The sequence below is a fragment of the Rattus norvegicus genome, chromosome 1 (genome assembly GCF_021556685.1).
Source record: "Rattus norvegicus strain SHRSP/BbbUtx chromosome 1, alternate assembly SHRSP_T2T, whole genome shotgun sequence".
NCBI lineage: Eukaryota > Metazoa > Chordata > Mammalia > Rodentia > Muridae > Rattus > Rattus norvegicus.
In genome coordinates, this window is record NC_141534.1 from 116,549,855 (window position 1) to 116,694,033 (window position 144,179).

The 144,179-nt window shown below is 37.7% G+C and overlaps 2 long non-coding RNA genes and 1 pseudogene across 8 annotated transcripts; 2 read left to right on the forward strand and 1 right to left on the reverse strand.

The window, feature by feature from the left end:
* The first annotated feature begins 4,854 nt into the window (after nt 1-4,854).
* On the forward strand, nt 4,855-44,672 carry LOC147996812 (uncharacterized). Of its 7 annotated transcripts, XR_015654948.1 has the most exons (7): nt 4,880-5,004; nt 7,214-7,338; nt 11,920-11,969; nt 15,294-15,369; nt 34,317-34,392; nt 43,396-43,485; nt 44,188-44,672. It is a non-coding gene; the product is annotated as an uncharacterized LOC147996812 (long non-coding RNA). The 7 variants fall into 7 exon arrangements; XR_015654955.1 differs by lacking the exons at nt 34,317-34,392; nt 43,396-43,485; nt 44,188-44,672 and adding exons at nt 8,801-9,144; nt 16,831-17,046; XR_015654951.1 differs by lacking the exons at nt 15,294-15,369; nt 34,317-34,392; nt 43,396-43,485; nt 44,188-44,672 and adding exons at nt 8,801-9,144; nt 13,010-13,320 and having other exon boundaries at nt 4,858-5,004.
* LOC148007362 (uncharacterized) lies at nt 15,259-101,041 on the reverse strand. Its single transcript, XR_015646405.1, has 4 exons — nt 100,964-101,041; nt 92,214-92,250; nt 35,157-35,286; nt 15,259-15,626 (listed from the first exon to the last, which is right to left on the reverse strand). It is a non-coding gene; the product is annotated as an uncharacterized LOC148007362 (long non-coding RNA).
* Nucleotides 101,042-110,971: 9,930 nt separating this feature from the next.
* Nucleotides 110,972-112,070, forward strand: Clp1-ps1 (cleavage factor polyribonucleotide kinase subunit 1, pseudogene 1; annotated as a pseudogene).
* Nucleotides 112,071-144,179: the final 32,109 nt, after the last annotated feature.

Below are 144,179 nucleotides of genomic sequence, written 5' to 3' on the forward strand. Positions count from 1 at the left end.
ATAAAAGATAAAGAAATTAGTAATTTTAATAGATCAAAACATCAAAGTTATCATTGGTACTACAATACTAAGAACTACAAGCTGGATTATCTGGGACCTACATCTTAGATGAAGAGAAGAGAGAGTATTTGTCATGTGCCTGTACTAGGACACTGTGTTTTCCAGAATATTTTACTGGGAATAAAGTGTTAAATCTTTAGGTATCTTTATGTTAATAGCTTAAAATATTCATTTTAGGAAGTGTTGGGATGGCATTGTAACTATTCTCTGAAAGCTCAAAGCAATGGGCTTTTGATTCCATTTCCTCATCTTGTGGAAGCCATTTTCTTAATAAGAAAGGACATATTGCAGGGAGAGTGCCATACATCTGCCCAGTTAGTACTAGTAGTTATTAAACTAGAACCTGCAACAGTTACTAAGGTTAATCAACTCAAAAGGGTGGTGGTGGCACACACCTTTAACCCTAGGATTTGAGAAGAGCGGGTAGATCCCCCTGAGTTCTAAGTCTGCATGGTCTATGGAGCAAGTTCCAGGACAACCAAAGGTACACAGAGAACCCCTATCTTGAAAGGAAGAAGAAGGAACAAACAAAAAGAAACAAAGTTTAATCAATTTCTACTTTTGACCTTGCTTAATTTGTTACATAGATTTTCACAGTTAAAAGCACACACACACACACACACACACACACACACACACACACACACACCACACCACACACACACCACACACACACACACACACAGACAGAGAGACAGAGAAAGAGACAGAGACAGACAGACACACACACACACACAAATATGCTCACAGAGAGAGACAGAGACAGAGACAGAGACAGAGAGACAGAGAGACAGAGAGACAGAGAGAGGCAAAGACACAGAAACACGGAGAGACATAGAGAGAGAAATAGAAAGCATTTCATTTTAATTCAAGCATAGCACAAACCAGAGTGGGGTGTCCTTCCCACAGACTTTCAAAAATGTTGATAGAAACTGAACATAAAGTCCCAGAATGAATCTAAACTGTGATTTTTCTGACTCCACATAACATATGCCTTTAATACATCATATCCATTTCAGATGTGATAGCATACCTACATATACTCTTATGCTTTATAAGCATGTAAATTTAAAGGGGCAAATACTGCATTCGCTTTTCCAGTCATGGTTAACGTTCCTTGAACCAGGAAGAGAAAAAAAATGCGTATAGCTTTCATGTGAACAGATCAAGCTTCTCTGCCCTTAAAACGGCATGTAAACTTCTTGAATTTTCCACCTGCCTTTTATACACTTACTTGCCCATTCACTGAAACCTTCCTTGTCATAGTGGTCAACAATATCATATACTACATATAGTATTCTAATACATATAGTATTCCTAATACTGTTACTATCATCATTTTACATTTTTGTATGGAATTATTTGATTACTATCTCACCTCCCCCTCTCATCTCCAGGCCATTAGAAGCAGAATCTTCATCTTTATGCTGCTCTGCACCCAACACTTAGGCCTGGATGTTTATCCCTATCAGAGTCAGCTGACATGGTTTTTTGCAGCACAATCCACAAGAAATCAGGGAAAGAAAGACAGTGACAAGGTGCTTAATTTTATGACAAGTGTATTTGCTGAAAAGTGTCCCAGCTATAAAGTACATTAGGGAGAAGGTGGAAGACCCTTTTGTTTCTCTTTGAAGGTCATGATAAAAGATAACAAGTTACAGAGGCAACACAAGTTATAGAAATAGAAGGAAACTGATCTAAACAGTACCAGTGAGAGAGCAACAGACTGATAACACATGGGTCAGTGTACTGCGCATATGCAGTACCGTACAGGGAAGAGCTCCTGTTTACTGTGCACTCCACTGATGTGCGTCCACTAATACATCCACTAATCTCAAAAATTATTAAAAAGTTGAAATGAATAAAAGATGCTTTCAGCATTATAAATTGCAAAGTTGAACCACATTATTACTCTAAATTCATTAGTTTGTACTACAAACATACAACTTTGAGGGCACCAGTCTTACACTTAGGACTAAGAACTTTCTAAATAATTTTTAAAGGCATAAAACTAGTCATGCTGTCTTAGGAACCACTTCTAGGGATAGCTTTTAAATTGGTTGTAATGCATAATTCATTTATATATGGCTGAAATTCTCAATCTAGCAATTTTATAGTTTTGTACCTATGCTCAGATTGGGTATAGGTCTATTATTTTTCTTTATTGTGATATTTTCTATGGTTTGGACATTAAAATAAATTTAGCTTCAAACTTATTCACTCCTTCAAATCTTTCAAATTTCTAGAACAATTTGTGTCAAAATTACTTCCTCAGTAAGTTCATCTTGTCCTGAAAATTTCTTCTCTCTGAAGCTTTTTACATATTTATATTGATTAGAATAAAGAAATACATATGACAGATAGGCAGATAATAGTGGATATGAGGAGGACAGAGCAAGGGGACAGAGAGACAAATATGCAAGCCTTGTTTAGGTTATGCTTCTTTTAAAGGAATTTTCACTATTTATTCCACTGAGGTTGATTGAAGATTTGGAACCTGAAAGCTTTCCTCTAGCCCCTGAATGGAAATTAATGAACCCTGAGGAGGCTTTCACATTTTATAAGTTGCTGACATATAATAGGATCTGTAATTCCTATGTCTCTGCCTCTTTCTGTCTTCTGTTTCTCCCTCTTCATCTGTCTCTCTGTCTCAGTGTGTCTGTGTGTCTGTCTGTCTTTCTGTGTCTGAAGAGAGCTGTTTGTATTTGGGCCGTAGAGGTCATAAAAAGGCATTGGACCACCTGAAGATAGAGTCATATGTGGCGATGGATTCCATGTGTGTTCTAGGAACCATAATCTGGTCTTATGCAAAATCAACAAGTGCTGTTAACCATCGAGACACCTCTCCAGCTCCTTATTGCAGTGTGTGCTACATCACTTTGTGCTCCGTGGCAGATCACCCATGCACACCCACGCAGAAGCTATCTTTGAATCTGACAAAGAAAGACACACACACGCACACACACACACACACACACACACACGCACGCACGCACGCACACGTACACGCACACGCACACACACACACACAAGATTATTTTTAAAATGCTGGCTTGTCATTCCTTAACCTCTCCCTGCTACTACAGGCCCATCAGGAAAGTGGCCGGAGTATGGTGGCCTGGTATTAGAAATCTCACATTTCTTGTTGACTTTATCATCTCCCACTCCTGCGTCCCATTCTTCTTCCTTGACACAATGGTAATTCTCTGTCTCCTCCCACTGCGTCCTAACCTGTGCAACTCTAAGGGTCCCACCCAGTCTCCATTTCCCCAACCATTAGCTGCTGGCATCTTTATTAATCAATTACAAACCAATTGATGTCAGGGACCTTTAGTGTTTGGACAGGCAGATTTCCGATTGAATCAAATCATTAGAACCAATAGCTCCTCATTCTTTCTCATTCATAAAAGTTAAATTACAACACTATAATTTTTAAGTATAGTATAAAAAATACAGATTTCTAGGGTTTGCAGAAATTTCCTTAAGGTGAATTCATAGGGCGAATCATAATGTTTCATCTCTAGGGTGTTTATAAGGGGAGACTCCCTGATGTCACATTGCATCAGGTGACACAATTTCTGCTAAATCCAAGTTCAGATTCTCCCACCAACACTCCCCTCATTTACTCTCACTGTCCTTCACTCCTCTCAGTAGAACTTTGAGTAAGATTGGAATTACAAAATAAAGATAATAGTAAAAGAAAATATTTGATCAATAAATTCTCCTATGAAGGTCAGAAAGAACCTTGATGGCACAGCACTGGTACAGCATAGATGACATGCTGGTTTGGTTCCAAAGCTGAAAATACATTTTAAGAATTGCCTTTATACTACACATTGATCTGTGAAATGACTGTACTATTCTCACTTAGTCAGCTATAGAGACAGGCAGCAAGAAAATAAAACTGTGGCAGTCCCTATTATCCCCATCAAGTAGAACAGGCACTAGCATCCTCTCTCCTTGGATTTTATTGAGTGAACCACACTGGCTATCCAGCTATATTGAATGAGACAAGCATGGGCATACAGGAAGCCCATCATTTTCTTTTTACCTACTCACCGAGTGAATATCAAACTCAGGTCTCTATTGGGGAATAATAACAGATAAATCTAACTCATTGCACTTTTGCTGCTAATAAGATAACGGTGTTGTCTTGTGGTGGTAAAAATAAACATTGGTTTCTTTTATACCCTGAACGTGTCAGCACCATAGGGCCACATGGTATCTGTGGGATATTTGCATCTCAGTCAGATAATCGTCTCACCCTCTAAGCTCCATCCCATGTCCCACCACTGATGGCTACTCTCTGAACTTGGCAGCAATCTCTCTACCCATATAGTTCCCAAGGCAGGATGCTGCCATGCCAGTTTCATACACATCCCAATTCCATGGTGGATAGACTTAGTGTGTTCAACCATGGCACCTTCTCTTGAACTCAGTCAAGTTGCCACATGAAAGAACACACCACACAATAACCTCTGATTCAACTGATAAGATATAATTTGACCATCTAGGCAGCATAAAACCCTGTACACACATTCCTTAAAAGTATTCATAAAAACCTGCATCTATACACAGGGAAGAACCTTAACATAGGCTGCCATTTGCTCCCAGCTCCTTCCTCCTCACTCAGCTCTTTCTCTCCTGCCTCTTCCTCCCTTCTTTAACCTCTGTTACCACCCCCTGTCCTTCTTGTCCAATGACAGGCCTCATTTTATCTTGTCTGCCTTCTTATGCATTATGACATCAACCTTATTCTTATGCAATATCAATTGTACTAAGCAAAGTTGTAGTAGAGAGTGTATGGAGAACTCTTTTTTTTTTAACTGCAGCACAGATTTGTTCCTCCAGTTGACTCACTCAGCTGAGGAAAGAAGCAAGCAGACAAGCATGGGACGCAGTCATCATCCATTTGTTCAGAGAGTTTGTGACTGGCCATCAAATGTAACTATTTAGAATTTGTTTTGAAACCTGATTGGTTTGAGTTAGGAAACATTTTATGGGGGTAACTACGTTTTCTAAGAGTGAGAAATCTATCACAAGCTAATTATAATTTTAAATTAATGATGAATTGTACTTACATTAATATATAATTGTACTTTTAGAATGTACTTCTGGTTATTATCATAACTCACCATAGGAATGCACAAATTATTCTCATAAAATATTCAGAAAATCAAAGTTCAGGGAATTTAAGGTACCATATAAGTTATACAAGTTTAAATGAATGTTGATATTATTTAAGACGATCAAAGCAACATGTGATCTTCAGTGGCTACCATGACAAAATTTTATTTCTGCTGCTAATAGTTTCATCTGTATGCTCATATTGTTAACCAGTTTTATAAATGATAAATGTGAGGGTGGTCAAGCTAATAGTTTGATATTAGAGGACTGGGCAGAATGTGCAAAATCTAAGAACTTGGTGAACTGCATGGAATATTCCCATTTCCTTTTCCTATGTGCCTTTAAAGGATGAATAAAAGTGTCCTATCACAGTGTGGTGGACAACTGACTATCAGAGGGAATTAAGTGTCTCCTGAGGAAATACTTTTCCCCAGATCCTATAAGCGCAGATCAGTGTGATCACAAATAGTTCTGAGAAGCTACATAATAACAGAACTTCACTCATGCAGAGAAAATATCATCACTTAAAATGGAACCTCACGTTGTAACAGATCCATAACATTTTTTTCAATTTAAAGAATACTTTAAAAGAGGTTTCTCCTGAACCTCTGAGAAAATACTTATAAATTCACTGCAGGATTGAAGAAATAGGACCAAGGTTTTCGATACATGTAATGAAATATGTTGCTAAACTGTTTGGTATTAGATTTACATGTGGCCAGTACATAAATTATTGTTTCTCCTATTGTTCATGAATAATATTATAATTTAGTAACTCTACCGATGAAGCAATCTTTCATGGCATGTAATTTCTTTATTTTATATAAAAATATTTTGGAGTCAAATATAACAGCACACATCTGTAAGCTCAGCACTTAAAGGCTGAGTGAAGTGGATTTCTCTAAACCCAAGGGCAACCTATGTTACATAGGAACAGCCTAATTTTGTAGCATAATTACATATCTTTAAAGAAACCAATCAAAATAGTTAGATGTTGTGATTTCATTTTAGTGTTGACCAGACTGTAGGCTAGTTTTGAGTCCAATTAGCATGAAGATACATGAGAGCAAAACAGAAGTTGGAGGATAAAACCCATGATGATGTGTTAGAGATCTTACAGTGTAGATCTGATCGTTAATGGAACATCACATCAAAAGACTTATGCCATGCCTTTAAAAGATATTAGTTTGCTTCAAAACTAACTTCTTAATTGATATCATAGATATAATACTTTCAAAGAAAACCTAACTGATCTCCTCTGACCGTCGCTAACCTCTCATACATTGAAAAAGATGTTTGCTTCTCTGTTAAAGCAATGCAGCATAAATTTAATGAAGAGAAGGCAATAATGACTGATGAAGTAGAAAAGAAACACAAAGCACAGCTGGTTATTAACAGAGCCAAGGAAAGGCAACATAAGAGGTCCTAAACAATGTTAATCAACAATGTCAACTTGTGAGCAAACATGAAACAGAGCACTGCGCTGTTGAAGAGCATGTATTTTATGCATTTTATGCTTTAGGAAACTGGCCCCAAAGCCTTAAATCTTCAAAGGTTCAATGTTTGAACTAAAGAAAGAGGCCTGATCTTTCTAACTCTTTCTACATGTACATACTTAACTTTAGATGATGTTTGCAGATATATCTTGTAATTTTGTAAAATTTTCACAAATTAAGGCATGACAGTGTAAGCTTAACAAGCATGTTTTTATATATATCTTCTTTATTCTGGAGGTCTCTTCCAGAACATTTTTAAAAGAACTATATAGTACAAAAGAAAACATTCAAATGGTAGATTGAAATTCTCACATGGCTACTTTTCTACATGATTCATATATTGTTCAAGTACTAACTTAATGATAATATACACAGTTTATGCTATATTATCCAGCCATTGATGTAATTACAGTGAGTCCTTTTTTAAGCTAATAATATATATTATGGTGAATCTTAATCTTTGGTAATTAATAAGTATCATACATAACCAATTTCATATGAAACAATAAAACAGATTTTTTTTCATTTAGTGAACTTCTATCCATGGAGCTATGAGTGATTTATCTTCCATGGAGGGTGATATCTTCCACTGTGGTGGCTTCCATTGTAGGGTCACCAACAGAACTGCCCATAACCACTAACCCACGCTCTGTGAGTAAGTCTAACAAATGCATTGGTGCCCCTGAATGAACTGTGGTGACAGCATACTTTAGTTTGTAGTTGGGTCCTTATAAAGAGGAAATACATGCATTTTTATGACATCAAGGAAAATTTCTAAGAACCATCTACCAAGACATCGCAGACACTGGCTTCTTGGCAGAGGGAAAGTTCACATCACACAAATGCGGGTCTATAACCCTCTCATAAGTTGTATAATCACATGGACCTCATAGCTGCCACCCACTTCTCAGTTCAACCACTAGTACCAACTTGCGTTAAGTATCTCCGATTTCTACAAAGCCGCATGCAAATAGCAAAGAACCTTAAATGCCCTTGTGGTCACATCTACAGTATCTTTAGTTTTTACTTCTCCAACAATTCCAGGTGACTGAGCTGACCATATCTCCAAGGAACACAAGACAGAGTCATTTTCATAATATAAGCATATTCTTGTTAATGTGCTTTTTAAAAGGTGCACAAATGCACACAGCAAGCCCAACAAGAAAAAGAACAATAAAATGATAGCAGTTCTCTGTAGGCTGGGGTCCATGGTGTTTAGATACTCTGTCTTTTGAGAATGGTGTAATGAGGTATTGGTGTAGATGTGAGGAAGTTAAATTTTATTGTCAACGAAATGAGAAAGTTTTGTAGTACTTTGAGAAGGGCATTATTTAGCAGGGCAAACACAGTCACAATAGTCATTTCAGTAAGACTTCAGTGAGTGATATTTCAAAATGATAGGCTGTTAGAAAACTAAAAAAAACTGATTTAGAAAGGACTTGGAAGAAATAGTTAGACTTTCATAAAGGATTAGTGAGTTATATGTAATACAGAGTAGATGGAGAAAGGTACAGAGCATCCACCATTTTGTAGTGAACACAATGAATCTTCAGATAGGTAGCTTTCATCATGATGAAATAGTTCAAGGACAAATGGATCAGAGATGTAGAGAGTTTATATTGGGAGAATTTGCCTAGGGAGCTTTTAGAAGAACAGGAGCAAAGAGTACCTGTGCTAACATGATGACCTGGTTCAACTCTAAAACTTATAGTGGAAGGAAAATCTTGACTACACAAAGTCTTCCTGTGACTTCTACACTTATGGTATAGTACAAGTATTACTGCACAAGCACATACATATCATACACATGCCTATGTGTAAATAATTAATAATGACAACAAAAATAGCAGAGACTATTTTAGGTAGATAAGGGGACTCAAGTAATAAATTTGAAAATACTTTATTTATTAATAGTCTGCACTTGATGATGCAAATCAATAATTTGGTAGTTTGAGGAAGAAGGAAGAAGACTCTCAGGACCCCAAGGGGGTGACCCTAGATGAAATGCACTCTAGTGGGGACAGGGAACTTGTAGAGCCCACCTCCAGCAGAAAGTGAGGGATGGAGTTGCCAACCCACAGTCAAAACTCTGACCCATAATTGTTCCTGTCTGAAAGAACTGCAGGGATGGGAATGGAGAAGACCCTTAGGAACAGAAGGTTCAGCAACAGGCCTGAAGTGTGATCCAGCTCAATGGGAGGCACAAAGGCCTGACACTATTACTGAGGCTATGGTGTCCTCGCAAAAAGAGAGCTAACATGACTGTCCTCAGAAAGACCCAACAAGCCGCTGAGTCAGATGCCAATATGTGCACCCAACCAATGAACAGAAGCTACTGACCCATGTAGCTGAATTAGGGAAAAGCTGGAGGAAGCTGAGGAGGAGAGCAACCTTGTAGGAGGACCAGCATTCTTAATAACCTGGACCCCTGAGATCTCTCAGCTACCGGATCGACAATCAGGTACATACCAACTGATATGAGGCCCCCAACACATATACAGCAAAGACTCTCAGGTCTGGGTTCAGTCAAAATGCACCTAACCCTCCAGAGACTGGAGGCCCCAGGGAGTGATTCGGGTGGGGTGGGAGACAGGGGTTCAGGGAGGAGGTATGGGATGTGGAACAGTGCGAGGGTGGACTGGAAGGGGAATAAAATCTGGAGAGTAGGGATTGGGGAGTTAGCTCAGTGGTAGAGCGCTTGCCTAGGAAGCGCAAGGCCCTGGGTTCGGTCCCCAGCTCCGAAAAAAAGAACCAAAAAAAAAAATCTGGAGAGTAGAAATAAATAAATAAATAAATAAATAAATAAATAAATAAATAAATAATCTCAGCTAGTCATTAGTTTGAGGAAGAAGGATTCAAAGGCCAAATCTACCTTAGCTTACAAGTGAGTTACGTAAGCCATATGGACTAACCTAGGCTGAAGATCAGCCTGGGTATTCTTTTGATACTCCTTCTCAGAGAGTATGAAGAGAGTTTGTAATGTATCTCAATGGAGAGTAGTGGTCTGTTTACATAAGGCCCCAGGTTTAAGTCAAGTATTATGAAAAAACGACTATGAGAAAAAATAAAAAGAAATGTAATAAAAATATAACATTAGTATACATTGATCATAATATATGAGTAGACATAAAATTGATGACAGAGTACACTGTATAATAACTGTAAGCGCAGAGGTCCCAATAGAGGGAAATTACAGATAGACAGAATCCAGTAAAGACATGTTCTGATTTCCTCCTTAAGAATACTATTTCAAATTCATAATAAAACTCAGTTTCAGTAAACTAATAAGATACCTTGGTATGTTTGGTATTAGAACTTTTATTTTGTAACCTCTGCTTTGAGTTTTTTTTTAAATCTGAAGCATAATGAATCCAAATGCATTGTCTGGGGGATTGAAGTCATAAGGTTAATAATAGCAGAATTTATGAGCACTGACCTATGAGTCCATATGCTGATAAACTTTAAACAGAGACTAATAGTGGGCTTAAGTATTTTCTGAAATCTATGGGAAATAAGAGAAGGATGTTAGAATTTTATTCAGATTGCAGATGTTATGTAAGTCGTAAGTCCTCAGACATAGTCAGGGGTGGTTGGGAGGTTGGTGGGTGAAAAGAATATAACTAATATTGAGGAACAAAATTACCAAATAGGGTCCATACTCAGAGTGAGGCAGCAAGTGATGGTATTCACTTCCAAAAATGAAAATGTAGGGAAATTACTAGCACAGTTCCTGCCAAGTCATGCAATATGAAGGACCTCTTAGAAGACATTGGTTGTATTGTGCTATGCAATGTTCTCACATTAAACCAGATAGTCTCCGTTAGAGTGGAAAAGACTACAGAGGATCCAGATAAGCAAGGAGAAGGTTGCTGAAATCCTCTTAGCAGTGGGACGTTCGCAGAGCTGCTTCCAGGGTAGAGAAAAGCATTTCATACAGATGAATGAGACAGAAGTCATGAGAACCAGGTTTTGGTTTTGGTTGACGGGGTGAGTCAGGGATTTTGCCAGAATGAATTCACCATGAAAGTCTCTTCGAGGAGGTCAATGATGCATCCTAATTATAGTATCCTTTCTGGGACTGGTCTCTTAGACAGATTGCAATGGACATTTGCACAGCCAGGGTGGAAGAAGAGGAGTCCTTCCAAAATACTCAGCTTTTAAAGCATTCTGTTCTCAAACCTGCCAAGAGCAGGGCCACTGCCAAGCAATTAAAACATTTCTTGAAGACTGAAAGTTAGAAAGTAGCTGCTATATGTATGTTTTTATGCATATTTTAAAATATTTTGGCTAAAATATTTTAAATATTCTTGTGTTAGACAACAGATTCTTTTTTCCAGGAATAATTTTCTGTATTTTAAAATACTGCTCTGGAACACAGAGATGATACATGTTCAGCACTAACGAATACTTTCTGACAATTTGGTCCAGTGTTTCTTGGCAAGGGAAATGTGGACCAGCTTCATTCCTATTTTCAGTCCTTCTGCTCTCTCATTATCTGAATCTAGTTAAAAGAAACATGCTTTTGCAGGATCCAAATAATAATCTCAAACACTAAGAATGCTGTGTATTGAGACTGAAAGGAACTGACAAACAGAGTCTAAATTCACTGAACCCGATGCACTCACATTATTGTCAGTGATTCTTCTCCATCAGCACAATCCACAGGATCAGCTCTCATCCTTTTTTTTTATTTACATGTCAAATGTTGTCCTCCTCCCTGGTCTCCCCTCTGGAACACCCCCCCCATTCAAGCTTCTCTCTTCTGTGCCCCTAAGAGGGTGCTCTCCCACCCACCTACCCACTCCTGCCTCACACATCGAGAACCCCCTTTCCCTGGGGCAACAAGCCTCCACAGGACAAAGTGCTTCCCCTCCCACTGATGCCTGATAAATCAATTCTCTGCTACATATGTAGCAGGAGAAATGGACCCACCCATGTGTACCCTGGCTGGTGGTTTAGTCCCTGGGAGCACTAAGAGGTCCAGTTAGTTGATATTGTTATTCTTCCTATGGGGTTGCAATCCTCTTCAATTTCTTCAGTCCTTCCCCTAACTCCTCCACTGGGGACCTTGGGCTCAGTCCAATGGGTGGCTGTGAGTATCTGCATCTATCTGTCTTAGTTAGGTACAGCCATCATTCTTATATACATGTATCATCATCTATATCATCTCCTTAATCATATTCAAAGCGTAAGTGATGGAAATTTTAATAGTAAATATTTTATATATGTCTTCCAGATATTCCACACTTGCAGAGACTGAGATGAAATATTTATTAACCAACTTTGGTAAGTTATTGCTTAATATCTTCTTTGAAGAATAATTCTCCAGTTCTAACTTGCCACAAAACAAACAGAATCAAATATAGTGGCTAGATCAAGCCTTCCAGCAGAGACTGGATTACGGGCAGAAGGAAATCATGGAAACCAGACAGAAACAGATAGGTTCATCTAATGGAAGTTCTTAAGCCATGCTCTATTCTCTATGAAGAGAAAGACAGAGTTGTGGGGAGCAGAGAAACAAAGACGGGGAGAGCAAAGAAACAGAGCTTGAGGAAAACTGGTAAACTGAAAACAGGCAATTCGTAAAGTTACAGATAATCAGGAGGCTTTTGGGCCTGTGCATCCACCCCTGTGGAAGCTACCAGACCTCGCTGGCCTCTCCTCAGCTCCATCTAATTCTAGACACAGCTGTAATTTTACCTGATTGTGGAGAAAAGGATTTGTTCTCTGGACCCATTAGAGATATGCATGCATTGTGGAGTCTCTTAAATTATGTGAATCTCCATAAAGGATTTCCCCCAAAAGAGATCAAAAAATAGAGGGATTATGCAGAACTGAACAGAAAGAGCAAAGGATATGCATGACTCACATTTTGTCTCTTTATTTTGTTACAGTCTACAATTGCCTTTTGAGAAGAAATCATAAATGAAGAACTAACTAAAATTTACCAACATCTAGGCATTTAAACCAAACTCACTGTAGAGCTGAGATGTACAGTGCTTGCCGGAGAACTCTTAGTTCTGCATTTAAAATAAGTTACATTCAAATGCAAAGAGACACCTCCAATAGAGGCCTGAGAGTAGTACTCAGTGTCCTTGTCACTGGAGAAGGCAGATGAGGTCAGAGCTCCAGCTTTACAACTTACTGTGCTACATTCTCTGCTCTGATTTCCTTAAGCCATGGAGAATGCCTCAGTGACCTATTCTGTCTCTTGCTGCTCACACTAGGACAATGTTTATCCTTCTATTTGTAAACTAGCTGCCTTTGAAACTAAATGTGTACCACATGGTAAAATGCTGACAGACACTTTCTGCCAATATTTCTAGGGTGCAAAGACGCATGCTCATCTTTCCTATCACTGGCAATATGCTTGTTCCAGAAGTTCAAAGGGAATTACTGATGGCAACTTCTCATTTCCCACACCAGTGCTCACCCTAACATTGTACGACCACCTACGGTTTGCTGTAATCATCTCACTATGGATCTGTTAACGTCTTTCATCAAATTCACAACATCTTAAAATTGAGTTGATCTAATTTTACCTTTTTCAATCAATGCATTTTTTGAAGAATATTGAGACCCCTTACCTTTGTGTAATCAACATGTGCTAATAAAACTTCATTTTGAAAACATCAAATATATTCTCAAGATAAATAAATAAATTGAGGGCTGGTGAGATGGTTCAGCAGGTAAAGACATTTGCTATCCAGCCAGGAGACTTGCATTCAATTCCCAGAATTAATATAAATGTACAAAAATAAAATTGATGTCCCCTCATTTTTCTATACATGCATATACACACACACATACACACACACACAAACACACATGCAAACATACACAATAACACACATGTGCACACACATGCACACACATACACAAACATACACAATAACACACATGCACACACACACATACACACAAACATACACAATAATACACATGCACATGCACACACACACATGCATACACACACACACAATATTTCCATTCTGATTATAAGCATGATAAAATGGCACTAATATTTTTTCAAGCAAATATTTTTGTTTCTCTCTGTAGTACTGGCTGTCATGTATCTCTCTCTGTAGACCAGGCTGGCCTCAAACTCAGATATTCACCTGTCTTTACCTCCCTAATGCTGAGATTAAAGGCATGTGCCACCACTGCTTGGCTTATTAATTATATTCTTATGTATGATGTTTTAAAGTAACTTAGCAATAAATAAGTAAATGCTCATAGGAAACCACTGAATCTTTTCAGAGGAATAAATGATATAAGGAAAGGCATAAAAACAGAGAAAAAGAAAAATATTTTTAAAATGGAACATCAAAAGATAATTAGCTGACTAAAAGACAAATATCCAATATCAGAACATAAATCATTTTTGATAAAAAAAATAAGAGGAAAAAAGTTGGCAGTATAAAGGATAACCAAATATTCACAAATATTTGCAAGGAGCCTTGCATACCAAATAATTCTAATCCGTATATCCTTATATTTCTACCCATGGAAATGTATTACCAAAGCATAATTCATAACTGTATAAATTAAGATGTATGAATGAAACTTTATAACATAAAAATGTTACTGCATCAGTAGTTAACAGGGGAATGTAATTTAAACTTCTGACTGGAAGCATTAACTGTACAGTAAACTTGAAGCTACAACAGTTCTTATCACACATCGTACATTTGAAGAGAGCCCTTTGTTCTTAACATTTATATATATCTAATAATATAATCTTTTCATCTTAATTATTTGCTAAGAAATATTAAACCTCTATCTTTTAAGATACATTATTTCTTTCTTTTACAGTAGTGGCAAATTGGGAAAAACCCTAAGCATCCACCCATAGGTAAATGTGTCAGTTCAAATAGACGTGTTTAACAATTATATGTAAGCAATAACTTACACAGAAATAAAATACTAAAATATGCCACAATATAAGCGATCATAACCTAATGCAAGTCAAACTTTGAATAAAGGTTATGCTTCCAGACAAACGTGTTCAAATTAAAAATTCTAACGATACTCCAGATGGACTTCTGTCTTCACTGACTTAAGTTTTCATCAACATGATGTAATTACCTCTTTGAGTCCCTACCTGACCTCTGCATGTTATCTTTTGTATGTTTACTGATAGCCACTCTTATTGATAGCAGACTAATGCTCATTTTGGTTTTAATTTGACTGGTCTGGTATTTTAAATATTATTATGTGCAATTATTGAGCACTTGCACGGTGTCTTTTGAGAAATCTACTAATGTGCATTGCTCATTTTAACTAAATTTACTTAGGGATTTTCTATAGGAACAAATTCTTTATATGTCTTGGATAACAACGTTCTGTCAAATATGAAGTTAGTAAACATTTTCTAGACATTGTATATTTGTCTGATTTATTACCTATTTTTCTATGTAAACATTTTTGATTAAATGTAATTAAATGATCTATTTTTAGATATTTAATTAGATATTTATTAAAAAACCTTTTCCCATCTGAACATCCTGAAACATTCTCCTGTATTGCTTTCTTTTCTGTTGCTATTAAGAAATGCCATGACCAAAACTAATTAAGGAAGGAAAAAATTTAATCGTCTTATACCTCCAGGCCACAGTTCACCATTGAAGAAACTGAATCTGTCACTGTAAGAACTGAAGCTATGAGTGGAGTTGAGAACACAGAGGTACACCGCTAACTGGCTTATGTTCAGCTCTCGTTCTTACACAGCCGGGCCCCATCTGCCTTTCTCACAGATCAGATGATTGATGCTTTTACAATCTTCACTGATAAACAGAACAGCTTCAATTATATATGAGTTCTCATAATTGCACTGGATCTTAGCTTTGGTTTGTCTTTTCTCCCAGTGTCAGTGATGGTTGTGTTGAAGAGTCACAGTCAACACTGTTGATTGCACTTCAGCTTCTGTCAGCCTTCCTGCACCTGAGGGAAATAGATTCTGTTTGCAAAACACCGTGAAGTATATGCTTTTTGTAGCTTTCTATTCCCATAACGTGTGCTTATTACCATAAGTGTCCTCTTCTACTCTAGTTCTCCTAATTGCTTGTTTGTTTGTCTTTGCCCTTATTTGTTTTTAGTTTTTGGTTTGCTTTTTATTTCTTCATTATTTTAGTTTTGAGTGTCAGACTAATAGTCCTCCTGAAGGTGTGGACCACCTCACCAGTTTCTCCTAAGAGTCAGCCATCGCAATAAGACATAGATACTCCCACTGTTGGCCAGTTCTCTAGCTACTAAGAACACTCAATGAATAATTTTGCTCTTTTCTGATGATATTTTTACCCAGAAGTTTTAAATTCTGAATCTAGAAAAGCAATGCATAAAACAGTGGATCGTAGTTACTTTTGGCTCTCCTAGGCAGCCTTCATCTAATTGGGCCATTCTTCTGGTGCCTCCCAGCCTTGCATGTATTCATTGAGCTCAGACATTGCAGACCATATTCTTCCCTATTATCTTGCCCGGCATACTCCTGACTAATTTGTACAGGGTCTTATCTCAACCTAGCTTCAGAGCAGAACTATGTCTGTCACTGGGGATAGTGAAGGAAGGGTGACTGAGTACCCTCTAGTGCTGTTAGAAAAGGTCATCTAGCTTTTTAAGCTCTAGGCTTTCAGGCATATCTTCTTTGAAGACATCTAACTGAGATATGCCCAGACAGCCCAGAAATGTGTCTCAACCCCAGCATTTTAAAGTACAGAGCTCCATAGCTCAAATCGGTCCCCAAACTGCTGTTCATCTTTTCTGTTTCAGGACTTCATTTAAGATATCAAATAATTTGTGAACTGAAGTTCCCAGAAAAGAAAAATGTCATGTGTGTGTTTGTATGTGTTGAGCTCTCAAGGCTGATTGACTGGCTATAGAAACCTGGAGTGTTACAGGTTGGGGGTAAGATTTCCTCGGATTATCTTAGCTCCTAAGTAGCCTTTCGTTGCCTGCCTCTTAGCATGATCCTATATCTGTGTGGTTATCAGGCAAAAATACTTTAGGAATGTACAAAGAAAAATCTAAGGTTTAACCACATAAAGGCTAAGCAAGTCAGCATCTAAGGGTACATCAGAGGTTTCCTGCTTTGTTGTAACACATCTTTCTTTTTTCTTTTTTCTTTTTTCTTTTTTCTTTTTTTTTTAAGCTCTACCACTGAGCTAAATCCCCAACCCCCTGTCTCATGTTCCTACCAAAAGTTCAAAAAGTGTGTTGTCTTTTGAATGTCCTTGTTTGCTCACTATAAAAACATCATGAAACTACAACTACAATTCGACATTTTATTTGAGCTTTCTTGAATCTACTTTCCCATGCCTGGATGTTCATGTTTGGCCCTGGAATAGACTGTCCTAAGCTCTTTGTGGTGAGTGCATTTGTTTTGTTATAATTATTTCCATAGGCATGTTCCTATGTTGCACACTTGGACTTTGGCTGCTTTATTAGGAACTCAAACTCAGCCGCAGGGTGGGCAGTAAGTAGGTCTTTCCTCTGTCCTTTTGTTCATTTTGTAGTAGGTCATCAGTGCTAATAGTGTGTTTCCTCAGTTTAAGAGCTGTGACAGTAATGGCTTACTACCATATTGAGAAGCAGCATGCTTGATATGGACTCCTCTGTGTCCTAGGTCATGGCATGTGAGCCAGTCTAGATGTTCTGTGACATTCTTGACTGTGTTGTTTCACTTTATGCCATATAAAAAGGAAATAGCTTGTAGGCTCCCAAACATTCCAGGTTCACTACCTCTCCTCCACAGTCAAGTTAGCAGACACAATTCAAAATGAAAAGGGGAAAAGGAGATACATTTAAGGTGCGTATATTAGGAAGAGGAGCAGAGTAAAGGAAACTCCAGACCAGCTTCACGATCTTAATGGGAGATTTAGGCGTAAATAGAAAGCAAAAAGTTGTATGCCTAGCTAAGCAGTTCCAATCAAGATGAACTCCCCATTCTACCCATCATTGCCTCTGTTCTAAGGTGATCTGACAGTCAATCAGAACGATGTGAAGCCAGTTCCAGGAGACAAACCCACCAGCTTTTGAAGCATGAGACTCCTGGGCATATTCCAATTTCTTAAAAGAGCATCATTTCAATATTATAATAGCCAAAGGAGGATGTATAATCATCTCTGTAGACTATATCTGTTTCTGACAGCATGATTATAATAAAATAGGATTTTAGGTACAAATGTACTGAAATTCTCTTAAGAAATGAAGAGAAAGATTATGAAAGGGTATCCTCACACCACATTGTGATGGTTTTACTGTGAATGGGAATAGGGATAAAGGATGGGTTTGGGTAAATCTTAGTACAAGGTGCAGGCGTGAGAATGCTCAGCAAGGAGAGGCTGACAATTGTTTGCTAAGTAAAATTTCCTGTTATGGAAACTCTCAAGCAAACATGACACTCAAGTCACTATATCCTATTTTTCATTCTTGAGTTCTCATTTAATTCAATATCAAAAAAATTTAAAAGCTCCAGTCTTCTCTGAAGCTTAAGTACAAGAACAAAGGCTGCCACTGTGCACACTCTGCTCTTCACATGCTGGGGGTCTATAGAAAGGTCTTGTGAGAAATCGCATCCACCGCGTGAAGCTGAGCACCTTAGCAACTCACAGTGCTTAAAAATGTTGATTTTTCTTTAAGTACAATACATTTTACTAGGAGAGACATTTACAGGGTCAGAGTGCAGATACACTTTCCAGAAGTACAGAGCTTTTTTCAAACAGAAAATCATCTTTCCCTGGTTATGGAAAAGTCACATGCTTGTTGACTTTCTTGAGTGTTTAAGTCAAGGACTTCAATACATACCTGAAGAGTTGCACTAGACCCACTGAGAGGGAACCTAATTAACACATCAGTGGATAAGCTTTCAAGGCACTGTCAGAGACAAAGTGCTCAAGATTATGAAGTGACCTCTGTACACTTTAACCAATGTTTATTTCAATGGATGCAAAGCAGAAAAATGATGTTAATTTTAAGATTTTAGAAGAGATTTTGCAAATATTCCAGCAGTTGAGTATTTGAAATAAAAGTATTAAGTTTTATTTCAGGGAGAATGTACAATACTGTTGAAGGCCAAAGAAATTCTGTATCAAGAACAATTTTAGGATCAATATTGACTTAGAGGTAGAAAATAAGCAAGAAAAAAAAATACATGTTTAGGAAGTAGAAATGTCCAAAACCTTCCAGGATTTAGCTGTTTTAATTAGTTCCCTCTAAGATTTGGGTTGCAGAAGGCTGTTCCCCGGTGTTTTGTGGGTAAGAATGGACCATTCAGCAGATGCTGGCGAGGATGTGGAGAAAGAGTAACACTCCTCCGTTGTTGGTGGGATTGCAGACTGGTACAACCATTCTGGAAATCAGTCTGGAGGTTCCTCAGAAAAATGGACATTAAACTACCTGAGGACCCAGCTATAACTCTCTTGGGCATATACCCAAAAGATGCCCCAACAAAGACACGTGCTCCACTATGTTCATCGCAGCCTTATTTATAATAGCCAGAAGCTGGAAAGAACCCAGATCCCCTTCAACAGAGGAATGGATACAGAAAATGTGGTACATCTACACAATGGAATATTACTCAGCTATCAAAAACAATGACTTTATGGAATTCATAGGCAAATGGATGGAACTGGAAAATATCATCCTGAGTGAGGTAACCTAAAAACAGAAAAACACACATGGTATACACTCAATGATAAGTGGATATTAGCCCAAATGCTCGAATTACCCTAAATGCACAGACTACATGAAACTCGAGAATGATGACCAAAATGCGAATGCCTCACTCCTTCTTTAAAAGGGGAACAAGAATACCCTTGGGGGGGAATAGGGAGGCAAAGTTTAGAACAAAGGCTTAAGGAACACCCATTCAGAGCCTGCCGGACATGTGGCCCACACATATACAGCCACCAAACTAGATAAGATGGATGAAACGAAGTGCAAGCCGACAGGAACTGGATGTAGATCTCTCCTGAGAGACCCAGCCAGAATACAGCAAATACAGAGGCGAATGCCAGCAGCAAACTACTGAACTGAGAATGGAACCCCCATTGAAGGAATCAGAGAAAGGACTGGAAGAGCTTGAAGGGGCTCGAGACCCCATATGAACAACAATGCCAACCAACCAGAGCTTCCAGGGACTAAGCCACTACCTAAAGACTATACATGGACTGACCCTGGGCTCCAACCTCATAGGTCGCAATGAATAGCCTAGTAAGATCACCAGTGGAAGGGGAAGCCCTTGGTCCTGCCAAGACAGAACCCCCAGTGAATGTGATTGTTGGGGGAGTGCTGTAGTCGGGTGAGGATGGGGAGGGGAACACCCATATAGAAGGCTAGGGGGAGGGGTTAGGGGGATGTTGGCCTAGAAACTGGGAAAGGGAATAACAATTGAAATGTAAATAAGAAATACCCAATTTAATATAGATGGAGGAAAAAAAATTCTATGTCTCCTTTTCCATACAGTTGTTTATTCTACTCTTCCTATATCTCCCCTTTTAAAGTCCAATAAAGTAGTATATTAAATAGTCTAATAAAAGATGTTTATGAATGAGAATAAAAATTCAAATATAATTTAAATGATTTTACTTTAAAATGTTAAGTACACCTTTTATAAATAAAAGAAGACATGTACTTTTATCTTTATCAGCCTGTAGATATTCATAAAGGCACTGAAGTAATTTAATTTTAGAAAAAGTTAGCAACTACATAACTAATCAAATGCAAATATACATCTAAATCCTTGTGTGCTAATTGACCTTAAGTGATTTTAAAACAAATAAATTTAGAAATATACAAAATAATTTTTATTAATACTCATTGATTTACAAAAATCTTTACTTCTCTCTTGCTGTACTAGGGTAGGACCTAGGGCCTATTAGAAGAATTGTCAAGCACTGAGCTTTATTTGAGCTTCTTCTACATACATAAATACATATGTTTTCAATATTTTACATATGTATATATTTTATAATACATGTTGATATAATATATGCATGTTTTACATGTGTATGTATATATGCACATGTAATATATATGTGTACCTTCTCAGTAAGTTATTCAAGCAGGACTTGAACCTCTGACTCTTCTGTATCTGCCTTCTGAGTAGCTGGGAGCATAGATGATCCAGAGACTCTTTTTATGGATCTCATTCTGTCATTATCAAATATGTCCTTTGAACATATTTACCTCGATTATCCTTCCTGTCTGCTAATGTCTGCTTCCTCTTCTCAAACAGTTCCCTTCTGCTTTTAGGACTTTTCGTCTACATTTTGAGTACATAGGAAATATGAAACATCTGTTCTTCTGTAAATATTTGGTTTACTTGGCTTAATATGGTGATAACTAGTATACCTGAACACAGGAATTTTATATCCATATTCATTCCCTTTCTTTCTCCCACTCGTATTTGTCTCATTTTCACACTTACAAAGTCACAATACTGTTTTATTTGTTTGTTTTCATATACTGAGGAAGGAATTCCTGGCAGAATACACCAGTGTTGTCTCCAGAGTGATGTTCTTGAACCATGTATGCAGTACCTTTAAAATTTTAATTTAATATTTTTATACTGGAAGCATGTGTATAATGAGAAGAATGTGTGTGCCACACATGTGTGGAAGTCAGAGGACAATACTCAAAACTCAGTTCTTTGCTCACACCTTGAGTTCCAGGGAATAAATTAAATTTCCTTGTTATGCAATGGCCACATTTTTTTCTAACTCTCCTGCCTCATACTCAGTTTTTATATCAATCTACTAGTTCCATTTTCCTTGTTAGAGTTTTTTGTTTCTTTAGTTTACTTTGTTTTATTTCTCCAAAAAGACATGAATTTTGTACTACTGCTTCTTGTGGTTAATAATAAAATAATAATAATAATAATAATAATAATAATAATAACAAGAAGAAGTAGTAGTAGTAGTAGTACCAGCAGCAGCAGCAGCAGCAGCAACAGTAGTAGTAGTAGTAGTAGTAGTAGTAGTAGTAGTAGTAGTAGTAGCAGCAGCAGCAGTAATTGAAAGTTTTACTTTAAAAAAAAAAAAGGGCTGGAGAGATGGCTCAGTGGTTAAGAGCACCGACTGCTCTTCCAGAGGTCCTGAGTTCAAATCCCAGCAACCACATGGTGGCTCACAACCATCTGTAATGGGATCCGATGCCCTCTTCTGGTGTGTCTGAAAACAGCTACAGTGTACTTGTATACAAAATAAATAAATAAATCTTTAAAAAAAAAAGAAAGTTTTAATTATAATAAATCACTTTTCCTATTCCGTTTAATCTTTGTTGCGCCACTCAAGTCCTCACTCTCCAATTCATTCCATGCCTCTCTACTCTCAGACTGATAGCTTCTTTTTCTTTGATTATTGTTACACACACACTCACACATGCACATGTGTGTGTATAAATATACATGATAAAAATACCTGATGAATCCATATTTGTTGAATGTAATACTTGAATTTATATTAAGATATATAAGATATATAGAAATAAATATGGATGATATAGATACAAATATGCAAGTATTGAGAACTGACCACTTGGTTTTGGAAAGCAGTTTAAGGGCTCATCCCTAGGAGAGGCTAATTTATCCTCACGTGGCATTCATTACTTGCCTATAGTTCTTTGTTACATATTAATTTTTTGATAATTTCAAATACAAGTTTAGTATTTATATCATTCCCACCCTTCTTCCCTCCTTCTTTACTTCTCTTATGATCTCTCTACTCCCTTCAATTCTTGACCTTCCGGGATTTTTTTTTCATTTTTTTCTTTATATTGCATATTTTTTAAATTACTTTTCAAAAGTTATCCCCTTTCCTGGTTTCCTGTCCATAGGCCCCCAAACATATTCCCCTACCCCTGCTTCTATTAGGGTGTTCCCCCAGCCAACCACCCACCCCTTCCCATCTCCCTGCACAGACATTCCCCCACACTGGGGCATCAAACCTTGTTGGGACCAAGAGCTTCTCCATCCACTGATGCCCCCAAAAGGTCATCCTCTGCTACATATGAAGCAGGAGCCATGGGTCTGCCCATATGTACACTTTTGATGGCACTTTAGTCCCTGGGAGCTCTGGTTGGTTGGTATTATGGTTATTATGGAGTTGCAAACACTTTCAGCTCCTTCATCCTTTTTCTAACTCTTCCAAAGGGGACCCCCTTCTCAGTTCAATGGTTGGCTGCAAGTATCTGCCTCTGTATTTTCATACTCTGGCAGAGCCTCTCAGAAGACAGCTATATCAGAATCCTATCAGCATGCACTTCTTGACATCAGCAATATTGTTTGGGTTTGGTGGCTGTATATGGGCTGGATACTCAGTTGGGGCAGTCTCTAGATAGATTTCCCTTTAGTCTCTGCTCCAAACCTTGTCTCTGTATTTCCAACAGTGAATGTTTTTGGTACCCCTTCTAATAAGGAGTGAAGTATCCACACTTTGGTCATCTTCTTTGTGAGCTTCATGTGGTCTGTGGATTGTATCTTGGGTAATCCAAGCTTTTGAGTTAATATCCACATATCAGTGAATGCATACCATGTGTGGTTTTTGTTTGTTTGTTTGTTTGTTTGTTTGTTTGTGATTGGGTTATCTCACTCAGGATGATACTTTCTAGTTTCACCCATTTGCCTTTGAATTTCATTAAGTCATCATTTTTAATAGCTGAGTAGTACTGCATTGTATAAATATACCATATTTTCTATATCCATTTCTTTGTTGAGGGTAATCTGGGTTCTTTCCTGCTTCTGCTATTATAAAGAAGGCAGCTATGAACACAGTGGAGTATGTTTCCTTGTTATATATTGGAGCATCTTTTGGGTATATGCCCAGGAGAGATATAGCCGTGTACTCAGGTAGTACTATGTCCAATTTTTTGAGGAACCTCCAGATTGATTTCCAGAGTGATTGTACCAGCTTGCAATCTCATCAACAATGGAGTATTCCTATTTTTCCACATCCTTGCCAGCATCTGTTGTCACCTGAGCTTTTGATTTTAGCCATTTTCAGTGGTGTGAGATGACATCTCACTGTTGTTTGATTTGTATTTCCCAGATGACTAGGATGTTGAACATTTCTTTGGGTGCTTCTCAGCTAATTGATATTCCTCAGCTGATAATTCTTTATCTGATCCTGATTTAATTTTGATACCTGGTATCTAGAAAATTGTCCATTTCACCTAAAATTTTCAGTTTTGATGAGTAGAATCTTTTGTAGTAGGATCTGACAATTTTTTGATTTTCATTGGTTTCTGTTTTTATGTCTCACTTTTCACGTCTGATTTTCTTAATTTGGATAATATCTCTGTGCCCTCTGCTTAGGTTGGCTAAAGGTTTATCTATCTTGTTGATTTTCTCAAAGAACCAGCTTCTTATTTTCTTGATTCTTTGTATAGTCCTTTTTGTTTCTACTTGGTTGATTTCAGCCCTGAGTTTGATTTTTTTCCTGCATTCTACTTTACTTGAGGGAATTTGCTTCTTTTTGGTCTAAGAACTTTTAGGTGTGTTGTCAAGCTGCTAGTGTATGTTCTCCCCATTTTCTTTTGGAGGCACTCAGATCTATGAGTTTTCCACTTAGCACTGCTTTCACTGTGTTCCATAAGTTCCAGAAAATTCAAAAAAGTCTTCAATTTCTTTATTTATAATTTCTTCCTTGACCAAGTTATTGAGTAGAACATTGCTCAAGCTTCCACGTATATGTGGTCCTTTCTGTCATTTCTATTGTTATTGAAGACCAGTCTTAGTCCATGGTGATCTGATAGGATGCATGGGATTTTTTTTCAATCTTCTTGTATCTATTGAGGCCTGTTTTGTGACCAACTATATGGTCAGTTATGGAGAAGGTACGATAAGGTGCTAAGAAGATATATTCTTTTGTTTTATGATGAAATGTTTTATAAATATCTGTTAAATCCATTGGTTTCATAATGTCTGTTAATTTCTCTGTGTCTCTGTTTAGTTTCTGTTTCCATGATCTGTCCATTGATGAGAATGTGGTGCTAAAGTCTTTCCTACTGTTATTGTTTGAGTTACATATTTTTATGAATGTAGGTGTCCTTTCATTTGATGCATAGATATTCAGAATTGAGGGTTCATCTTGGTGGATTTTTTCCTTTGATTAATATGAAGTGTCCTTCCTTATCTTTTTTGATAATTTTTGGTTGAAAGTCTATTTTATTTGATATTAGAATGGCTACACCAGTTTGCTTCCTGGGACCATTTGTTAGGAAATTTGTTCTCCATCCTTTAACTCTGAGGTAATACTGTCCTTGCCACTGGGGTGTATTTTCTGTATGCAGCAAAATGCTAGGTCCTATTTATGTTAGTCAAAGTCTTTTTATTGGCAATTAAGTCCATTGATGTTGAGAGATATTAGGGATAAATGATTATAGTTTCCCATTACTTTTATTGTTAGGGGTGGAATTATGCTTGTGTGCCTATCTTCTTTTGGGGTAGTTGAAAGAAGATTACTTTCTTGCTTTTTCTAGGGTGTCGTTTCCCTCCTTGTGTTGGAGTTTTCCATCTATTATCTTTTGCAGGGCTGGATTTGTGGAAAAAATATCGTGCAAATCTGTATTTGTCATGAAATATCTTGTTTTCTACATCTATGGCAATTGAGAGTTTTGCTGGATACAGTAACCTAGGCTGGTATTTATGTTCTCTTATGGTCTGTATGACATCTTTCCAGGATCTTTTAGCTTTCATAGTCTCTGGTCAGAAGTCTGGTGTTATTCTAATAGGTCTGCCTTTATATATTACTGGATATTTTTTCATTTCTGCTTTTAATATTCTTTCTTTGTTTTGTGCATTTGGTGTTTTGACTATTATTTGACAGGAGGAATTTTTTCTGGTCCAATCTATTGGAGTTCTGCAGGCTTTTTGTATGTTTATGGGCATCCCTTTCTTTAGGTTAGGGACATTTTGTTCTATAATTTTGCTGAAGATATTTACTGGCCATTTAATTTGGGGATATATGCTTTTCTTCCATATCCATTATCCTTAGGTTTGGTCTTCTCATTGTGTCCTGGATTTCCTGGATGTTTTGGGTTAGGAGCTTTCTGTGTTTTGCATTTTCTTTGACAATTGTGTCAATGTTTTCTATGGTATCTTTCTGCCCCTGAGATTCTCTCTTCAATATTTTGCATTCTGTTGTCAATGACAAGGTGTCCATGACTCCTGATATTTTTCCTAGGTTTTCAATCTGCAGGGTTGTCTTTCTTTGTGATTTCTTTATTGTTTCTATTTTCAGTTTTAGATCCTAGATGGTTTTGTTCAATTCCTTCACTGTTTTGGTTGATTTTTGTGTTTCCTCTTTAAGTGCTTCTACCTGTTTATCTGTGTTGTCCTTTATTTCTTTAAGGGATTTATTTATGTCCTTTTTAAAGTCCTCTAAAATTGTCAGGAGTCGAGATTTTAAATTAAAATCTAGCTTTTCTGGTGTGTTGGGGTATCCAGAGCTTGCTGTGGTAGGAGAACTGGGTTCTCCTGATTCCAAGTGGCCTTGATCTCTGTTCTTTAGTCTTTTGCCCTTCCCTCTCACCATCTGCTTATCTCTGATGTTAGCTGATCTTGCTGTCTCTAACATTGGCTTGACCTTCCTGTAAACCTGTGTGTCGGCACTACTGTGGGACCATCTCTCTCCCAGCAGGATCTGGTTATGGAGAGTTGTGGCACAGAGTCAGCTCAGGGTGCAGACAGAAACCTGAAGGATCCTGACACACATTGTTCCTCGATTACTGTGTCCTGAGTGCTCCAGGCAGGTCCCTTGGAGCAGAAGTGGTGGTCTTACCTGTGCTCTCAGGTGTGTCAGCACTCCTGGGAGACTAGCTTTCTCTCAGCTGGATCTTGGTGCAGAGAGCTCTGGCACATGGTCAGCTCTGGGCTAGGCTGCCACTTTGTATGAACAACCTTCCATTTAATTACCGCTATAAAATCAACATGATACACAAATGGATGCATGCATACAGGTATGTATAGCTTATCCAGTTCATTGCTTGCATATACATGTTTAGGGATGACTTCTTTGGTTTGGGTAACATATCAGGGAACTCATGCCTAGAGAAGATGCAGTATTTTTTTCTTAGCACTAATTGATTGTCTATAGCTCTTCATCTAGGGATGGGACATTGGGAAAATTCCCTTGTTCCCAGCATTGTCATATCATCTGATAAAGTCATTAGACAGGCCTTGTTTAGGTAACTTTCTGTTGCACCTCACTACTAAGGTTAGGGTCTATCATATCTGGACCATCTTCCTGAGCTCAGTGCAAAATAGAAGACACTCTTTTCTTAGTGGGACTTATTCTTCTCCACAATACCTGGGGAGCCCAACTCACAATCTTCCTGGAGAGTGCCACAAAATCCCTGGTAAAAACACACCTTCAACTTCCTGGAATGTTTCTTCATACAATAAGGTATCCCCTGTACCTTAAGCCTCAACCAATGAAACTTTACCCTAAGAAGAATCCCTTCTCATTCTATGTACTGGCTAGTTTTATGTGTCAACTTGACATAAGATGGAGTTATCACAGAAAATGGAGCCTCAGTTGAGAAAATGCCTCCATGAGACCCAGCTATCAGGCATTTTCTCAACTAGTGATCAAGGCGGGAGGGGAGGACCCAGCCCATTGTGGGTGGTACCATCCCTGGGCTGATAATCTTGGGTTCTATAAGAGAGCAAGCTGAGCAAGCCAGGGGAAGAAAGTCAGTATGTAACATCCCTCCTTGACCTCTGCATCAGCTCCTATTTCCTGACTTGCTTGAGTTCCAGTCCTGACTTCCTTTCAGTGATGAACAGCAACATAGAAGTGTAAGCTTAATAAACTCTTTCCTCCCCAGCTTGCTTCTTGATCATGATGTTTGTGCAGGAATAGAAATCCTGATTAAGACAGTCTCCAAGGCTTATATATGTATCCCTGCTGCATCCCAAATGAAGTATATGTATGTATACAAGCTCACCCCAAATAAAGATATGTGCATAAGCTAAGATTGTCATCAGGGAAGGCCTTATCTAAAAGAGCTGTAACACTAAGATCCTCAGGGAAGGCCTCCTCCCTTTCCCACCCTACTCCACCACTGCTCCATTCACTCCCAGCCAAACTAATGTCTTGGAGACCCTACTTTTTTTCGGTTCTGTTTCATCCTTGAAGACATTGTTGAAGGAGGATATTTCTGGTTTAAGCTATCTCCTTCTCCCACCCTGAGAAAGACTGGATAGAGATGGCTTGGTTGTGATGGTTCATTAATTCCTTTGTCCAGAGATGTCAAACAATATCCCCATAAATCATCAGAAAGCATTATAGGTTTTTCTGTAAAGTTATGGGATTTTAGATGCCAATATCTTCTTTAATCAGATTGTGGAGAAATAAGATTTATTTTATTTTATTTTATTTTATTTTATTTTATGTGAGTACACTGTGGCTGTTTTCAGACAGACCAGAAGAGGGCATCTGTTCCCATTACAGATGTTTGTGAACCACCATGTGGTTGCTGGGAATTGAACTCAGGATCTTAGGAAGAGCAGTCAATGCTCTTAACCATTGAGCCACATTTCCAGGCTTCTTCACTGGGGTGACATACTGTTTTGGAAACTATGTGTTCCCTTTCCTTTTGTGAGATGGAAATGATGTTTATTGCCTAAAAGTCAAATTCCTTAAATCTGTTTAGTAATCTCTAAACAGTCATGTACCCTTGGGATTATTATCCCTGTTAGCAATGCATATTGTGCCTTTACACACTGAAAATATTTTTCTTTGCAAAAGAAGAAAGTGTGTCAGGCTTATCCAGACTTCTAATATCTGTCAAAATTCTGAAATCAAACAGGTATTGTTGTTTTGTGCTATTGCAGACTCCAGCGATCTCATGGTAAGATGTTTCTTGAATATTAATTTTAAATCCCTGCACAATGCCTATGTTATGCTTGTCCAATTAAGTGTTTTCATATGAGAAATATTTTGTATGCCTGGGTGGTCAGTAAATTTTAATTTATCTATTTGGAGGCTGAATCAAATAACTGTTTTTTAGTGTATGCTATTTTTCCTTTTCTAAAAATTATAAAAATCATCTAAACTTCTATGGGAATAGCACAGAAAATGAGGTAGGAAGAATATAAAAGTCAGCTGACAGATAGGGGAAATGACTTCAGATTGCCATTTTCTGTGCAATAAACCATCATTGAAATCATTAACTCAGAGCAACTAGGGATGCCAGCAGTGTATTTATATAACAATGTGTCTGTCAACAATGTGTCAATGAGGCTTGGGTAGAAAAGGAGCTTAGGAGTCTTTCCTTTTCCTGAACTAAATACTTGCTACAGATAGATGGGAAGTCGGGAGCTGTGAACTGTGGACTGCAAGTACAACTCTACTTAGGGTGGGAATCCAGATAGAATTAAGAATCAGAATCCAGCTCCCACTAAGAAGTCAGCTGATACAAATATTCTTAACAGGAAACATAAGTATCTCCTGGAAGTGTTGCCTAGCACTTCCCAAAGGAGCTTTTGTGAGTTTCATTAGTACAATACTCAAAGGTGGAGGTCCTGGGGAGCAGTAGCAGAGTCTCTGCTTTGTATAATGTTTTCAACTTTGTGTCTATTTCTGTGTTGTTTAAAGAATAAAGACACCAAAAAGTTAGGGGGAGGGTAATAAAGACATCAAAATTTAGAAAAGAAGAAAAGAAAGAGAGTGAAAGAAAGATAGGGAGAGGGAAGGAAAGAGGGAGGGGCAGGGGGAGGGAGGGAGGAAGGGAGGAAGGAAGGAAGGAAGGAAGGAAGGAAGGAAGGAAGGAAGGAAGGAAGGAAGGAAAGAAAGAACAATTCAACACCCAGATTTTGTCTTGTTCCAGAGAAAGCCCAGCTCAACTCCTTTCACCACAAATATCTCGTTGGGTATCTTTTTCAGGCATGGAGGATAGCATGATGTGCTCATATCTTGAACACTAATGTATTCTTTCCTACGGCACCTGGAAGTATCTTTCTTTTTCTCGGTGCTATGTGTTACTCCTAATCTCTTAATGATGTGTCTAATTTCTTGCTTATTGAGCATGAACTTCCTCTTATATGATCATGTTTTTAATTAAACTCTCCCATTTTTATGGTTGAGTTACTTTATCAATTATATTAAATCCTGACTGTTACCCGTAATTGGAAACACATCTCAGAAGCCTTTCTATCTATATAGGGAATAGATGGAGCCAACAAAATCTATTGCGGCATTTGTCTATGCTTCTTTGCCTATTTTTTGTTCAATGAACATTATGTGTGAACTTCGTTATTATTTTGAATAATTTTTAGCAGAGTCTGTCTTAAATATTTGATGCTGGGTTTAAACATATGAGTTTAAATATTCAGACTAAAACACAAAATTAGTATGATATATGATCACTGTTGGTTAAATAGTAAGTATAAAGCCAGTCTACATGAGGCCCTGTCTGAAAAAGCCAAAGACAGAAAGGAGAGAGAGACAGAGACACAGACAGAAACAGATACACACACACACACACACACACACACACACACACACACAGAGAGAGAGAGAGAGAGAGAGAGAGAGAGAGAGAGAGAGAGAGAGAGAATCAGACAGACAGACAGACAGACAGACAGACAGAGAGTCAGGGAGACAGAGAATGCCAGGCAGGTTGTGTCAGGACTTCATTGTATTTTCTTCAGTATTTCTATCCTGTCATGAACAAATTTTGGTAGCACTTAAATAAAAATAATTTCTAACCATAATCTTTGGAGTGATATATCATAAAATCAGTAATGTTTGGTCACTTAGCTTCCCAAGCTGTTTTTTCCGGTTTATATGGAAATATCTCTAAAGTCTCAAACTCTCAATAAAGGACATGTTTGCTTGATGCTTGTCCTGGGAGTACAGTGTTCTGGTTGCATTGAAAATACCCTGTGTTTTCTCAGCTCTAAGGACTTGGTTCCTGGATCATAGTGTTAATTTGGGAGTACAAAAAACTTGAAGACTTAGTTGATCAGATAGGAAGAGGTTCACCATGGTAATGCCTTTGAAGGGTGTCTTGACTCTCCTTTCTTTCTGTTTTCCCATCTACTTCCTAGCCACCTTTAAGCAAATATCCTTGACCACTGCATTGATATCGATGTTTTTGCCTTACCTTAAGTCCGAATCCATGGATACAAATGTGTTTTGATAAAATATCTTGAACCATTAACATAATTGATCTTTGCTTTTTGCAAACTATTCCACTCACTCAGGTATTTCTCCCAGGACTGGTGAACTGATCCAACATGCAGCAAGCATGTGGGTGTTAGGGTTGAGCTTGAGTCTCCATACTTGTTCAGCAAGCACTTTGTAAGCACCCCTCTTCCCAAACCCAAGATTTTTGCCTCTTTTTTAACCATTCTTTTTCCTTTTAATTCTTAATGTCCTTATTAATTCTTACAATTATAAAATGTAGAATAGCTGTGGAGGCTGGCAAGTCACAGAAGATTGTGGACTTCCTAGGTCTGAGAAACCCTACAGTTGCTGCACAAGAAACAGTGGTCACAGAATTCCAAATTGGAAAGCTCAGGGGCCATGAAGCCTGACCTGGGAGAGCTTAACAAATAGTGTGATCTTGAAGAGAGCCAATGACCATGGAAGAATACAAAAATAATAATTGCACTATTGCATAGGAAGAAGATATCTGGATACTAGAGTGATAGCTTTATACTGATGAGTGCCTATTAAGTTTCCCAACAACCTATGTTCCACTCCCAGAACATACCCACTGTCTCTTAAGTGCCTTATGTCTCTGGGACTTGACTCACTACCGGACACTATAGATATAACATAGGTGGCACAAACACAGACACACATGGATAAATAACTTTTGTTCATCATTATTTTGATCTGTCTGGGTATTTTGTCTGCATGTATTTCTATGCACCAAATGAATGTATTGCCTGTAGAATCCAGAAGAACATGCCAGATCTCCTTTAACCTGTAGTTACAGGCGATTGTTAGCCATTATGTAGATTGTGTATACATATTGAATGCAGATTTTCTACAGGAGCCATTAGTCAGTGCTCTTTACCACTGAGCCATATCTTCAGCTCTAAAAAATATTTTAAAGCCTGTAAATTTCTATGGGATCAATTTTAAAAGGACCCTGAAAATCTCAGGGTTGCATAAAGGATGGGATTGTTGCAACCAAAGGAACAATAAACTTGTTCTAGACTCATAAACATAGGCAATTTAAATCAGTAAGCATAATAGAGTAGGAACTAAAAATAAGGCGGACCGCATTCTCCTACAGCATTAATAATGGCGACAGCCAGGTTTAAAAAAAATGACCTTCAGATTTCAGAAAACAAAACTCCGTTTAACATTCAAAATGGAATGTTCGAGATCTCTTAGTATCTTTTAAAATGTCCGCAGCCATTTACTGCTGCCAGAAAATGATCTAATTCCCGAGAGTTTCAGTTTTATAGGAATGGCCCTCCACTTCTTAGAAGACTCTCTACTATAAATCAGTTTCACCCAGTGTGCTGGAGTTTATTCCATTAGGGGTTCTTAGGATGTGGACATCAGTGAGCCTGCTCAGATCTCCATCAGAAAGCACAGGTTTTCTTAGCAATTAAGTAAAAATTTATCCAGGGATAAAAAACATTAAGATCATAAACAATAGATTAAAAATCTACTGTAATTAAATATAATTACAGCCTTGATAATATCCCAGGAAGTTTTATGAGGAAAAGCTAGCCAGGCAGCCTGAAGTCAGTGGTTCTTTGGGGTTAGAGGAATAGAGTAGACACAAGGAATTTATTTTTAAAGGAGTAATAATTCTAATGAGAACTCGAAGGAAATGTGTGAATTAGAGAAAAGAGACAGAAGAGTGTGTTCCAGGCAAAGAATATCAAAACCTGAGGTAGGAAAGTGAATGTAGCCCATTGAAGTTAACTTAAAGAAGAAAGGTCTGCCTGGCAAAAACACAGAAAAAGCTGCAGTAAGAACGTTATCTCCTAATGTGATCTTGCTTTTCCCCCTGAATGCACTTTGTGAAGACACAGTCATTAACATCCATTGTAATAAAGAGTTATTGCTGGACTTAGCTTGGTATATTCAGCCTTTGAATTGTCTCTGTGACTCGCACTCTGAAGTACCTACACACAAAACTTGTATGTCTCACTCATCTGATTCTTTTAATGACATCATATTCTTTGTTCACTCCATCTCCAAGGAGTTTTGATCATCTCTTTCATTTGACTATTTTTGCCTTGATATCTAGTTCACATATTTCTTTGCAAACACCAAGCTCTCAGCAGATACTTACAAGTGTGTGAATTGGCTTGAGTGATATGTCTTACACATAGATAATATACATTACATTACTGTCTCACTAAGTATTTATGAACACCATCTTAGCATGAGGCACATTGCTGAGAATTAAGCTGCAGTGATACTTTCTAAATATGGCATTGTGTGTATCATCAAGATTTCCAAGCCGTGAAGAAGAGCATTGCCAAACGTGAAACTGAAGGGTAGGAGATTTAAACAAAGACAAGCCTCCTGCCTTGGCACTGGACTTAACATCTGAGGGCAATGTCCACACACTCTCCTTTCAGCAGATATCTATGGACAGATAGCTTGTGCCATTGTTCTAGAAATATGAAGTAGTCTAGAGAATAGGCACCTACATACAGAGCTTGTATTGTGGTTGAAGAAACAACTAGGCAGATTATCAAATTATGTGGTCTCCATTGGCTATTGCCAGTGCTACTTCAGAACAGTGAATGATCTGATCCATGATGCCACATTGGCTGAAGCTCGGGTTTCAACTATCTTCTGGGAACAGTTTTTAATTAATTGATTCTTGTATTTTATTTTATTTTTACTTATTCACTTTACATTCCACTCACTGCACTCCTCCCAGTCACCCACTTCCACAATTTTCCCCCACTTCTAGCCTCTATAGCCTAGTAAGTCAATGGATAAAACAGTGAAAGCATCTCAGCTCACTGCTGCTGTGAATGGATATGAGCCAGACACTTCTCAGGAAGTCTACTCTTCCTTAATCATAATATGATCACAAAATAATTTCATGAAGTAAAGAAAACCTGAAATTGGTCTTTAATTGTATAGCAATTAAAACACAATATATTGATGGAGAACTATCATTAAGGTAGCAGTCCCCCATGACTGTATGGCATTTTGAGCTCCATACAGTAGGGCTTCCCTGTCTCTGCCTATCTCTGTCTGAAGAGTGTCTCTGAGCGCAGGTAGCTGGGCTCGGCTAACCATGTCTAAATAGTATAGAACTATCTGCAAGGTTACTTAGCTCAGCACACATGTACAGATCTGGCTTCCTGCCCACATGATAATTAGGGGCTATGTTATAAACAGTCAGCCCTTCTTGTTCACTTCATTCTATGACCAATTAGCCCTTTCCACACATACCCCTAAAAAACCCCTAACACACCATCTTTTGAAACAATAAAGTAGAATCTTCTTGCTATAGCAGTCTGTGAAGGTCATTCTGTCATACTCATGGAGGTCTAAACCCTGCTTTCCACCTCTATCCTCTTTGTTCTCTCTTGTTCTTTTTGTTCTAGACAATATTTTATATCTCCTATAAAAATTTCTGTTTCTCACTTTAATATTGCCTTTGTCTATTGACCTTTATTTTCTATCTTCATATTAGACAGAACCTGGCAGCCTCTCTTCATTTGTGGATTTAAACATCTGTTCAAAAAACACCATGTGTTGTTCAGACTCAGGTATGTAGACAGAGAGCACCATGTATTGCCTAGGCTCAGGTATGTGAACAGAGTTGCGGACACTTAATGTAGCTGCTTGTAGTATGAATGCTAATTATGTTCCTAAAAACACTTAGTTTGTTTGAAAGTGTCTGCCTGGAGCTTCTGGGAATCTGTCCCCAGTTGCTTCTGATTGGTAAATAAAGATGCTAACAACTGATAGCTGGGAGGAGCAGATATAGGGAGACAGAATTTCCCAGGCTTGAGACTCAAAAGGGGAGGAAGGAGATCTACCATGCCAAGATAGTGTGGAGGAGAGGAGAGGTATCATGCCTGAGAGTAGTACAGAACAGAGAGGTATAGCCACCATATGAAGGAGCCAGGAGAGCGCAGACCAGAGCACAGCACAGCTGGGCAGTTCTCTACATCCAGAGTAGCAGATATAGATTATAGAGGCTAGCAAGTAATAATTTGGGATTGCTGGAGGAGGTGGATTAACCATGTGGAAATGAGGCAGTCGCCCAGCTGTTGTGCTGATTAAGGCATATCAAAATATAAAGGCTGTGTGTGTGTGTGTGTGTGTGTGTGTGTGTGTGTGTGTGTGTGTGTGTGTGTGTGTGTGTCTTTCTTCTGGAATGTAAACCACTAAGAGAGGTAGCAAACTCACTGCCACGATTTATTTATTACACATTAATACTACTACACCCACACTGTTCAGAACATTAGTGTTTGCGCCCACGGTCACCCACAATCATATTCACAATGAAGGTTTTCCTATATTTTACCTGAAGTTTCCTGTCACTATTGTCAGTAAAGTTGAAATAATGTGAGGCTGGACTCTTGACTGGACACACACTCGCTGCTTTTGTTTTCACACTACATAATCTTCTGCTTTATCAGTCACTCTGTGGACATCTGTGGACAGAAAAACAGTCCACTCAATCCTTCTGAAAAAGTGCTGTCAACAGAAACAAAACCTTGACTTACATTTGCTACATTGCTTTTTATTAAGCAATTAGCATAAAACTTGGTGACATTTGTGTTTCTTCTTGGAAGATCCCTTCTCTCTATTTATTGGAATGACATCCAGGTCATATTATTGTCTTCTTATCAATAAAAGTAAAAATAAAAGACATTGTTCATCATCAGAGACATCTTTCCATTTGATTTCAAGTAGGAATGGTAACAGGATCAGCTCTGTATGGAAAACCTGTGTTCTGAATGGTGTGGAAGCATGTGCCTGAGGCAGAGACAAATCAGTGCTATTAGCATGATCAACTATGTGCTGTCTTCCAGGTTTATCATGTCCCTATTTATTTTGTGAGTGTATGGAGGTTTTTTGTAATTTTTGTATATTTAATGTATTCTTATTGTACTTTTTTGATAATATAATAATGCACTCAAGGCTTAAATTTGTTTCCCTTCAACTTATTTCAACTTACAAAATATTGAGATATTACCATAGAGAGCAAAGTTGGTGTGTGACAAATAGGAATAGGATTTTCCTTTACTTTTTCAATTTTATCAATGCTGAAGATAAAAGCCAGGACATTATATCTTTTAGCTACAGCCTCTACTACTGAGCTGCATCTGTAGACCCATGATTTCTTTCTAAGAGGGACAGGCCTTGAGAGTTTGAAAGTGTTGTGTTCTATAAGTTTATTGTTGGAGATATTTGTTCAATCTGTGTCTGGAAATTAAAACTATAAAGATATAAAGAAGAAAGAGGAGGATCTATAGGATGATGAAGAATTATTTATGACTTCAGAGAGGAATTGTTTAAGATTATTCTAGCTGTGAGACTCTAGCAAAGTAGAAACCAAAATTATAAAATTGTTTTATCTTAGAATTATATTTTGCTCTTATCAAAACATGGTAATGGATTCTGTTTATGTCTCAATTATAAAGTGTCTTCTTCTGAGTAAACATGTGCTAGTAAATGACTACCCTTCCAGACTTGACACAGTCAGATATATAGGAAGGAGCAGAGTGTGTGTTTTGTTTATTACTGGTATGAATTGTTATTCAGTAGTTACCATTTATATTTTGTGTTGTCTGGGAAAAAGATTTCAAAAAAATATGATGAAGCTCTCAGATAAAATGATTTATAAATAATTTGATTGGATTGTGGTGATGCAGAGAGAAAAAGAAATGTGATTCCAATTGGAAGATTCATTAACTTAATAAATTATAAAATAAATTGGTTTATATATGTAATTAAACCAATTACATATTAAAAAGATGAAATATTAGAAACCAGCATCCTATGCTATTGCCAGCTAGGCACCAACAGACAAGCCTACCTGTTCTTAGCCCAGCAGACTGTGACTCAGAGTTCTGAAACAGCTCTCTCTTCCTGGCTCACTAAGTTCCTATGGCTAGCTGTTACACTTTTGCATACTATGCTCTGCCACTGTACCTTTCTCAGGAACCCAGGTGAGTTGCCGCAGGAAGGAAAACACCACACAATCTTAGTTTAGAATCAATAGGTAACACAATTGCTGGTCGCAGAGCCTAACACCCTAAATTTGTAAATAGGGAAAGGGGATAACATGTGAAATATAAATATATAAAATATCCAATAAGAAGGAAAGGAAGGAAGGGAGGAAGGAAGGAAGGAAGGAAGGAAGGAAGGAAGGAAGGAAGGAAAAGCAGATCAAAATCAAAACCAAACCCAACTATCCATCCATCCAACCAACCAACCAACCAACTCCAAGAATAAAGCCAGGTTTGCCAACATGAAAAATAAAATCCTTGAATGGCAGATCCTAGTGGATCCTTCACTTAATCAGACAGCCTCTGACTTCCTATGTTCTGTCTGCCTTCCTTGTTCCTGCTGCCCAAAGAGGCCAATCCTTTCCCTGCCTTGCCTCTTCCTCTTCCTGACCCGGACATCCTGCCTACTTGCCCAGTGATTGGTCCCTTGTAATTGTTACTCATTAGGGAAAAGTTCTGCTACAGATGTAAGACAGAAAACATTAACATAGTGATAAAATAGTGAAAGCTATCTAAAATAGAGCATAGCAGATTTTTTGGATGTTTTTGGTGCTGAAAGATAGAAAAGACTTCATACATGTGTGGTGTCTACTGTCACTGAGCTACACCAAAGTCTGCAAAGCTCTTTTTATACTTGTTTTACTACTTCCTCTTGTATAGATCACAATTTCTCTCACAAAAGCTTTCTAGGGCTAACATGTTTAATTTTATACAATAATGTATTAATATTTGTCATGGCTTTAATATGTTTGGCCCAGGAAATGGCATTATGAGGACATGTGGTCTTGTTGGAAGAGGTGTGGCCTTGCTGGAGGAAGTGTGTCTCTGTAGACTGGGCTTTAAGACCTTTGTCCTATGTTCCCCCTGTGTGCCCTCAGACAAAATGTTGAACTCTCAGCTCCTCACGTGCCATGTCTGCCTGGGAACTGCCATGCTCCCACCTTGAAGATAATGGGCTGAACCACTGAACCTGTAAGCTAGCCCCAATTAAATGTTGTTCTTATAAGAGCTGCCTTGGTCATTGTGTCTGTTCATAGCAATAAAACCCTAACTAAGACAATATTAAAGTTAGATTATCATCTGATTTAGAATTGATATACTTACATATTTCAAAGACATCTAATATTTTTGTCCCCATCCTACCATCTTATTTCCTGAAAAAGCACTAATTTGGAATCAATGTATCTTCTTTAATCTCTAGTTAAAACAATGGTGGATTCTTATGATCTAAGTTCAGAGGTCTGATACTCTTTCAATATGTTCAAACACCTGGGTTTGATGCTTAATGGTACAAAAATCAAACAAAATCCTTATTTGTGGGTACCCAAAGGTCTATGTAATGCTTAGATTAGCCCTTGTAATAGATCACTAGTTTCTCATTGTAAATACTTTTTCTAAGTTATAAGAGATTAAATAAAAAGCTTCCCAACTTGAAATAGCATGACTCTCAAAGGAACCAGGATTGGGGATGTGAAGCTTGCTATACATGTGTTTGAACATCTTTTGATAGTAAGATTCTAAATTGCTAAAATACCATTACCCTTATAGACTTGGAATCATTTGTGGTGGTACTTAGAGAACACATATATAGTCCCTCTATAAAATACCTTAATGGAAGCCTGTGTATTTGGGTAAACTTTAACACACAGCAGCAGGAACCTGAACACTTTCGTTTTGGGAATCATAGCACCTCAGTTCAACATTTTTCTTGAACTATCTAGAAAATAACTAAGGCCAAGTTATATGTTATACCCATAGCTCTTGATATTACTTGTGTCAGTATGGAAGACCTTGTGGTGCTATTAAATTAAAAGCTACTGTGATTACTCAATATAGCTCTTTTAAGGTTTGCTGGTGAGATCCATATATTTACTAATGATATTAGCAGCTTTTTGCATATGTTTCAATATAAAGTGGAAATATAGACATTGCTATATGTAGGTAGTTACATGTACATATAAGAAATGTTATTTCTGCATAAGAAACTAAATACTACTGATCACTGATCACTGGAAGCAATTGACCTTACAGAGGTTTAATTTCAGTATGATTTATTTTGTAAGCACACTTCTTAGAGAAGCTCCAAATTCTTTTTGTTTCAGCTAAATCTCCTATGCAAATATGAATAGCCACAGGAGTGATGATGTGGAAATTGTGAGAATGCTGAGACAGAGAGCCATCTTCCACAGTTGGCTGGAAGTAAAGCTCACGTAGGATAAAAGCTGATTAGCTCTGACAAGATCATGCAAAGAACGCCTGCCATCTGGAAGTTCAAGAACCATCATCACCAATAAAATCTCTGTGTGATTGTGCCACACAGAGAGCTCATATTTTAATTAAAAGTTTATGTTTGATTATTATACAGGTTTGGTAGAATCTAAATTTTAAAAGACTAGAATTTAAATACACAAGGAATAGTCTCCACTTTCTAAACATAAGAGCTACACAATACTGCTGAATTATGTGAAAGGGATGGTTTATATAAATAAAGTACAATACTGATAAATTGACCAGGAACATAGAAATGCTATATACTGATCAATGAGAGACAAAACCATCCTGGCATAAATCAGCATGACAACAGCTCTTTATATCATGGCTAATAACCCTGTTGTGTACCTCAGCCACAAAGGACACCGGACATATGATCTTCTGTGCTCCTGAAGGCCTAGATTACAGGAACTCAATCTAATGTTAACCCCACTGAGCAGAGAGAAAACGATGCCCATCCTTTATACTCTGGATTTTAAGTGTTTCGTGTTATATTGAATACTTTAATCTCAAAACAGTCTAAAGTGGGTGCTATGGTCATCCTAGTATATAGATAAGGGAGCATAGAGTGCCTCAATGATTAGGCAGGCACTCAGGAGTTCAGGATTGAAGCCAGTGGTGAATGTAGGTGATGGAGTTCTGAGGGCCGACAGGCCATTACTGATCTGTTAATGTTTGCTGTTGTTGGTTGATTGGTCGGTTGGTTAATTGGTTGGTTGGTTGGTTTTCCAGTATTTACAATATGTTTACATATACATTTAGAATATACATTTAGAATAAATACATTTCTTTTCTTTTCTTTTTTGGAACTGGGGACCGAACCCAGGGCCTTGTGCTTGCTAGGCAAGCATTCTACCACTGAGCTAAATCCCCAACCAATAAATACATTTCTTAAGCTATAGATGAAAATATTATACAGATTATAAAAAATTACATTTATATCTTCCTAGAATTTTGTGTATATAGCTAATGCTTTATATTTCCATGCGATGAGAAAATGCAAAATTCCATTCCTATAAAAGTCTCCACAGCCTCTATCCTCATACACCATATCCAACAGGCCACATTTTGGACCATTCTCTTCGTAATTGATCTAAATGTGCTCTATTTAAGTCAATTCCTTTAAGAAAGTGCTTTCATTCAGACTTCCTTCAAATTAAAATCACTTGCAAAAGAAAAGGTTTGCCTATTACTCCTGGATCTGTAATCCTCATAATTTATAATTAGTGACATTTATCTACTAGACATTTTCTCAATATAAATGTTCAAAGCATCCTATGAAAACAAGAAAGGGGAACAAGAATACCCTTGGCAGGGAAGAGAGAGGCAAAGATTAAAACAGACACAGAAGGAACACCCATTCAGAGCCTGCCCCACATGTGGCCCATGCATATACAGCCATCCAATTAGACAAGATGGATGAAGCAAAGAAGTGCAGGCCGACAGGAGCCGGATATAGATCGCTCCTGAGAGACACAGCCAGAATACAGCAAATACAGAGGTGAATGCCAGCAGCAAACCACTGAACTGAGAATAGGATCCCCGTTGAAGGAATCAGAGAAAGAACTGGAAGAGCTTGAAGGGGCTCGAGACCCCATATGTACAACAATGCCAAGCAACCAGAGCTTCCAGGGACTAAGCCACTACCTAAAGACTATACATGGACTGACCCTGGACCTCATAGGTATATGCTACCTCATAGGTAGCAATGAATATCCTAGTAAGAGCACCAGTGGAAGGGGAAGCCCTGGGTCCTGCTAAGACTGAACCCCAGTGAACTAGATTGTTGGGGAGAGGGCTGCAATGGGCGGAGGATGGGGAGGGGAACACCCATAAAGGAGGGGAGGGGGAGGGATTAGGGGGATGTTTGCCCGGAAACCGGGAAAGGGAATAACACTCGAAATGTAAAAAAAAAAAAAAAAAAAAAAAGAGAGAGATGAGAACAGGCAGAATGGCTTGTGAAGAATAAGGTGTGTCTTAGAGTTATTGCTGTGAACAGACACTATGATCAATGCAAATTTTAAAAAAGGACAACATTTAATTGGGGCTGGCTTACAGGTTTATGGGTTCAGTTCAGTCCATCATCTTCAAGGTAGGAGCAGGGCAGCATCTAGGCAGGCCCGGTGCAGAAGAAGTTGAGTTCTGCATCTTCACCCAAAGGAAGCCAGGAACAGCCTCAACATCCTAGGAGCTAGGAGGAGGGTTTCCAAGCCCAACCTACAGTGCCACACTTCATCCAACAAGGACATACCTTCTAATAGTGCCACTCCCTGGGCCAAGCATATGCAAACCATCACAGGGTGCTATAGAGACCATTTCAAAACATGAAATAAGAGTGACATGGAAATAGATAGGGGGAAAGCAATTCAGAGAATGTTTAAAATATGATACCCAGTTTCAAATATACTGTTTCAAATTGCTTCAATTAGAATGCTGCTTATAGAATATGCACATAAAATTGGGAATATTCAAAACACATTTTGAGAGTCTGTACAGTTTTGAAGAATTAGAAAAACGATCTATGCCTCAAATCATGATTATCTCAATAAGACTTCAAACTTAAAAGGAAACTAAAACATATATCAGAGCTATATCACTGAATTGGAAACTTCATTACAGAACAACCTGTCATCTCTCAGCCAAATGAAATGCATTATGTCGTTCTGCGTATTAATCATTTGTGCAAAATACAAATCACATAGCAAACACACAAAGTTTATTTTAATTACTTATGAAAATAACCGAACACATTTTTATTAAGACTAGATTAAGTTGACTAGTTTAATATCAGATAACCACTTACCATAGGGCAACCGTGTTAGTTACCTTTCTCATTGCTGTCACATATACCTCGTGATAGTGACTTAAAAGACTGAAGTGCAGAATTTGTATTGTAGATGTATCCCCTGGATCTGGGCACAGTGTTAGCCATGGCAACTCATCAACATAACAGCCTAAACATGACCTAAACTAATATGGCATCAATAGAAATATAAACAAGGAAGGGAAAGAAAGTCTCACAGGGTTCCATACCTAAACAAAGACAGGCAGTGAAGGAATGCTCAAAGCCTGGCCCAGGATTAACCCTGTTTCAGCTCTGAAATCACATTACACATATGTGACACCAAGTGGGATAAGAAATCTGTATCTTTCTACGTACACGCACACGTATGCATATAGGCCATGAATTTGAAGTAGAGCAAGGAGAGACCTGGGAGTCGTTGAAGGGTGGTAATATAAAGAGGGAAATGATGTATGTTGAAATTGAGAAATTTTTTTTAAGTAACAAGAATGGCAAAGTGTCCACTACAGAAGGGAAATCGTGGTGGCAGAAACAAAAAGCAGCTGGCCACTTTGAGTTCACAGGAAACAGAGCATTGAGTGAGGATGTTTTATTCCAGTCATATTTTTATTTAACCAGAGGGATGGAATTTCTCATATTCAGAGCAAACCATTCATACTCATTAAAAGTTTCTGAAAACAATTTCTAGCTTCAACCATAGCTGTTTCTCCCAGGAGATTTTTAAATACAGTGAGAGTCCCAGTAAGGACTTGGTCTCATAGAAAGTCTATTTGGGGCTCTGAGAATACAGAGTTCCCCACTGTGGATTCTGAGAGAAAGCAAATGCAGCCTTTGTGTACACCCAAGGAACCAACTCCTCTTAATATTAACACTCTTTGACAGGAAATAAAAAAGGAAAAGGGAACCTGGTATAATGTTACCATGTCACAAATAATGAAATTTAAAAAGCTCCAGATTTTCAATGTCAAATAATTTTCAAAGAATTAATGCTTAGATTTCTGGGGTCTATTTCATTTTTTAAAATTAATCTCTCTCTCTTTCTTTCTTTCTTTCTTTCTTTCCTTCTTTCTCTCTCTCTCTCTCTTTCTTTCTTTAATTTTCATTCTGACCACAGTTCCCCTCCCTCCTCTCCTCCCAGTACTCCCCCATCCCACCCCATCCACTTCTCCTTCCTTTCTTTTCAGAAAAAGGGGAGGCTTCCTGGGAGTTTCCACTGCTAAGTTTTTAGCTCAAATGTACCACTTCTTAAGTTGACATTGTCTCTAACATCAAAGGTACTTGGCTCAGTGCCTAACAGCATACCTATAGCTAATGTATCCTCAGAGAATCAGAGGAGACATCCACCTGCACAAACTGAGTAGAAGGCTGTGTGCTGTTGTCAGCAGCACCCAGCGTGACTTGATTCCGAGTCTGACATACATGGTGCTCTTCAGAGTTTTGTTTCTTTAAAATAGGTTACCTTGAAATTCCTGCTACAGAAATGTGGACAATTTAATCACAAAGCAGAAGCAAACAAGAGTCCTGAGACCATACCATACTGAAAGGTGAGAGTGGGAGGTCATTGCCTCTAAGAAAGAGGGTAATTGGATCCCACAGCTATTGCTCCCTTGTAGTCTGCATTACCTTTGGATATGGTTTTCTGATTTAAAAACATGGTGCCACTCTTAATGGTACAATCTAAACAATAAATGTGACAAGTAAATTTTTATAAATCTAAACAATAAATGTGACGATTTTCTCATTTATTGCTATTACAAATATCTTACTGACCTAAATATATAAAGACAAATGAATACAGGAGACAGAGAGATCTGTTACAGCGCGCACACTAACAGATATTTAAAAAAAAACAAAACAAAAGCACAGTTAAATATTCAGCAACTGATCTAACATAGAAACAAAAGATGAGAAAATTAAAAAGGACAATGTCCAAATAGCTTAGGTCTGAAGAAGATTTTCAAGTTATTTACCTATTTAACTCTCCCCAGATTACTGATTCCCCATGGGATACCATGATCAGCACACTATATTTTAACTTGAGATTTATGAGTGAAATGATGCTTTTACTAATCTTAACATTTTTTTATCTTAGGCTGAGTAAATTTAGGTGAATGTTTTCTATGTAAAATTTCAAAGTTGTACAGTTGGTAGCTTGATAGTCATTTATAAAAGTTTAAGCGTGGCTATTTAACATTTATTTCAAAACTATCAAATTTTATGTCATATATTTCTAACATTTCTTCCAGACAAATTTCTTTCACCTTTTGTGTATTCCATCATATATCAGCATATGTCTAAGAGTTTTCTACTCTGAAGATTGATAATCTTTGTGACAAGCTAACAAATGGAAAGCCACTTCCAGAATGATCACTTGAAGCAAACTTCCACCAGCTGGGTTATAACTGAAAATGAAAAATGTGTTGAAGGCAAATTGTGGTTTGCTCAAAAGAATACAGAGGAAAACATAAGAAAACATTTCAGCCACCGTGTGAGAAAGACAGAAGAGAATCATAATCCAACCTGCTGTTAGTTAATGTGGAAATTGTTCTCAAAAACCTTTTTTGACCTCGTGGAAGATGGCCCAAGACAACTGAATCGTGATGACAACATGGTTGCATATGTGTGAAATATTTGTCTCTTAAGTAATTAGAAATAGTCTATATCATTTTATTTCTTCGAAAATCATTGGACACACTCTCAGTTTGTAAATAATTAAATTACATGAAAAGAATTAATTCTCTGGGCACTAGTGAATTTCTTCTGGACTAGTGGATTTCTTCATCTAGATTTTGAATAGATACACATTGTTTCAATGAAACAGTATGAATTAGATTTACAACAAAGTACTAGTTGGTCTCTCTTAATTGTTATTGGAAAATAATAATGCTGTGTCACGATATACCCAAAAAATTACAAAAGCCTTAGTCCTGAAAAAAATACATGGCTACTCTGACATCCTAAACCATTGGGTGGTTCTTTTAAGAACCATTTGTCTTCTTTTCTAAATTTTTGTTCTATTCCAAAAGTTTTCTGTGATCTTTTCTTGGCATTTAAATCATGTCATTTAACTCTATGTTTTTAATGACAAATGTAACAAGGAAATAATGAGTTGGAGTGATTTTCCACTGCCTTCCTAGAGTTCAAGCTGCGACTGTGATATATCAAAGACCTAGTAACAATTAAACTTCCCCACTCAGAACTTTATAGACTGAAAGTCTTGCTAGCCTACCCTGCCTAAGGGTCCATAGTTCAGATGGTAACTTCTGTTTGTGTTCTCACAAGACAAAATGTATTTGTATAGTGACTTCATGAGGGTTTATCCCAGGTCTTTCTTGGCTTATAACCAATTGATTGGTGTTTGGATCATATTATTTATTTATTCATTCATTTAGCCATTTATTAATGAGCTATGTAGGTATGTGTTATCAGGCATATGTATATCAGTGCACACAGCCCAGCCCGTTTCAGACCCTCCCAAAATATGTCATTGAAATGGAATTTTGTGGTAGAAAGCACAAAAATGTTAATGAACAAATTAGGAGCAAAATATCAAAACATTCCAGTATGGAGCAGCCTCATTATAATGGGTGATGCACCTCTCCTTTCTGCTTGACCATGCTGGAGCTTCAAGAAGTTCAGATTGTGGTGGTCCAAATGTTTCATTGACCTTCCCTTCATTTCTGCCTTCTCCCTGAGTGCCTCTATGCACCATGGCGTGCATATGGTATTGGAGGGCAATTTCTTTCCATCTGCCATATCAGTTCTTGGATAGAACTCAGGTTGATGGCAAGTGCCTTCACACACTAAGTCAAGTTTCCCACCCTTTGTATTGCTTGTTTCTTAATGTAAAAGTTAAGCTTAATTATTGTATATTGGTATTGGCTCAAAATAATTGCTTTCTGGGTCAATGAGATGTCAGAATCTACTTAAAACCAATGAGATACTATTAATGAATCTTTGACTATGTTATCCATACAGTGTTGCTGTGACTATTGAAGCTCTCCAGAAAACATAGAAAATAATAGTCTGGAAAAACCAAGAAATAGTTTCCTGTACCTGGAAGACATCATTTCCATATTAAACAACTTATGGTCTAAACATATTTATTTCTAAAATTATGATACTATACATAGCTATAAAGAATTAGAGTAACAAATTACAATATAAAGAGGGAAGAAAATAAGACACACATTTATGTTTTAAAACTATTAGCAAATTTGGTTATGCCATCCCAATTCCATCATGTATGCAAGAAAATAATAATAAAGTAAAAGTATAATTAGCTGTAAAAGAAAAACATACTAAAGTAAATATGAAAATAAAATATTGCTCAAAGTATGTTTGTGTGTAGAAAATTGTGCAAGAATAAATAAGGAACATTTTGGGATCATCTACTTGTTTTTAATTTATTAAAATCTGAAATATATGTTTCTCTATAATACCCAGTTTTGCATGCTTAATTTATACTCTACTGGACTGGCCATTTTAAAAATATTATTCTGTTTTATAGACATTTTCAGTTTTATTTTTGGTTGTAAGTCTAGCTTTTAACAACTGAGACATCTTTTCATCCTGACATTTTCAGTGTAAATGAGGAAAGAAAAGGCAAAACTTTTCATAGAACTGCTCTAGGTAAATAAAATAAGAAAACAAAAATTCCCAAAAAAATCTGACAAGAAAGATGTTCAATTATATATGCATGAAAGAAGTAAGAAACGTGCACCAAAGAATTAGAATAAAATATGTTCACTGCCTATTGTAAAATTATATTGATATTTCTAGAAATAACTTTAAAAAGAAATCTGACTCCCATAATTTAAATGTGAAATAATGCTTTAATATTTTAGCCCAGGTACTGAAAATCTGAAATAGAATATGCATCTTAGATGCTGAGACTGCTCCATATATGACTAAGATGTGTGTTCAGACACAAAATTGACCATGAATAAAATTAAATTTGAATAGAAATAGAATTTCAAGACAGGAACTATTATTTTTAAACTAAAAGTAGTAAAGAATGTGATTAAAAAACAGTAAGAAAACACAGGCAGCATTGATAGCCTGTCTTCCTGCTGATTCCCTGTGGAAAGAAGAGTGAGTGGCATATATCATCAGAGTTGACTAGTGTCTAACGATTCCACATCTTGTACAAGGGAGTTCTTTCCACACAGTATCACAAATGTATTATTAGGGAAACTAAAGCTTAGTACAGAAACTGAATTTGAACAAATGTAATATTAAACAGTGAGTCTACATTTTAAAGCTCAAGGATTTTGACTGATTTAAGAGTCAAGAGAGTGACAAAGTGAAGTCCTTCAGCCTACACAGAAAGGAGACATAAAGGAAAGCATGCCAAATTATGAGGTCAGGAGAAAAAAATAATAATAAAATAATACATTGTATCTAGGTTTTGCTCTGTATCATCATTCTCATGAAATCTTCCATTCACTTATTTATGTTCTGGAGATTAAAAGATTATCAGGGCAGGATGTTCCTGCACTAGTGACCTACCACAGTCTCTCTACAACTAATCTTTAGATAAAATTTTGCTTTAATCTGTGGCTAAAGAATATTTAAGACAGATGGTAAAATATTCATTTTGTATATTTCTTACGAATTTCATAGCAATTCATTTTATCTTCTTTTTATTGGATATTTTTTATTAAATTTCAAATGTTATCCCCTTTCCTGGTTCCCCATCCATAAACCCCCTATTCCATCTTCCCTCCCCCTTCTTCTATGAGGGTGTTCCTGCCCCAGCTATACATCCCTTCCACCTCTCTGCCATGACATTCCCCTATACTGGGGGTTCCAGCTTTGGCAGGAACAAGGATTTCTCCTCCCATTAGTGCCCAACAAGGCCATCCTCTGCTACATATGCAGCTGGAGCCATGGGTCAGTGCACATGTAGTCTTTGGGTAGTGGTATAGTTCCTGGGAGCTCTGGTTGGTTGGTATTGTTGTTCTTATGGGGTTGCAAGCCCCTTCAGCTTCTTCAATCCTTTCTCTAACTCCTCCCATGGGGACCCCATTCCAGTTCAATGGTTGGCTGCTAGCATTCGCCTCTGTATTTGTCATGCTCTGGCAGAGCCTCTCAGGAGACAGCTCTATCAGTCTCCTGGCAACATGTACTTTTTGGCATCAGCAATATTGTCTGGGTTTGGTGGTTGTATGTATATGGGCTGGATACCCAGGTGAGACAGTCTCTGAATGGCCATTCTTTCAGTCTCTGCTCCAAACTTTGTCTCCATATCTACTCCTATGAATATTTTTGTTCCTCCTTTTAAGAAGGACTGAAGCATGTGCACTTTAGTTGTCCTTCTTGAGCGTCATTTGGTCTATGGATTGTAACTTGGGTAACTCAAGCTTTTGGGCTAATATATCCTTACCAGGGAGTGCATACCACGTGTGTGTGTGTGTGTGTGTGTGTGTGTGTGTGTGTGTGTGTGTGTGATTGGGTTAAGTCACTCAGGATGATATTTTCTAGATCCATCCATTTGCATATGAATTTCATGAATTCATTGTTTTTAATAGCTGAGTAGTACTCCATTGTATAAATGTATCACATTTTCTGTATCTATTCTACTGTTGAAGGACATCTGGGTTCTTTCCACATTCTGGCTATTATAAATAAGGCTGCTATGAACAGAGCGAAGCATGTGTCCTTGTTATATGTTGGAGCATCTTTTGGTTATATGCCCAGGAATGGTATAACTGTGCCCTCAGGTAGTACTACACCCAATTTTCTGAGGAACCTTAAGATTGATTTCCACAGGGATTGTACCATCTTGCAATCCCACCAACAATGGAGCTGTCACCTGACTTTTTTTTTATCTTAGCCATTCTGACTGGTGTGAGGTGGAATCTCAGGGTTGCTTTGATTCGCATATCCCTGACGACTAAGTATGTTGCTGGATTGGATCAAACTGAAAATGAAAACCAACCATCACAGTAATCACATCCACAGTATAATTTAAATGTTAAGATATTACATCAATAATCATGAAGGTATGATTTCAATAAAATGAACGGTCACCATGAAAACTTAAAAATATTTCATTTAAAGCCTATTTCACATAAGACAATTCATGCCTTGTACTCTTAACTGGGCCCCAAATCTTTGGCTTGCTAGGTGAGAGATCCTAGAAGAGAACTTCCTCCAAGTATTCTAGTAAATAAATGTACATAGTAATAGATTATGCCTCAATCAGTATCTTTTTAAGTTCACCTGTCTACCATGATTAGAGAAGCTTATTTCACAATAGATGGTGGTTAATAGAGAGACGCACAGTTGGTCATTGTGCAGACGATAAGAAGTTGTGAAGTGCTCAGCTCTAAACGGAACATCTGTGTCACCTCCCTCCCACCAAGGCTTAGAGATTGTCACAGAAGGAGAAATAGAAAGATTATAAGAGCCAGAGCAAGCAGTACACATGCACTGAACCTTATCATCCAGTTGTACACATTGTAGGATCAAAGGGCAAGGAAAAATCACTCTGACTTTGACTTGACCAGGAGCACAAGACCTGGATGAAGATACAGAAACCCACTGATCCCTGAACAGGAAAACCCACCAATCACTGAGCTGGCCCAAGCTGGGGAATTGAAATCTCACCAGTCCTCACCCTTGAAGTCTCTACCCCACTTCCTAAGAATCCTATAAAAACCATGCTTTCTGCTCAGTTCCCGGCTGCTTCTCACCAAATCAGAGGAAGTCACACTCCTGGAATTTACCATCCCAAAAAACGTTTTTGTGAGGTTTGTTGTGTGCTGTGATTTTGTGTTTTCTTTGACTCCTACTGCCAGGTTACTTCTCTGAGTAGAGCTGTAAGAATTCAGAGATGAACTTTTTCTGGGGAAACCTCCCTCTGATGGAGCAGAGCTATAACACTTCTGTAGAAGACTTTCCATTCATAACTATAAAATACACACACATGCATACACAATTACTTGTACTGACTTGAATTAAGATCAAGCCAGTCAAACGTCATAACAGATGAGAAAGGGTCATGAAGTCACACACCTAACTGAAACATAATTTTCAATTAATGGCAGAGCCAATTTCCTTCAAGGACACATTTCCTGAGCAGCTACACATCTCCAGGAGATGATCTCACACTCATGCACAAACTTGCAAAATTGATGGAATGGATTCAATGAATGGAAAAGGGGGTGAGAAATACAGAGAAATAAGAAAGACAGAGGGAGGAAGAGAGGGGGAAAGAGAAGAGGAAATGGAGAAAAAGAACAGGAAGTCAGGAGAAGCAAACAGTGGGCAAGATATTGGGCAAATTGGATTGAGTGAAACGGAGAAAGTTTGATCCAAACACATTATAGGCACATATGACTGTTAATTTTTTTAAAAAGAAACCCTGAAGTGGAGGATATGAATATATTAGTCTCCTAACTCATGATGTATTACCTTCACTAAACACGTTAACAATTAAAAATTGCTAGAAGATGCAAAGTAGTATTTGACTTAGATTCTCCAAAAACAAGGCTGAAAGCCATAACAGGAGAGCAAAGCAGCCATTACAGGGGAGGTTGCCTAGCAACAAGCTCCACATATCATGGAGAACCCCTTTGAGTGTCTCACTGCTAAGAACTCCCAGCCTGTAGGTCAATTATAAAGACAGGAGATAAAGACAGAAGTGAAGATGTTAGCAAAACGCTCTGTGGAGGAAAATAATATTCATATGCTGCAAGGCAAAACCGTCATCAACACCTCTGCTTATACATTTCTTTCCTGCAGGAACATGTGTGCAGATACACGAGACTTTGAAAATAACCCTTTATCATTCAAGAAGTAACAAATCCTGGGCCAGAAGCAAGCACTGATGTTGTTTCCTATCACAACTAAGGCAATGCTGATTTTTGCTGTTGTTGAGTGATTTTTGTTGTTGAGTTTGTTTTAAAATGCAGTTTTTGGTTGTAAGAAATATTGAGTAAATTATTTTGGAATTAAAATAGTATGATATTACATAGTATTCCATTCAGATTAAAGAGCAATTTCTATACTTTTTTCACATTAAATGTTTAAAAGTGTCATTGGAACTATTAGGATGTCAAATATATTAAAAGGCAGGAAACAAGAAGTTTCAAATTCTCAGTGTGCCTTTTAATTATTTAATGAGGAGCTTGATGAATATGTCCTATTGTCTGGGCTTTTATTCTCCACCAGCAGTCGTAATGTCAAAGACAACGCTTCTCACTAATGTCAAGAGATACAAAATTTAAGAAATTAATTATGCAAATTTCTATCCAAAGGACAGAGATCTATAGTTCTGATGCCCAAAGAAGAGGAGCAGAGAATGCCCCAGGCCCAGAGGGATGGAGGGAAAAGACAGAGGGCCATCTCTCCCTCACCTCCACTGTATTATTTGATTAATATCCATACATGTGTGGCTCTCCTTTATTCAGTTCACTGTGTGAATCACCGTCTCTCCTGGAAAGACTCCCACAAACATACCACCTTCAGTGAATTAACTCATTCTTTTCTCAAGCGAATGTGAAACCTAAAATTAACTATTTTATCAATCCCAATTGACCTCGATATAAGTGTCCAGCAACATGGTCTTCTGTTATTGGAAATAAATTTCTAAATTTCATTTTAGAGCACTTTTGCTGATCTTTGAGAGTAAAGCATTTTGACTACTCTGAAGTGTTTAGTTGCATGTTCAGCACAAAAGCAGAATCAGGAAGGTTTTTCAGTGAGTAGGCAACAACATGTCAGTTTTTCCTTACAGTTCTAGCAAGCTCCACACTATTCGCTACCTATTATCATGTACCTAATACTGAACAAAGGGATCAATGACTCTGAGTGATAGACTGCCTTTTTCTTGAGGATTTGATTTTATGCCTTAGCCTTTAACAATTTAGAAGTCTTTCTATAAACTAAATAGTGTTTATAATGCCAATTATAAGTCAAACATCAAACGAAATTTTACAGCATCCTTATACAACATTATATGCTCAATTCTGGAACTTAAATGTCTTTTACAGTGAAGTACAACTAAGCAAAGTCCACCTACAGACATCCTCAAGTGAAACTAGATATTTAGGTGGCAACTTAATGGGTCACTTAGTAATCTAAGATATGGTCAAAATGAGCAAGGAATAACATACTGTTAATGTATTCAAAGACTTATGGAGGAAAAGAGAAAGGCTTACTCATTAAACCAATTAGTAAGTCACTCGCTATGAGGCAAACAATAGAAAGATAAGATCTTATACTGTAATTCAACGATCTGACATATACACAGCACATTGTCCTATGACGTTCATTTTATGTGGCATAGTCCTGGCATTTTCACAACTATTTCAAACAATGGGTCCTAATATCTCTCTACTTGACAAAGGAGAACATGGAAGCATTGAGAATATTTATATTTTGTCTAAGATGAAACAGTAAGAAAACAACAAACACAGATTATAAATATAAGTACTCAAACTTCAAAGATGTAATTCTTATAGACATATTATGTTCCCTAGTATTATAAACATTATGATGCAATTACTCAGAACCTGTGTGCTTCTTGCTCTTCATGCAAACACACAACTGAGGTCTGCATTTTATAGCTTATGTGGAAGAGGTAATTTTATCTTTTTTTCCTCTTCCTTGTAAATATTTTAAGCTTTCACAGTTAAGTTAATAGTGACTTCATTACTAAACATTTCATTGGCCAAGCTTTCAAATCACTTAGCTAAAGAAATGAGATCTTCAAGGAAATAATTTATCTTTAATATATTCCAGATAAAAATAGAAATTCCAAATCTATTTAGCACACCATAAAAATATAATACTCTCTTTATTTTCAAAATGATTATGAGACATTATCATGCATTTATTTATTCATCTTCACAAAGGTATTCTATTATATTTGTTTTGGCGAGTGCTTGGAGCTAATTTAAATACTCACTGAATTACTTTAATCTAGGCTATAGTTGCTTTACATCAAGCAACATTTTGCTGTAGATTTTAAGGCTGATGGTGTAGTTTAACTTTTAAGACTCAGCAAAAAGAAATCTCTTGAGGGATACAGTAATGGTAAACTGTCTCCAAGACAGCATTGTAGTCGATACGATCTGGTTGTTAGTCCAGGTTTGCCTTGTCTGTGGATTTGGGCAAAACCCTAATTGTCTCTAAGCCTTCTTCATGTGTTAAATGCTCAGATAAACAACAGTTTAGAATAGTATTGTAATGATATAATAAAAATGTATATGAAGTTGTTTATTTCTTATAAGTTCAATCAATTACTTATTTGTTGTGTATATGCACACAGGCACAAGCACACACACACACACACACACACACACACACACACACACACACACACAGTCTTATAGTATTATGAACCACACCAACACCCATTCACCCAGTCAGTACTAATCCAGGTGAAGAATTACATTTAGAGTTAAATATGATGATTCCTGTTTGTAGCCCTAGATCTTAGGCAGAAACACAACTGCAAGTTCCTGGGAAGCCATGAGGATGGTGAGATTGTGCATCAAAAATAAATTATTGATTTTCATGGAATTTAGCAGTGATTGTGAAGGTACTTAGTTGGCAAGCTGACAACATAACTGAAAACTTGGCGTAATGATGACTGTTGCATCTATTCTTGGGTAGGAATGAGGGACATAGGAAAGAAAGTGAAGTTTTCAAAGGCTTATTTCAATAGAAGAATGTGAGTAGCACTATACAGAAAGGTTGCCTGTGGCTTTGTGTGTGAAATAGGAGCAGAAACTTTTCCCCTTTGTGTAGGGCTAGCAAGTTAGAATCTGTGATTGCTTTTCAAAGAGAAAGAGTAAGAGTGTGTGCCTAGAATTACATCACAAAGTTGGCTACATTTTCTGAATATCTGTAATCCCAGTGTATAGTATGCGTGGAAGATAAAATAACACACTTTAAAAATTAAAAAGCTAAGATGGGTATTTTGAGTTAATCTTGTATCAAGCCACTTTGCTGAAAGTGTTTATCAGCTCTAGGATTTCTCTGGTAGAATTGGGGAGGGCACTAATGTATACTATCACACCATCAGGAAATAGTAAATTATGCATTTATTCCCCTCCAACTTGTATCCCCTTGATTCTGTTTAGTTGTGTGATTGCCCTAGCTGAAATTTCAAGTACTATATTTGAGTAGACAGGGAAAAAATGGACAGACTTCTCTTGTTCCCAATTTTAGTGGAATTATTTGAGTTTCTCTCCATTTAATTTGACATTGGCTATCAGCTTACTGTATGTTGCCATTATTGTGTTTAAGCATGTCCCTTGTATTTGTGCTATCTCTAAGGTCTATATCATAAGGGGATATTTGGTTTTCCAAAAAGCTCTCTTCAAAACCTAATGAGTTATTCATGTGTTTGTTTCTTTGTTTATTTTATCAAGAGGGAACACATGAATTTCCCTGTGAATGGGGAAATAGAATAGGCATCACAGTGACAGAACCTCGAAAATGTGGGAAGGACTTTAACACTCATCTGAAGCAGATTCTCCGAGCTGTCTACCAGACATCCCTCCTTCAACTTCCCCAGGCAGGGGACCTAGCCTCTGCCTGAATGCTTCTGGAGACGGAAACTTATTCCCTACAGGAAATGAAGCTTCTCAGAGAAACTGCCGAAAGTTGCATTAAAAAAAAAATTACAGATGAAATAGCTGTCACTGTCTGGGACAGTGCCGAAACCAGGTGTTCAAACGGGTAACAGAAATACTGTCTTCTGAGAAATGGCACAGAAGCCGGCAGGCATCTTTAAGGGTTATGCCTAGGCAGACTACTAACATTGTGAGAATGCCGTGTATACCTCACGTACTGTGTGCTTTATATTTGTACATTTTACCTTTTATACATATGTCCGATTGTCGTCATTGGGCTCTGAGGCTTGTTTTGTCGTCTGTGTCTGTCTGAGGAACCTGTGTGTCCAGAGCCACGCGAAATGTGAATGACTGTTGGCAATATAATCTTGAGAGGATGGTGGGACTTGGGGAGGAGCAGGGCCAGGCCTCTGTTGGTATTGCCCTGCTCCTGTATCTATGATACATTCCCTGGCTGAGGACTTGGAGTTGACCTGGGCATTCGCCAGGACAGCTGGAAACACTAGGTCTCCTTTGCGTGTGTGGAAAGGTAAGAATGGCACATTGTTGCTAACTTGTAGAGAACTTTTAATAAATATGTTTTCATAAAGAAAAAAAAAGAATAGGCATCACAAATCAACTTGGGATGTGGTTGATTTCTGAGGATTGGTAGGTACATACAGGAACAGAAAGAATCATGTTGGGGGGAGGATTGAATGAGATAGTACTGGGAGAGACAATTCAAATCAGGGGACATCTCTGTAATGAGCTAGGAACCTAGTATAATGGAAATTCTCAGTAATCTACAAAGATGACTAGCAGTTGGACATGTAGAATGTGAACTGGCCATCTCTATAATCAGACAAGACTTTCATTAGAGTGATTGGGACACCAAACAAGGCACAAAACCTTTAGCCTAAAATTTGTTCTATCTACAAGATAAGCTGGGGTAAAGGTAGCACAGACACTGTGGAATACAGCCAACCAATCACTGGTCCACTTTGAGACCCTATGAGAGGGAGTTCAACCCTGACACTGCCTGAAGTACCAGAATCCAGATTCTGCATAGTCCAGAGACCTAGAATAGAAAATGATTGCTAATGGCTTTCTGATATACTCATAGATCGTGACTAACCCCATTGTCATCAGAGAGGTTTCTTTCAGCAACTGTGGGAAACAAATACAAAAACCCACAGCCAAGCATTAGGCGGAGTTCAGAGATTCCTGTGGAAGAGAGAGGAAGGATTGTATGTGCCAAAAGGTTCAGGGACACCTCAAGAAAACCCATAGAATCAACCAGCCTGGGCTCATAGGGGCTCACAGAGAATGAACCAATGACCACCAGTAAGCCTGTTTAGGACTTAACTAGCTTCTCTGAATATCTATTCTAGATGTATAGCTTGTTTTTTTGGTAGGACTCTTAACAGTGTACCTGACACTTTTGCTGGTTTAGGGAGCATTTCTTTCTACTGATTTGCCTCATCCAGCCTCAGTAGTAGTCTTACTGCAATTTAATATTCCATGTTTGATTTGATATTCATGGGATACCTGCCCGCCCTTTTCTTAAAAGAAAGGGAGGAGTAGATGGATAAGAAGGGGTGGAGAGAAGGTAGAGAAGACTAGGAGGAGATGAAGGAGAAGAAACTGTCCTAGGGGGAGGGAGAGAGAGAGAGAAAGAGAGAGAGACAGAGAGAGAGAGAGAGAGAGAGAGAGAGAGAGAGAGAGAGAGAAGAAAGGAAGAAAAAAGAAAGCAAATAACTGTATTCATATATTATAAACTGTGTATCTGGTTGTTGTGCTGGCTTCTAAAACATATGGACTTTTTCTATATTCTGTATTTTATCCTATATCTGTAAACTCATAATAAATTTGCAATCTTGTCTCATTGTCAGCTTTTCCTGCCTAGAGTAATATGACAGGGGACGCTCAAGTGAGGAACTATGTAGATCATGTTGTTCTCTAGGAATACTTGTAAGGATTTATCTTGATTATTAGCTGATATGGGAGGGCCCATCCCACTGTGGCAGCAATATTCCTTGGGTCTTCCAAGGCAATAAAAATGCTAGTTCAGCATCAGCAAGAGAATGAGTAAAGAGGAAGCCCCAAATAGTGTTCCTCCATGGTTCTTGCCTCCAGATTGTGCCCTGACTCCTTAGATGATGGATGGTGACCTGGGAAATAAGACATTCCTTCCTGTGAGTTGATTTTCATCAGTGTATTTTATTACGGTGTTAGGAAGGAAGCTAGGACAGAAGTCAGAGATTAAGAATAATAATGAATTACCTCACTAAATTGAAAGAAAGCCCTCAGCATCAGTATGGTGGATCTTGTGCTTTGCACCCATTATTAAGCTAAATTAGGGAGACCTGGCTGTAGTTCCTGATACAAAAAAGGGTCATTGTAACTGAAGCTGACACTTCTACCAATGGGAAGTCAGAGGAGGCGGTGTGCTAGCAAACATATTAAGCCAGAATCTCTCCTGTCTAAAGGAAATGCAGGGACAAAGAGTAGCTCAGAGACTGAAGGAAAGGCCATCCAGAGACTGACCCACCTAGGGATCCATCCCATATACAGACACTAAACCCAGATACTATTGCTGATGTCAAGAAGCACTTGCTGAGGGGAGCCTGATAGAGCTGTCCTCTGAGAGGTTCTTCCAGACCCTGTCTAGTACAGATGCAGATGCTTGCAGCTATCGGACTGAGTGCTGGGACCCCAATAGAGGAGTTAGAGGAAGGACTGAAGGAGCTGAAGGGGTTTACAACCCCATAGGAACAATATCAAACAACCAGACACCACAGATCCCACCAACCAAACCACCAACCAAAAAATACACATGGAAGAACGCAGGAATCCAGCTGCATATGTAGGAGAGGCCCTTGGTCATGTGGAGGCTCAATGTCCCAGAGTAGGGGAATGCTAGGGTGGTGAGGTGGGAGTGGGTGGATGGGTGGGGGAGTACCCTCATAGAAGCAGGAGGAAGGGTGCATGGAATGGGGGTTTGTGGAGTGGAAATCAGAAAGAGGATAACATTTGAAATGTAAATAAATAAAATAACCAATAAAAATTATTTACAAGGAGAATACTCAATGCTGTTTTTGCTCAGGAAAAGATAGAGGAAGACAGAGTAAAATTGTGTCACACTGCCCAAGATTTCAAAATTAAACATTCTTTACAAAGAGTAAATTTGGAATATGGTTGACCTCAGACAAATTAAGCCGTAGAAATCAAAATGGAAGACACATGAGAACTCTGCCTAGATGGTCTCATGAGATTACCACAGAGTTTACATCGGTGTCTCATCTCTCTTCAAAACACCAGTCTTACTGAGTTCAGGGACCAAATTGAATATAAATGCATCTTAACTGGATTTTATCTCCTGAGTCACCATTTCTAAGCACGGCTGGCTCTACAAACAAATTTGGAAATTATGTGCGTTCTAATACCTTGTGCTTATTCCACTGTTCATACTTACCCTCACCAAAATTACATATAAACTATAAACTTCTTTTCTGTTTCCAAACATCTTCAAACTTCTTAACCAATTCTTTTGTTAAGTCCAAAGGTCATATAAATTTAATAACTCAAAAGTTAAAAATATTATTATACAAGTAATCTAAATTATTCCCATCAGAAAGTTTGTTAATGTTTAGTTTAAGACGTATTTTCACTAGTGGCCATGGTCACTGCAATATAACTAAAAATAGTAAGAAAACTATGTAAAAATAGGTTCTGTGATATATATTTTAGAGATCGAGTTTGGCGTACAAAATATATCTCTTTTACTTACATGAATTCACAACTATGAGCAGTAAATAAAGTATTGGAAATGAAAATAGTAATTACATTTTGGAAAAAAAAATTTCTAAAGAGGAAAGATGAGACATAATGTGAGCCACAATAGTGAAAAACGTGTTCTACCTGTTAAGTTGGCTAGGATCTCTGCTTCCAGAGGTACATGTACATATACAACATATGTGTAGTTATACGCTTAAGTTCTGTGCATTTTATGGACGTTAGAACCTAAAAATAAGTCACAATAAGATAAATTGTGAAAATCAGTTTTTACTCTTCTCTTCCTAATACTTCAAAAATACTTTACACAGACTCAATCAACAAAGGGCTCTTAAAACAATGCCAAGCGAGAATGAGAAAAACAAATGTACAAATCTGTAGAAACTGATAGTAATCTCAAAATTTCTCATATTCTTGTTGTTTCCAGAGACTTTATTTCCACAGGGAATGGGATGATGTGTGTGGTTTACTTACAGAAAATGTCAGACCTTACTTCATAGCAGGCACTGTTATCTGGCATTTGTCCATGATTTTGTTCAAAGGTAATACAATTTATTTTAGGCATGTATATGGATATTGATTTTTATTTCTCACTTATCTGATTCTTTTATTAACCTAGAAATATTCTGGGGAGATGGAGCTGAGAGGAGAGCACAAAAAAGAACATCAAGACCATGTTCAGTAATCAACAAAGTGTAGAAACCCATTAAGATTATAACTGCAAAAAGTTCTAGTGTACCACACCAACCTTGACCATGGGAAAATGGAAGCATAGGTTCATGGAATTTAAAAATACAAAGAAATTGGATTTAGAAATACGTATTCCTTTAAGAAATAATATTTGAAACAGCATATGTGTAATGAGAAAATCGTACAGCAAGTCCCCGATAACACCATCTCCCCAACTGAATGCATATTTTTCAAAAAAATGTTTTGATGATTTTCAAAAATTGTCTTTAATTATTCCCTCTTTCAATTTTCAAATTTGATAGTGCAGAAAGGGTAAAGTCTAACTCGTTTTTTAGAATCTATGTGCATCTTGTGAGAGGTGTGCTAATGTATTAGATGACAAAATTGTGGTCTCCATTTTCTTTACTGAAAATACAGAAATGTGAATAATGCAACAAGAAAGGACTTCAGTATTACTGGCATTAAAGTACCACTTAAAGGACAGTTTAATATTTTGCAAATGAATATTTGGACAAGATTTATTTTTTTTATCCCTTAGAATTCACACATTGTCAGTGAATTCATTTGCTGTTTCCTTTATACAAAATCAATAGCAATGCCAAGTGTTGCATCACTGCACAATAATTTCTCAAGGTAACTGGTTAGTTCTTAGGTTACTTTTTTTTAAATTTTTATTTATCTAATATATTACAGATGGTTGTGAGCCACCATGTGGTTGCTGGGAATTGAACTCAGGACCTCTGGAAGAGCAATCAGTGCTCTTAACCACTGAGCCATCTCTCCAGCCCAACTGGTTAGTTCTTAATACTACTGCTGTGATCATCACCTTTTGATAGATGCAAGGACAGAGGAGAACGCCAAGGACTTGGTTATTGGACTTGAACATCCTCCAGGACTCCTGAACTTGTGGCTAGTTTAGACATGCAGAAAAGAAAGATCTAAACTTCTTCAGTTTTTGGCTTATTGGGTGAGAGTTGTGATAATCGGGGCCTCTTATAAGTTGATAGTAAATAAGATTAGCCATAGAAGAGAAACTTGAGAAAAATACATTGCAAAAATGGAGATCAAAATGTCTGCAATGACTGCCATATTACTAAGATCAAGACATAAATATGAATCCAGTGAAAGGAAGTGTTATTCGTCTGAGTTATCTGAGTCTAAAAAAAATCAGTTCTATAAATGTTTTGCTAACACTAATAATCATAAGCATTGATTGTTGAAATAGTATGGCATCTCGCTTAATTTATGTATTAGATTCAGTCACTGGAAAAGATAGGGATAAATCCAAAGTTTACTGCTAGAAACATCTGTTATACGTGTTTCACAGAGCAGGAGATTTTTCACATCACATGACCATAACCAACACAGCTTCTCTAAATACAGGATCCTGGTATCTACCCAGAATGTCTATTTAATTGGTGAAGTCTGGGCTCAGTCTTTTCTAATGAGTTTTGTATGATACTGTATTAGTAGCTTCATATCACTATAACAAAATACCTGAGTTGATTAACTTAAAATAGTAAAGGTTAACTTGGGCTCATAGTTTTGCTGTTCATGTCCGTGATCTGTTTCTTCATACGATTAAGGAATGTGGCAAGTCAGAGATTACGGCAGAAGTTTTCCATGACTTCGCATTGCTTATTTTCTGAGTGGGAAAGCAAATAGGGAAATGAAAGCTGATAGTATCTAAGATTTTAGTCCATCATGGTGTGTAAGTTCCTACAATTAGGAATGTGGAGCACAAATGTTCATAAAGTGGTGGACCAGCAAGAAGAGAGGGACTAAAAATGGGGGTCAGGGTACAACATTTAGATGTCTGATGCTAACAACCTTCTCCAGTAGTCAGGATCCAACTATTAAAGGTGCCACAGCCTTCCAGAAAGCATCCCCAACTGAATAACACCTGCCTTGAGCTCCACAATGAGCTGAAGTGAAACATTCTCCAGGCACGCATGCTACACAACTATCTTAGGAACTAACCTTTAGCACATGGGCCTTTGGAAGGATATTTAATGTACAATGTACAATAGTATGATGAACAGATCAGATCACATGATAAGGTGCTATTGTCTATGAAAATAATAATACCATTTAGACATGTTTCTCAATAGAATAAAGTGACAGAAAAATTGTAATGTTTGATAATTATGAAACAACTATTTATATAAATTCATATAGTTTAAAATGACATTGCAGTAAGTGCTCATTGCTAGGAAGAAAACCCATGAGGTTGCTTTATAGTTTTGATTAGTACTTCATCCAACATAATTCAATTCATCTGATACACCTCAAAGGTAATGGTTGTATACTGAAACAATACACAGGAAATTCACAGCGTATTCAGGGACCAAGATCATAAGGTTTGAGAATAGTAGAAAAATACGATTTATTCATAAAATCTATGAATCATGTGGAAACAGATCCTAAAACATTATTTCCACAGCATGTGGAGAATAATACTGAATGAAAGTGTTCTCTCACAAGAAATTTTCAAAACTCCTCAGCATGTTTCCTGATATAAAGTGTGGGTAAGAATTGCATGGAGTCACTTGGATAATCTGATATTTTCATTATGGCTGCTGATAGGAAAACAAATGTTTTTCCTGAACAAATTGGAAAAGAAAAACTTCAATCTGACACAGGATAAGAGAAAAGGGAGCAGAAACATACTGAAACAAGGAAAAAGACACTAGAGTCTGACTACTTGGAAATTCCTCAATTCATATTGGTTACAAAGACTAAAGCAAAGATTTGCCTGGAGCCTGAAGCTGTTTGTTTGCAGTCTTGGGTTTTAGACTTAATTTTTAATTTCTGTTGTTTGAGGCAACCGTTGGTGGTGATCCATTAGGGTGGCCCTGGAAAACTAATGAACTATTCTGACTCAACAGAAGAGAAACTTGTTGAGTTAGATTTGGAAGGACAGACATTAGGACAAAGATACATCTTTGAACACACACATGTGCTCCTTATGAATTATAATGACTATTAAATAATTAATAAAATGAAAGTATCTCATGCTGGTACATGGAAATATCTATGGTCATATCTCCCTTGTTTGCTAGTGGTTCTCCATAATTAGATGTCATCTTGAAGCTAGACACAATAGAACTAGGACTGGCTAGGTGGCTCAGCCCTTAAAGGCTAGGCTCACAACCAAAAATAGAGTGATAGGAACATAAGTTTGTCAGTGAGAACTCACCATTGCAATATAAGGTATTCCCCATGAAATAATAACCATAAATAAGGCTTTGTTTATAAGAAGTAAACAAAATAAACATGAAACAAGACAATCTACAATGCATTAAGACTGAACGATGTATAATAGAATGTCTATTTCAGAAATTAATACTATTTAAACCACTCTACTTTAAAAATTGTAACATATATTCAAAAACTATATTTTCTCTAGTAAAACCACATTTGTTGTAGAATGTAAAATTGTTAACAGAGATTCAGTGAAAAATTATCTAAAACATCTATAAAAATTCACAATACCAATGGACTAACACAGATTTACCGATCAAGAGAAGCATACCTTTTTCTTAATCTATTTTCATCCTTTTTGCAAAATATATAAACTGGATAAATTTATTATCAACCAATTTAAATATGCAAAACTGATGAAAATTTATTCTCCAAATGTTCTGTTTACTTGTTACACACATAGCAAATAGCAATGAATCACAAAAGTGTCATTCAGTGAGGGGAAAATAAATGACATTTACACTCTGTAATGTAGAATATGCTGCAGAAGCAACCAGTTGTGTTATTAGTTCAGTAAGCCTCATGTCACCATGGAATGATTTTCCCTCCTTCTCTTAGTGGGATGATATGGGTGGAAAGGGTATATATAGTGAAATAACATCAAACCTCTTTGTTTACAATAACCTTCTTTTTGTAAAAGAGGAGAAATCATGTAAAAGATGAGACACATATATAAATAAAAAGTATTTTCAATGAATCTTCACAAAAAATATAAAAAGAAGAAGAAAAAAAACAGAAACGTTACATGAACTGAATGGGGAGGCTTTGAATAAATTTCTTGAGAAATCCTGAAATGAATAACATTTGAATGTATACCTCAATGTACAAAGAAACAAGACATTAAACACAGCCTGAAGGAAGAGAGGAAGGAGGAACCAGAACAAAAATGAAGTGGAGGGCTGTAGCAGCTCCAAAGAGGCAGTGCCCCAGGGGGTTTGAAGGAACTTCTGTAGGAGAGTTTACACTATATTATGGAGGACATTTTACTAGGAGATTTCTCCTAGCCTTTTTCAGGGTGTTATATAGCCAAGGCTGATCTCAGCCTCACTATGCAGACAAGGATAAACCTGATCATCTGATCCCCCTGCTTCGTCCTCCCCATTGTTAAAAGTATGCACTCCTTTGTGTAGTGTGAACAATCTAACTTAGGACCTTGTGCTTACTGGGAAAGCATTGTACAAAAAAAGCTGTATCCTTAAACCAAAATTTTATTGTTTTGAAGCAGATAAGGAACCTCACTAGAGGTCGGAGTTAGTGAATGTTATTTTACCTGACAAAAGAGACAGTTACAAACCATCAAAATTAAAGGCCCTGCTTTCAAGTCTCCGGGCCATTGTGTGCATAATGACAGCTTGTTAGACTTGAACAGGCCTTTCTGAGTTGAAAAGGCATCTTTTTTTGTGTGTGCTAGGAAATGTGGCTGACTACAAATTCATTTGGAAAATTCCCCTTTCCCACACCAATTGTACAAGGCATGAAGAGTTTGCACCACTGTGAGAAGCAAATGTTCTTTCAAAGTTTTCTGTGGCTTAGACAGAATGAGAAAATGCAGATTTCTCCATTTAATCTGTCGATCTATTGCTTTGCTATAAAATTACTACTTTTTATTAATAAAATGTAATAAATGTAAACCTTCCTACATCCTCAAATATCATTGTTTAAGCAACGGAGATATCAGTCATTTGTATCTGCTTTTCAGGTTAATCTTGTGAATGTCAGTAACAAGAATGTTCTGAGGACATTGTAGGTGATTTATCTGATGTGGGAAGCTTGCTGTGTATTTCCAGAAATCCAGGAGGCATAGGCCCCACAATACTGGGTCTGGTTTATGACACACGGCATCACATATGTAATTCACCATGGATGAAGGACTCTGCCACAAAATTACATAAACTCAATAGTATTGATCTTCAGCTCTTAATTAAATTTCATAGTTTCATTGAAAATTCTGAAATTTTAATTGCAGAGCTCATTTATTTTGTTATTTATACACTATGGTTTCATATATAAGATGAAAACTATGTATTTATACATTGTTTATCTTTTCCCAAATCAGTAAACACTTAAGGTAAATCAAAGATATTTCATGTAAGATACAACTTAAAAGATGTTGAAATACAATCTGAAATTTCACAAAGAAAATGGGAGAAGCTCTGGTCAAGGGCAGTGGAAGGTTGCTGGAGGCATTCTTAGGGAACTTCTCTAGTGATGGACTTCTAGGTGTAATCCAAAACTAACTGCTCACAGTCAGGCCTGAAATCATAAATAGGACACATGTACTCGCAGACCCTGTGACCACTGAAAAGGGATATAAACGTTTGACTTCCCTGTTCTGCCTTCCCACCAGTCTTCCTACAGACATCTCAATTGGTATAACATAATAAAAGACTAGAAGAGCTAGATAGTGAAAACCTTGAGTTATCTCTCTCTCTCTCTCTCTCTCTCTCTCTCTCTCTCTCTCTCTCTTACACACACACACACACTCACACACACACACACACACGCACACACTTGATCTACAATGAATAGTCAACAAGTTTAATCTCTAGCATCCTATTAATCTTGTCCTGTGGTAATGAGATCATAATTCAGTTCTAATCACTCTATTCTCCACTATTACATTCATTTGTAAAACATATTACAATGCCTATCATACTATGGTATTCAAATGTGCTATAAATGAATTTTGAGCCACCCAGTTGCATAATAAAATAATTATTGCTATTATACTGAAACATTTCTTATAAGAATCTTAGACAGATGATTAGAAAGAAGGAACCTTTTTAGTTTTACAGTACAATATAGAATGATATAATTGACCATAATAGGGAAAAGTAGAATGTCCCCATTTAAGAGTAATGTGAGCACAGAAAGCGCTCAAGAAAACATTGCTGTGCTACCGTCCCTCTCATTTGTGAGAATTATGAAGCGCCTTTTGAGGAACTTGCCTGATTCCATTCTAAAGGCCGGAGCCATTAGGCTGCATTGTTAAAAATAAGTTTCCACTTTACTATAAGAGGTGAATTGCTGCTTTTCAATCTGTTTCCTAGAATTTTACCTGCCCTAGCCCATGACCTTGACTTATTTTTGAGAATATCTTGGCCTCCCTGACCCCCCCTGACCGTCCCTAATCACCCTCCCTAATCACTTGGTGATCACATGGTATTCTTTTAAAAATATTTTTCTGTATTATTGCCCCATTATCCCTCTTCTGAAACCTGATGTGCAACTACTTGAGATTTTAATCCTTAAGAGGGGCCCAGGAAATGGATTTGGGAGTACTCTCACTAGACTTAGGAGGCAGTCACTGTCCAGCATTTGGGTGAATCCCCATAAACTCAAGCTCTTCAAATTTGGTTCAAAATTGTGGTAGTAGTTTTACTTTTACCTGGTGGGATTCTTTTTCTGGGGGCTGTAGTGAGATTAGACCACCTACTAAAATTGTAAAGCTAGATTGTTACTCCAGGATACTTGGGCCAGAACTGAGGGGATATCTCAGTAGGTATGTACTTTGAAAAGTTCCAAGGTTCCAAGGCAGGCTTTCAGTTCAGTTTCAAGGATTCAGACTGTCAGAATCAACTGTACTACTGAGGAAAGCAGTAAGAGCATCCCCATAGGCCTCCGGAGTAAGCCATAGTCTAGTCTGTTGGAATCCTCATCTGGAAACCTGAAGCAGGGTGGTCCCATAGAACCCAAATTTTCTCCCATCCAGGACAAAAAAGCAAAACATCACACTGACCCACCCTGAGGTCCTTGGTCTGCTTTTATGTCTCATTTGTCTTCATTTTTTATTACTTGTCTTTGGTTTCATATTTACTGCCCTCTCTCTGTCTTTTGTATTTCTGTGTTAGTTTATCTTGGAGATGAGGCAAGTCAATTGACATACAGTATGGGTGATATGATTAGCAAGCCTATCAGCCCTCTAGCCTGTATTCTAAAGAAATTTGACAAACTTTACTCACATATAGTCAAGGAGGGTTATGACTATCCTATCACTGAGCTGCCTCCAAACACTCTTTAAAATTAAATGGCCCATATTTGGGGTTGACTAGCTGTTCCAGGATACTTGTGATTCTCAAATAGCCTAAGCAGTGGGAAATATCACCCTCGCTATCCCTGTACACCCAGATCACATTGGGTATAACTTGCCTTATGCTGAAGCAACTTCTAGCTTGCCCCTTTAGATGAAGATTTGTATGGTCTCCAATGGGTAAGAAGGACAAGACCTGATTCATGGCAGATGGACCCTTTAAAAGCCCATAAAAAACCTAAGAACCACCTCTGAAAACTATTCTGCTGGATTCACAAGATGGAGAATCCATTCTTCCTCCATATAACCATCTTTACCACCTGATCCTTTTATAACCTCAACCTCCACCTTTACCAAGCAAGTCCCCACCACCATGGCCTCACTTTGCCCCTTTGTCTGCATCTACCCCTACTCCACCATTTAGCTCTTCCATATCTCCATCTATCTTTTCCCTGCTAGCTCTTATCTACCCTTGTTTTTTGCCCTCCCTATAACCACCAGGGCATCCCATATGGATTTCCTGTCTCCTTTGGTTCTGGGGTAGCATCTGTTTTGGTTCTTGCTCCCCTATGGCTGTTTCCTGACAATTACTACGTATATGTCCCATTCTCCACTATTGATCTCTACACCTGGAAGAACCATAACCCTAACTTCAGCACTAACCCCGATTCCTTATTTTTTCTAATTGATTAAACCTTTTTTGTAATCATGTCCTCATGTGGAAGAGCTGTTAGAAGATTCTCTGAACATTCCTCACTACAGAATAAAGGAAATGGATTCTCATGAAAGCAACTGAAGCACTCCCCAGAATAGCTTTAATGATCAATGACCAGAAGGCAGAGGCAGTTGACGGTGCTCTGCAAAGATGGAGACCTCAATGGGACTACAACACAGAGAAAGATAGTACTCAATGAGTACTACTAGGTGGAGGCAGAGAAGAGCTAAATGATGGGGAAGGGGTAGATGCAGACAAAGGGGTAGAGTGAGGCTGTGCTAGTAGGGACTTGTTTGGTGACGGTGGAGGCTGAGGTTATGAATGGATCAGCTGGTTAAAAAGGAATGAAATGGGCAACCTGAAAGCTCACAAACCTAAGATAAAAGATTTAAATCATGGACCAGATTAATCACCTTTCACTTTCCTTGAGTGGCTCTTGGACGCTTATTGGTTACACACCCATGTAGACACAGACAACCTGGCAAATCTCAAGGTCATTAACCTGGCCTTTGTTACTCAGTTACCCCTGATATACCTAAAAAGATACAAAAGGTCAATGGGTTTTTAGAAGAGAACAGGACAGAGTTATTAGAAATAATCCAGAAGGTGTTTGACAACAGAAGCAGCAAAGAAGGTCTTTGATAAAGAAGATGGGATATTCCACTAAGGCTGAATTACAAGCCTCAGGCACTTTTAACTCTGCCCATGCACCCCATGATAAAATGAGAATACCTTTATAGAAGGATCAATATGCTTATTGCAAAAAATGGGTCGTTAAAAAATTAATACCCATAACAGAAACAGGTACCTCCCCCCAATCCAAGCCAATTCTGGTTATGGAGGATTAGCAAGCTTGAGGCTCCTTTGATCTAACTCCCTAGGAGCCTTTCATAACTTTCACCATAGGAGGGCAACCTGTAAATTTTCTGGTGCAACAGGGGCTATTCATTCAGTATTATGGGTGTCTTGAGGACACCTTACCAACTAAGCATTGGAATCACAAGAGACAACCGGAGATATCAAAGAATATAAATATACCACAGACCAGACTATTAACCTAAAATAAGGAACTATGCTGCATTCCTCTATTGTTATTCCTAAATATCCCTATTCTTTAGTGGAATGGGACTTCTCAAACAAGGTTCAGCCAATAATATCATTCTTAGGAGACACTCTTAGGCTGTGACTGGGAGGCCCTGAAAAGGCTTTAACTATAACTTGCTCAATATGTGAGTAGTACTTACTACTCCAAAATCTAACTCAGTTCCTAAAAAGTGACTAGAAAAATTGTTGAACCAGAAAATTTCTAGTTTGGACAGAGGACAATTCTCCTGGCTTAGCAAAATATATGGCACTCTGATAGTTCAACTGACATCTGGAGCAAAGACCATTCAAGTCAAGCAGTACCCCATCAGTTTGGAAGCCAGGGAAGGGTAAGGTTCATATCAGGTGCCTCTCTGAAGCACGAATACTTATTTCTTTCCAGTCATCCTTGAAATAAGCCCTTGTTGCCTGTCAAAAACCTGGGAACTTGAGGGGTAGTGAAAACAAATTGGTAGAATGTATTTACACAACTGTTCCAAATCACTACAGTTTGCTCAATTTATTACCACCAGAACATAAAGTCATAAAACATACACTGTATTAAACATAAAAGATGCATTCTACTCCATCAACCCATCAAAATTAAGTCAGACTGTCTTTTCACTTGAAAGGGTTAACTCTAGACTGGAGATATCATGACATCTGGCCTGGAACAGACTGCCTAAAGGGTTCAAAGACTCTCCCACCATTTTTGTTGAAGCCCTCATTTTCAACTTAAGTCTCTTCTATAGTAAGTTCCCTGAGGCAACCTTGCTTCAACATGTAGATGCTTTATTATTATTGGCTGTTAGAGATAAGGGGGACTGATTGAGAGTCACCAGAGGCCTTTTTGGAAACTGTAGCTCAGCCAGCCAATAAAGTTTCTAAATGACAGGTACCTACTTGGGATATGAACTAAGAAATGGGAAGACTGTTGTCCCAGGGCTACATAGAGTGGTCACAATGCAAATCCCAATTCTAACTGCCAGGAAACAAGTTAGGGAATTTCTAGATATTAGGAATTCTAGAATAATTTCTAGAAATTAGGGAGTTGCTAGATATTACTGCCTTTGGATACCTGCTATTGCCTGAAACAACACTCCTTTTGAATGACTGAAGAATATGAATGACAGGCCTTTAAGAACTTAAAAGAAGCTCTTGCACAGAACCCCACTTTGACTTCCCCTGTTATCTCTAAGCCCTTTCAATTTTATGTTGATGAAAGAATAGGAATTGTTAAGGGAATTCTGGCTCAGACTCTCCATCCCCAGAGAAGACTGATAGCTTACATTTCAAAAGAGACTGGCTCTTACAACCTCTAGATGCACCTCTTAATTAAGAGTCATGGTAGCTACCACAATTCTGGTTACAGATGTTGACCAGCACACATCAGAACAGACTCCTAACTATTATAGCTCCACATGCTGTTGAAATTTTTGCTGAGGGATGCCACTGGTTGGTGGATGCCAAATGCCAGTCGGGGCCTTTCCTTGATAAAATCTTGGCAATCAATGACATCATCCTGCTGCAATATGACCACTAGGAAGAGCCCATCCGTGGCTTCCTAGACATGCTGAACAGCATCCAAGACACATGACCTGACATACCATGTGTTCTTTTCACCAGCAGAGATGTGAATCTCTACATGAACTGTAGCAGCTTCATTCAGGAAGGAACCAGGTATGCAGGGGCAACAGTGGTGACCGGCTAGAAGGTGGTCATTCAGGCACAAGCCTTGCTCAGGGGCTCATCTACCACGACAACAGGATTCATTACTGTGACACAGGCTTTAAGATGGGCAAAATGAAAAGAAAAAAAAAGATGAACATCTACACAAACAGCCAATGTTTTTGCTAAGGCTCATGGTCATAGATAAATATATAAACAGAAGAGTTTACTGACCTAAGAAAAAAAGACTATTAAAGAAACGTGAAATTGTTCAATTGCTAAAGGCAGTCTGACTACTAACCGAACTGGTCGTAATTTACTGGCCAGGACAACCCCAAACTCAAGGTAACAACCATGCAGCTCAAGTCCTTAAAGGGACTGCTCTCCAGGAACCCAAACTTCAGACCATCCTAGAACTATCTGCTGTCCCTGAGCACTAACTGCCTCAATGAAGATATCCTTAGGTATAATCCAGGAAAGATCAAGTCATACAGTGACTTAAAGGATATTGCCTGTTGGTAGAATCTGCATGCCAAATGTACAGGGTCAAAACTGGCTAACTGCCTTGCTCTGCTCCATGCACTTCTCACATAAGTAAATCTCAGAACATATATTTCCTCATGTCTGGCTTTCCGGACACTAAGAAAATCTTCAGAGCATTTTAGATTGCTGCCTTACTTGTGTCCAGGGAAATGCAAAGAAAGGCACACATCTCCCAGGTCAATGGTGTCAAGGTACTTGCCCAGGGAATTTCGAGAATTGTACTTTACTGAAGTCAAGCGAGAATGATATGCTACCGATATGCGCTGGTCTTTGTCCAGCCCATGGTATCATTGTGGGCTAAATAGAGGCATTTTCATCCTAAGCAGAAACGGCCCAAGTGGTATCTAAAAACTTAATAATGGATTTTTTTTCTACAGATTTAACTTCCTCATTTCTCTGTGGTCTGACAATAATCTGGCCTTTATGGACACGTTGTCTCAACTGTTCTCTAAGGGTCTTAACATAAATTGGAAACTTCATTGTATGTATCATCCTCGTAGCTCAGGAAAGGTAGAGAGGACAAACAAAACTTTAAAGTGAATTTTAACTAAATATGTTCTTGAGACTGGTGGTAATTGGGCTGACATTCTGCCTTACAACCTTCTCAGGGGCCAATGTACCCATTACCAAGAAAAATACGGTTCCTTCAGAGTAGTCTATGGGTGACCACCTCCCATAAGCCCTTGAGTACATGTTATCAGATTGCCCCACTCCAATCTCTGAATAGTTAAAAATGATTAAATTAAACTTGGAGTAGATTTTTCCCCTCTGGTCAATGGGTTGAGGCTGCTCAACCCAATGGGTACTGCCCAGCCAGATCTCACATTCCAGCTGGGAGACTATATCCACAGATTACAAACTGACCGGCTTGAACTTAGATGAAAAGGACTTATGTTGTTGTTCTTTGGACACCTACTGCTATTAAGCTTACTAGTGTTCCTACCTTGGTTCAGCACCACACCTCCAGAAAGTACCCGAGAAACGCAGAGAGGAAGAGCCCAAATCCCAGAGGTGGAAAGTGACTGAAAAGGGCTGCTAAAAAAAAAAAAATTGAACTTTCTAAGGTTTGACAATCTAACATAACTTTAAACACTGTGTTCTTGCTATTGAAATTTGCACCATGATTGTCCTGTGGCTAACAGTTTTGTTATTTTGCTTTTAACCTATAAAAGTTGAACCTAAATACATCTTGACAGGAGAAGGAAAAGGCACTCCTAAAATAGGAAGCACCCTGATATTATCTTGCCATGGAAATGATTCCTTTATCCAGCAGGGCCCATAATTTGGACAAAACAAGGAAATAAAATAGTCTTTAGCCAGATGGATGGAGGACATTTGGGATGGCCTAATCTAATTTACCAACCCCAGTATAATATAGTCAAATATTCTTTAAAGGGTTCTGAAAATGTAAATTATAGGTGTGCTAAAATAAGGAGGGGAAGGGAAGATGCGTCAATCACTTTAATTGAATTTAACATGTACAAAGGCTCCGTGTATATAAGTAATGATATGAAGTATAACCTCTGTCTCCATCTAGCACTGAAAAGCCAATGAGAAGTCTCCTGTATCAGAGAAGATCCCTCTATTCCCAAGACTCTGAAAAAAGATTTTGTACAGAATAGAGGTTTACTATGAAAATTGTACAAGGCTAATGGGGAACAAAATGGAACATACTCTTAGTAAAGTTTTAAAAGCTGTGGCTGATGTTTCCATTGATAATGTCCTCTATCTCCACTGTTTATTTCTCTTTTTTGTTGCACTAATGTCCCTTCTTATTGTCTTTGCAATTCTTATCTCCCCCTCCCCTTTGATAAACAATTGCCCTTAAGACCGACTTTATTCTGGAAAAATAATAGTTAATTCTGTGCTCACTGCGAGATACAAAGGTTTGTGTGGGAATAGGATGATTACACCTACACTATTCAGCAAATCTCTACGATCAGTTAATAAAATTACAGGAACACTTCATGAGAATTTTGACAATTCCTTACATCTATTAGACCCTGCTATAGCTGTTGCTATTACCATCCCAAGACTTGTTGGACTACAAAAGAGATTTCTAAAATACTCTAATTTCAAACATCAGCTAATAGAGCAAAAATACTAGCCAAAATTAATCAAGAAACAGCAAGCCTGAGATCAACTGTTCTATAAAATAGTGCTACTATAGATTACCTATTCCTTAAACATATTCTTCATTGTCAGTAATTTACTGGAATGTACTGTTTTAATATCTCTAGGTTTTTCAGTACAATTTACAACCAAATTGATGATCTATGTAAAAGAATGAAATAAATCTCTCAAACAAATTTTGACTTGCCAATATGGCTGAGACAGTTCTCACCTTTCATTGACCCTCTAATATTATTTCTCCTGGTTATTATCATAATTGTGCATGTGCCCTCCAATTTGTTACTAACTTGATCCCTCACCAGATAAACAATTTTAGATTTTCTCCTAGCCATGATTTGACAGAGACATAGAAGTCAGAAGTTGGGGGAGAATAAGAAGCCTGTCTGACTCTATTTTGAAGGCAGGAACATTATGCTGTATTGTTAAAAATAAATTTCTATTTACTGTAAGAACTGAGTTGTTGTTTATAAGTCTGTATCCTGGAGCCTGATCTTTTCCGACGCATTTAATTTGTTTCTGAGAATACCCTTACTATCCATGACCAGACCTAATCACCCTTTCCAATCTAATTACATGATACACACCGTGTGATTCCCTTCCTAAGATTATTCTGAATTTCCTTATTTGCCCAATAGTTTTCCTTCTGTAAAGTTTCATTGCAACTACTTGTGATTTTACTCCTTAAAAGGGGCTCAACAATGGATTGAAGGATGTTCTCTCTAACCTGATTTAGGAGGAGTTCTTGGCCAGCTCTTGGGCACCCCAATAAAATCAAGATTGTTTCAAATTTGGCTCACAATTGGGGTAGTGGTCTTATTATCAACCAGTAGGATCAATACTTTGTAATGCAGAGGAGAAGCAGATCTTATTCTGACTATGTCAGAATTTCAGCAGCCAAAGTAGCAATTCACACTCTAATATCAAAGACATCAAAAATTTCCTCCATATATTTCTCAGCTGCTTGAGGATATTTTATAGAACAGATGAGGCTAAGCAAATGAGTGTGTGAGTCCTTTAGGACAGGGTTTTGTGTGGTATGAATATTTTCTATTCCCACTATTACATATTTCTTTTGATGTTTATCTCTTAAACCTTAACATGATCAATGTGTTCAAGAAATAAGTTGCTGAACAACCTTCCTATAACTTGGGAAGAGTTTTAACCATGTAAGCATACAGGTGTGTAATTTTATATTTAGCTGAGCTGTTTTACAAGACTTTCAAAATACTTTTTATGTTTGAAGGTAATGTAGGTAAGTTTGCCTGTGTGGATGAGTCAATAAACACAATATGCATTAGGCGATGCTCTTCCCAATTAAAGGCAGCTGGGTGTCCATTTGCAAATGTGTGTCAATATGCCTTATATACAAATATGTTTGTGGTTCAGATTTTAATTTCTAACATTCTACAAGTTTCCAATTTAATTAATGAAATGATAAGATGATTAAGGCAGGTCAATTTATGCCTTTTGGAAAACTGCTAATGCGTGTATATGTGTGAAAATGTCTCTAGGTTATATTTCAGCAATACTTTTTTTAAACTTTGAGATGTCAAATTGCAAGAACTCTGATTCTTTTTTAATTGCATTGAATTACTTCAAGGAAGAAGATAATTTTAAATACAAAACAATGACAATCTCAAATACTTTATTGCTAAATGATAATTTAACCTTAATAGTTAAATAAAATGTCTTGAATTTCTAGTCCCAGGGCAGAAAATCTTTCAGGATATATTTGATTTCTGAAATAATACACATTAATTAAAAATTATTTTTGCTGACAATACTCAGAAGAAGCCTGACTCCCAGGTGCTCTGAAATGGCCAGAATCACAGGAGAGGCCACAGCATCTGCCCCAACACAGGGAATAACGGAGTTGCCTAGGATCCAGGGATGAAGGAACCCACGTCCAGCCAGTGGCACAGGTTCCTTCCAATTTCAACCAGTGCACTGAGTAAACCTTGGGTGCTGGCTCTGTACCCAGTCCTGCAACACTCAGAGGAAGCTTGACTACACAACCAGAATCACAATTTTAACCTGCATCTGGAACAGAATTGGGGCACTGGATCTCCATCTACACTTACAACACACAGAGAAAGCCCAACTCCCAGGACCTCTGAAATGCCCAGGATCACAGGATCACAAAGGAAACTAGACTCCTAGATCCGAAAGCAACCAGGAGCACTGGAGCTCTGACAAACTCAAGACCTTAGCTGAGGCCACATCTTTCCCAACACACATCATAACTGAAACCCCACATGAACCAGGAAAACATAAATCCCTATTCATCCAAACACATGGCTTACTTCCAACTTACACCAGTGACCAGTGCAAACCCAGGGCTCTTGCTCTCCACCCTGAGAAAACTTGCAACATCCTGAGAAAGCTTGATTCCCAAGAGTTCTAACACAATAGTATCTGAGGAGCTTGGTCACACCAAGATCTCAGGATCGCAGAGGCAGCTGAACTCCCAGGAGCTCTGATACTACCAGAATCTCAGAGTCACAGGATCCCAGAATCACAGGATTACAGAGACAGCTGGACTCTGAAGAATTCTGAAACAACCAGGATCACAGGAGGAACAGGTTCTAGTGAGAGACAGCAAAGGCGGGTAGCACTAGAGATAAGCAGATAACTAGACTGCACAGGGTGCAGGAGCCTCAGAGCAGCCTGCAAAGGGACTGTTTCGGTTTCTATCTGCTCCCAAATTTGGGGCTGTCCCACAGCCCTCAGACCCAAACCTGCCCACAGAGAGCTGTTCTGCCAGGAGTGCTCTCACTCCTAAGCTGACTGGGGAGGGGATCCCACTTTCCCTCCACTGACTGTTCAAGGAGAGACCCCAGGAGAGCATGCAGGACTTGGGAGCAGGGCAGCATACAACAGGACACTTCTGGTCTCCATCTGTACCCAGAGCTAAGGCTGTTCATCCCACAGCCCTCAATACCCAAAACCTGCCATGAGAGAGCTGATCTTCCAGGAACACTATCACTTCTAAGGTCTCAGGGTCATAGGCCCACAGGAGGGACAAGCTCCAATCTTGTACAGCAAGACCAACTAACATCAGAGATAACCAGATGGCTAGAGGCAAGCCCAAGAACCTAAGTAACAGAAACCAAGACTACTTGGTATCATCAAAACCCAGTTCTCCCAACACAGCAAATACTGGATATCTCAACACACCTAAAAAGCAAGATTTGGATTTAAAAACACATTTCATGATTATGATAGAGGAGTTTAAGAAGGACATATATAATTCCCTCAGAGAAATAAAGGAAAGTGCAGGGAAACGAGTAGAAGCCATTAAAGAGGAAACAAAAAAAAATCCCTTAAAGAGTCACAGGAAAACAAAACAAAACAAAACAAGTAATTGAACAAAACCAACCATGACCTAAAAATAAAAAGAAACAATAAAGAAATCACAAAGGATGACAACCTAAGAAAGAAAGAAAACCTAAGAAAGAGATCAGGAGTCATAGACGCAAGCATCAGCAACAAAATACAAAAGATTGAAGAGAGACTCTCAGGGGCAGAAGATACCATAGAAAACATTCACAAAATAGTCAAAGAAAATGCAAAAAGCAAAAAGCTCCTAACTTAAAACATCCATTAAACCCAGGACACAATGAGAAGACCAAACCCTAAGAATAATAGGTATAGAAGAGCGTGAAGATTCCCAACTTAAAAGGCCATTAAATATGTCTTCAACAGAATTATAGAAAACTTCCCTAACCTAAAGAAAGAGAGGCCCGTGAGCATACAAGAAGCCTACAGAACTCCAAATATATTGGACCAGAAGAGAAATTCCTCCTGTCACATAATAGTCAAAACACCAGATACACAAAACAAGGAAAGAATATTAAAAGCAGTAAGAGAAAAAGGTCCAGTAACATATAAAAACAGACCTATCAGAATTACACCAGACTTCTCAACAGAGACTATGAAAGCTGCACAATCCTGTGTGATGTCACACAGACCCTAAGAGAACACAAATGCCAGCCCAGGCTACTTGTACTGGCTAGTTTTGTGTGTCAACTTGACACAAGCTGGAGTTATTAAAGAAAAGGAGTCTCAGTTGTGGAAATGCCTTCATGAGACCCAGGTGTAAGGCATTTTCTCAACTAGTGGTCAAGATGGGAGGACCCAGCCCATTGTGGGTGGTGTTATCCCTGGGCTGGTGGTCTTGGTTTCTATAATTCTATAAGAAAGCAAGCTGAGCAACCCAGAGTAAAGAAGCCAGGAAGTAACATCCCTCCATGGCTTCTGCATCAGCTCCTGCTTCCTGTCCTGCTTGAGTTCCAGTCCTGACTTCCTTTGGTGATGAAACAGCAATGTGGAAGTAAGTGGAATAAACCCTTTCCTCCCCAACTTGCTTCTTGGTCATGATGTTTGTGCAGGAATAGAAAGCCTGCCTAAGACACTACTACTATGTCCAGCAAGACTCTCAATTACCATAGATGGAGAAACCAAGATATTCCATGACAAAACCAAATTTACACAATATCTTTCCACAAATCCAGCCTTACAAAGGATAATAGAAAATTCCAACACAAGGAGGGAAACTACACCCTAGGAAAAGCCAGAAAGTAATTTTGCAACAAGCTCAAAAGAAGAGAGCCACACAAATACAATTCCTCCTCTAACAATAAAAATAACAGGAAACAATCAAAGCTATTCCTTATATCTCTTGACATCAATGGACTCAATTCCCAATAAAAAGACATAAACTAAAAGACTGGATATTAAAATAGGGCACAGCATTTTGCTGCATACAGGAAACACACAACAGTGTCAAAGACAGACACTACCTAAGAGTAAAAGGCTGGGAAAATTTTTTTCCAAGCATATGGTCCAATGAAAGAAGCTGGAGTAACCATTCTAATATCAAATAAAATCAACTTTCAACCAAAAGATATCAAAAAATATAAGGAAGGACACTTCATATGGATCAAAGGAAAAATCTACTAAGATGAACTCTAAATTCTGAACATCTATGCTCCAAATGCAAAGGCACCCGTATTCATAAAAGAAACTTTATTAAAACCCAAAGCACACATTGCACCTCATATAATAACAGTGGGAGATTTCAACATTCCACTCTCATCAATGGACAGATCATGGAAACAGAAACCGAAGAGAGACACAGTGGAACTAACACAAGTTATGAACCAAAAGTATTTAATACACATCTATCGAAATTCTATTCTAAAACAAAAGAATATACCTTCTTCTCAGCACCTCCTGGTACCTTCTCCAAAACTGACCATATAATTGGTAACAAAACAGGCCTCAACAGATACAAGAAGATTGAAATAATCCTATCAGATCACCATAGACTAAGACTAGTCTTCAATAACAATAATAACAACAATGACAACAAAAATCAATAAGAACAACAGCAAAAAACCCAGAAATTCCACAAACTTATGAAAACAGAAAAACACTCTATTCAATGACAACTTGGCCAAGGAAGAAATAAAGAAAGAAATTAAAGACATTTTAGAATTTAATGAAAATTAAGGCACAACATACCCAAACTTATGAGACAATGAAAGCAGTGCTAGGAGGAAAACTCATAGCTGTAGGTGCCTCCAAAAAGAAACTGGAGAGAGCACACATTAGCAGCTTGACACTACACCCAAAAGCACTAGAATAAAAAGAAGCAAATTCACCCAAGAAGGAGTACATGACATGAAGGAAATAATCAAACTCAGAACTGAAATCAACCAAGTAGAAACAAAAAGAACTATACAAAAAAATCTACAAACCAGTGGTCTTTTTGAGAAAATCAACAGATAGATAAACCTTTAGCCAGACTAACCAGAGGGCACAGAGAGAATATCCAAAAAACAAAAATCAGAAATGAAAAGAGAGACATAACACCAGAAACTGAGGAAATTCAAAAAAATCATCAGATCCTACTACAAAAGCCTGTATTCAAAAAAACTGGAAAATCTGGAGGAAATGGCCAATTTTCTAGGCACCATGTACCAAAGTTAAATCAGGACCATCTAAACAGTTCCATAATCCCTAAAGAAATAGAAGGAGTTATTAAAAGTCTCCCAACAACAAAAAAAAAAAAAAAAAAAAAAAAAAAACCCAGACCAGATGGGTTTAGTGCAGAATTCTATCAAATCTTCAAAGATGACCTAATAACAATTCTATGTAACCTATTTCACAAAATAGAAACAGAAAGAATGCGATCCAATTCGTTCTTTGAAGCCACAATTATGCTTATACATAAACCACACAAAGACCCTACCAAAAAGTAAAACTTCAGGACACTTTCCCTCATCAATATTGATACAAATATACTCAATAAAATTCCCCCATATTGAATCCAAGGACAGGTCAAATGATCATTCACCATGATCAAGTAGGCTTCATGCTACTTGATGCAGGGAGTGTTCAATATACAAAAATCCATCAATGTAATCCACCATATCAACAAATTCAAGGGAAAAAAAACACATGATCATCTCATTAGAGGCTGAGAAAACATTTAACAAAATTCAATGCCCCTTCATGGTAAAAGTCTTGGAAAAATCAGGAATTCAAGGCCCATAGCTAAACACAGTAAAAAGCAATATACAGCAAACCAGTAGCCAACATCAAACTAAATCAAGAGAAACTTGAACCAATCCCACTAAAATCAGGGACTAGACAGGCTGCCCACTCTCTACCCTACCTATCAAAATAATACTCGAAGTCTTAACCAGAGCAATTAGACAACGAAAGGAGGTCAAAGGGATACAAATTGGAAAGGAAGAAGTCAAAATATCACTATTAGCAGATGATATGGTACTATACTTAAGTGACCCCAAAATTCCACCAAAGAACTCCTAAACATGATAATAAACTTCAGTAAAGTGACTGGATATAAAATTAAGTAAACAAATCAGAAGCCTTCCTCTACTCAGGTTGAGAAAGAAATTAGGGAAATGACACCTTTCACAATAGCCACAAATAAGACAAAACACCTTGGTGTGACTCTAGCCAAGCAAGTGAAATATCTGTATAACAAGAATTTCAAATCTCTGAAGAAAAAAATCGAAGAAGACCTCAGAAGATGGACAGATCTCCCATGCTCATGAATTGGCAAGAGTAATATAGTAAAAATAGCCATCTTACCAAAAGCAAGCTACAGATTCAATGCAATCCCCATCAAAATTCCAACTTAATTCTTCATATAAAGAGCAATTTGCAAATTCATTTGGGATAACAAAAAAAAAAAAAAACAGGATAGCAAAAACTATTCTCAACACTAAAAGAACTTCTGAGGAGAAACATCATTCCTGATCTCAAGCTGTATTGCAAAGCAATTGTGATAAAAACTGCATGGTATAGAGACAGGAAGGTAGATCAATGGAATAGAATTGAAGACCCAAAAATGAACTCACATACATATGATCACTTGATATTTGACAAAGGCTCTAAAACTTTCCGATAGAAAAAAATGCTAGCATTTTCAACAAATGGTGCTGGTTCAATTGGAGGTCAGCATGAAGAAGAATGCAAATTGACCCATTCTTATAGCCCTGTACAAAGCTCAAGTTCAAATGGATGAAGGACCTCCACATCAAAGCAGATACACTCAAACTAATAGAAGAAAACTTGGGAAAGAGCTTCGAACATATAGGCACAGGGGAAATTTTTCTGAACAGAACTCCAATGGCTTATACTCTAAGATCAAAAATCTACAAATGGGACCTCATAAAGCTGCAAAGCTTTTGTGAAGCAAAAGACACTGTCATTAGAACAAAATGGCAACCAACAGATTGGGAAAGATCTTTACCAATCCTACATCTGGTGTAGGGATAATATCGAAAATATACAAAGAACTCAAGAAGTTAGACTCCAGAGAATCAAATAACCCCATTAAAAAAAGGGGGACAGAGCTAAACAAAGAATTCTCAACTCAGGAATCCCAAATGACTTAGAAGCACCTTAAGAAATGTTCAAAATCCTTACTTTAGTCTCAGGAAAAGGCAAATCAAAACAACCCTGAGATATCCTCCATTGTTGGTGGGATTGCAAGCTGATACAACCACTCTGAAAATCAGCCTGGAGGTTCCTCAGAAAATTGGACATTGCACTACCTGAGTGCCTAGCTATATCCCTTCTGCACATACATCCCAATGATGGTCCAATATATAACGAAGACACATGCTCCACTATGTTCCTAGCAGTCTTATTTATAATAGCCAGAAGCTGGAAAGAACCCAGATGTCCTTCAACAGAGGAAATGATACAGAAAACATGGTACATTTACACAATGAAATACTACTTAGCTATTAGAAACAATGACTACACGAAAGTCATAGGCAAATGGATGGAACTAGAAAATATCATCCTGAGTGAGGTAACCCAATCACAAAAAAAACATAACATGGTATGTATTCACTGATAAATGGATTTTACTGCAAAAGTAGGAATACCTAATGAAAAAAATTCACAGATAATATGAAGATCAAGAAGAAAGAAGACCAAGATGTGGATGCTTCCATCCTTCTTAGAATGGAAAACAAAATACAAGGAAATACAAGGACAAAGTGTGCAGCAAAGACTAAAGAAAATGTCATCCAGAGACTGCCCCACCTGGGCATCCATCCCATATGCAGCCATCAAACCCAGTCACTATTTCTGATGCCAAGAAGTGATTGTTGACAGGAGCCTGATAGGGATGTCTCCTGAGAGGCTCTGCCAAAGCCCTACTGATACAGAGGACTTTGCTTGCAGCTAACAATTGAACTGACCTCAGGGACCCCAATGGAGGACTTAGAGAAAAGACTGAAGGAGATGAAGCGGTTTGCAACCCCATAGGAAGAGCAACAACGTTAACAAACCAGACCCCACCAGAGCTCCCAGGGACTAAACCACCAACGAATGAGTATACATTGAGGGATAACTGGCTCCAGCTGCATATGTAGCAGAGGATGTCATTGTCCAGCATCAGTATGAGGAAAAGCCCTTGGTTCTGTGAAGTCATTTCTCCAATGTAGGGGAACGCCAGGTAGTTGAGGTGTGAGTGGGTGGGTGTGAGTAGGAACATCTTCAAAGAAGCAGGTGGAGTGGGGATGGGATATGGAAGAGGGGGAAAGGGGATGACATTTGAAATGTAAATACATAAAATATCCTAGAAAAATAAAATAAAAAGCTAAAATCCAATGTAAAGTGTAAAAAGAGAATGAATCAATACATGCCACATGAAGAAACTAAAACAAAAATATGTTAAAAAATGATTTTTATTGTTTACAACATAGAATATCAACATGTTTGAATAAGGTGGCCAATATTGCCAATAGGCTTAGATGTTTTTTAAAACTTACTTTAATAAGGGTTCTTAACCCCCATCACTTCTAGCCTACCATCCAAACATAGGGGACAAAAGATGGTAAATAGGATAAGGGGATATAGACCTGTTTAGCATTAGTTCTTTCGGGGCTATTCCAATCTTCATTTGTAAGATACCAGCAGTCCAGTCCAGTAGTGTCAGGACACCAACAATCCAGTTTAAAAGTTTCACCAAACATGAATCAGCAACAGTGGCATGATCCAGCAGAAACGGACAGGGCTGCTCGAAATTGGCATGAGTCAGTGGGAGCAACGAGGAACAACTGGCATGCCAGGAGTTCTCCGCTGTGCCTCTCTCAAAAAAATGAAGATCAGCTAAGACAAAGACCAACAATATGTCCTTGCATGGAAAGCAATGCCCAGTTACTGTCCTTTGAGTGCCACTTATACTTTCACCAAACTTCATATGTCCTCCCATGGGTCTTGCCTCAGCAAAACACCTTGTGAGTCAGAATCACATGACACAACCAGAAACTTCCACTTCAGTTGTCTTTCCAGGAACTAAGACTAAGCAACAATGTTAATGCACTGCTTATTCATGAATCCTGTCTAAAGGTTCCAACCACTCCCTTCCATTTTGTTTCACTAGGGCTGTAAGGGAATTGCAGAGGAGAATAACTATTACACCTCTCATTACTGATCAGTTCTTTGAAAGTGGGACTATGCATACAGACCTTCTGCTTGGGTATCAGTGTGTCAACATTCCTGGTGACCTGCACAGAGACAGCTAAGCAGACTGGCAGCATTTCAGAGACTTGTGATTGTCTAAGAGCAGAGGCTATTCTCTGGCTGACTGAGCTGTAAACTACACTGGATGATCAGATTTTGAAGAAAGTAACCCTAGAGAGTCATGGGGAGCACAGGGCTGAGAGAGGGCTGTGCTGAACAAATTCACATACTAAGAAGGCTTTCTCCACCCCTAATGCCATGTTTATTACTGCTCAAGCACTTCAGTTAATGGTTATATGCACTCTCTTCTGTTTATGTCTGCTTTCTTCAGTACCATATAAAGTGTAATACCTTTCTATCTTCCTTTTTCTTAACCAGGCATCCTCTCTAAATACAATTCCCCACCTTCTAGGTTCAAGACTTGAGACTGATCTCCTAGTCACCAGTAAAGTCCAAAAGCCACATTGTGCTTGTAGAGAAATAGCTTTATGGGTCACTCTATTTTTTAAAAATAAAATACATCAAAATTTCTCTATGTTTATGCTACTTTTAAATTACCCTAATTTTGTAAGTGACTTCAGTCATACCAGAGATACCAGAGTTGATACACTATTTAAAGCTTTTTCTTGTATTTGTTAATTGAAAATAGGTACAAATTAATTTCTGATACAACTTCTGTGTCTTCTATATTATCTGTTCAAAAAACTATTATTTCAGTGACACTCAAATATTACTGACAGTCAGGGAAACTCAAGAAAGTTTCCAAAAATCAGTATTGGCATTACAAGTTCACGAGACAATGTAGTGTTCATGCCCATACCTATAATATACCTGATGCTTTTATTATCGTTGTCATAGTCATCGTCGTCGTCGTCATTGTCATCATCATCATTATTATAGGAACAAAGAAAATATCACATTCAGATAAACAATAAATATAAACTTTGAAGTGATATGATATGTGACAACTATTGTGTAAATTCTAGAAATCACCCTTGAAGAAAAATGTTACGTGATAGAAAAAATGATGTACCTTTACATAGGACATTATGTATGACAATCTATGTATGGCACCCTGTCAGCACGTGTCTAAATGCATGTTTGAAATCTTCACTTTCAAATGGAAAGGGAAGGATAAACACTCCTGTGGCGACCACAGTATCACAAATGTGCTGCAGGCAGGATTTGCTGCCCATAGATTCTGATTTCAGTGAAGGCAAAAATAGGCAAGAGATATGCTCTCTTGACATTGGCATGCATCAACTCATTGCTGGGAAACATAAGCAGGTAAACAATAGGCTAGCTATGGGTTTATAACTCATGTAAGGATTTTAGCATTAGGAATATTGTGAGTTCGATAAATACTTCCTGGTTCTACAATACTGATAGCTATGTTTTAAATTAAACATAATTACACATCAGTACATTCTCCATAACTTTAGCGCGCGCACACACACACACACACACACACACACACACACACACGCAAAACATGTACACATATACAGGTACATATAGAAAGAACTATAGAGAAGGGTCTGGGACTGGGTCAGATATAAACCTGAAAATATATTTGGTGGTGTTTCCATGGACGAGGGATTGTTAGATTTAAAGAAGACACATAGTTAAAGTATATCTATAAACTAATGTAGATTATATAGATTCAAATTTCCCTATGTTATCAAATAAATACAAAACTTGTTGATAAGGTAGCCATGCATTTTGAATTTGGTATAGGGAAAAAATAAGAAATCATTATGTCAGTATAATTAAACTGGAACTGAAAATGTTAAGACTTCTAAATTATGACAGTTTTCTGGTTTTTCTAAGTTATCTACTTTACAATGAAATATATTTCTATGTCCTATGTCTATACAAGCCATAGTCATCATTTAATCATTCTACAACTTTCCTAAAATGTTAAATCTAAAACGTTGTCTAAAACTAACTGAGTATAGGTAATTTCCAGAATACAAATTAAACATAGTTGTAATTGATTATCTCATATTTCCAGATTCATTAAGGATTAATTACCTGTAATCATTATTTATTATTTCTCATGCTTGTATCCATTGACCCCATAAATTCATGTGATTCACTAACAGGATACTATGACTCAGTTACTAGCTTCAAAGATCTTTCATAAATAATATATTTCAAATATGAAAATGTTATTCTCTTCTTTAGGAATTGTTCTAAGTTTGATTGAATAATATAAAGGTTTTTTTAACTTCTGTCTATTCATCTTTGTATGGATGGGAAACAGCTCTGGAAGTAGAAAAAATGTAGACGTGTAATTACTTCTATGTACTTCAAAGGGATAAATCACTTTGCTCTTAAAGAGAGGCGATGGATGTTCTGCCCTGGAACCAAATAAGCTTTGAGTATTAGTGGAACTAATTTATGAGTGAACAGAGGAGGGAAATGAATTATTTCACAGAGAGGAGAACTTTGAAGTATTGATGTCATGGAGGTGAACATCTAAAATTACTTTATCTTCCTTTTAGAAAAATTGAAATTTAAATACATAATTTAATTTCAGCTTTAAAAATGTTCTGTTCCCAGCACAAGATAAACAGCGGAACAGCAAGAGTGTACTTCGTTAGCATCCTCCTCATAAGTCTAAGGATGCAAGCAGTGATGAATCAGTGAGCGACATCATCCGTGAGAGCCAAACTTTAGATTTAGAAGTCAGTAAATATGGGTGTTTGAGGACAAAATATTAGCTGAATGTGTTATATGAATCCATATAAACCCAGTATTTTTAAAATCTTGCTGAGGCAATAACTATATTTTTCAGGTGATGCACCAAGAACAAAGCTGTAAACCTTGTATGTTCAATTATGTCTTTATTTCTCCACTTCAAGTTCTTGGAACACCTGCTAGTATCCAGGTGCTATCCTGAACTCTAATGTACTAGAGGTCTTTAAATACCGATTCCCACTTCTAGGGAAAAAGAAAAACAAATTTTTGATGTGCATAATTTTGTTCATGTTAAACTTCCAAAATGTTCTATTACATTGACTGATTCAGCTAAATGAGTTATATTTTCAATGGAATATATTCAAAGGAAAAGAGAGAGCAAGAGCACAAGGCCTGTGGCTCTGACTTGTCATGAAGCAGGACACAAAGGCCTAGAAACTCACTGTACAGCATAATACAGCACCAACAGCAGCTGCTCTCAGCCTAGATCTGCATGCTCCTTCCAAACTCTTGAAGGCAAGGACAATTATCTTCATGTTACATTTAAAGGTATTTATTCACTTAGCAATAAATTGATGTCAAATTCATAGAGATGCTTAGCAGTATGGAGAACACATCCTAAGTGCATGAGCTTGAAAAGGAAAGCATAATGAGGGTACGAGTATCAGGGCATGACCAATTCTTCTATATAAATGGTGGATGCCTCAGTACATCCAGTCACCTTTAGTATATTGACTGTAAAGCTTTTACTTAAAATGCCTTTGCTTTATTTATTAAGGACTTCAATTTGAGCTCACGTGAATGTGTATAGTGTCTCATTATTCTTAACTGAAAACCTATAGAAAGGATCAATATCAAAGTGATTATTCTGAAACTGGGTTAGTTAATAATACTGTAAAGCGGTCATTTACTCACCCCCATGTTCTTTTCACATCTGCACTACTTATCTCTCAGTTGATGAGAAGTGGGCTTCAGTTCACACAGCAATGTCAAGTAGCAGCTGCTTGAAGCAAATTCCAGAGCAAGATGGTGAGGCCAAGTCTAGCAGGGAAGCACAGCTTTGGAAGATTCTACAGTCTTCCTTGGGCCAGTGATTATGACTGGTGCTGATAGATGTATTTGTGCTACATGCCTATGTTATTCTCTTATGTCATATCCTTAGAATCTTCTGTTAATCAGGATTATGTGAGTGGAAGAGGGTTTATTTTTCTTACATTTAAGCCAAGCCCTGCATCTCACTTTTCATCTAATAGTATATTACCTGATCTTTAACTACTCACTAACAGAATCGACAAATCTGAATAGACTGCTCTTTATGAGGATGTAATAAAAGTCTTCACAGATGCATTAAGGGCTATTTATAACAATATTTATGAGTGAAATATCATACTAAATGACTCTATCATGAGTTATTAATTTTACCCTTGAGGACTTGAAAGTCTAATGAGAAAATGAGAAGGGGTATGAGTAAAAGCAAAGCAGAAATACAGCAGTGAGTTCCCTGTGGAAGGAGAGTACAAACCATTTCAAAAACTCAGAAGACAGGAAGTGACTCAACTGGAGAGTGATGGATACTGGTCTTCTCCAAAAGACTGAGAAGTCTATACATTCTATCTCCTAATTGGGGAGCTTACATATTTATTTTGCAAGGCCAGATGCCAAAAGTGAGTAAATGGGACACACTCAGGTTAGTCTACATATTGAGAATTTTTCATGAACACAGTAAAGAAAGCACATAACTGGGTTTTAAAATTTATATATAATGTGAATACTGGTGGATCTTTACTTAGATTTAACAGAAACTAGAAAGTGGTATGTAAAAGAAACTTTTATTCACCTTGAGTGATTATCATCTGCGAGGCTTACTACTCCTCCATCTGGTAATCTAGGTATGGTCCTGGAAGCTTCTAGCCTCCCTGAAATCTAATCCAGGTCTAGAATGTTTTCAGCCTCTGAGGCTTACTGCGGAGATAAGCTCACCCTCACTTCATCTTTCTTACCTTTGGCTGCTTAATGCAACTCAGCTGTTTTGGCTCAAACTCCTCTCTAAGCTACTGGTTCAGTCTGGCTTCTCTGTCTCAGCCTCTCCTGAATTTCTCTGCTTGGCCTTATATTAAGTTTGGCAATCTGTTCTAATCTCCTCACTCCTTCACATTCTCTGGCTCATTCTGTCCTCACCTGTGTCTATATTGTTCTCTCTCTACAACCTGTGTACCACTGTTCAAGTAAAACTGCCTCCTCCTTTTCTCCTCTCTCTGTACTGCTCTCTTAACTAGCTTTCCCTTCCTTTCTCTTCTTGTGAGAGTTGGGCATATCCTGTTCTGTCAAATCTTTCTCTGGTTTGTCACATTGTCTGACAATCAGATATCACTTTCAAGCATGGCACTTCCTCCTACAAACTAACATCATTGTTTGGGATTAAAGGAATGTACTAAGGGAATGTCTGTATTCCAGTCAGAGGAATTAAAGGTGTGTGCTAAGGACTTAACACTAGAAACAGGTATTTTTTTTAATAAATAACAAAATCGTAGGGTTCACTATGTGGTCTAATATCCTGCAACTGTGGTGCACAATAGGGAAAAGAGTCTTTAAGAAAAGTGAATGAACAATGTAGTGGAACACATGTACTATAAAAATGCAAAGATGAATACAGGGAGAAGAAGGTTATGGGGGTCTTGGCATACCTGAGGATGGGGGAGTGTGTGGGAGGAAACAAGAACTATGTATATTTGAAAATGCCATAGAGAAACAGGTTATTCTGTATACTAATTTAAAAGTGGAAGAAGAGTGCGAATGCTATTTTAGACAATTAAGAGACAATATTAACTGGCATATTACTTTTAAACATCTGACATTTGCCAAGTTGTTATAAAATCTCAAAAAATAACTTAATTAAAGTATATAATTAGCTGTGAATCACCTCTATAAATCTGTTTTTTTCACATCTTTTGTTATTAACTGTTAGTCTGCTTCACCTAAGACAACAAAAAACAAGAAGATAATTATGCTTTTCTTTCATATTACTGCTTAAAATGCTATTCTTATCATACACTTAGGAAAAGTCTCAGTCAGATGTGTAATTCTACGGGTCATGTTTTCCAGACTCTATTTCAGTCTCAGAGAGGAGCTTAAAACCTGCAGGGCTCAGGCAAAAAAGTTTCTGGAGCTACATTTTTGTGCTTTTACTTATTAATGTAAAAATGTATCTACTAATATATTTTGTTCTGAATTTGCTAAATGAATACAGTTATACCATTTGATCGTAGATCAAGTTCTTAAACTTTACACACAAACACACACACACACACACACACACACACACACACATATATATATACATTATCAACAGAACCTATAGAAAAAGTTCTATAAAACGCAGTCTATGAAAAGATTAACTGATGTTTTATATTGAAGATCCAATTTCTCATAGAAAAGTAAGTCTTGTAGTGCAAAAAGTAAATTATAGATTCTATTTTTATTTCCAAAGCGAAGGAGCCTTTGCCCAAGCTGCATTGTGTATCTACTGCATGCAAGTAATGCTACACCAGCGGCCACTATACGCAACTGAAGAATGTGTGCACAACTGTGCACAGGCTGCACAGGGGCCACACACCTCCCGAAAATTGTCCAGATGGGAGGTCAATGTCAAAATGTGGTTTTCTAAGGGAAGAGTTGACAAGATTTTTTACATTATCAGAAGACCAGTGATATTCAAAGCACCCAAAATTATTCTGGAAACAACAGATGATGAAGATAATTTTTGGACCAGGATGTTTAAGCTGACTTCCATAGACAAAAGCGAACTCCTACAAAGCATCTTAATTATAAAACTCACCTATTATGTTAGAGTGGAATTTCAATTATATTTTCTTGCAATGTGCCCTATAGTCCTTCTATTATAAATGACTATTCTAGAAGTTGGACACAGCTTTTTCTCCTTATGTGGAAATCCAAACATCTCTACAGAAAATAACTAAACAGTTGGGTTACCAGAAATCCATGGCAGAAAATCCACTACGACCAAAGTGAGTTGTTGGAGGATATTGCTATTAAAGTCTTACTCTACCACATCTGGGCAGCTCCCCTGATCTCAGGGCAAAATGGAGGACTCCCTTTCCTAGCCGAGCTGTTTCTTCTCTTCCTGACATTATCTGGGGAGCCCAACCCTCACATCCTCTACCTGAGGAACATTACATAGTTTTGGACAGAAATAACAGGTTCAACTTCCTTTCCTATCTGGCAAGTACCTGGAATGTTTCTCCATCCAAATAAGGCTTCCTAGTACCTTAAGCCTCAGCCAATGTACATTCACCCTAAGGAAAACCCCTTCCCACTCTCTCAAGTTTATATAGCCCTTGTTCACTCTGTATAAAGACCAGAAGCTGTTTCAAGAATAATGTCTTAAAGAGCTGTAACACTGAAATCCACGGGGAAGGTATTCCCACAAGCCTTTGCTTCATTCTTTCCTGCCTGCTGTGCAGGTGTCTGGACTGCCTGAGGAAGTAGAACGCAGAAGCACACAGAGTGCTGCAGACAGCCCACCTTCAACTTGTTTGCATTGGTCAAGACACTGAAGCTGGATGAAATTTTAACATTGAATCTTTCTGCCCACTTACTCACTTTCTTTGTATAGTGATTTTAAGGCATGCTAAAGTTATTTGATTGCTCTTTTTCTGCACCAGAAGATAAACTATTCGTGCTTTAGAATTCACAAGTTTATCTGGTGTGGGACAATAGGGGAAGCTGTGCTTTCACTAAACATCCCCTTGGGGTCGGGGAAAAGAATTGGAAAACTTTTTGAACCAGAACTTCTTAGATCTGCTTTCCAGATTGGGCCAGTTTAGTTCTTGTCAGGATGACCTACTACTTTTCTTAGTAAAATGAACAAATATTTCAGAGCCAGTGTGATGAGGGCTCAGTACAGAGATACACTAGTGGCATTTCATCCAAAGTAGATGCTCTTTTTTATTGGATATTTTTATAATTTATTTTCATTTCAAATGCTATCCCTTTCTCAGTTTCCCATCCATAAACCCCCTATTGCATCTTCCCTCCCCTTCTTCTATGAGGATGTTCCCCTACTCATCCATCCACCCCTTCTAGCTTCTCTGCCCTGACATTCCCCTACACTGGGGGGTTGGGCCTTGGCAGAGCCAACGGATGTTCTTAGTGTTAGGGAATCTCTTAAGCAGATTGAATTCATGGCCCCTGTGTTAATTTTTGTTCTTGAATTGATGGCACATTTTGCAGCTTATCAATGTGTCTGTGTACTTGAGTTGTTTACTGACAAGAATTATAGCCATAAATCTGTCCCTTTTTTTCAATTTTTATAAAATAATACTTTTATAAATGAAAACTTATTTTTTAAGATGATGTCTTTCTAGGTATCCCTGGTTGCCCAGAGATTTCCTTCACAGACCACTCTGGCCTTTAACTCATAGACATTCACCTGCCTCTGCCTTCCAAGTGCTGGAATTAATGGTGTGTACCACCCACACAAGACAAAAATGAAGATTTTTTTGAAGAAAGTTGACATATAAATATTATGCTGTTTCCTCACATAAAGAAATTCATGCCAATGTATGTCTTATGTTAATTTATGGCTGTGACATTCAGTAACTCACATTAACTTACAAGAAAGAGATTCTCTAGGGCTTTGCAGAATACATAAACTACTGAAGTCATGCTCTGAAGAACATCCTTCTGCTTCTCTCCTGTCGACTTTCTTATCCAACAATGAAAACAACATAGTACCCAACTGTCTATGGAAGACTCTCTGGTGGGAAAAAGCTGTGCCTCCTACAATGTCAAAGGCATAAGAAGCACCTACTATTCTTTGTAGTGTAGGAGAGAACCAAGAGTGGACAATGAAGAGGACCTGGGGCCTCAGTGTTGGAAGCTCCGGTTAGAGCACTCTGAAGCTAAATGCAGTTTCCATGAGGACAAATGCCTGCTTCTAAACCCAATGTTCCCTCCAGCTCATGCTTTCCCATTATAATGTTGATTGGGAATGAGAATCATTAAACTCAGCTCTGTTTCATGCCTCTTGACTAGAGGGTTTATTCTTGTGCATAGTCTCCTCCTTATATAATGCATCTCAAATGCCACCAAAGCTTGTGTAAAAGCTCAGGAGAGAGCTGAGATTCCCTCACTTGGTGAACTTTTATGAATGTCATCTTCCTCTCATTTTCCCCTTCTCAGAGACTCATCTGGGATTCACACACAAGCTATATCCTCAAGTATGTAATTCTGTTCTTATGTCTAGTATTCTGACTTATTTTCTTACATATATAGAGCTCTTGTTTTATGATGTGTCTGTGTTGATGAGTAATTCAGGTTTATTTATAAAATATAATTCCTGCATATGAGTTACTATTAGGACCTAAAGACTTAAAAGCTTAGGTAGATACTAAGAAGAGAATAGCAATGGGCAAAAGAGATATTTATGGTCAAAGACTATACATCAATACTCCTAGCTGTATTTATTTTAGTTTTGTTACTAAGGCACTGAAAATTCCCTTAAACTAATACAAGGGATAAAACACAAAGCCAAGTGAACAAATGGGACTTGAGTTAGAACTAAGTGTCCCTTGTGACAGAGTATTATTGACTCATAGCTATTGAAAATCTACATGGCAGTTTTTCCAAAAGCTAAGATTAGATGTACCAGAAGACAGAATGATAGGTTTCTTCGTGTGTCTGTACTAATCTAAGGCAATGTGCTACATCTCCATGTTCATGGTCAAACTGTTTGCAATGGTTAAGGATTCAGCTTTCATGTCCATCAACAGGAAAAATGGATACCCAAAATGTGTTACATATTTCTTAGCTTTGAATATACCACAATGAAGTGTTTCTGTAACTGAATGCTTAGCATCAACAGTTTTCAAACACTGGCTCAAAATGACTAAAAATTAAATATTTTGTTCAGACAAACTACTGTGCAGCATCCCAATACATGAGTATTCAATCTCATCATATTCCTGCAGAATTGTAATTCCTGCACATTATCAATACTGTTACCCCATTAGAATGAGAGACAAGTAGCCTGATGCTCACAAGTTCAGTCAATGAGTTTCCAGTGAAGGTGGCTGCACTGGGGAGATGGAAAAAAATGAAGCAGATTGAGTTTCATTTTACTTGTTTCTTTGCCACCCTCCCTCTTTCATTCCCTCCTTCTCTCCTTTTCTCATCCTTTATTCTTTACTCACATGCACTGAAATGTAGTTACAGATACATATAAACACATTTCACTGATTTCATGTATCCATCTAAAATATTAATGTTAATGCTTCTATTAATGATTAATTCTTTCTAAGGACAAGGGACAACACTTCACACTGATGTATGTCTTTTTGGAACATTGATGACCTACTTTGAGAAGCACACATTTGCGCTTGCCTTTATTTTTCTCTATGGACTAATTAATCATTCAATATTATTTCACTAAAAAATATCAAGTTTTCCCCCCTTTATTTAAAAAGACGTGGAAATGTAGATGTTGATGCATCTACATTTGTGGGGTTTTTTTGAGGAATTAATAATGAATGTGGATTAATTTTTCCACTCATCCCAGATGGCTACATCTAGCAGCATTGGATATTTATAGAGCTCATATCAGTTAAGAATCCTGGCAAATCTACAAATCCATAAAATCTTTATTCAAGTCACTGTTGTTGACTAGCTTCTTCAGCACTTTATAAAACTCTGTCATTCCCAGCAGTCATCAAAGTCTTAGTTCTAGTTCTGCCTGACACACACAAGGAAATTCACAATTATTCCTGGTACAGACACATGACTGACCAGGCAGAATTCTTCTTCTTCTTCTTCTTCTTCTTCTTCTTCTTCTTCTTCTTCTTCTTCTTCTTCTTCTTCTTCTTCTTCTTCTTCTTCTTCTTCTTCTTCCTCTTCCTCTTCCTCCTCCTCCTCCTCCTCCCCCTACTCTTCTTCTTCTTCCTCTTCCTCTTCCTCTTCTTCTTCTTCTTCTTCTTCTTCTTCTTCTTCTTCTTCTTCTTCTTCTTCTTCTTCTTCTTCTTCTTCCTCTCTCTCTCTCTCTCTCTCTCTCTCTCTCTCTCTGTTTCCTATCATTTTCCTATCAGAATCCTTTCCCCACTTACATATACATAAGGCTGCATTGTGATACACTAAATTTAGGTCTTGGATCTTCTAGATTTTCTGAAAAAAATCATTCTTACTCCTTATTGTGCCTAATAAAGGACTATAGAGCAATGATACTCAGGTAGGAGGCAGAAAATTTTGCAACATTGTTATGAAAACTAGATGATTACTTTCATTAACCTCACCTTTGCCAACATAGCTGAGATCAAATAAAATATACACCTCTCAAGTATATTTTCATTAAGTGTATAAAATGTATACACCTGAGAACCATTGTCTCAGTAACAATCTTTAATTCTTTCATCACTTCAAAGTCGCCCCTCATATTCCTCTGCTGAATAGTACACAGGCTTTAAAAGAAAGCTCTCATTTTTCTTTTTGTCTTTAGCATCCCTAGGTCTAGAGCCTAGGAAAAAAAAACCTACCATACTGTACACATGCTATGTCTGCTTTATGTTGCCCAGAACCTTACTTAATTCAATATTATTCTTTTGCGACACTGTCATGAATTTATAAAAAATTACTGAGTCGCCGGCCCGCAGCAGCTCTCTGCTCCCAGACCCGGTGAAAGAGAGACCCAACCGCCTGGTCAGGTGGGCACTCCTGAGGCTGCAGAGCAGAAGAGACCACCAACACTGCTCACCACTGCCCACATCCCTGGCACAAGAGGAAACTGTATAAGGCCTCTGGGATACCGTGGGGGAGGGTCCAGGAGCGGCAGGACACCTGCCTGAGACACCACCTGAACCTGAAAGAAACAGACCGGATAAACAGTTCTCTGCACCCAAATCCCGTGGGAGGGAGAGCTAAACCTTCAGAGAGGCAGACAAGCCTGGGAAACCAGAAGAGACTGCTCCCTGCACACACATCTCGGACGCCAGAGGAAAAAGCCAAAGACCATCTGGAACCCTGGTGCACTGAAGCTCCCGGAAACGGCGGCACAGGTCTTCCTGGTTGCTGCCGCTGCAGAGAGCCCCTGGGCAGCACCCCACGAGCGAACCTGAGCCTCGGGACCACAGGTAAGACCAAATTTTCTGCTGCAAGAAAGCTGCCTGGTGAACTCAAGACACAGGCCCACAGGAACAGCTGAAGACCTGTAGAGAGGAAAAACTACACGCCCGAAAGCAGAACACTCTGTCCCCAGAACTGACTGAAAGAGAGGAAAACAGGTATACAGCACTCCTGACACACAGGCTTATAGGACAGTCTAGTCACTGTCAGAAATAGCAGAACAAAGTAACACTAGAGATAATTTGATGGCGAGAGGCAAGCGCAGGAACCCAAGCAACAGAAACCAAGACTACATGCCATCATCGGAGCCCAATTCTCCCACCAAAACAAACATGGAATATCCAAACACACCAGAAAAGCAAGATCTAGTTTCAAAATCATATTTGATCATGATGCTGGAGGACTTCAAGAAAGACATGAACACACTTAGGGAAACACAGGAAAACATTAATAAACAAGTAGAAACCTACAGAGAGGAATCGCAAAACTCCTTGAAAGAATTCCAGGAAAATACAATCAAACAGTTGAAGGAATTAAAAATGGAAATAGAAGCAATCAAGAAAGAACACATGGAAACAACCCTGGATATAGAAAACCAAAAGAAGAGACAAGGAGCTGTAGATACAAGCTTCACCAACAGAATACAAGAGATGGAAGAGAGAATCTCAGGAGCAGAAGATTCCATAGAAATCATTGACTCAACTGTCAAAGATAATGTAAAGCGGAAAAAGCTACTGGTCCAAAACATACAGGAAATCCAGGACTCAATGAGAAGATCAAACCTAAGGATAATAGGTATAGAAGAGAGTGAAGACTCCCAGCTCAAAGGACCAGTAAATGTCTTCAACAAAATCATAGAAGAAAACTTCCCTAACCTAAAAAAAGAGATACCCATAGACATACAAGAAGCCTACAGAACTCCAAATAGATTGGACCAGAAAAGAAACACCTCCCGTCACATAATTGTCAAAACACCAAATGCACAAAATAAAGAAAGAATATTAAAAGCAGTAAGGGAAAAAGGTCAAGTAACATATAAAGGCAGACCTATCAGAATCACACCAGACTTCTCGCCAGAAACTATGAAGGCCAGAAGATCCTGGACTGATGTCATACAGACCCTAAGAGAACACAAATGCCAGCCCAGGTTACTGTATCCAGCAAAACTCTCAATTAACATTGATGGAGAAACCAAGATATTCCATGACAAAACCAAATTTACACAATATCTTTCTACAAATCCAGCACTACAAAGGATAATAAATGGTACAACCCAACATAAGGAGGCAAGCTATACCCTAGAAGAAGCAAGAAACTAATCGTCTTGGCAACAAAACAAAGAGAATGAAAGCACACAAACATAACCTCACATCCAAATATGAATATAAAGGGAAACAATAATCACTATTCCTTAATATCTCTCAATATCAATGGCCTCAACTCCCCAATAAAAAGACATAGATTAACAAACTGGATACGCAATGAGGACCCTGCATTCTGCTGCCTACAGGAAACACACCTCAGAGACAAAGACAGACACTACCTCAGAGTGAAAGGCTGGAAAACAACTTTCCAAGCAAATGGTCAGAAGAAGCAAGCTGGAGTAGCCATTCTAATATCAAATAAAATCAATTTCCAACTAAAAGTCATCAAAAAAGATAAGGAAGGACACTTCATATTCATCAAAGGAAAAATCCACCAAGATGAACTCTCAATCCTAAATATCTATGCCCCAAATACAAGGGCACCTACATACGTAAAAGAAACCTTACTAAAGCTCAAAACACACATTGCACCTCACACAATAATAGTGGGAGATTTCAACACACCACTCTCATCAATGGACAGATCATGGAAACAGAAATTAAACAGTGATGTCGACAGACTAAGAGAAGTCATGAGCCAAATGGACTTAACGGATATTTATAGAACATTCTATCCTAAAGCAAAAGGATATACCTTCTTCTCAGCTCCTCATGGTACTTTCTCCAAAATTGACCATATAATTGGTCAAAAAACGGGCCTCAACAGGTACAGAAAGATAGAAATAATCCCATGCGTGCTATCGGACCACCACGGCCTAAAACTGGTCTTCAATAACAATAAGGGAAGAATGCCCACATATACGTGGAAATTGAACAATGCTCTACTCAATGATAACCTGGTCAAGGAAGAAATAAAGAAAGAAATTAAAAACTTTTTAGAATTTAATGAAAATGAAGATACAACATACTCAAACTTATGGGACACAATGAAAGCTGTGCTAAGAGGAAAACTCATAGCGCTGAGTGCCTGCAGAAAGAAACAGGAAAGAGCATATGTCAGCAGCTTGACAGCACACCTAAAAGCTCTAGAACAAAAAGAAGCAAATACACCCAGGAGGAGCAGAAGGCAGGAAATAATCAAACTCAGAGCTGAAATCAACCAAGTAGAAACAAAAAGGACCATAGAAAGAATCAACAGAACCAAAAGTTGGTTCTTTGAGAAAATCAACAAGATAGATAAACCCTTAGCCAGACTAACGAGAGGACACAGAGAGTGCGTCCAAATTAACAAAATCAGAAATGAAAAGGGAGACATAACTACAGATTCAGAGGAAATTCAAAAAATCATCAGATCTTACTATAAAAACCTATATTCAACAAAATTTGAAAATCTTCAGGAAATGGACAATTTCCTAGACAGATACCAGGTATCGAAGTTAAATCAGGAACAGATAAACCAGTTAAACAACCCCATAACTCCTAAGGAAATAGAAGCAGTCATTAAAGGTCTCCCAACCAAAAAGAGCCCAGGTCCAGACGGGTTTAGTGCAGAATTCTATCAAACCTTCATAGAAGACCTCATACCAATATTATCCAAACTATTCCACAAAATTGAAACAGATGGAGCCCTACCGAATTCCTTTTACGAAGCCACAATTACTCTTATACCTAAACCACACAAAGACACAACAAAGAAAGAGAACTTCAGACCAATTTCCCTTATGAATATCGAAGCAAAAATACTCAATAAAATTCTGACAAACCGAATTCAAGAGCACATCAAAACAATCATCCACCATGATCAAGTAGGCTTCATCCCAGGCATGCAGGGATGGTTTAATATACGGAAAACCATCAACGTGATCCATTATATAAACAAACTGAAAGAACAGAACCACATGATCATTTCATTAGATGCTGAAAAAGCATTTGACAAAATTCAACACCCCTTCATGATAAAAGTCCTGGAAAGAATAGGAATTCAAGGCCCATACCTAAACATAGTAAAAGCCATATACAGCAAACCAGTTGCTAACATTAAACTAAATGGAGAGAAACTTGAAGCAATCCCACTAAAATCAGGGACTAGACAAGGCTGCCCACTCTCTCCCTACTTATTCAATATAGTTCTTGAAGTTCTAGCCAGAGCAATCAGACAACAAAAGGAGATCAAAGGGATACAGATCGGAAAAGAAGAGGTCAAAATATCACTATTTGCAGATGATATGATAGTATATTTAAGTGATGCCAAAAGTTCCACCAGAGAACTACTAAAGATGATAAACAACTTCAGCAAAGTGGCTGGGTATAAAATTAACTCAAATAAATCAGTTGCCTTCCTCTATACAAAAGAGAAACAAGCCGAGAAAGAAATTAGGGAAACGACACCCTTCATAATAGACCCAAATAATATAAAGTACCTCGGTGTGACTTTAACCAAGCAAGTAAAAGATCTGTACAATAAGAACTTCAAGACACTGAGGAAAGAAATTGAAGAAGACCTCAGAAGATGGAAAAATCTCCCATGCTCATGGATTGGCAGGATTAATATAGTAAAAATGGCCATTTTACCAAAAGCAATCTATAGATTCAATGCAATCCCCATCAAAATACCAATCCAATTCTTCAAAGAGTTAGACAGAACAATTTGCAAATTCATCTGGAATAACAAAAAACCCAGGATAGCTAAAGCTATCCTCAACAATAAAAGGACTTCAGGGGGAATCACTATCCTGAACTCAAGCAGTATTACAGAGCAATAGTGATAAAAACTGCATGGTATTGGTACAGAGACAGACAGATAGACCAATGGAATAGAATTGAAGACCCAGAAATGAACCCACACACCTATGGTCACTTGATTTTTGACAAAGGAGCCAAAACCATCCAATGGAAAAAAGATAGCATTTTCAGCAAATGGTGCTGGTTCAACTGGAGGGCAACATGTAGAAGAATGCAGATCGATCCATGCTTATCACCCTGTACAAAGCTTAAGTCCAAGTGGATCAAGGACCTCCACATCAAACCAGACACACTCAAACTAATAGAAGAAAAACTAGGGAAGCATCTGGAACACATGGGCACTGGAAAAAATTTCCTGAACAAAACACCAATGGCTTATGCTCTAAGATCAAGAATCGACAAATGGGATCTCATAAAACTGCAAAGCTTCTGTAAGGCAAAGGACACTGTGGTTAGGACAAAACGGCAACCAACAGATTGGGAAAAGATCTTTACCAATCCTACAACAGATAGAGGCCTTATATCCAAAATATACAAAGAACTCAAGAAGTTAGACCGCAGGGAAACAAATAACCCTATTAAAAAATGGGGTTCAGAGCTAAACAAAGAATTCACAGCTGAGGAATGCCGAATGGCTGAGAAACACCTAAAGAAATGTTCAACATCTTTAGTCATAAGGGAAATGCAAATCAAAACAACCCTGAGATTTCACCTCACACCAGTGAGAATGGCTAAGATCAAAAACTCAGGTGACAGCAGATGCTGGCGAGGATGTGGAGAAAGAGGAACACTCCTCCATTGTTGGTGGGATTGCAGACTGGTAAAACCATTCTGGACATCAGTCTGGAGGTTCCTCAGAAAATTGGACATTGAACTGCCTGAGGATCCAGCTATACCTCTCTTGGGCATATACCCAAAAGATGCCTCAACATATAAAAGAGACACGTGCTCCACTATGTTCATCGCAGCCTTATTTATAATAGCCAGAAAATGGAAAGAACCCAGATGCCCTTCAACAGAGGAATGGATACAGAAAATGTGGTACATCTACACAATGGAATATTACTCAGCTATCAAAAACAACGAGTTTATGAAATTCGTAGGCAAATGGTTGGAACTGGAAAATATCATCCTGAGTGAGCTAACCCAATCACAGAAAGACATACATGGTATGCACTCATTGATAAGTGGCTATTAGCCCAAATGCTTGAATTACCCTAGATCCCTAGAACAAACGAAACTCAAGACAAATGATCAAAATGTGAATGCTTCACTCCTTCTTTAAATGAGGAAAAAGAATACCCTTGGCAGGGAATAGAGAGGCAAAGATTAAAACAGAGACTGAAGGAACACCCATTCAGAGCCTGCCCCACATGTGGCCCATACATATACAGCCACCCAATTAGACAAGATGGATGAAGCAAAGAAGTGCAGACCGACAGGAGCCGGGTGTAGATCGCTCCTGAGAGACACAGCCAGAATACAGCAAATACAGAGGCGAATGCCAGCAGCAAACCACTGAACTGAGAATAGGTCCCCTATTGAAGGAATGAGAGAAAGAACTGGAAGAGCTTGAAGGGGCTCGAGACCCCAAAAGTACAACAATGCCAAGCAACCAGAGCTTCCAGGGACTAAGCCACTACCTAAAGACTATACATGGACTGATTCTGGACTCTGACCCCATAGGTAGCAATGAATATCCTAGTAAGAGCACCAGTGGAAGGGGAAGCCCTGGGTCCTGCTAAGACTGAACCCCCAGTGAACTAGTCTATGGGGGGAGGGCGGCATTGGGGGGAGGGTTGGGAGGGGAACACCCATAAGGAAGGGGAGGGGGGAGGGGGATGTTTGCCCGGAAACCGGGAAAGGGAATAACACTCGAATTGTATATAAGAAATACTCAAGTTAATAAAGAAAAAAGAAAAAAAAATTACTGAGTCACATGTCTAGGGTACACTAATTTAAAACTGCCACAATGACTCAGTATCACTTTGCATTCTGAACTGACATCGCATTAAGACCTGTGACTCTACATCTCTGGAAAGTTTCGGAGATACATATTCATTAAATTGTGATTTTTATTTGCATTCTCTTAATGTCTACTAATCTAATTATTCTCATATGTTCTTTTGTGAAATATCTTACTAAGCTTCATGGTCATTTTTAGTTTTTAATGAATGTGTGTACATTTTTTTTATTTGGCTTATACATTCCATATACGCTAAAGAAACAATGTTTAAAGTGTGCAGATATAACCATTTGATCTCAGTTTTAACATTTCTCAGTAGTTGTTTTTGTATATCAATTTCTAAGTAAAGTCTGTGACATGTTTTCTTAGAGGTTATTTTGTTTTCTAACTTCAAAGGTTAAAACAAAACCTCTGTATTTTTATCTAAACATACTAAACTTTTAACTTAGTATGAATATATATATGTATATATACATATATATATGAAGATAACTTGTAAACATTAATTTCTTTTACAGGGTCTTCTAGACATTAATTTCTTTTGGAGGGTGTTCTAGTTATCCCCACATTGTTGGTTAAAAACACTTTTCCTCCTTTAACAAAGCATTGTTTTAATTGAATAATTATAATTCCTCCCTTGCCTAGAGTCATATTATCAAACTGCTAAGATGCGAAGTGTACCACCTGTAGACAGTGCCTCTACTTACCTGGGGACATTGGAAAAGCGAGCATTATCCATTTACAGTGTGGCATAATATATAAAACTTATACAATATATTCTAAATCTGTTGGAGTAATGCATCATGGGTAAGTTAGTCTTACAACTGTCACTTCCCATAGTAAAATTCTGTGGATCCTAGTACATTTGTGAGCAGCTCTTCTGGGTTCTTGGAGTTCATCCAGGAAATTACTAAGTCAGAGGCTTGGGATCTCTGAAATAGCAAGAAACCTTTTGTAAAAGCTGAAAAACTACAAGGTGAAAATTGGAATACTTTAATTATTAATACAGTTTTCTATCTTTAGTTCACAATATTCATTGTCATGACTTTATATTATATGATGATACCCTGATTGTGATTCTTACATATTCTTTTGGCTCCCGTAAGAACTTCGGATTTCCATATGCCTTTTAGAACTGATCTTTCATTCTCTGGCCAACACTCCTTTGAGTTGAGTGGAGTCACATTACTTCTTAGACTGCTTGTGCTTCTTGTCTCAGTGCCATCCACACTTGAGGATGTTTCTCATAAATGTGTTTTCAGGAGGGATGCTTTGGGTCTTTGGAACAGGGGCAAGAATGGTTTGCTAACAACAGATCCCATAAGGGTTCAGGCACACCTGGACTAGACAAGAAGAATTCTGTTAAACCCTGAAGTGCTGCTTTAATGTAAACACTGTTTGTTCTGACCCTGCCAGAATTCTTAAACATAAATATAAAAAAGAGTAAGAGGAAATAGAAGGAAATTGGAAGGAAGTAAGAAACTAAAGAAATAAAGGAATCAAGTGAAATATGGGTCAAGATTTTTCTCTATTGAATATACTAAGGTTCTGTAATAGCTCTTCTTGGCTGTCAACTTAACCTCATCTGAGATTAACTTAAAAAATAAGCAAGTAGATATACTTGTGACAAATTTTTAGTTTATTTCATTTGAGGTATGAAGTCTCATTTTAAATCCAGATCACTTGAGGTGTGAAGATTCATCCTAACACTGGGTCACATCTCCTAGCAGCTTACATAAAGGACATGGAAGAAAGATGTTTTGCTTTTGGTGTGCTTGCCCTCGTTCTCACATGTAAGTTGGAATATCCTGCTGCCAAAGCATTCCTTTACTAGTGTTAGAGCCTATGTCTTCTGGGTTCTTACATGGAATGAAGTCTGGCTGAGATATTCAACCTCGTTGGCTAATTGACTGTTGCATTCCTGGGCTCTCCAAGAAGCCAGCCACTGTTGGACTAGCTGGACCACAGCCTGAAAGCCACTCTAATAAATAGCATTACATACAAACAAGCATACATATATACATACATATCTATTCTATCACTTCTATTCTGCTATACAACAGTTGACTAACACAACTTCTAAAGCACTTGACCTCTGCACATTACTATTATTTCCTGTACAATGCCGTGTGCATGTCCTAAGTCATTCAGAGATATTTAACTCAAATTTAAGTCACAAACATATGTCTGACCTTTATCTGTTTTTTATTTTCCACACCATGGATTTGTGAGAACTGTGCTACATGTAAGTTATAAAAAAGAATTCTGAATTACCAACCTTAATTTATGCAACAATTTGACATTAACTGTAGCGAACTTTTATGACTTCAGAATTATCGACCTATGACTGAACACTAAAGGCCTTTATAGATTTTACTGAAGGCTGAGAAACAATTCTATTGGAAATGGCAGCTTATATTAACACTGCTCAAAGAAAGCTTGTCAAAGTTTCATACCTTCACTTGACTTTTGAAAGTAAGAATGGTTTATATATCAAAAGAATTTATAGGCTCATTTTAGCCTGTTTAAAATGTTTTTTTTCTATATGGGTACACTTAATACTATTAACTGTCAAGATTGTGTTTAATAGATAAAGGCCAGTCCTATCAGCCATAAATTATCATACTGGTGATACCTAAGTAGAATCAGAGATGTGATACTTCTCTCTCTCTCATTCTCTCAAACAAACATGCAGCCATGCACACACACACACACACACACACACACACACACACACACACACACACACAATGTGTATGTCTGTGTGTTGGAGTGGTGTGTGTCTGTGTCTGTGTCTCTCTGTGTGTACATGCTTAATTAGGGACTAGAGAAATGCTTCAATGACTAAGAGCTTTTCATCTTAATAGAAAGATACTGAGTCCCATGTTAGACAGCTCAAAAACCCTGTCACTGTCACTTAAAGGAATCCTTTTTTCTGGCTTCTTCATCCACCTGAACTAACATGTGCACAAACAATCACGCGCACACACACACACACACACACACACACACACACACACACACACGCTCATAAATAACAATAAATAGAAGATAAGTCTTAGTTAAATAAATGCCACAATATATAATAAGAAGTACATTGTCCTATAGCTATATAAATTAAGATACAAATTCAGTACAAAATAAATTTAATTTAATACTAACTAAATCATTAATCTATTTAGTCTTTTCAATGACATAAGCAGCTTAATGGTAAATAATATTATTATACAAAAGGTATCAAAGAGTTTAGAACATTTGGGTTTATAATGGTAATTTATTTGAAGCTCTGAGAATATTAATTTGAAATACTAATATGAAATGTGAGAAAATTACAAGTAATAGTAATTATTGCATTATATTGCTACATTCTCTTTACTCTTTTAGATGAGAAAATATATAATAAAAATTAAATTACTTTATTCTCCCTAGTAAATTCTTTGTAAATGCTGCTAAATAATCTTTAAGTATATACTTGAAATAAATTAAGTGGTGCCATAAGGTGAAAATCAGAAGCAAAGGCCACTCTGAGCAAACAAGTTTGTAAAACTGGGACAATTGCATTCCAATTTCACATAGCTGTAGTCCACATTAACACTGATAAAAAAGAAATCAAGAAAATCTTATTTCTTACCAAAGATTCCAACCAATTTATTCTATATTGATCCAATTATTTGGGCCATTTCTCTACTTATATCACTCCCAAACTATGTTTGCATAAATATTAATTGACATACACATACCTGCATTCATTTTCATTCTACTTATGTTTAATGAGCACTTGCTTTATGTACAAGAAAATTGATTACAAAGCAAAACAGCAGCTGGACAGATGGCTCATCCATTAAATTCATATAGTGTTCTCACAGAAGATCTGAGTTTGGCTCCCAGCATCTAAGTCAGATCAACTACTGGTAACTCAAACTACTTTTTGTCTTGTTTTAGACTCTGAGGGCACTTGCACTCACATATGTGCAGTTGGACATGCACGTATGTACACAAACACACACACAAAAACACATACAGAAAGTTAATTTTTTTATCTTCAGAAAAATCTAGAAAATACAAATGTTGCTTTGCAAAACTGAAATTTCATTCAAGTGCAGAAAACAGACAAAAAAATAACTACAGAAGTTGTTAATCACTCAGGAGAAGAAAAGGCCAGGTAGCACATTAAAACACAAGCAGTAATAACAAGAGTAGCACACTCTCATTAGAACACAGGGGTGCAATGGCAATCCCATTAGGATATGTGCTCACCTCTTTGTCTACATGGATGACTTAATTCCAAACACCAAGGAAATAATTCTTCCAAAGATATAATCGATACTATTATAGATGTTTATTACACCACAACTATTTCTTTCAAAGATCTATATACAAATTCTTCATTTCTAAAAAGCATGGAACAAAAGTCAACTGTACATCAAAATGTAACAGAGGAAAAATTTATGTAATATAGAAAGATCCTTGATAGACTCAAGGTTTGGTTAGAGACTGGTACATAAATTCTAATTAATATACATATTTGATTTGTACACACACAAAAGACCTGATTCTTTTTGTTAATGAATATGCAGAATTTTAAATGTTAAATACAAAGTTAATCTACATAAAAAATTAAAAGGAGTAAATATGAAACAAACAAGTAATATTTAAAGAAAATCACAGCAATCATTTGGTGCTCTTATGGTTCATATTGGTACTTTTGTTGGAACAAGGCGCTATTGAAGTATTTGCAAGATATTTTACATATGTACATTTATGAGTAAATTTCATTAATTGGGAAATATTTTCATTTAGCATATGCATGTACCTTTATGCATATGTAAATACATAATTTATTTGTATTTTTATTGGAGATATTTTCAGTATCATCGTGATCTTGGTTCTTATGAAAAATAAATATAGAATCTTTCAAAGTCTATTCAACAATGAAAATACCAGTTTTTATTTTTAAAGTAAATGCAATGCACATATATAAATAGTATTTATATGTTTTCTATTAATAAAAATATCATATCCATGCAAAAGTTATGTTTTGTTGATCTTTTCTCAGTAAGTCTTTGTTTCCTGAAGTCCACTCTCTGCTGATGCAATTTGACTAGAACACATCTGAATTGTAATGCCTGCCACAGTCTTCCTGACCTAGTTTATATTTATTATTATTATACAGTTATACTAAAGACCACCTCCCTTTAGTAGATCTCCGGCCTCTTCCTCAACATGTATCTGAGTTTTTTTCCACAGCCATGTGACAAAGAGCTCTGAAACCCAATAGTAAGGCCAACTCTGGAAATGAATCTCATTACCCAGTTTTCATTCCTCTTGTCTCGCTACATTGTCTTATAAATTTCAATTGTGACATATATCAATCATATAGAAAATAACAAAGCAAGCATTTACACACAGCACTAAAAGTCTATCTCACTCTCTTCTCTCCAGACACACAGTCTGTATCTTTAAGATGGTGCATATTGTTGTAACCCACAACAATGAAACAACTTTTGAGAAAATAACATTCATGTTCATCAAACTCAGAATGTACAAGAAAACATAAGCTTTACAGAACAGAGTCATAGTTTTTCAGGTCCAGTTGCTAGGGCTTGTGATTAGGCTTTTAAAAAAACACAATTACCGGATATAGATCTCTCCTGAGAGACACAGCCAGAATATGGCAAATACATAGGCGAATGCCAGCAGCAAAGCACTGAACTGAGAACGGGACCCCCAGTGTAGGAATCAGAGAAAGGACTGAAAAAGCTTGAAGGGACTTGAGACCCCATATGAACAACAATGTCAACCAACCAGAGCTTCCAGGGACTAAGCCGCTACCCAAAGACTATACATGGACTGACCCTGGGCTCCGACCTCATAGGTAGCAATGAATAGCCTAGTGAGAGCACCAGTGGAAGAGGAAGCCCTTGGTCCTGCCAAGATTGAGCCCCCAGTGAATGGGATTGTTGGGGGGAGGGAGGTAATGAGGGGAGGATGGGGAGGGGAATACCCATATAGAAGGGGAGGGGAAGGGGTTAGGGGGATGTATGCCTGGAAACCAGCAAAGGTAATAACAATTGAAATGTTAATAAGAAATACCCAATGTAATAAAGATGGAGAAAAAAAAAGAAGAAAAAAAAAAGGAAGAAACACAATTGCCAAAGCTGCAAAGTTCAAATATAAGAATTTCAATGATTAATATATGAAACTGAATACTTAAAATGGGCCTAGAGAAGTTATTTGACAACTGAGAAGCTTGCCTAGGCAAGTAGATATGCAGGATTTTTTAAAAAGTAAACAATGATGATATTTATGAGTTTAGTCTCTTTCTTGAGTGTGTTTCTTAAACAAGCAACAAAGTCATCATGTGCCTGCCCAACAGCATAGGATCAGGCTATGTTAGTTTCTGCTGCTTTGTGTGTGTGTGTGTGTGTGTGTGTGTGTGTGTGTGTGTGTGTGTGTTTCCTTAATCAGCTATTTTATAAGTCAATTAATATTCAACATTTTATCAAATCAAAGGCATTATATATGTCAGGGACGTATTTATGTATAATGAAGGGGAGGGGAAGGGGATAGGGGATGTTTGCCTGGAAACCAGGAAAGGTACTAAGCCCATCTAAGCAGAGTGAACTACCTTTCCATTAACAGAAACCCAGAAAGGTTTAGGAGCCTACACATAAATGCACACTTTATTATTGTTGAACAATATTCTGATTTTGGTAGTTTCAAGATGTTTCATGAAAAAACATTTCTGTTTTAAATCCAATAGTCTTTGTTAGCATTTTCATAAACATTCATATTCTTGCTTTAATAGATCACCTTCATCTATATTTTACCTATAAGATCATTTTATATTTTGAAGACAACACAGCCATCACCATTCAGTTTGCAGGTCCCAATAGTTGTAGAAAAACAAGTAATGCAAATGAAAGTACTTTTCACTATAATAAACTATAAATTTCATAAGTTAAATATTTTCAGACAGACTTACTATTCTAGTATTTCAATATATTTTTTGAAAGCTTAGACGTTTGAGGAATAAAAGCAACCCTTTCAATTACCTGGATTCAAAGCAAACAGGTAATTGGTTTTCTCTAAAAACATTCTACCAAGTCTTGCCGTAGGAATTTTCAATTGGCATCTGAAAAGACATTGTTTTGTGTCAAGATGAAAAATAACCTGAGCTCTATATTGAAGATACATAGAGACCACAGTAGTTAACTGCACATGGGTGAGTCCTGGACTTGCTGTTATTACTGTCACTAAATTAATCAAACAATGACAAGCTAGGGCATCCACTGCTTACCTTCCTTCTTGAAATATGAAAATGTTAAACAAGCATAAATTCAACTTAAAATTAATATAAAATATTTGCATTATATGTGAAGATTGCTTTTGAAATTATTATAATCTATGACTACAAAGAAAAAGGTTTTATACAAAATATTTGAAATTTTTCTAATTGTAATGTTAATTAAATGTTTGGGTACATGTATATTTTCCAACAACTTGGGAACAAATCATCTGTAAACCAGGCTTTTGTTATCAAAACTCAAGCTTAGAGGAGTCAAGCTGGCTCAGTGGGTGATACATGAAAAAGGCAGGAAGACTTAAAATAGATAGATATCCTGTGACTTTTACATTATAGTCATATAGAGCTCACACATCAGAGATAATAAAAATTATTTAAAGTAAGATTCAAGAAGCCTGCAAGATGGCTGAGCCTGAAGACCCAATTCTCCCAACCCCAACCTTGAACCTATATTGTGGAAGAATATAAACAATTCCACATGAAACACACAGACACACACACACACACACACACACACACACACACCACTCAACATTCATACTAAAACACATGTTCACACACACACTTGCCCACCTGTAAATACACAAATATAATAAAAATAAAAATAAGTTAAGGTCTGAAATCATGCACAGAGGAAAGAAGAACTGACTGTTACCTATGAACACTTTTTATGGGGAAGGAGTCCTGGAAGGTTAGAGTAATGATTTCAGATTTTAGGGTTGATCCCTAAGTAGTCATTTTTATTTTTGTTGTTGTTTTTGCTTTTCTGTTTTGTTTTGTTTTCTTTTGTTTCTTTGTTATTTTTTTACTATGAATAAATACTATGGTTTTTTAGGTAGCTAGCTAAAATATAAATTCTACCTTTGATTATTTGTTTTTTCTATTACTATAGAATAAGAAAAGGTTATTTTTGAAATACTGTGTATTCATACCCAAGAATACTCAGAAGCCATCCCTACTAGTTGAAATGAGTCACCAGCATAACCCCATTGAGAGGAGTTAAAACAACAGAACTTAGGTCAAGGCAGCAATACAAAGTCTAAGGACCATCGTTTACAAATTGAGATGGAGGCATTAGAGACTAAGATTGCATCTAAGTGCTTATTAGCATACAATTAGAAACTTTTAAAACTATTATGCATGAAAAATCATTGTTTGAAAATTCGTCATTACATATAATGCTCAGAGGATTCTGAAAACAGCAGTTAATAACCTGGGAGGCAGATGCTGGCGGGAATGTGGAGACAGAGGAATACTCCTCCATTTATGGTGAGATTGCAAGCTGGTGCAACCACTCTAGAAAGCTATTCCTCAGAAAATTGGACATAGTACTACCTGAGGACCCAGCTATACCACTCCTGGGCATATACCCAAAAGATGTTCCAACATATAACAAAGACACATGCTCCACTATGTTCATAGCAGCCTTATTTATAATAGCCAGAAGCTGGAAAGAACCCAGATGTCCCTCAACAGAGGAATGGATACAGAAAATGTGGTGCATTTATACAATGGAATATTACTCAGCTATTAAAAACAATGACTTTATGAAATATTTAGGCAAATGGATGGAACTAGAAAATATTATCCTGAGTGAGGTAACTCAAGCACAAAAGAATATACATGGTATGCACTCACTGAGAAGTGGATATTAGGCCCAAATCTTTGAATACCCAAGATACAGTTCACAGACCACATGAAGCTCAAGAAGGACCCAAGTGTGGATGCTTCAGTTATTAGGAGGAGGAACAAAATACTCACAGAAGGAAACACAGAGACAAAGTGTGGGGCATAGACTGAAGGAAAGGCCATCTGAAGACTGCCATACATGGGGATCCCTCCCATATACAGTCACCAAAGCCAGACACTATTGCAGATGACAAGAAGTGCATGCTGTCAGGAGCCATATAGCTGTCTCCGGAGAGGTTCTGTCAGAGCCTGATAAATACAGAGGCAGATGCTCTCAGGTAATTATTGGACTGAGAACAGGGTCCCCAATGGAGGAGTTAGAGAAAGGACTGAAGGAACTGAAGGTGTTTGCAACCCCATAGGAAGAACAACAATATTAACCAAACAGATTTCCCTTCCGCCAACCCCCCCCCAGAGTTCCCAGCGACTAAACCACCAACCAAAGAGTACATATGGAGCAACCCATGGCTCCAGCTGCATATATATATATGTATATATACATATATATATACATATACATATATATAGCAGAGGATAGCCTTGTTCGACCTCAATTGGAAGAGAGGCCCTTGGTCCTGTGAAGTCCAGAGGCCCTAATGTAGAGGAATGCTAGGGCAGGGAGGTATGTGGGCATGCATGTGCATGTGTGTGTGTATCTATGAGTGTGGTTGTAATGATGTGTGCTCTAAAGTAATAACAATGAATGTAAGAATAGAAAATATTCTGAGCAAATTGAATGATGGAATACAGGAAAATATATAAAGAACATATCGAGAACTTAAATGTTTGAGAAATACTAGTAGGTGTGGCTTGCTAAATAGTTATCTTTTCTTCTTTTTATCATAATGTCATTAATTTTAAAATCACTAAAATTCACATATATGTTAAGTGGCACTCTTTTTTTTCTAATAAAAATCCACATGTCAAGAAAACTGAAAAGATGTATTTAGTAGTTCATTAATAATTCTTATTTAATAGTATTTATTTAGCTTTGAAAATATCCTAAGATTTCTCATTTCTTTACACTACCAATTAAACACTTTTATTCTTATTCCTGGGACATAGCCATAGTCTATATTATAATATTTTATGTATCTAATCTCAATATCATTTTGATTTTGTCTCTGTTACACCTCAATAAATAGACCATGAGGATCTTTACTGACGGATTCATTTCCAGCCCTGGTTTGTCAAAACTTTCCAAATTCTGCTGCTCTTTCTCCTAAGTTACAAGATGGAGACATGAATACCTAGAGGAGACAACCAAGGGAACAGTTATCCCTCTACATAAATGGCAAAACCATAAACATCCCTTATACCTGAGACATTTTCAGGAGATTATTTATATAGTACTTGACATTATTTAATTTAAAATCATATTAGTTTATTAAGTTTATAAAATGTATCTTGCCTTGAAAATAAATAAAATTACTTAAGGAGTGATCATCTCAAAATTATATGCTTATCTACAAGGTTCTACTTCAAGGAAACTTCTGTTTCATGTGTCTATACAATGTATATATGCATATTTTCTGTTTTACAATAATATATATATATTAACCAGATATATAAGTAAATATATATTCTGCACCATATTTTATTTCTTTAGCATATGTTACATAATATACATACCTATAGATAATTTTTTATTTTAAATTATTTAAGTTTTAATTATGTGTATGAATGTGTCATTGTTACCTGTCCTCGAGTGTAGGGTCCAATGTGTCTGGAAGAGGGCATCAGATCCCTTGGAGCAAGCAGTTGTGAGCTTCTTAATGTGGGTCCTAAGAAGAAAACAGAGGTGACTTATGTCTCTAAGGACACCCCTATGTTGCTTTACCTCAACACTCATAGTCTTGGAGCAGAGGCAGAGGCAGGCAGAAAAGGAAGAAGAGAGAGGTCCCCGAGTGGTGGTAGTGAGTCTTACTGATGTGGGCAAGTCCACAGTGTCGACTGCTACTCAATTAGGCAATGCATTTGGGCCGATGTCTCACATGGTGTTGGATGTAGGCCAGGACTCTGTGTTCATCCCCGGTACCATGGTGTCCCTGTACATTGAGCTTCCAGCAGATGTGGAAGAAGGTTTCTCCATCCAGGCACCTCTTTTGTATCGTTTTGGCTCTACCATGCCTGACACCAACATCAAGCTTTATATTTTACATCTCATTTAGCAGATGTGTTCAATCAAAAGTGTGAAGTGAATAGAATAGCTTCTGTGAGTGGCTGTTTCATCAACATCTGTGGCTGTGCAAAGGGCTATGGTTACCAGGCCCTGGTGCACGCCGCTTCAGCCTTTGAGGCAGACGTGGTTATGGTTCTGGATCAAGAGCGACTGTACAATGAATTGAAAAGGGACCTGCCCCATTTGTTCAAACTGCATTGTTCCCAAAATCAAGGGGTGTGGTAGAATGTTCCAAGGACTTCCAGTGGGAATGTAGGGATGAATGTGTCCGTGAATATTTCTATGGATTCTGAGGCTGTTTCTATCCCCATGCTTTCAATGTCAAATTTTCTGATGTGAAAATCTACAAAGTTGGGGCACCCACCATCCTACACTCATGTTTATCTCTGGGCACGTCTCATGCAGAGATAATCAGCTCAAGTTAGTACCTGTCACTCCTGGTAGAGATATCGTGCACCATCTCCTGAGTGTCAGCACTGCTGAGGGAACAGAAGAGAATCTTTCTGAGACGAGCGTAGCTGGATTCACTGTTGTGACCAGTGTGAACGTGAAACACCAGGTGTTTACTGTCCTGTCTCCAGCCCCCCTCCCACTACCTAAGAACTATCCGGCTATCCGGTCCAGGGATCTCAAGTAGTGAGCAAGGAGCCTCACTTTCTGCAACCTAGAGTTCCGACCATCACCAAAGGCAGATGAAATGAGCTCTGGCAATCTTATTAAGGCAGCTGACAAGTTCCAACCAGCAGAAAGCACATCCTCTACCTCTTGAAACAGTGGCAGTAGCCAGAGTCCTGGCTATTATTTGGTTCATTTACCTTGAACCAAAAGGAAAGAGATCAAAAAAGAAAATCTAAATATTTATTTTTAAGATTGCCTAAGGTACCATTTTAAAGATTCCAAGACCTTAGAGAATTCTGTGTCTTCTGCTATGCTACCATGTAGGTTTTCTTGGTACCACTTTCTAGTGTCTCTATATAGTACTTGTTGCATTATTTAAACAGGATAGAAGTGAGAAAGAGTTCAAACTTTAAAACAATTATTTTAATAAACATTATTGTCGTAACGAAGAAAACTGAACTCAGGTCTTCTGCAAAAAGCAATCATGCTTTTCACTGCTAAGACATCTCCCCAGGACCTGCATATTTTCAAGAAGCAAAATATTAACAAAAAGAAGAAAGATATAGGGCTGGAGAGATGACTCAGCCGTTAAAGGCTAGGCTCACAACCAAAAATATAAGAAGAAAGATATAATGAAAAGGTATCAAAATATTGAGAAAAACTGTTGCTACTAGGGAAAAGTATCGGGAAGTATGCAGAGAATTAGTGATGTTTTAGGCGCTTCTTCTAGGTGCTCTGATACTGCCATATTTTTTTTTCTTAAAAGATATTTTGTGGAGATACGAAATACTCATCTGAAAATAAATACATGATAAATAAAAATTTATTGCAAGTGCAATATGTCAGATTTCACTGAGTAAATTGTATCTAAGATTATTAAATCAGGAATCACAGGAAGAGTAAATTCAGTGATGTCTTAAATGCTTTAAAGCACTCTCAAAGGAATTTTTCACAGGGTCCCGAGTAGATTCCACTGAACACTTATTTATAAAAAACGCATCTTTTGTCTTTACTTCAGCATCTCTAAACATACTTTAAAAAGAATTAGAATTCATCATTTTTCACAACATACCTTTGTACACGGGACAGTAAGTGGCAGCAAACTTATTACTCTGTAAAATTCCCAAATTTTTAAGTATAAGAGCATATTTATAGCTACACATTTCTAGATGAACAACCTCACTAATAGTTCAGCATGAACTGATTAGCTGTACCTGTAACAACAGCTAGTGAAATAGTGCATCTTCATGACTAAGCTTACTTCAAAGAAGATCCATTTCTTTTGTCTATATCAAATGAACCGTAAATAATAACTCTTAAATTGTATTTTAGCTAAATTTGTTGACTATTTCCGACCTCAAGTGTATTGTTATAAATTATGAGCATTACTTTTAAATTAAGTGAAACATTTTAGAAACTTTAAGGGGACAGATTGCTGTTTTCATTTGTGCTAAAACATAACTAATTTCTCTTCATTTATAGTAGAACAAAGTGAATATCAAAGTAAATAAATGTATTTGTTCTCATTTAGGTCTTAATTTGCTTTTACAACAGGGGAATATGGTTGGCATATATATGCATATTATTTAAATATTTCTTCCACTATTAAGTACCATTTTCCACTTATACTTTGTGAGGGGGCATCACTGTGCTGAGCATTTTTCTCCTTGGGGACATATGGTTTCTGAATAAACAACTCAGTTTCCTATGCCACATACACACATCTTTTGCATATCCAAGCCTTTGCAGGGATCTGAACATGTCAAACATGCTCAAACTGAGAAACAGTTCATAAATAAAGTTTTATGTAAAGCTAGAGATGTGGCTCAGCAGTTAAGAACTCTTTATTTACATTTCAAATGTTATCCCCTTTCCTGGTTTCCTCTCCATAAACCTCCTATCCCATCTCCCCTCCCTGCTTCTATGAAGGTGTTACCCCACCTACTCACTCACCCTTTCCTGCCTATACTGGGGAATCGAGTCTTGGCAGGACCTCGGGCTTCTCCTCCCATTGGTGCCCAACAAGGCCATCTTCTGTTACATATACAGCTGGAGCCATGGGTGTCCATGTGTTCTCTTTGGATGGTAGTTTAGTCCCTGGGGGCTCTAGTCGATTTGTATTGTTGTTCTTATGGGGTTTCAAACCCCTCAGCTTCTTCAATCCTTTCTTTAACTCCTCCAATGGGGACCCAGTTCTCAGTTCAATGGTTGGCTCTGAGCATTCATGTCTGTATTTGTCACGCTCTGGTAGAGCCTCTCAGGAGAGAGACAGCTATATCAGGCTCCTGTCAGCATTCACTTCTTGGCATCAGCAGTATAGTCTGGGTTTGGTGCCTTTATGTATATGGACTGGATCTTCATGTGTGGCAGTCTCTGGATGGCCTTTCTTTCAGTCTCTGCTCCAAACCAACACATTGGAAAAAATATTTCCCAATCCTACATCTGATAGAGGGCTAATATGCAATCTACACAAAGAACTCAAAAAGTTAGACTCCAGAAAATCAAATAACCCTATTAAAAATTGGGTACAGAGCTGAACAAAGAATTTGCAACTAAGGAATATCAAATGGCCAAGAAGCACCTAAAGAAAAGTTTAACATACTAGTTATCAGGGAAATGCAAATCAAAACCACCCTGAGATTCCACCTCACACCAGTCAGAATGGCTAAGATCAAAAACTCAGATGACAACAGATGCTGGTGAGGATGTGGAGAAAGAGGAACACTCCTCCATTGTTGGTGGGACTGCAGACTGGTACAACCATTCTGGAAATTAGTCTAGAGGTTCCTCAGAAAATTGGACATTGCACTACCTGAGGACCCAACTATACCACTTCTGTGCATATACCCAAAAGATGCTCCAAAATATTACAAGGACACATGCTCCACTATGTTCATAGCAGCCTTATTTGTAATAGCCAGAAGCTGGAAATAACCCGATGTCCCTCAACAGTGGAATAGATACAGAAAATGTGGTACATTGACACAATGGAATATTACTCAGCTATCAAAAATAATGACTTCATGAAATTCTTAGACAAATGGATGGAACTGGAAAATATCATCCTGAGTGAAATAACCCAGTCACAAAAGAATACACATGGCATGCACTCACCGATAAGTGGATATTAGTCCAAAAGCTCAGAATACCCAAGATAACAATTAACGAATCACATAAAGCTCAAGAAGGAGGATGACCAAAGTGTGGATGCTTCAGTCCTTCTCAGAAGGGGAAACAAAAGTATTGATAGAAGGAAATACAGAGCAGTTAAGAACTCTTGCTGGTCTTCCAGAGTCAGGCGGCTCACAGTGGCCAATAACCCTGACTCCAATGAATCTGATGCTTTCTTCAGGACTTTGTGACCATGGCACACAGGTGACATTCATTCATACAAACACAAGCACACAGAGCATAAGTAAAAATAAATATGTCGTTTAAAAGAAATGGAGGCAAATATGAAAGGAAATGCACATTTTATAAGATGTTCAAAGATGGTAGAATGAAGTATCATTGGCTCTCAAAGTAAAATCGCAGTGTAAGCTTAAGGTACACAACAGAAATGCTAAAAGACTATGGGCTTAGATCCTACGGTGTGTATCTTTTTCTAATTTTAAGATTATATCTCTAGTTAGATTTTGGTGTACTTCCTACAAGTTAATCACTTGAATAATTGGGGCATTCACTCGCATCATCTTTGCAACCATATCGTGAGGCATGCACAATCATTTTCAGCTGCTGAGCCTTCTCTAAATAAATACCTATATTGCTCACCATGTAGCAGTCAATATGAATTTCATAAAAGTGAACTCATATCATCCTTATGATAATCTCTACATAATCTCGTTATCATTGTCTTATAGATGGAATCTGAATTAGAAGGAAAGCAAGAAATTTTGTAAAGTTTTTACAGGTCTTAAATGTTGAAGCGGAAATTTAAGTTTAATTATTCTGGCTTGAAACCAGAGATCAGAATGGCCAAGATATGAATAATAATAAGTAATTTATGATGGGCATGAAAGAAATAATAATGTGATATCTTTATGTAACACTGCCATTAGATGCAGGTCAGAGAATATGAACCATCTAGCTATCTAATTTTTGTACAGCTCTTGGCCATTCTTAGTAGCATGAACCACTGATGGTGTGTATAAGATATATAGTCCTCTCCCCCTTCCCCTGCCTCTATAAGGATGTTCCCCCACCTGCCCACCCAATCCTGCTTCCATGCCCTAGCAGTTCCCCATCCTGGATCATCAAGCTTTCACGTGACCAAGGGTCCCTTGCCAGTGATGCCAGATAAGGCCATCCTCTGCTACATATCCAGTTGGAGCCACTCTTTGGTTGGTGGTTTAGTCCCTGGAAGCTTTGGGGGGTCTGGTTGGTTGATATTGTTAATCCGTCTTTTTTAAATCACCACTAATTTCTTAGCTCCAGCTAACCAGCATCAATTGTCCTTGTAGTCCCTTTTACTCTGGTCCCTAAAGCCAGAGCTATGAGGCCAAAGCTGCCTCTTGTGCTATTATATTATCAGCTTTCTGTTTTCCAACTCCTTCAGTGCCTAAGCTTGGCTGTTCTAGAACTTGTTCTGCAGACTGACTTTGAACTCAGAGACCCAGAGATCTGCACACCTCTCTCCTAAACACTGGGATTAAAGGTGTGGTCCACCAAGCCTGGATTTAAGTTTTTCTTCACCTAGAAATTGCTTTGTTCTAGGCTGGCCTTGAACTCAGGGATCTGCTTGTCTTTGCCTCCTGGGATTAAAGGCTTGTACTACCATGACTGAACCTAAATTTAGCTGGGTAGGAACTTGCCCCAAAGTCACTTTTCCCTTAATTCAATTTAATATCCTTGAACAGTGGTTCAGCTCCATTTCACTTCCTGGAATACTTGAACCCCCTTTAATACTTGAACCATATATTTATATTTTTCCTTTCTAAGCTTGCTATGCTTGTTCAAAATGTTCTTCAACCGACCTTACCAGAGAAAAAAATCTCTGCTGGGATTTTTTGAAATTTCCTTTGTTAATGTAATTAATATAAATCTCTTTACCTTAAGCTCAGCTAGACTCTTCAGAAAAGGGCAAAAAGCATCCACATTCTTCACTGAAATACCACAAAACAGTCTCTAGTCCACATATGGAGGAAATTCTTCACTAAAACCCCTTGGATCTGGTATGTACAATTCAAATCACTCTCTGTAATCTCAGTAACAAAGTCTTTTATATTCCTACTAGGATAGCTCATTAAGCCCCACTTAAAGCATTCCACAGCTTTTCAAATCCAAAGTCCCCAAATCCACATTCTTCCAAACAAAAGGATGGTCAGGCCTATCACAATACCCCAGTCCCTGGTACCAACTTCTGTCATAGTTAGGGTTTTAATGCTGTAAACAAATTTAATTGGGCTGACTTACAGGTTCAGAGGCTCAGTCCATTATCCTCAAGGATCGACAGTATCTAGGCAGGCATGGTGCAGGAGGAGCTGAGAGTTCTGCATCTTCATCTAAAGGTTTCTAGCAGAATACTAGCTTCCAGGCAGCTAGAAGGACGGTCTTAAAGCCCACACCCACAGTGACACACCTACTCCAGCAAGGCCATACCTACTCCAACTGGTCAACACCTTTTAATAGTGCCATTCCTTGGGCCTAGCACATACAAACCATCACAAGTAGACATATATCCGGGCAAAAGCCCACATTCATAAATGAAAAAAAAATAGACTGTTTACATCTTTAGAGAAAAAAAAGTTGAGCTACAAATATTCCTCACTTGTTTGTTTGAAAACTATTTTTAGTCTGTTATAGAGGTATAAGCCTACAGAAAAATTTTCTTAATGTGACTGTTGCAAGGGACATCACATAGAAAGGAAGTTCAGATATGATTGGAAAGGCAATTGATGAAGAACCTGACTAGAAAACTAGAAAACTTTTCTTCTTTGCCATTGGCCTCTTTGTTCTTGGCCAGTTTGTGCTAATAGCCAATTATGAATATTAATATCTTATATTTGTATAATTCAACAAGAGTAAACATCCTTTATAACTGAATTTGAGGGATGTAAGTGAAATAGTGAAATTTTAACAAGTAACTTTTTGTTGTATTTTTGTGGTGGTTGTTTTGTTTTTGCTTTGTTTTTGTTTTTCTCGTGCACTAACAAGATGGCCTCTGTGTCCTTCAGAGAATGGGTCAGAAGACTTCCAAGGATAGAAGGAATCCAGTCAGAGGAGGATCATTGTTTAGATAACTGTTTCTTGACTGTAGCTCACGGCTTGATACCAGGATTGCTAGCTGTGTGTCAGAGTGGTAATGTTCCTGACAACAACGACGGTTTCTGAATGTACAACCAGCAGCACTTGGTTGAAAACCAACTATACAAAGTGTGGCATTTCTGGCAGTGCTCACCCATGCTGTATGCACAACCTTCCTGCAGCCTTGGTTCTGAGCACTCCATAGATTTATTTCACACTGTGCATGCCATCACACAAGCAGTACCAACACATGCTTCCTGAAATACCTTAGCTCATATTGTACAGATGAAATGTTCTGCTCTTCTAGAAATACTAAATGGCTTAATTACATAATATTACTTACTAATAATATTCTACCAGCATTCTTCAATGTATAAGTCATGGTAGTTATCTTTAGACTATATTGTTACAGAATGTTTGATTTTTGAGAATTTCTGTTTGAGTTCCTGACTTAAACCTTAAATGAACACACACACACACACACACACACACACACACACACACACACACCCCCACCATTAAATGAAAATTGGCTTGGAATTAGATAAGCATTTTCAGCAATATAAGAAATGTTCCTAAACACACTTCTGCCACTTCATCCATACATTTTTGTGAGGCAGCATTTGCAGTAAAATTATTCCAAAAGAAAATAGATAAACTCCAAAAACATAGAAAAGATTGAAATTTTCTAGGGACAAGTTTGTTTATTTTTTCATTTTTTATTGGATAGTTTATGTATTTACATTTCAAATGTTATCCCCTTTCCAGGTTCCTCTCTCTCCCATCCTATATCCTCCTGCTTCTGTGAGGATGATCCCCCTCTCACCCTCCCACTCGCATCTCAACACCCTGGCATTCCTCTACACTGGGAAAATGAGCCTCCGCAAAACAAATGGTTTCTTCTATTGAGGCCAGACAATGCCATCCTCTGCTACATATGAAGCTGGAGTCATGGGTCCTTCCATGTGTAATCTTTGGTTGGTGGTTTAGTCCCTGAGAGCCCTTGAGGGTCTGTTTAATTACTATTGTTGTTCTTCCTCTGGGGTTAGAAACCCCTTCAGCGCCTTCAGTCCTTTCTCTAACTCCTTCTAATCTGATGGTTAGCTGCAGGCATCTTAATCTGTTATTTTATTTATCATTTTAAACCACACCCATATCCTAAAAGTTTGGCAATTTTAATGTTAAATTTGAAATTATTTCTCTGTTTCTTGCTTATTTTTCTAATTATTAGTATATTATTATAAAAATATTACATCGCCATGCAATTTTGATGATACTGGTAATATTAATTTTTATGGAAAGCTATTTTTTTTCTTTTTCATAATTAGGTATGTGTATTGTGCATGCATGCATTTGCATGTTTTCATGACGACTGGTCCACTGAGCAGGTTTGGATGTTTGGAGACCCAGTCAACATCAGGGTCATCTTTGTTCATTATCTTATCACTGAGGGAATATCTCTCAGATGAACATAAAGCATGCTGACTTTACTAACCTAGTTAGTCAGATTCCCCCAAAGAGTTCCTGACACTGCTTTTCAGAGATGGATTTACAGACTGACTTCCATGCCTTCTTATCACATACATATAGTCTGGGCACCTGAATTGTGGTCCTTACTTTTGTTGTTTGTTTGACAATCACTCCTGGCCTGTATCTCTGCCCAGATATCACCTGAAATGATGTCACAGAGTTGTGATGCAAACTTGAGTTGTGTAAATAAGTAAATTCAGACTCTGCAGAAAGATCATGCTATATCACGTTTGGGAGTTTAAAACTACTTAGTGACCAGTATGTAAATAACATTGAAATTTCCATTAACTATAATGGCATTTGAATAAACATTAATCACAATTTATAACATGTGTACTATTTTATGAGCATTACACTGTCAAACTCTGTATTTTATTTGGAGAACTAATTTAGCATGATAAGTTATACTATTCCTTTAATTTCCCATACATTTTTTATACAAAAAAGAAATATTCTTAGAAATTCTATATTGGAATACACAGATATTTTTTGAAATTTTAAAAATCAATTTAATTTTAATTTTGTGCTTATTGTTTTGTTTTTATAGACACAGGCTCCTGTAGTCAAAGTTGGCCAATATAAATCATTATATCTCTTCCTCCTCATTACTATGATTATAGGACTAGATTTCAAATGGAAATGGAAATATTTTCAAATGTTCACAAGATATACTAATGATTAACACATTTCTCTATGACATGTTAGAGTTTTTACAATAAAATATTTCATGTAAGAAATAAAAAATACATTGAAGATTCATACAGTTTTTAATATTTGTTCAAGGTTTAAATCTTCATGTAAAAACAAGTGTATCCATCTCATCACTATGCAAATTAACCTCCATTTTAATAAATATCAAAATTATGAATATACTACAGAATTATTTTAAAATAGGTTATTTCAGTAAATATTTTATTTTTAGCCATATAAGTTTTGCAAGTAAAGAGATGGTGAGGAGAAAAAACCTTCATCTCTGGTATAAGAATAAGTGCTATAAATAAACATTGGATGTGGGCAGATATGTGAGCATGGGTTTGGTAGGAAATAGGGGAACCATTGCAAATTTCACTACAGGGTACAGGGAAGTAGGCACCCAATCTGTCCTACAAAGAGTGGGCTTTATCTCCCTCTCCTGTCTCTTCCTGTATCTCTCTTCATATTGTTGTTCATACTTTTCCACACAAACAGATACAATCTTGCCTTTTACTCTGCATATTAGCCCAGAATGCTTGGGTCTGTGTCCAGTGACAAGTGGAACAACATAATAATGACAGAGGGATCAGCACTGTCTTTAATTTTTGGGTGGAAGAGAAACAAATGAGGATGACAGTAGAAAAAGCACACAGTGACTTTTCCTACCTAAAGGGTAGCCTAATAGACAGTGTGTTAAACCCTTTTACACTGTGGCAACCCTGTCTTAAGATGTTGTGCTGAATATCCAGCTAATAAATTGGAGAGTTCTTTGAGGTGCTCTCCTGTGCATACACCTCTGTCAAACATTAAGTCAGACCCTGAGTACCAGGACAGATCAAAGACCTGTCCACATGGACTATGGCTCCAGGCTCAGTGAGAAGTCATCACACTGCCCACCTGAACTGAGCTCTAATCTTTGCCTGCTTTTCTTTGTTTTATCTTCTTTTATAGGCCTATGTGATATGATTTGGCTCTTTTTTTTAAAGAAGCAAAATGTGTGTGTGTGTGTGTGTGTGTGTGTGTGTGTGTGTGTGTGTGTGTGTAAAATGATGGTGTGCTAGGATATTTTACATTGCCCATCAATGCCAAAAATAATCAATAACTGGCCCTACACATTAAATTTTAAACAGTCTGAAGCCTAAGACTCAACTCTCCAGCCACAGAACTTTACCTTCGCTACAATTCCTTCTGACATTTAAGGTAGACTAAGAGCAGGGAGATAATAAATGTCTTTATATATTTGCTCTTCCCGAGAAACACCCACATGGCTCTTAACAGCCCAATAAAACACTGTAGGGGTGTTCTGGGACACAATTTCTGCATCCTCTGTTGTTGGTCACATTTGATTCTAGAAATCTCCTAGAGCTTTGGTTAAAAGCATGGGTCCCTAAATTCCACCTTAGAAATGGCATGCTCATTGTTTACTGAGTTATGCATGGGACTTTGCATTTTAAGCTCCCTGCTGAGTGACTTGATAAAATTACAACACAAAGCATAAATATTAATGTTAGCAATATTTTCATTTAGGATTGCTTAGGGGCTTGGAGGAAAGCTCAGCTCTTAGAAGTTCATGAGCCCCTAGGTTTCTAGCACCCACCACAGGCTTCTTACAGTTTCTAGTAACTCTTCAGGGGATCCCGTGTTGTTGGCCTCTGTGAACATCTGCACTCACAAGTATATACCCACATGTACATATACATACATACACATAAAAACAAAATTTGATAAAATACTGACTGGTTTTTATATAAAGGATCTTCGAGTGCAGTCTTTGGGAACATGGAGGCTCAGTCTAACTCACTTGCATTAGGATACAATAGTTATATTGGTCTGGAATTATTGCTGTTCTCATTACGATAAACAAACGCCTAAAACAACCTAACTGCACAATAAAGAGGGTAATTTGCACACAAGTTTGAAGGCTGAAGTTTCAAGACTTGGAATTTCTATTTTTTTGTCTCTATTGAAATTTAAATGCTGACTGATCACATAGTAGGTAAACATGTAGGAAAAAGAAATCTCATGAGATACAAGAAACCAGAGAGTGGTTGAGGGTAGCAGTTGACTTCTAGCAACTAACTCTAGCCATCTCTTCTGACTGTAGCCCCTGGTGACCTCAGGAGTTCCTGCTTGCTTTTACTCTTTTAAGCATTGTCTCCCTTCCATATCACCACAGGATCTCCACATTCAAGTCGCATACAAGGGATAGCAACAATTAAGGGAAAAAGAAGTCTCTGCATTAAAGGAATGTACTTACACGTGAACTGGAAAAACTGATTAATAACACATGGGATACATAACCGTTATATATGTAGAGGACCAAGGTAAGATCCATGCAGGTTCCTTGATCTCTGTGACCGCATTTGAGTCCTTGCCAGTTGACTCTATGGGTCATGTTCTTGTGGTATGCTTAGTCCACCTGGCTGAGCTAGTCCTTCCTCCCCCTAATGTCCAGGACTCCCCAAGTTCTGCTTAATATTTGGCTGTGGGACTCCTGTTTCTGCTCTCATCAGTTACCAGATGAAGTCTCTCTGTTCTCTCTGATGAAGATTATGCTAGGTTCCAATCCCATCATATCCTGTAGACATATCAGTTCTGATGTTTCATGGCTGACTTGGTGTGTTATATAGTTGTATAGTTCTGTGTTCTTGTGGAATTCCTAACAGTGGGAATGGAGGCTGTCTCTAACTCTTTTGTCTTTGTGCACTCTTCCTCCTACTGGGTTGCCACTTTCCAGCCTTGTGAAAATATGTGCTTGGTCTTATTGTAGTTTAGCATGACATATTTGGTTGATGTGTCTGGAATGCCTTCTCTGCATCAAAAAGAGATACAGAGTGTTCGTCAGGAAGGACAGCTGGTGTGGATAGACTAGGGTGAGGGGAGAGAAGGGAAACTGCAGTCAAAATGTAAAATAAGAGAGAAGAATAAATAGAAAAGAAAAATGAGGAAAATATGCTTAATGTCAGCTAAATGTGTTCCTGACTCACAATGGAGATTGTGAGAATTATAACAAGTAAAGCATAAAGTGGGATCAACACAATTGTTGTATCTGGAAGACTTGAAGAAAGTGAGGGCAAAGGTAAAAGAAGTATCTCAGACATGATTGTCCAGGACAGAAGGACCCCAGCTTGTTTTAGTTTTGCTAGACCAAGTTGGCTCACTATTGCCTTGGTTTGTGTTGTATGGTATTGACTATCTGTATCTAGAGTCTAAACACAGCAGTTCTTCACTGAATCTGTCCTTCTGTTGGGAGAATATTCCACCATCCTAGGAGGCAATTCTGCATCCTCCCTGGGTATGAGTAGGGTGTGAATGTAGTTATGTGTGTGGATTCCCAGTTGTGCTCTGTCCATAATCTTAATTCTGTCTCCACTGTGCTGTGGCCCAATGTTGGTGTCCAGATTTATATCAATTTTATTTATGGTTAGAACAAAGTGATTTCCAAGAAGGACTGAAGGAGAGAGAGGAACATGGTGAGTATGCTTGCTTTTCTATCTCCTTTGTGTCAAACTAATGAATGAGTGAGTGAATTAGTTAATGAATCAATGAATTAATGAATGAATCAATGAATTGTCAGTGATATTCACAGCTGTGGTAAATTGGGTTTTAAGTACATTTACTATAGATTGAATAATAATTACATTGTTTTAATCTATGTTTCTAGCTTTGTGTTAGGTGCTTTGAATATGTTCTACTTAATCCATACATAAATAACTTATGTACTCACATATGTATGTATATGTGCAGAGAGAGTACTATGGCAAACTTCCCTCAGTTTTATAGAAAAAGAAATTTAGAAATGGCAGACCAATAATATTTCTTCCCATGCAACAATCCCTGGTATGAGAGTAAAGTGTAGGCTGATGTCACTGGCCTCACATGCAGGAAGAGAAATGTTCTCTGGGAACTGAGGTTGACTTGTTTGTGGTGTACTGACAATATCACTTGTGCATACTAAATTAAGGCCATCTTCCCATGGGATCAGGGAATTGCACTCCGTTTCTATAGGGCATCACCAAATCCCGGATGTCTGTAAGCTAATGTGCATGATTTCTCTGCAGCTGTTCCCTGGGTTCTTGTGATTTTTTTGTTGATATGTACATCTGCAATAAAACAGTGTTCTATCCATCCTATTAATCTCTTTCTCAACAGCTATCAATCTTGTCTCAGGGCTCTTATCCAACAGGACTCAGCTTGCAAGTTCCTACCCTAACAAGCAGTTGCAGTGGTTAGAGTGGGAGCCACAGGCTTAGGCCACCACCTCTGTTCTCTAAGAAGACAAAGTCTCACCGCTCAGAGATTATATTACTGTTGTGCTCTTGTTTATGGCACAAGACATTATTGACTTCAGCCCACTGCTCAGCAGCTGAGTTCATCCCTACTCGAAGCTTTCATTATCTTTGCTCACCTTGCAGTCCCCTCTGAGCAGCAGAATTCTTAAAATAAAACAGGTAAGAGAGAATAGTAAGACAGGATCCACCTGTCGCTCCTCGTGGTGGGAAATATTCCTTCTTAATGACAGAAGAAGATCTATGTTCAGGAAGCAGAACTTAGCAGCAGATAAATACTTCCCAGTTTTCAGATATTTTAAAATTTCGTTGCAAGTACCTTTGGTAACAGCAAATTATAATAGTCTAGGAATAAATTTTCTGTTAAATTCAAAGAGTCATTGACCTTCTGCCAGACTCTAAAAGAATTTCTCAATTACAGAACACAAAGGGTTGTTGGCGTTTTCCCTTCTGCTGAGCACTACAGAATTGCACAACAAGGTCTCTTCTCATCATTCTGCCTGTTGAAGATGAGGGTTTTACAACTGCTCACTTCCCTGTTCCTCTTAGCTTAGCCACTGCCATGATGATAAGCATCACTTTAAAATGTCTCTCATAGCAGCTCTAAAGCAATTAAGGATGCTTGATCACTCCTCACAGCACAACACACACTTTCCATTATTAATCAATCACTCCAACCACCTTTACAGACATACTTTGTCTCTAATAAATACAGTGCACTTTGATGTTCGCTTTTGTATTCTTTGTGCAAACTCACAATGGACTTTGTTCTTCACGAACAGGACAGGCTTCTCAGCAGAAAACAATAATCGGTGTCGGGGCTGTGGCCCTCACAGCATGGAGAAACTTTAAAAAATGAAATAATAATGTTCTTAAGCCTAATAAAATGGGTATTTGGTGTAAGAAAACAAAAAAATATAATGCATTTGTTCTAAAATTTGTGTTTCATGAGGATATAAGGCCGATCTCTGGATCAACAGCTGAGTTTTGATGCAGTGTATCAGGTGAGCAGTGGTGTTCACATTCTAAAGGCAATCTCGGGTAATGGTATCTTTGGTGGCTCTGGCAGAAAGCTTTGGCATTTCTGGGGCTGAAGGGAAGGTGATTGCCTGAATTTAGTCCAACGGACAATTTTTTGATCTTTCCTCAGAGTTCTAAGGCTGCCCCCTTGTGGCAATACTAGGCAAAAGTTTGGAAGATGTTGCTTCCAAATGCAATGTAGGCCTTAAAGGACTCTAATTTAAGATAAGCCCTTGATCCTGTGAAGGCTCTTTCCCCAGTGTAGGAAAATGCCAGGGTGTTGATGTGGGAGTGGGTGGGTGGGAGGAGAAGCATCATCATAGAAGCAAAGGGAGGGGGAGGGGGGAACAGGGAAAGGGGATAACATTTGAAATGTAAATACATAAACTGTCCAATTTTAAAAAAAAAAGAAGAAAAAGACATGAAGAAAGGGAAAAGTATAATCATGCTTTACCAGGGAAGTACAATGGTTAGGGGATCAGAGAAAACTAATCGAAATTGCCATTTTGCTACACTGTGTTGAACAATTACTTAGCTTCTCTTGTCCTTTCAGGTGTGAGCCAGAGGCTTTGATGGCTGAGCCATCGGGGGTTGGGGATTTAGCTCAGTGGTAGAGCGCTTGCCTAGCAAGCTCAAGGCCCTGAAGGCCCTGGGTTCCGTCCCCAGCTCCAAAAAAAAAAAAAAAAAAAAAAGAAAAAGAAAAAGAAAAAGTGAATGGCTGAGCCATCTTTCTACCTCCATACTTAACTTCTCTAATTAATGTTGTAGAATCTGAGATGAGTCATAATAACACTTAATTCTTCTGGTAAGACTGTTGTGAGGAATAAGTGAATTAACACCGAGACTGAAACACCCCTAGTAATGCTTCAGCACGCGAAACAACAGCCCTCTGTAGCATTCAGACCTGATGCTGGGACCACTCATACTCAGTTACCTCAGAAGTCTGTCCATCAGATGCATATTTCTCCAATTTCCCCTGAACTTTGATTTAAGCCAAAGATCGAGGAACTAAAAGTACTTCTCAATTCTGCATAATTCTAAAGTGTTTAGTCATCTAGCAGTGGTGGCCCCAGGCAGCTCTGTGACACAGAACCTGACTGGTGACAGCTATATTGCTTGATTGACACACTGACTTTCAGACATTCCAGGCTATCCTCTGGTTACTTACTTCATCGGACTTCTCTGAATTGTGTACTTACAGAGTCCTATGATTTGGGAGCCTGCCACTGTCATACATTCAGGTGTCTGTCCCAGGCAGCAGGCGTCCTTAGGAATTCCAGGTCAGAACAACCACCCAGTGACCAAGAATAGTGCCAGGTGCAGATGTACCACAGCAAGACAGGCTAGTGCCCAAAGTGTGTGATGCTCTGAATATTCTCAGTCAGTCATTTTTAGGCTACAGTGTCCTATGGATCAAAAATCTTTATATTGAAACCTACAAAAACTAAAAGCCACCTAAAATACAAAATAAAAGTAAAAACTGAGAATTGAGATAATTATCTTTGAGTAGTGATGATTTAGCCATTTTTTTTTTTTTACTGTCTGGAAGGTAATTAACAAAACTCAAATCATCAACCTTTATCCTCTAGGTTTTCCCTGTACCATATATAGAACAAATACCAAATGAATTTCCTTGATCTAAAATTACTATTTTCCTCCATTTGAATAGTTTTAAAATCTGCATGACATTTTAATGCAATAATGTTCACTTTCCTCTCTGAGTTAAGTCTGTTAATAAACCAATGTTGCATTTGCCATGATTGCTGGCATTTCAGATTTAAAATTAGAAGAAGAAAAAAAAGAGCTGATGCTGATTATAACACAGTATGAGGGATCATGGGAAAGACTTCTTGGATATTTTCAGGTTACAAACACAGCAAGAGAAATCTTCAAATAGTAGAAACCTTGAGATTTTAAAATGTACACATTGATTAACTCACAAACATCCATTATCCTCTAATCTCCATGTTGAATATGCACTCTTTGACCATGGTATAGATCTTGGAGAGAAGAGAAAATAGACTAAGAGAAGCCCTAACTTCTTTGAATTTGCAGCTTGCCAGAGCATTGAGAAGTCTGGTTAGTAGAGTCTTCTAATAGTTTCTTACTAAGAGGTATCAAAGACACGTGCCAAACTTTGAAAAGTTGTTTCAGGTTTTTTTCCCTATAATATTTGGCCACAGATTGGGTTCCAATGATAAACGAGTCTGATTTCTGAGAACTGTCAAGTGCACTACTTGATTATTCGTGTGTGTGTGTGTGTGTGTGTGTGTGTGTGTGTGTGTGTGTGTCTGTTTCCTAATTTCCAGACCTAAGAAAGTGATAATGTGGTGGTATATTAGGGAGCAGAAGATGGGGAGCTAGAGAGAATGAAATGAACAGTAACATAAACCTACATGTGACTTATTCTATGTGCTCCGTTGTAGCATAAAAAAATGGAGGACTCCCTCAAGATTTCCTGTTAGGATAACAACATTTATAGTTTCACCTAATTACATTTCCTAATTATCTCCAAAGCCTCAACCTCTCAATACCACTAAAATGAACTTTAAGTCTCCACATGGCTATTGGTGCAGATAGTATATAGTACATCGGGGTGAGATATATATATATATATATATATATATATATATATATATATATATATTACTGAAAAGGAATGCTTCAAAAAGAAATGATGGGGTTTCATTTGGCTGTTTAACCACTGTTGCTAGGTTAAAACTCCTAAGATGCTTTTTTGAACTTGAAGCTTTCTGACGGACATTGGATAAGGGTGAGCATTCACGTGATTAAAGGATATGCACATTCCCACTTCCTGCTGCTGGAGTCTGCATGCATAGCCTGTGATAGTGTGCCATCAGACGCCTCTGAAGGCCTATGATATCAGTGATCCCAAAGAACATGGTCTTTGTTTTGGATGGTGAAATTATTTCCATTCAGAAAGCAGGAAGATCAGGCCAACCTACCATATCGGCTTTATTCTTCTTTGCTTGATATTACTGTAGTAGCCAACTGTTGATATAGAAATAGTTACAGAGAAGGAAATGGAAAGAGTAGTCAACCAGGGCTTGCTTCTGCAGTGATCCACTAACCGGGAGCCTCATAAATACACTTCTATTAAAAAGTAAGTAAGGAAGGAAAGAATGATGGCTCAGCCATTAAAGGCTGGGCTCACAACCAAAAATATAAGAATTAAGTTGAAGTGGTATAATTCTGTCCTATAAAAATACATATGACACACATCTAAATGTTTTGTATGTACATATAAAAGCTATAAGACACTGTATATACAGACACAATGTATATAGGTATAAGCTCCTAATACATCTTGTATAGTTTCAGTGATTCTTTTTTTTTTTCCGGAGCTGGGGACCGAACCCAGGGCCTTGTGCTTCCTAGGCAAGCGCTCTACCACTGAGCTAAATCCCCAACCCCTTCAGTGATTCTTTTTGTGCATCTTTATTTTTCTTATTTAAAATTAACGTCTAAGTCTCTTATTTATTAAAAAATAAAAGTTATAAGTTGAAACAGTTAAAAGTAATATTGCTCAGTGCAAAAGTTAGTGGGAAATAAAAACTGGCATTCTTACTTTAAATAAATAAGTAGTAATTAGATGTTAAAAGGAAAGGAAATAAAAGTTTGTGGTCCCTTGTTTACTTGCTTTTGTTTTGATTTTGTTGCAGAGATAGCGTCTCACACTTTGTCCCAGGCTGTCCCCACAGAGCTGCCTCTCTAGTGCTACACTTACAGACACAACCCCTCTCAGTACAGTTATCACCCATTTTCCTGCCTGCTGGGGTTAATACCTACCATTGTCTTTTTTCACTATGTCCTGTAATTATCTTTAATAGTGTTTTATTTATTATTTTAAAATTCCATACATTAATTCAATGTAGCTTGATCATATCCATCCCCAACCCACCTCCAATTTTCCCCCCAAGAACCCCACCGCATTGCCTTTTTTAAAGGTTCGTTCAAAATGGAACTTATGGTCAGTATAAAAGAAAGACTATAAGTATGCCAGGAGAGATGCAGAAAATACCTGGAAAGTCTTTCTAATGACAAACGTGGATGCTTCTCTAATTTCTCTACCTCCCACACACTCATATAAACCTCCTGACTGCTGACGATTCCATTCGCCAGCCACTTACATTGGCTAGGCTCATGGGTTCTATGTCGTCCTTCAGAGGTCTTCAGGAATATCATTAGTAAAGCAGTACCAGGATTAGAGAGATATCAGATACTCTAAAATAAGAGCCTATTCATGATATCAAACCCCATTGCTGATAACTTGTATCTGAAGCTTGTGGTAGAGATCTTCTGGAAGCAGGCTGAGTATTGAATGACATTTATGTAATATATACACTCAGCTCCTTTAATATCTCGGTGAAGTCAATGAAATCAGCACATAACACACAATGCCCATTTGTTGAACTGAGACTTCCAGAATTATCACAAGCAACTATCATAAATGGTATCTTTGGTCCCAGAAGGCAAATGTGGAGATGACTTGTGTGTGGACATCTTCCATGAGTTACCATCAATATTGCTTTTATTAGGGAAGTCAACTATCCTCTGAATAGGAATGATGGGTAGATAATCTCTTAGAACATAATCCTCCACATATTTTATTTACTATCTCAACATACTTTCACCATAAGGGAAATTGGCATGAAACACTTCCCTCTTCTAACATAAATTCATGAAAGATCTTGAGGACTATATTATTGAATCAAAGATGTGAGCATATTTTGAACTTTTCCTTAGATTCTGATGGCACCAGAAACTATACTAATCCAAAGGAACAAGGATAATGTTCACTATAAAGCCAGTCACACTGACCTGATGTCACTAGTGCCTATTCATGGTGTCAACAGGGATGAAGGTCATTCTATCACGGGGCTGTTCCAGAACCTTGAGCATTGCTCTACTGATGCACTAAGCCCTGATTTGTTCTCTGTCTCTCCCAGACTCTGAAAGCTGCATGATAACCTTTGAGTAAATGTTCTGCTTACATTAGCTGGCACTCTTCCTCTCTGATGCTTGAGCTCCTAACCCAATTGAAGCATCAGCTAATGTTTGTTTTCAGATCCCATGAGATCTTGACAAATGGTGTAGAAACAGATAATAACTCATTTCTGAGAATGTTTCTATACACTTCTTGGAAAGACCAACCAAATCTTATTTAGGACAGTGTTCTGGAATAAGAATGATGGATGATTATTTCATATTGTGTTATAGAAATGACAACTGCATTTGGATATGCCATATCATTCACAAAAGGGATGAGTTAGCTTAAGGGAAAGAACGTCCTTTGCTTTATATCTGTGTAGATTATAAAATAAATTATTCATTGCTATTGCATTCTGACTCTTGAAAGACATTTGCAAGGTCCAGTTCAAGTTCATTTTGGACTCTCAGGATATGCTATTGATTTGGTTGTATGAAGCAGTGTCCCGGCCACCTCGGACTGCTGTAAGAAAATACCTCGTACTAAGTAATTTATAAGGAAGAGAAATTCATTGCCTTTCTGGAGGCATTCCTTTCCACATGCATGGCATCATATCTGTGTGCTAGAATAGAAAATGGACCTCTCAAGGTTTCCAGATAGGATAACACAATTAACAGCTTCATCTACTACATGTTATAATAACCTGCCAATTCCAGAAAAATAAAAATTAGATTCCACATGCCTTGCCAAAGGATGTGAATGTGTAGACCAGTGTATAATACACTAGTCTGTTCTATACATAGTCCTGTGCCAGTTACTAGGAAAGAATGATGGTTTGGCTGTTGCGATTCAAGAACAATCAGGAGGTCATATGTTTAGAGCTATCATAGGCCAATGATCCTTGTGTCTCACAGGTATCTGTGCATGCAACATAAATATTCAGGCAAAAGGAAACAGAATGTACACTCAAACTTAGCAAGAACTCCACACAGCTCTTAGAGAGTCTGCTTTGATAGAAGATTTACTCCAAAAGCACCAGTCAGCCTGAAGTTTCTTAGCCTTTGCCAGGAGTTTGCTTAACTTTCTTTCTTGAACTTCACTGTGGCATTGGCTCCTCTTTCAAAATGTTCTCTGAAACCTGGGAGATGTTTATTTATTGTTAGTGTCTAGTGAATCCCTTGAACTTTATACAATGTTACTATCTTTTTGCTCAAAAAATTGAGATTTTTATGATTTAAAATGACTCCCTGACCTTAGCCACCCTGCCTCCTCTTCGATTTTAGACTTAAAATACCCACTTTCTCTGATTCAGCTCTCTATTTCTATCATTCTACCAGCCAATGCCTTACCTCCTTCCAAGTAACAAAGAGCTAGCTGGGTTCCACAAATATCAGCAAGGGGGATTTAGTTGAAAGGAATACAATTTTCCACTAAAGTGGGTCTCAAAGGTAGAATTAGATGCTGTGTCACTGAATAAAAAGTAGACAATTTTAAAACTCTTATACTAGAATGTTAGACATCAATGTAATACATGATATCATCCCTCAGATCAGCCACATTTAGAAATAAAATGATGAACAGTTTCTCTCCCTAGGGTTGAAATATCTGACACATCTCCAGTTATTACAGTTTTAGAAGACATCATTCCATACTACGAGGGAAATAGAATTAAATGGATGCCTTTCCATGTGCCTTTCCAGTTTTACAAGGACTGGCAATACTTCTTAAAATTTAAGAACATCCCCATTCTTAAATGGTCTTCTTCCAGAAAGATAATTGTTCCATGTTCCGGAGATGACCCTTCACACCTGAAAAAATGATTATCATGGATAATTTTGTGGGGATATGTGTGTGATCAGAAGAGCTGTCCTTGGAGCAAGAGTGAGAGTGAGAGTGAAAGTGAGAATGAGAAGTTCCCCAACCCCTGCATATCTCAACCTTGAGATGGGTAGGATTTCAGGTGATTTCCCTCTCTCTCCTTGCAGCCTATTTGCTCCAGCTCAAAGAAACTGAGAAGGAATGCAACCCCTTAGTAAGAGCAGCAGTCTTAACTAAGAGTCTGGACTTCCGAGATCTTTCAGATACTGAATCACCAACTGACAACATATACTATCTGATAAGAGGTCCCTGACACATATACAGCAGAGGACTGATCTCACAGAGAGAAGAAGCACCTAACTATTGAGAGACTTATGGCTGCAGAAGGAGGGAGGTCTAGTGGGATGGAAGTGGGTGGGGAATATCCTCTTGCAGACAGGGCAGAAGGAATGGGGTGAAGAACTATTGGAGGGTCCATCAGTAGGAGGATTATAACTAGACTGTAAAAAAAATTAAGGAGAAGAAGGAGGAAGAGGAGGAGGAGGAGGAAAAGGAGGAGGAGAAGGAGAAGGAGAGGAAGAGGAGGAGGAGGAAGAGGACGAGGAGGAGGAAGAGGAGGAGGAAGAGGATGAGGAGGAAGAGGACGAGGAGGAGAAGGAGGAGGAAGAGGACAAGGAGGAGGAGGAAGAAGAGGAGGAAGAGGACAAGGATGAGGAGGAGGACAAGGAGGAGGAAGAGAAGGAGAAGAAGAAGAAGAGGAGGAGGAGGAGGAGGAGGAGGAGGAGGAGGAGAAGAAGAAGAAGAAGAAGAAGAAGAAGAAGAAGAAGAAGAAGAAGAAGAAGAAGAAGAAGAAGAAGAAGAGGAGGAGGAGGAGGAGGAGGAGGAGGAGGAGGAGGAGGAGGAGGAGGAGGAAGAGGAAGAGGAAGAGGAGAAGGAGAATTACTGTATCTTCACCTTTCAGGATAGTCTGTGGAGAGATTAAAGGTTCAGCTTGCTATTCCCAGATAAGGATCTGCCCAGCAGGTTCTGAAAGGACTTGTCCTGTAACTGAAGCAGTCCCAGTCCCAGGCCTCCACCCTAGCCAACACTGTTCATCCACCTTGGAAATATGCTGAAGAGGTATAGCTTCAACTTGAGGAGAGTCCTGAGAAAGGCAAGAATGGGAATGGGAAGAGACACTCTTAGTCAGATGGGTACGTTTTTACTCACTCCTTATAAATCCTATAATGTAACAGACGTTGAAAATGGAGTTTGACCTCCCAAAGGGGCTACCCAGCAAGACATGATTGATCAAGTTGTACTAAGACCCAAAAATAATGATAGTAATGACTTGGGTTTTCAGTATTTAAACTAGGGACAGCTGCATTAACAGCTGATCCTATAGTCTGGTTATAATATGTTAATTTTCTTTTGGGAAAACAGCCTGACTTCTAGCAAGACAGAGATAAGTGGTTTCTTTTTCTTACGAGAAAGCTAGGGTAGTAAAATCAGATGTTTGGAAACATATCTGAAATGAAGAGAAACAGGGCTTACTATTTGTGACTAATGGCATATATTGTGGAGTTTAGTCTAATACCATGAAAATGTGTCTTCCTGCTGCAGTTCCTCATATTCAGTTCATCATAGCAGCTGTAGAGATGGGGCACTGCCGTGAAGAGGGACAATCATATCCATGCTTTTTAGTTTTCATTTCAAGTCTTTAGATCATGGCAGACAAAGGGTAAGTACCGCATACAGAGACAGATGAGTGGGAGGCCATGTAAACCTTGCTTTCTGCTGCCCTGAAGAGCCTGTGACGACATGGCCCATGGTGATAAATGTTCTAAAGGAAAGATAGATTCAGCTGGAAACAGTTCAGATCGCATTGTTAAAAACCATTGTTAGCTGAAGCTAACCTGCTGAAAGAAACAGCTTTAGGAAAGAAATCTAAGATAAGACGATCCTAACACAGGCATGCCTAGGCTCATGATACCCATGCTGATAGCAAACCTTGTAATTAAATACACATGGAAATGAATATAGTTGAGGGGAACCAATCTCCAATCCTAACCATAGAAACTTCTTTGTGACCTTTGGTTTTTTTTTTATCTTATTATCTACCTTAGAAACCTTCTTGAGCATTAGTCATCAACCTAAGTTTATCTGTAATAAATGTATTTAAAATAATTATGTGTTGCGATTTATAATAGTGCAATGAATATTTAAGGACTAGGAAAATCGTGGTACTAATAAAACACAAGGAAGATTTTTTTTGTTGATGTTTTATTTGTCTGGCTACATAAAATAGCTGTAGAAATTATATATAATTTCTTAAGCTTAATCTAAGGGCCTTACCTCTTACATATTGCCATTAATGACTAAAAAATCTATGTCAAGATAACCAAATCAAGCATTAATATAAGTATTTAGAGCTATATAATTTGGAGACGTCTTTAATAAAACAGTATGTTTTATGTTTAGAGAAAGCAGTATGTCCCACAGAATATCTCAAGCTTTGGAACAGTGAGAGAATTGGGTTTTCCTCAGGAGTCTAATCATATGAAGCCAAGAAATAAAAGTTAAATAAATAAATAGATAAATAAATAAATAAATACTTCTCCTTATTCAAAGGATCACACAGACAGACTAGATTGAAGCCTGATCAAATACTGCCTGAAGAGTCATTCTCAAGAGGGAAACCAAAATCAATTGTGACTCTATTTTTAAATTGTATATCATCTATCACTATTATCTATCGTGTGTCTATTTATATTCTAGTACCTGTCTATCTTCTGACACTTTCATTTTTGAGTATCATCTATTTTCTACCTATCATCTACCTATCATCTCTCTATCAGGAGATTAAGGTTTTCAGGAGTTGGTTTTATATGTTTTAAGCTTGACAAATCCCAGCATGTAACTCAGGCTGACTCCAGAACCATGTAGAGATGATAACATATCTAGACTCTACTAGGCCCACAGCAGAGCTTCAAAAACCTAATTCTTTCTAACCAGCACATTCTGCAGATTACATGAACCTCACTCCATAACAGAATATAATTCATTTTGCTCATAACATACTGACTTAAATTTTAGTTACATCTAAAGCAGACCTTCACAGAAACATCTGTACTGGTCTGACAATTACTGTTTACATTGGTTTAGCCAAGTTGATACATAAAAATCAATCCTCATAAAATCCATTTCACAAAGCAGTCAGGAAATTATACACTAAAAGGAACTAATGTACACATTCCTCAAATACATTAATATACACAACATATCAAAGAGCAGTTAGTCACAAGGCATAAATTATCCCAGGCTCTGATGTCAAAGAAGAAGACATCAGACAGGTGAAGCAATCAGAAGCCAGATGTTCCCATAGAAATTATTTAGCCCTTTACCTTACTAGCCTCAAGGAATCCAACACAATGTTTCTTATTAAAGATTCCTTGCTTATGAGTTGATAAAGGTAAAGCCTATTCTTCTTATAGTGTTTTTTATAATCGTGGAGAATTTTTCACACAAAACTATTACCAAAAGCCTCATATGAGTGATGGACAGCATAGCAGAAATATGAAACATTCATATTAGGAACAAAAGCAATAAAAATAAAACCTGTGTTGATTTAAGCAAACATTGTCAATACAAACTGCACCTAATGAGATATTAAATTCAACTTTCAAAAATCCAAATATCACATGGTACTGCATAAAGATAAGAGCACAGCAAATTAAACCAGTCTTGTTGGTTGTTCAAAGAGAAATCAGGTGCCTTTCTTTCAGACATGAATCCAGAGGTATGCTATCACTAGAATTTGTGAGCTTAAGTAAGCTACTTGCAGTGCAGACTTTTGTTTATTTTCACTGGTCATTATATAAATTGGTTTTCAGAGTTTTCTTAAGGATTAAGCAAGATTATGCAGGTAAAAGTTTCAGAGCTTAGGAAAACACAAGTCAATAGTGCCTTGCCTTAGATGCTATGAGACTGTTGCTATACTTTGCATTCTATACCCTTGCCTATATGTCTGTTTGCTTCTCTGTTATTACAATGAAAGATTGAGCAGAAGCAACTTGAGAAGGAAAGAGTGAATTTTATCTTATAACTCATGGCTCATTGCCTAGGGAAGTCAAGGCAAAAACTCAAGCAGGAACTGCAGCAAACATCATTAAGAAATGCTGTTTGCCGGCTTGCTACTGACATTCACATTGAGCCAGCTATCTTACACAATCCAGGAACCTAGGAATGGTGCCACACTTAGTGGGACGAGCTCTCTCACATCCATCATCAATCAAGGCAATGGACCACGACATGCACACAAGCCATTATCATTCGGCACTGCTAAAAGATAAGGACATGGCTGTGCACAGAAAATGAAAACCCACATTATTGATTGTTTAAAATACACACAGACATGTCCACAGACATCATTACTGAGACACAGTCTCTCTCTCTCTCTCTCTCTCTCTCTCTCTCTCTCTCTCTCTCTCTCTCTCTCCCCTTCCCTCCCTCCCTCTTTCTCTGTGTCACACACACACACACACACACACACACACACACACACACACACACCATTCCTAAGATAGTATTACAATTCTTTATTATATAATTGTCTTTATTGGGAAGTCCTATGCTAATGACATATTCTTAATTAAAATTTTCTCCCGTTTTACAAAAAAGCAAAGTGTACCTGCGATGTGCAATTGTTTTGCATAGGAACAACTAAACCCACTGGAAAATATAGAAGAGGGTGCTGGAAAAGCCAAACTAACAAGGGTAGGAACAAGCAGAGATGGCAAGCACATCTGCCCTGTACCCTGTTAACCTTCTGGCTTGTTCCTTCTCTATAGCTCATGGGCTTAAGATATTTGTGTCACTATGAGTGATTATTGGAGAACATTGTATTCCCTGAAGCTGGGCAGCAATAGATCTTCACTTCCTTTTGGAAAGCAGAACTCAAATTTTGATAAATGTTACAAGAACGCTATGTAAGAATGAAGAGAAGAAGAGTAAGAGACTGAATATCTAACTCAGAGATTTTTTCAGCTGATATCTTACAACTTTAGAGATAGATGAGCCTGTTAAGCCTTACTTTTTCTCCAAAAACTTCTTTTTCCAGTAGGTGAAACTCAAGAACTTTAGCTATTTGACTAAGATTAAACTGATCTCAGAACTGAAGCCTCAGAAGCTGTTTCTCTCATACTTAAGTCTAGGAATGGTGTCATTAATTATTCATAATAAAATCATAGTCTAGAAAAATAAAATTATAGTGTTTGGAGGTAGGACCTCATAGGGAATTAAAAAATGAAGCATATTTGATATAAGTAGTAATTTCTGGTTTTTCTTTTTAAATTATTACACTGTAAAGTCTCTAATATTGAAGAATTAAGATTTTTACTTAATCTTATGAGAGAATGAGTATCTAGACAAGGAAAATATTAAACTGAATGAACTTTTGGAATTCCAAAATCAGAAGTTCCCTGTCAGAACTGTTTTCATTAAGTATCTTTTACTTTTTTGATATGTGATGCTATGAAAATTATAGAAGACTGAACTAAACACACACACACATACACACACACATACTACAGTGTGTACTGGAGTGTCAATTATATAAAATAATAAATGAAGGACACATTTTACCCCCTTGATATGCATTGTGATAAGTAAACATTGAAAAAACACTGTTGTAGAGCATTTCCATCTAAATCGGAAGCAACTCTGAATACTACAAGGGACTTTTTTATTGGATTAATTTTTAGGAACACGTATTCAGCTTATTTGTTCAGAAATTCATTAAAAGGGACCTAAGAATAAGCCAACTACATCATTCTCTTTTGTTTTTATAGTTTAAAACAGTCCATTTTATAATTTTTTCTTTTCTTTAATTGGCTTTTTTTTATATTTCAAATGTTATCCCCTTTCCTGGTTTACCCTCCAGAAACAAACTATCCTATGCCCCCTCCCCTGCTTCAGTGAAGGTGCTCACCCACCCACCCATTCCCTCCTGCCTCTCTGCCCTGGCATTCCCCTACACTGGAGCATTGAGCCTTCCCTGGACCAAGGGTCTCTCCTCCCATTGATGTCCAACAAGGCCATCCTCTGCTTCGTATGCTGTTAGAGCCATGGGCTGCTCCATGTGTACTCTTTGGTTGGTGGTTTAGTCCCAGGTAGCTCTGCAGGTTCTGGTTGGATGATGTTGTTGCTCTTCCTATGAGATTGCGAACTCGTTCAGTTCCTCAGTCCTTTCTCTAACTCCTCCATTTGGGTCACCGTGCTCAGTCCAATGGTTGGCTACGAACATCTGCCTCTGTGTTAATCAGGCTCTGACAAAGACTCTCAGGAGACAGTTATATCAGGCTCCTGTCAGCAGGCACCTCTTGACATCCTCAGTAGTGTCTGGGTTTGGTGTTTGTATAGGGGATGGATACCCAGGTAAGGCATCTCTGGATGGCCTTTCCTTCAGTCTCTGCTCCACACCTTCTCTCCTTATTTCCTCCCTTGAGTATTTTTCCCCATTCTAAGAAGGACTAAAGCAACCACAGTTTGGTCTTCCTTTATTTTTGAGCTTCATGTGGTCTGTTAATTGTACCTTGTTTTGAGTTTTTGGTCTTATATACATTTTTATTAGGTATTCTAAGCTTTGTGGCTAATATCAGCTTATCAGTGAGTTCATATTATGTTTGTTCTTTTGTGACTGGGTTACCTCACTCAGGAGAATATTTTCTAATCCCATCCATTTGCATATGAATTTCATGATGTCATTGTTTTTGATAGCTGAGTAGTACTCCATTGTATAAATGTACCACATTTTCTGTATCCATTCCTCTGTTGAAGGGCATCTGGGTTCTTTCCAGTTTCTGGCTATTATAAATAAGGCTGCTATGAACATAGTGGAGCACGTATCCTTTTTATAGGTTGGAGCATCTTTTAGGTATATGCCCAGGAGTGGTATAGCTGGGTCCTCAGGTAGAATTATGTCTAATTCTCTGAGGTACCACCAGACTGATTTCCAGAGTAGTTGTCCCAGATTGCAATCAGACCAACAACAGAGGAGTGTTCCTCTTTCTCCACATCCTTGCTAGCATCTGCTGTCACCTGAGTTTTTGATCTTAACCATTCAATGTTCCTCATTGAGAATTCTTTGTTTAGCTCTGTACCCCTTCTTTTGTATCATTGTAATGACTTTTAATGCTTTCAGGTGCTATTAATGAAGTTATTTTAAAGACCAACTATACAAGCAGGACCTCACCATAGACAGTGTCCTGTGGCACAATTAAGCGTGAAAAATGCCACAAGTTTCATCACAAATTCTAGAACCCCAAACACCTGGTCATAAACCCTGAATTCATCTGGCCTGAAATTTCTGCTTCCAAGTGCTTTAAGCTCATGAGAATCTCTACTTAGTGATAAGTTTGCCTTCTTGATAGAGAGACTGCAAAGCTAGATATGAAGTGTATGCTTTTTAAACATTTTTCATTGGATTCATTATTTCCATTTCAAACGTTATCATGTTTCCTGATTTCCTGTCCATAAACCCCCTATCCCATCCTCCCTCCCCTTCTTCTAGGAGGGTGTGCCCTCACCCATTCACCCACCCCTTCCTGCCTCCCTGCCCTGACATTCCTCTACACTGACCAAGGGCTTCTCCTTCAATTGGTGCCCAACAAGGTCATCCTCTACTACATATTCTGCTGGAGCCATGGGTCTCTACATGTGTATTTTTTTCTGTATCCCATTTCTAATAGGGTTATTTGATCCTCTGTTGCCCAACTTCTTGAGTTCTTTGTATATATTGGTTTTAGCCTTCTATCAGATGTAAGATTAGTAAAGATCTTTTCCCAATCTGTTTGTTGCCCTTTTGTCCTATTGACAGTGTATTTTGCCTTACAGAAGTTTTGCAATTTTATGAGGTGCCATTTGTCGATTGTTAGTCTTAGAGCCTAAGCCATTGAGGACATTTTCTCCTGCACCCATGTGGTCTAGGCTCTTCCCCACTTTGTCTTCTATTAGTTTGAGTGTATCAGGTTTTATGTGGAGGTCCTTGATCCATTTGGACTTGAGCTTTGTACAAGGAGATAAGAATGGATCAGTTTCCATTGTTATATATGCTGACCACACTTCTTAACAGAAACTCTAAAAGCCAGAAGATCCTAAGCAGATGTCATATAAACCCTAAGAGAACACAAATGCCATCTCAGGCTACTATACCCAGCAAAATTCTCAATTAATATACATAAAGAAACAAAAATATTCCATGACAAAACCAAATTTCCACAATATTTTTATACAAATTCATCCCTACAAAGGATAATAGATGAAAAACTCCAACACAAGGAGGGAAAACTACACCGTAGGAAAAAAAAACAAAGTAATCTTTCAACGAAGCCAGCAGAAGATACCCACACAAACATAACTCCACCTATAACAACAAAAATAACAGAAAGCAACAATAACTTTTACTTAATATGTCTTAACATCAATGGATATTTTATTTATTTATATTTGAAATGTTATACTGTTTCTGGTTTCCCCTCCAGAAGGTTAATTCATGTGGGGTAAGACTTTTCAGTGGTGCAGCTGTTTGGAGTCACCTTCTTCTGTGAGTATCCCTTCATCTAAACTCTATAAGGAAGCCCAATAAACTCATTGTTAAACTATATAAGGTTTTGGAGGAATCATTCCTTGGATCTAGTCATTCTCTATATCCTTGGTCAGATGATGTCTCTTCTCTTATTCTAGGAAAAACTATATAAACATCATCCTCTGACTCTGTAACATAAGTACTGTCTTCAGGTATTCTTTTAATAGCATCCACCACTGTCTTCCATTAAAAAAGGAATCAGTGCTCTCAACTTATGGATTAAAATACAAGAGAGCATTTTACAGGAGCTGTTAGCAAAAATAACAGGGTTAATATGAGGCAGACAGCTCTCAGTTCCAGGTAGAAGATATGTTAAAGGTGCTTTCAAATTTAGAAGTGATATGTTTAGTTTTAGGTAGTTTGAGTTAATGTTTTTATTTCTTTCAAATTTTAGAAATTCTAAAAAAACAAGTGCACCATGTGTTCATAAAAGGTGACAGTAAGAGTTGAGGCAATATAAAAATTTATCAATCCAAGAAAGTTTTTTTAACTTAAAAACAACAGACATTTGAAGCACAAATATGGATTAATATGCTTTTAAAATACTGTCTGTGTTTGTTTGCATGAAGCCCCACTAATTAAATATCATTTCCACTAATACTTCATAATGATAGCACTCAATACCCTCATTGCCTCCAGGAACCACTACCGTTTTAAAGCTGTGATAAGTAATTACGGAAGACATTCATTGACTTACTTTGTCAGAATATGAGTAGATATTGGTCTACTGAGATTTCACTGGTCTTAAAGTTTTTAATCTGTTTTTCTAAAAGTTAATAAAGGTATTCTAGAGTTTAGACATTATCCCTGAAACATAAACATACTATAAGCATCTTAAGTAATTGCTAACTTTATATCCATTTAAAATATCTTCTTGGAAATAAGCATGTGTTATATAAAGAAGGGGTACATTGTGACAAGAGTAGAGGGTACCTTCTGCAATAAATATTTCTTTGGAGGTAATTCTTAGACACTCTTCCCTTAACATGAACAACCCAGTTTAGACACAAAAACTGAAATTAGCTCATTTTTAAAATTTTTTAGTTGTATTTTAATTTACATTTCAAGTGTGATTCCCTTTCCTGATTTCCCGTCCATAAGCCCCACATCACATAACCCCCGCTTCTTCTATAAGGGGGTTCCCCCTCCCAAACCACTCTTCCTTCCACCTAACCACCCTACCATTACCCTGCATTGGCAGAACCAAGGGCTTCTCCTCCCATTAGTGCCAAAGAAGGCCATCCTTTGTGACATATGCTTTAGAGTCATGCGTTTGTCCATGTGTAGGTAGTGGTTTGGTCCCAGGCATCTATGGTTGTTTCTTGTTGTTGTTCTTGTATGGTTGCAAGCCCCTTCAGCACCTTCAATCTTTTCTCTAATTCCTCCAATGGTGACCACATTCTCAGTTCAATAGATTGCTGCTAGCATTCACCTATGTATTTGTCGCACTCTGACTGAAACTCTCAGGAGAGAGAGCTATATCAGGCTCCTGTCAGCATGTACTTCTTGGCTTCATTAATATTGTCTAATCTATATATATATATATATATATATATATATATATATATATATATATATATATATAGTATTCCCAGGTGGAGCAGGCTCTGAATGGCCTTCTTTTAGAATCTGCTCCAAACTTTGTCTACATATTCCTATGAGTATTTTGTTACCCCTTTTAAGGAGGATCGAAGCATCCCTTTTTTGGACGTCCTTTTTGAACTTCATGTAGTCTGTGGATTGTATATTGGAAAATTCAAGCTTTTGTGCTAATATCTACTTATAAGTGAGTGCATACCATGAGTGTGTGTTTGTGATTGGGTTATCTCACTCAGGATGACATTTTCTAGATCTATTCATTTGCCTATAAATTTCATGATGTCATTGTTTTTGATAACTGAGTAGTACTCCACTGTACAGATGTATCACATTTTCTGTATTCATTCCTCTGTTGAAGGACATCTGGGTTGTTTCTACCATTATAAATAAGGCTGTTATGAACATAGTGGAGCATGTGTCCTTGTTATACTTTGGAGCATCATTTGGGTATATGCCCAGGAGTGGTAGAGCTGATTTCCAGAATGGTTGTACCAGCTTGCAATCCCACCAACAATGGAGGAGTGTTCCTCTTTGTCCACATTCTCATCAGCATCTGTTGTCTCCTGAGTTTTTGATCTTAGCAATTCTGACACCTGTGAGGTGGAATCTTAGGGTTGTTTTCATTTGCATTTCCCTGAGAACTAAGGATGCTGACCATTTCTTTAGGTACTTTTCAGAGATTCAACATTCCTCAGCTGAGAATTCTTTATTTAGCTCTGTACCCCATTTTTAATAGGGTTATTTGGCTCTCTGGATTCTGCCTTCTTGAGTTCTTTGTATATTTTGGTTATTAGTCCTCTATAGGATGTAGGATTGGTAAAGACCTTTTCCAAACCTGTTGGTTGTCATTTTGTCCTAATGAAAAGTGTCCTTTTCCTTACAGAAGCTTTGCAGTTTAATGAGGTCCAGTTTGTCGATTCTTAATCTTAGAGCATAAGCCTTTGGGGTTTTATTCAGGAAATTTTCCCCAGTGCCCATGGGTTTGATGCTCCTCCCCATTTTTTCTTCTATTAGTTTTAGTGCATCTGGTTTTTCATGAAAGGTCTTTGATCTACTTGGACTTGAGCTTTGGACAGGGATATAAGAATGGGTCATTTTGCATTCTTCTACATGTCGACCTCCAGTTGAACAAGCACCATTTGTTGAAAATGCTGTCATTTTTCCACTGTAAAGTTGTAGAGCCTGTGTCAAAGATCAAGTAATCATACCTGTGTGAGTTCATTTCTGGATCTTCAATTTTGTTCCATTGATCTACCTGCCTGTCTCTATATCATGCAGTTTTTATCACTATTGTTTTTTAATAAAGCTTGAGGTCAGGGATGATAATTCCCCCCAGACGTTTTTTGTTTTTTTTTTTTTTTT